Source organism: Paroedura picta, chromosome 7 (genome assembly GCF_049243985.1).
Source record: "Paroedura picta isolate Pp20150507F chromosome 7, Ppicta_v3.0, whole genome shotgun sequence".
In the NCBI taxonomy this organism is placed as follows: Eukaryota; Metazoa; Chordata; class Lepidosauria; order Squamata; family Gekkonidae; genus Paroedura; species Paroedura picta.
The window spans coordinates 26,969,499-27,113,677 of NC_135375.1; the positions used below are offsets into that span (position 1 = coordinate 26,969,499).

The 144,179-nt window shown below is 43.1% G+C and overlaps 3 protein-coding genes across 11 annotated transcripts; 2 read left to right on the forward strand and 1 right to left on the reverse strand.

Moving 5' to 3' along the window:
• The first annotated feature begins 37,089 nt into the window (after positions 1-37,089).
• Positions 37,090-95,429, forward strand: MAP3K1 (mitogen-activated protein kinase kinase kinase 1). Of its 3 annotated transcripts, none has more exons than XM_077347155.1 (20): positions 37,090-37,833; positions 69,332-69,482; positions 70,424-70,630; positions 70,878-71,072; positions 72,211-72,327; positions 73,066-73,214; positions 76,278-76,399; positions 77,531-77,612; positions 77,719-77,896; positions 78,884-79,174; positions 79,762-79,883; positions 82,167-82,258; positions 83,591-83,780; positions 83,974-85,225; positions 85,639-85,791; positions 86,924-87,086; positions 88,561-88,692; positions 89,588-89,730; positions 91,830-91,961; positions 92,226-95,429. In XM_077347155.1, exons 1-20 carry the CDS (start codon positions 37,238-37,240, stop codon positions 92,373-92,375), a joined length of 4,617 nt encoding a protein of 1,538 aa, XP_077203270.1. In that variant the 5' UTR covers positions 37,090-37,237; the 3' UTR covers positions 92,376-95,429. The 3 variants fall into 3 exon arrangements, with proteins under 3 accessions (XP_077203270.1, XP_077203269.1, XP_077203271.1); XM_077347154.1 differs by having other exon boundaries at positions 37,091-37,833; positions 70,872-71,072; XM_077347156.1 differs by lacking the exon at positions 37,090-37,833 and adding an exon at positions 44,467-44,873 and having other exon boundaries at positions 70,872-71,072.
• A 3,976-nt stretch (positions 95,430-99,405) lies between these two features.
• On the forward strand, positions 99,406-115,184 carry SETD9 (SET domain containing 9). 6 transcript variants are annotated; one of them, XR_013233041.1, is made up of 8 exons: positions 100,374-100,709; positions 106,835-107,199; positions 109,263-109,386; positions 111,036-111,151; positions 111,833-111,938; positions 112,051-112,163; positions 114,249-114,353; positions 114,605-115,184. XR_013233041.1 is itself a non-coding variant. In XM_077347163.1 (7 exons), the coding sequence occupies exons 1-6, from the start codon at positions 99,493-99,495 to the stop codon at positions 112,136-112,138; spliced, it is 819 nt and encodes a 272-aa protein (XP_077203278.1). In that variant the 5' UTR covers positions 99,406-99,492; the 3' UTR covers positions 112,139-112,163; positions 114,605-115,184. The 6 variants fall into 6 exon arrangements, 4 of the variants coding, with proteins under 4 accessions (XP_077203278.1, XP_077203275.1, XP_077203274.1 ...); XM_077347163.1 differs by lacking the exons at positions 100,374-100,709; positions 114,249-114,353 and adding an exon at positions 99,406-99,512; XR_013233040.1 differs by lacking the exon at positions 114,249-114,353 and having other exon boundaries at positions 112,051-112,251.
• Positions 115,185-116,910: 1,726 nt separating this feature from the next.
• On the reverse strand, positions 116,911-135,151 carry MIER3 (MIER family member 3). 2 transcript variants are annotated; one of them, XM_077347157.1, is made up of 13 exons: positions 135,024-135,151; positions 134,138-134,162; positions 131,182-131,327; positions 129,242-129,376; positions 127,676-127,796; positions 126,905-126,990; positions 126,622-126,694; positions 125,200-125,351; positions 124,910-124,991; positions 123,426-123,517; positions 121,465-121,592; positions 121,136-121,281; positions 116,911-120,761 (listed from the first exon to the last, which is right to left on the reverse strand). In XM_077347157.1, the coding sequence occupies exons 1-13, from the start codon at positions 135,030-135,032 to the stop codon at positions 120,304-120,306; spliced, it is 1,653 nt and encodes a 550-aa protein (XP_077203272.1). In that variant the 5' UTR covers positions 135,033-135,151; the 3' UTR covers positions 116,911-120,303. The 2 variants fall into 2 exon arrangements, with proteins under 2 accessions (XP_077203272.1, XP_077203273.1); XM_077347158.1 differs by having other exon boundaries at positions 134,085-134,162; positions 135,024-135,125.
• Positions 135,152-144,179: the final 9,028 nt, after the last annotated feature.

Here is a 144,179-nt window from a genome sequence, read left to right on the forward strand (position 1 = left end):
CCCCAAACTCCTGGAGAACCCACAAGCAAATGGGCTAAGGAATAATTATTGCTAAGGATCAAAAAACCTTCAGTAAGAGACTCCAGGGACCAAAGATTTAGATCAAAGACTGTTAAGGGGGTGAGAACTCTGCTAAACTCCATCCCATTGTGACACATTGTTTGTGCAACACAGCACTGTAAATGGAAATGTCTCAGGCAGGGCAGAAGCCAGTTAGAACAGAAAGACAGGGCTCATACACAATGACTGTTCTTGACTGGTTTTCTTTGTTTCTTTGGTATAATAAGTAAGGGGGAATATTGGGGTCCCTGGTCACCCTGGGGTGATTGTGGAACTAGGCAAGTCAAGTAATTTGCTTTCACATTAAGTTTGGTCTGGCGTGAGCAATGAGAGGAGAAGCAGAAGGAACCTTTGTTTAGAATCCATGATGGTTCTTGACAGCCTTGCTCTAAGGGGCTTATAAAACTGATTTGTCCATAGCCTGATTGTACCTTGATTAGCAGTTATAAGATCCCGAGAAACTGAAGAACTGCAAAAGATACTGGCCCATCCTGTATTGCCCATGCCTCTCTGTGAAAGCTGCTTAACTTCTGGAGGGGAAGAGTTCTATGATAGGGGCATGAGGGTTGTTGAACTGCCTCAAGTCCTTGGAAGGGGTCCCCTCTATGCAGCAGCTTTTGGTTCCCTGCCTGGAAAGATTAGGGAATCCTGTCCATACGTGGAATTTATTGGGTTAAATGTAAGAAAAAAATCATTTGCCTTGGAAGCACAGAAACTTTTTTCACAGTGTCCCCAGTTCTCCCTATATTTCCTGGTCAAAGGGGAAAAGCTGTTCAAACAAAATATAAAGAGGATCTGATTCCAATAATGGTGAGAAATTTCACTTACAAAAGTAGAATATCTTACATGACATATTCCTGTAGGCATATTTAACTCATTGTGAACAGATTAATTTCAAAAAGGCTAACTTAGAATCATACAGTGAGAAGGGGTCATACAGGCCATCTAGACCAACCCTCTAGTTAGTGCAGGATCATCCTAGAGCATCCATGAAATGTATCTGTCCAGCTGTTGTTTGAAGACCACCAGTGATGTGGTGCTCACAACCTCCTTAGGCAGCCAATTCCACTGCTGAAGTACTCTGTGAAATTTCCCCCCTAGCCAATACTCTTGTAAACATAGTTTAACCCCATTACTCTGGTGCCAACAGGAACGCTCCCTGCCCTCCTCAAAGTGCCAACCTTTCAAATAATTAAAGAGAGCAATCGTGTCCCCTCTCAAGTCTTCTCCACATCTCTCAGACTTCCTTCATTAGCTCATTCTAAAGTTCTCTGTTCATCCATGCCACGTTTCCATTTTCCTGGATTAGCATGCAATAGCTCTTGTTTAAGGAGAGCCCTTCCGTCACTTGCTCCTTTCTCTTCTTGTCCGCGGGATGAAATCAGCACTGTCTTACTTATCCTACCTGCCTCCTAGTTCTGTTGCCTTTATTCTTTCATCTTTAGCTCACTTATGCAGCTGAGCAGGCAACATGTTTTGCATGGCAGATCTCCATTCCTTTCCCAATGGCCTGGGCATCACAAACCTTTAAACTGTTTGGCATGCTGTTTTCCATGTGGCAAGAAGTGTGTCTGATTGGAACAATTCATCCTGCAGCCACTGTTCCCTCTAAATCCCACACACACACACACACTGAGCAGAGGAGTTGCATTCTGAGTAGGATATATCTGCTGTAATCTTAAAGTGGGTAATGGGCAGTGCAAGTCCCTGCAGAGTTCCAGAGTACTGCTGAGCTGGGCTTCCTGTGTTAATGAGTGGCCACTCACATGCACAGCTTAGAGGGAACACTGCCTGCAGCCAAGCAAACATTTGTGGTGTCATGAGAACATTAGACTTCTCTAGATCAGTGGTCCCCAACCTTTTTGAGGCTGGGGACCGGCAGGCAATTGCCCGCCCACGCATGCCGAAATCATGCATGCGCGAAAGTGCCGCGCATGCGCGAAAGTGCCACACATGCGCGATTCGGCCGCGCTTGCGCAATGCGCAGGCGCGGCCCTGATTACCTCTCCCCCCTCCCGCTGTAAGAAACTTCCCGGGCCGCAAGCTTGTGGCCTGGGAAGTTTTTAACTGCGGGGGGGGGGGGCGGGGAGAGGGAGCCGCCGCGGGCCGCGGGTTGGGGACCACTGCTCTAGATGACAGCACTCCAAACAGATATCACGATCACTAAACATTATTAAGTTGAAGTTGCATGCAGCCAACTCACTCCCTACCTGATTGGTCCTGGGGGTATGCTACCAATACGGAGATACCACTCTACCAGTGAGGGCCAATCAGTTCAAATTGCATACAGACAACTCAATCCCTACCTGATGGTCAAGACTTGTCTTGGGATTGTATGTGTGAAAAGGATCCGGGGGTCTTAGTAGACCAGACACTGAACATGAGTCAGCAGTGTGTCTCAGTAGCTAAAAAGGCAAATGGGATTTTAGGCTGTATTACAAGTTGTATAGTGTCCAGATCATGTGAAGTGATGTTACCACCTTACTACACTCTGGTAAGACCTCACTTGGAGTACTGTGTTCAGTTTGGGGCACCACAGATTTTAAAAAGATGTAGATAAACTGGAATGTGTCTAGAGGAGAGCAACAAAGATGGTGAGGGGTTCGGAGACCCAAGTCATATGCGGAAAGGTTAAGGGAACTTGGTCTGTTGAGCCGGAGAGAAGATGGGTAAGATGCAATATGATAATCATCTTCAAATACTTGAAAGTTTGTCATGTAGAAAATGGGGCATAGTTGTTTTCTATTGCTCCAGAGGGTTGGACCAGAACCAATGGGTTGAAAATAATTCAAAATAATTTTCAGCTAAACATCTAGAAGAAGTTCCTGACAGAGTGGTTCTTCAGTGGAACAGTCTTCCTTAGGAGGTGGTGGGTTCTCTTTCTTTGGAATTTTTTAAGCAGAGGCTAGATAGTCATCTGATAAAAATGCTGATCTTATGAACTTACGCAGAAGATTGTGAGTGGGTGGACATATTTCAGGGTTTATCTCTTATGGCCCTTCCTTGCATACCCAGGGAATTGTAGATCACCACTGTGGGATGGTAGGTGAATTCCCTCCAGGCCAGGATGGATTCTGGAGCTTTTTGGTAGTGGTGGTGGGGATTCACTTGGGCATGAAATTGGGAGTCACTGTGAGTAGTCGGGTTGCATGGTGTTGGACTAGATGACCCTGGAGGTACCTTCCAACTCTATGATTCTACAGTTTGGGCTATTGCTGATTTAAAAAAGAAAAATCCCAAAGGAGAGTGCAGGGAGGCTTGGAAAGAGCTTCAAGCCTTTCACAAGAACATGTGTGACTTTGAGCATGGGATGGTCAGATGATCTAGTTGGGAGGTTGGGTTCCAGGTTGCCAGATGGAGGAGGGAGTCAGAGAGTGGTTGTGGCTTCTCATGTCCATTCCACCCACCTTTTCTGTATCCCCCCCCATTCCCTTTTCGATGTTTGATATACCTGGATTCCAAAGTGTCATCTATCGTGCAAAACTATGACCTCCGCTCAGATCTGGGTCTTAAAATCAAGTCTGGACCGCATGGAATGTGGACATGTGAAATTTGTATGTTCCTTTCCCCTCATTTCCCGTTGCCACTTTGCATTTTGTCTGCTGTGAAGTGTTACAACACTCCCCCCCCCCATGTTAATTATTCATGTTCAGCTATCCTAATTTTATGCTGCCTATTCTAGTAACTCAGGGATGCCAGAGTCACTTAAGATTAACGTCAGTCTTGCTTGCTTCTCTCCCAAGTGGGTTGCTTTGCACGATTTCATCAAGAACTGCTGCCTTCATAATTTAAACTTCCAGAAGCAGAGAGAGAGAGAGAATCAGTAATAATTTATAAAAGGGGATATTCCAAGTTATTGCAAGAAGCTAGAAAGCACTATTGATGGATGGTAGCAGAAAATTTCTAGGAAAATGTTACCGAAACCTGGGTAACATGTAATTGACAGATTTTCTTAGGACTATTGAAGGGAAGAAAGTACAAGTCACAGGAGCTCCAAGTCACTTGGATGAATCAGTGAATGAGAAACCCGGTTTCTTGAAATTTGGCAGAAGCAGCACCAAAGACAAGAGGAATCAAGGTAATAATCTGCCCAACTTCGTTGCTCTGCAACTCCCATTCATTTCAGTGGGGCTTCTGCAGAAATAGCAGTTGGAAGGCCATGCCTAAGGAGGGGAGGGGAGAAATAATACTTCAAATCAGCACCTGAGAAAATTGACATTCTCTTAATCCATCAGGTTTAAAGGCCTGGCATTGTTAGGGGTGGCATTGTTAGGGGTGCATGAGTAAGAATGAAAAGTGCATGAATTAGTTTCCTTTCACTGTAAGGGAAAGTGAAAACCTTCGGATGCAACCTAAACTTGGTCATTTCCTAGCTTTGAACATCCTTCATTTAGGTTATATGAGCTGGCATGGTACGGAAGACACACTTTGGGCTTGAAGAAAAGTATCTTGGTAGGTTTGCTAACAAGCTTGTCCCTTGAACAAAGGCTTAGTGGGGGAGGGGGAGGCAGCTGCATTTTTTCATCACCTGGTAAATAACCTCCCATTAAGCCTCTGTTATGGGCGGGATGCCAGCATGATGTTGCTGGATCATGTCAGATCATGTCAGATCTTGGAAACCAAGCTAGGACTGGTACTTGGATGGGACAATGCTCCGCACTAGCGATATTGTTTGAATTTGCAATTTTAAAGAGTTGACTTTTTCAGTCCATTTCCGTACTAAAATTTGCTTCTTCAAGGGCAGTCCTGGATTGCGCCCTCACTTGCCCCGCAGCAAAGGAATCCCCAGAAAACTGGATTTCACCTTTTCAAGCATGATCTAATGGGGTCTTATTCGGGGCTGCCCAATGTGGTTTTCCCTCACACCTGCCATTTTGAGCCCTTTCCTCACAATGGTCCTCCTGCCCCCTCCCTCCCCCTCCTATATTTTGAAAATTCTGCCTTCTTCCTCCTTATCCCTGCTGTTTGCTAGGTACAAACACTATTCTGAAAGCTCCATCCATGAACTAAAATATAAAAAACTGAGTACATATGAGAAGGTTTCTTGCCATTAGCTTCTAACCTAGATATCAGGAAAAAAAATTTCACAGTCAGAGTAGTTCAGCAGTGAAATAGGCTGCCTAAGGAGGTGGTGAGCTCCCCCTCACTGGCAGTCTTCAAGCAAAGGTGGGATACACACTTTTCTTGGATGCTTTAGGATGCTTTGGGCTGATCCTGCATTGAGCAGGGGGTTAGACTAGATACTTAGGGTTGATCCTGCGTTGAGCAGGGGGTTGGACTAGATGGCCTGTATGGCCCCTTCCAACTCTATGATTCTGTGATTCTGAGCAATGCCCCTGTGGAAAGGACATCTCCCACTGCCACTTGAGCATATGGTGGCCCTGTTTTTTTTATAGTAAAGAATTCAGGGAGTCATCCATGGTTTTTGTCCCAATGACTGCCTGTTAAATAGCAGAAATGCTGTGTATATCTACTTTCTGTGGATAACATTGCCCAATTTCAAGTTGGGCTAGGAGATCTCCGAGGATTACAACTGAGCTTCAAACTGCAGAGATAGTTGCCTGGAGGGAAAGGCTAGTTTGGAGGAGGTGCCCTATGGCATTATACTCCACTGAGGCCTCTTCCCTTCCTAAATCCCATCATACCTATATGCCATCCTTAAATCTCCAGGAGTTTCCTAACCAGATCTGGAAACAGCATCTGTATTGTAAAGACTTTTGGCTATACACAAATACAATACTAGCACTACTATCCTGTCTGTGGAACATGGTAGGATTCAGGAAACCATACATAATATTCCTCTACTCAGCACTGTATGATCTCAACAACTCAAGTGTTCAGAGGGAGGGAGAAAGAAGGGAAATTCAGTTTGAAAGCAACCACCAAACTTTCAATTGCTGACCTTGTTTTCTGGCCTGTTGTTCAAAGTGAACCAGTAAACCCTATTGCAAACCTCTGCTGTTGGAGGAACTTTGTGTACTTTTTTCGTTCTGTTTATGGCTTAAAATAAAGTGAAAGTTGCTGTTAGCCCAAATACCTGGGTGGTGTGACATGATATGATGAGCTTTACCTCCTGGAGGCCAGCGTGGCTACCCCTTGGATTCACAAGTGTCTCTGCTATGTAAGGTTCAGACTCTTCTCTGAATGCTTTAAATAGTCAAGGCACTGCAAAATTCCCTGTAACGTCAAGGAATTCCTATGACAAAGCCCAGCAACTGAAGAGGACACATTGACATAACTAGTCAGCTAGATAGAACAAGTCAAGGTGAGGCTTGCATGCTCTATTAGTTTTTTTAAAAGACTTTTCTGAAGTTATATCTTTGGAGATTTAATCCAAGAACAGATGAATTAAAAAAAAAACCATCCCCAAACATATGCCAAAATGCCAACCTAAGACCCAAGCAGTACAGTCCTATGAGAGCCAGCTTGGTGTAATGGTTAAGAAGAAAAAGAAGAGTTGGTTTTTATGCCCAACTTTTGACTATCCCAAGGAGTCTCAAAGCAGCTTACAATTGCCTGCCCTTCCTCTCCCCACAACACACACTATGTGAGGTAGGTGGGGCTGGGAGACCTCTGAAAGAACTGTGACTGGCTCAGGGTCACCCAGCTGGCTGCATGTGGAGGAGTGGGGAATCAAACCCATAGCTCCAGATCAGAGGCTGCCACTGAGAGCCAGTTTGGTGTAGTGGTTAGGAGTGCGGACTTGTAATCTGGCATGCCAGGTTCGATTCTGCGCTCCCCCACATGCAACCAGCTGGGTGACCTTGGGCTCGCCACGGCACTGATAAAACTGTTCTGACCGGGCAGTGATATCAGTGCTCTCTCAGCCTCACCCACCCCACAGGGTGTCTGTTGTGGGGGGAGGAATGGGAAGGCGACTGTAAGCCGCTTTGAGCCTCCTTCGGGTAGGGAAAAGCGGCATATAAGAACCAACTCTTCTTCTTCTTCTTCTTCTTCACTCTTAATCACTATACCAGTAGTTCTCAGCCTGGAAGTCGGGACCCCTTTGGGGGTTAAATGACCCTTTCACAGGGGTTGCGGCAGGGCAAGCAGCTTGACTGGGGGGTGCCATCAACACAACAGTCTTGCGGGGTAGATCAAGATAGAGCATTCGTCTGTCCGGAGCAGCGGAAAAGCGCGATATCTGCATGGTGGGGCAAGAGGCAGAGCTGAACTAAGAAACCCCAGAAAAAAAACCCAATTTATATACAATCATGAATAATGGATCTTCATGCCATTGGTCAGTTTCAGTTTAATTTCTGTGAAAGAACCCTTGCATAATTTTATGGTTGGGGGTCACCACAACATGAGGAACTGGATTAAAGAGTCGCGGCATTAGGAAGGTTGAGAACCACTGCGCAATACCATGCTGGCTCTATCATCATCAGAATGGCAGCCTCTAATCTGGAGAACTGGGTTTGATTCTCCTCTCTTCCACATGCAGCCGGTTGGGTGATCTTGGCGCCATACATAGTTCTCTCAGCCCCACCTACTTCACAGGGTGTCTGTTGCAGAGAGAGGAAGGGAAGGTGATTGTAAACTGCTTTGAGACTCCTTTGGGTAGTAAAAAGTAGCTACAAAAACCCAGCTCTTCTTCTTTTGTGTGCTGACTTAGTTCAGTCTAAGCCTGTGTTTTGAATTCAGTGGACTTTGGGTGGAGTAACTGCATTAGTATTGCACAGTCAAGAACACTATTGCCCAATTGAACATCTCTAATGCTAGAGCTACAGACTCTAGATCTATGGAAGCGGAATTCATTTATGTACCAGTCAACTGCCTCCCTTTCAGAAGAGTAGCTATCAGTAATTCCGTGCTGTGGCCCCTCTGATAGAAAATCAGCCAACGGCGTCCGGAATGCCAGCATTCCCCACCGCTCTGTTTTCCCAGTTGTCAGCTCTGTTTATAAATTCTCCATTTATAGCAAATCCAACACCTGCCATCAACACCTCATCCTGCCAAATGCATGAGAATAAGTCAGAGTGAGCCAATGCAACATGTTCTAGTGAACTGTTATAATTCAGAAGCCGTGCTTGAACTGAAACGCTTGCTTGGGATTTCTGCAGATATATCCAGGGAACGCTTAGAATATAGTGGGCAGTAACATGTGCAGATGTACACCGCATTGATTGAAAATGCCTCTTCCTAAAACATTTTGGCTAGCGTGAGACAAGGGAGGATGTTATTGTAGTTTCCGTGAGGGAAAGCACTAGAAGAAGAAGAAGAAGAAGAAGAAGAAGAAGAAGAAGAAGAAGAAGGAGAAGGAGAAGGAGAAGGAGAAGGAGAAGAAGAAGAAGAGTTGGTTCTTATATGCCGCTGTTCCCTACCCGAAGGAGGCTCAAAGCGGCTTACAGTCGCCTTCCTTTTCCTCTCCCCACAACAGACACCCTGTGGGGTAGGTGAGGCTGAGAGAGCCCTGATATCACTGCCCGGTCAGAACAGTTTTATCAGTGCCGTGGCGAGCCCAAGGTCACCCAGCTGGTTGCATGTGGAGGAGTGCAGAATCGAACCTGGCATGCCAGATTAGAAGTCCGCACTCCTAACCACTACACCAAACTGGCTCCCTATTTATTTGTTTGTTTATTTATTAGATTTTTATACTGCCCTTCCATACGGCTCAGGGCGGTTTACATATAACATCGCAGGGGGGTACATGGAACGGCCTAACATAAAACATAGTCAAATACATGAACAATACTCCAACAGTGGTTCTGCACAACACAATATCAATGGTCTTAAACAATAGCAATACAACAGGAACATTAGTTGGCTCGGTAAAAAAGGATCTCTCCTGCTCTGCCTTTTCAAACCCATATGCAAATGTAAGAAAAACAGGGACAATGAAGGCAAAGGGCAGTGAAGCAAAATGGTTGCAACAACTCACCCGAAGCCTTTCGTAATAAGGTTCGAAACAAGTCCCTTTCCAGTGTGTTTATTATGCAATGCAAATTGGAAAATAAATAGATTCAGAAAGTAATGACAATATGTCATCTGTGCCGTCCTAATACGCCCTTTACTGAATTTCTTTCAAGCTAAAGCTGATGGCGTATGAATTAATCTCTCTGCTCCAGCCTCTGATCTGCCTTGTTCATGCTGCTATAGTAAGTAACGTAACAAACCGATTGTTAACTGGGTCTGTCATGTGTGTGCTATTTTCTCAAAAGATAATCACATTCATAAGCATAAAAAGGAAGTTTAGCCCTTTGAAAAGGGCATAATTTATTTCAGAGTCTGGCCCAACGGTGAGGAGAGATTATGCACATCCAAATACATATTCTTCTACCAAATATAGAAAAGAAGGAAACCTTTAATGTCAAAGTACAGCTAAGAATAACTGTCAGGGATTTTTTTAAATGGAGTCACATTAGAAACAACAATAAGCAAGCTTGTTTGCTTGCCTGCTTTAAAAAAAAAAACAATTTTCTCTCATAGAGTCAGCAAGTAGTTTTGCTTCTGTGAATCTGCTCAAAATATATCAGAACTGGAACCAATGAAAAAGGTATCCAAGAGCCACATTTCCCAGACTTTTGCCTGCCAAGACACACTTATTTTCAGAACCTAAGCTGAAGGCACTCCACCATCTTAGGTTCCTTTTTGTTGCTGGGTGAGTTGTTGTTCTAAGTGGGGCACCCAGTTGGAAAGAAGCACTCCTACAGCAGTGATTCGGGCAGAGAAGCAATGAGCAGCCTCCCCTTGTCAGCTGGCATCTCTGCAGCCATTGCCATGGAATGATCCAACGGCAACTAATGCAGAGGTAATACCACAAAAATTATCTGTTTCCAACCGAGGTTTATGGGGAGGAAGTATGCAGACAGCATGTGAAATCCTGGCCTATTTTAATGATGCCTGCTTCCACATGACAGCATGAAATGTACTTCCATTGCAAACTGCATGGGAGCAGGCAGGTACAGCATCTACACAACTCATGCCCATGTGCTTTGCTGCTGTAGCTCCCCCCTCATCCCACCCTGCCCCTTGCATCCCTGCCCTCTAGAAAATCCCTGTCTCCTAGACCAATTCTGCATGAGGAATCTACCTCTGGACAGGCTTTGGCAGGTTTTAGTGCATTTCCATATGACATCGTCAGCAACCTGAGGCTGTCCAGGGGCTGGCTCGAGTTTTGGCCAGATTTGCCTCGAGATGAGGGAAATCACCAAAACTGGATTTGCCCCCTAGTATCGTGCTTCACATCAGGGAGCAACCAGAGGTAAGCCTGTGTGGATGGATAAGTGCATGACGGTCCCTGCAGCGTCTTCCCCTCTCCATTTCCTGCTCAAGAATGTTTTCTTTTTAATAGTGTGGTCCATGTTGCTGTGGGACTACAAAGCTACTTTGCCTAAGTTAAAATAAAATGTTCCCTTAAGTGTCCGTGACCTTTTTGGGATCGGGCAAGCAAAACACAGTCCCGTTTGTGTTTTCTGGCTGTGGGGAATGAACGGGGAAAGAGGGGGGGCACGTGATGAAGCATCCCTCTCCCGATCAGCTAGGCCTCTTTGTTTTTAAGCCAACTGAACAGGGTATAAGAGTGTGAGCTCTGCTTATTCCCCATATTGGCTGCCAGCAGGTCATCCACATGGCTGCTCTGCAGGCAGACACCCTTCACTTTCTCCTTTAAAGTAGAGCTGGGACTCAGAGTATGGGGTGGCCTTCCTTCCTCCAAGCACGGACTCAATGAAGGAGGGAGGCAACAACACAAGAATCTTTGTGGGAGGGGAGGAGTTGATAAAACCTCACCTGGAGTCACCACTCTCAACAGCAGGGACAAAGGAGAAGCTTGTTTCAGGAGAACACATGGGAAACCTCACAAGGAAACAAAAGTCCCCATCTGTGGACTGCCACAGGCTCAGTCAGCCCCTCAAGGTGAGGGAGAACTAGTGAAAGCTGGTTCCAAACCAAAGGAGAGAACAACGAGGAGTCTGCTTAAAGGAGCAGTATCCATTAACTGCGAAGGGAGAAGCTGTGCAACTGAATACTTACCTGAGCTGATGATGTGGGTGGTGAAGGCACCGAAATGAGAGTGTTCTCCACCCCTGAGGCTCTGCATAGCACTTGCCTGACACCTGGCATGATGGATCCTAACTAACCATAGTTTGTTTTCTGGTCAGCCTTGGTACAGTCACTCTGAGGTTTGTTTAATTACACCATGAGACACAACATGAGCAAGCCTCTCTAGATCCTTCAGGCACAGGAAGACCACACTAGACTGCCTGTTGCCCAAACCCGGTTGATACTGTGCATGGCTGCTGCTAGATAAACACTAACTCTATGTCTAATAGTGAAGCTAGTCAGATAGACACCTTAGATAAGTACATTTCTGCAAGGAAATGCTCTTAGGATTGCACTGGAGGTTTAGCGTTTTGCATCCTATCACTCCAATCCTCAAAGTTTGAAAGCTTCTGCCAACCCAAAGAGACCTCCTTAAAGGTAAGCCGCTTTTCTGTTGGACCAAAAGCCCTTGAAATTCAGTAGACGAGTTATGTGGTTGATTTGCTTGCAGCACTGACTGAGCAGGCATAGCATCTGTTACCTATTACTGCCTTTCAGCTTGCCCAGACATGCACTTTTCGGGTTTCAGAGGAGATCATGCGCCTTCCAAGGCAAACCTATTACCTGGGGCTTTGGCTTTGAGCCAGCTTCTTGGGTCATAAAGGCCATAGGACACAGCTAAGTCCTTTTAAAAAGTTTAAAGGGTTTTCTCATTCATACATCAGTTACTTGTAACACAGTTCATGAATCACTCAGTGGCAGCCTGAACACCATTTTGGTCTAGGCTCCTTTATGAACACTATCTCAACACTGCGAGCAAAAGCTCCTGATCTCACTAGCTGATTTCAGTGAATGTGTGGGCAAAAAATTCTCAGCAAGTTTTAAATGTTTTCCCAGTTTTGCAATCAGTGGGTTAGAAGGATTTCCTGAGATTTGACTGATAAAGTCTCATAGGAGAGCCTTTTAGTTGTGGAAGCCCCCCTTCTAAGAGGAGTGAGCATCATCTTGGGTTGCCATCTCCATATGGGAAATCCCTGGGGATTTTGGGGACGGATCCTGGAAAGGTTGGGGTTTGGGAAGGATAGGGACCTCAGCCAGGTACAATGCTATAGAGTCCACCTTCAATCTGGAAATTGATCTCTGTGATCTGAAGATCAGTTGTAATTCTGGGGGATCTCCAGGTCCCACCTGGTGACTGGCAACCCTAGTGGCACCACCATGACAGACGTCTTGGGTAAGTCAAAGATGATTTATTTTGGGAGACCTTTGAATCAAGTTTGGTGGAGTTGTTGTTTTGACCAAGGTTTAGGTGCTACTGGTTTTGATGAAGTTTTGAGATTTTTATTTAGAAGTGTGGTTACCATAATGGACTGTTAGTTGCCTTGAATATCCATGCAGGAGCAGAGTACCCAAATAAATGTAACATTTAAACTACCAAATCCAGTGTATTTTAGAGCAAGGCAATGGTAGCAGGTGCAACCCAATTCTTAGCAACACATTTGCTTTCAGAGCACGGTTGATGAAATCTACCTTGGGCCCCAGGGTTGCCATCTTGGGCTGGGAAAGACCTGGAGATTTGGGGGTGGAGCCTGAGAAGGAGAAGGTTCAAGGAGGGGGAGACTTCGATGGGGTAGAATGCCATAGAGTCTGCATTCAAAGTAGGCATTTTTGCCGGATGAACTGATCTCTGTCACCTGGAGATCAGTGATAATAGTGGGAGATCTCCAGTCACTACCTGGAGGTTGGCAATCATAATGAGCTTCTCAGGTCCCCAACAGAAACTTATAATGATAAACATACAAGAAATAAAGATGTTTGTTTTAACATATGGCAATATGATAAATGCTCAGAAGAAACTCAAGTCCTGGCAAGATATTAGAGATGCAGAATTTTAGAGAACAAATACATATGCACCAATGGGAAGAGTTATGGGGAAAAGAAATTACGTTTACAGCCACTCATTCATAAGAGAAAATTGGTATAAAATGTTTTTCAGATGATATATTACTCCAAAGGATATCGAGGAAGTACATAAAAACTACAAAGGAAAATGTTGGAAATGTCAAGATACCAATGAAACCTTTCACCATATGTGTTAAGATTTCTAAAAAAGACCCATTATGCACGGGGGTTTTAGCGCACATTCGGGGTGGAATGGCGGCGACTAAAATCACGGATAACGCACGGAGCCGGCTGCAACCGGCTGCAGCTTCGGTGCATGCCGCCGAAAAAGCCGCGTCAGTGAAACGCGGAAGAAAGCGCAGCTTCCGGGTGAGCGGGGCGCAACCAGAAGCGGCGCCCGGATCGGCGCGTGCATAATCGGTTACTCTGGGTTTTGCCGCCGTCGCGCCCTGCCCCGTGTATAACCGGTATGCGTCGCGTCTTCCCCCTCCGCGTTTTCCATGTGACCCGAAATCGCCGTTTCGGCGGCCGTGCATAATGGGCCAAAGCGAAAACAATTGGAAGGAAATTCATGGGGAAATGCAGAATGTATTAAAATATATTGAAATTTAAATTCCCTATGGAAGCTAAGAATATGCTATTAGGACTATTGTCTAGCAAATTACGAAAACATTTGGAAGGAATATTTGAATATATGATGACAGCGGCTAGTCTAGAATCATCTGCACAGCAAAATGGAAATCAGATGTTAGTCCCATCTTAGAAGAATGGGAATATAAACTTGCCAGTTATGCAGTAATGGTGAAATTAACAATTTATTTGAGAAGAAATGGAATATTCATTACATAATCAGGAGACAAACATAGAATGAGAAACAATTTAAAAACCATATACAAATGTATTTCAGAAGCAGAATGAGAACAAGTTTTGACAATTTATTTGGGAAGAAATGGAGTGTTTATTACATAAGCAGGAGACAAAAATAGAATGAGAAACAATTTAAAAACCATATACAAATGTATTTCAGAAGCAGAATGAGAACAAGTTTTGACGATAAAAATATATAAAGGTGGATTTTGAACAAAAAATATTTTTTATTGTGAAATACATAACAGATTTTAGTTGAACCTGAGTATATTGGAAGCTGTGGCTTGTTATGCAGAAATGACAAAATATGTAACATGGAATATGTAGTAATGATGAAATTAATATAGTTATATTATGTGATCTGGAATTTAAAATGTTTCAAACAAGGACTACTGTATATGGTAGAGAACATCTTAAGGACAGTAATGAAGGGGACATTGGAGAAAAATATTTTCTGTTTTATAACTAGTAGTGTACAATTTTTGGTATATATGACTGATTACATAGTCTCTCCTTGTCATTTGTGTCCCCCTTATTAACTTGTTTTTTTTTTAATAGAAGCATATTTTTTTAAACACTCGATTGAAAAAAATTCTACTTTTCTGTTTATTTCTGCTTATTCTCAACAAAAAAGCAAGCTCAGAACGGCATAAAGATACTCTATTAATTTATATAAACATTTATCTCCCACTTTTTCTTGTGCTCCAAGGCATCTTGCAATAATAGAAGTATTTCTGTTAACACCAAAAATAAAACAGGAAATCTCAAATCTCCCCTCCCCCTTTTAGGGATTGTTGGCACCGGAGAAGAGGTAAGTTAGCCAAGTGCCCAGATGGTGGTGTTATTTTTTATGGTGGCGCATGACTGCTTTTTAATTTTGTCACAGCAGACTAATACAGCTCCACCCGTAGAATCTGTCTCTACTGCTGTTGACCTTCACTACTACCTATTTGATTGGCGCCAAGTTTTCACTAGAGCTTAACCAAAGGGTTTGTTTACAGCACAGGCTGAGTTGTGTGTGTGGGGGGGGGAACACTTCTGGGCATGCCTTCTTCTCGAAACTGGAAAACCGCAGTTTCTTTTCTTCGTGCACGCTTTGATAACTCAGCAGCATACTTAAAGAGGAAGCAACAGAATCACTGAACTAGTTTCTTATATCCCTCTGTTAAAGGTAGGCAATAGCTTCCATAAGAATAGGTCTGTCCAGTCCAATATGGATCACAATGACCAGCTTGATGCATCTGGGAACCAACCACCAGGGATTAAAGATATCAGCTATCCCCTCAGAGTTAACCACAACAATTGACATTTAAACATAGAGAGGCTTGCCCAGTCCACACTGGGGGACGGGTGAGTCTCATTTCTCGCCTTTGCCCCAGTGATTGGCAGGAGGTGGGGGGGGGATTATAATCATTACTATCCAGCTTTACCACAGAGTTTGTAGCAGTTCCTAGAGAGGTGTTCTATAACATCTGTTTCCCCCCAGAAATGACATCATGTCATTGCCTGACAAAACACACACACACACTCCTGGTCTTCCACAGGCAGGCCACTGTTATTTTTTATTTCATGATTTTCTCTACCTTGAGTCTTAAAGTAGATTACAATTTCCTTCCCTTCCTCACACCACAACAGGTACTTTGTGAGGTGGTTGAGGTTGAGAGAGTTCTAAGAGAACTGTGATTTGCCCAAGTAGAGTTGCCAACTGCCTCCCTGGCTACCGGCAAGGGAACAGAGGGTAGGATTGCCAGATCAAGGTTGGGAAACTCCTGGAGATTGGGGGATGGAGTCTGAAGAGGACAGGGTCATCGATGGGCTACAATGTTTTACAGTCCACCCTCCAAAACATCCATTTTCTCCAGGAGAACTGATCTCTGTAGTCTGGAGATGTACTGTAATTCCAGGGGACTTCCATGTCTCACCTGGAGGCTGGCATTTCTAGACACAAGGTCACCCACCAGGATTCACATGGAGGAGTGAGGAATCAAACCTGGTTCTCCAGATTAGAGCCTGCTGCTCTTAACCATTATCTCACACTGGCTCTCAGTCTTCATTTTTTCACGCTTCATTTGGGCTGATCCTGCTTTGGGCTGATCCTGCGTTGAGCAGGGGGTTGGACTAGATGTCCTGTATGGCCCCTTCCAACTCTATGATTCTCTGATTCTATGATTCATTTTCTTCACATTATTCATTAGTTGATAAGGGGATTGAGAGTACTTCTGCCTCTTACTACAGGCAGAAAGAGCCACTGGGGCCCAGCAATTCATATACCTAGACAGCAGTGTTAACACCCATGGTGGGAACCTACCGTACTTGGCCAGGACCAATGCACTACCTATGCCTCTCATGTTTAGCCTGGAGAGGAGACGACTGAGTGGAGATTTAATAACCATCGTCAAGTATTTAAAAGGCTGCCATACAGAGGATAGAGCAGGGTTGTTCTCTCTTGCCCCAGATGGACCAGAACCAGTGGGATGAAATTAATTCAAAAGAAATTCTCTCTTAACATCCGGAAGAAGTTCCTGACAGTCAGAGCGGTTTCTCAGTGGAACAGGCTTCCTCGGGAGGTGATGGGTTCTTCATCTTTGGATGGTGGGTTCTTAATCTTTGGATGGTGGATTCTTCATCTTTGGATGAAGAGCCTGGATAGCCATCTAAGACGGAGAGGCTGATTCTGTGAAGGTTCAAGGGGGTGGCAGGTTACAGTGGATGAGCGATTGGGATGTGAGTGTCCTGCATAGTGCAGGGGGTTGGACTAGATGACCCAGGATGTCCCTTTCAACTCTATTATGCTATGATTCTATGATTCTATGATTCTAAGGCTTCTATCTTTAGCCATCTGTCTGATTTTGTAATTTTATGTTTAAAGGTAAAGGTATCCCCTGTGCAAGCACCGGGTCATGTCTGACCCTTGGGGTGACGCCCTCACACACATATATGCCTACCAACACAGTATACACTTCTTGCATCTGCTGAGGTGGGTCCTACTTCACAAAATTCATGTCGTAAGAATCTTTGGTAAGTAAATCAGTAGAGAAATCTACCCCAGGCCACCATTCTACTTTAATCTAGCACAAAACCAGGGGCATAATAAGGTGCTGCTTATTTAGTGACACTGAATGAAAAGCGTCAGGATCATTGAAATGGTTTTTACTGACCTATAATAATTTAAAGCTTTAATGCTCACAGTAACAACGTTGCATCTACAAAAAGCCAAATATCAGATGCTCGACCAATAAAAATTGAATTGTAATTAAATCAGTTCTAATAATGGGGGGGGGGTAGTTCTAACTACTACCTGCAGACTTCAGGTGTCCTTTAACTAAATCTAAAGCCTGTTAAAAGCCATGAACACAAATTATAGTCATCTAGCAGCAAAGGTGGGAGAGAATCTCCAGAATCCAGCCTGGCCTGGAGGAAATTCACCTACCATCCCACAGTACAATCAGCAATTCCTGGCTACACAAGGAAAGGCCACGAGAGACAAACACTGCCCATCCCTTCCTGCCCACCCACTCACAATCTGCCTAGGTTCCTAAAATCAGCATTTCCATCAGATGATTATCTAGCCTGTGCTTAAAAACTTCCAAAGAAGGAGAACCCACCACCTCTCCCTGTTCCACTGAGGAACTGCTCAGTCAGGAACTTCTTCTGGATGTTTAGCTGAAAATTCTTTTGAATTAATTTTAACCCATTCATTCCAGTACACTCTTCCTCTTCTACGTTGCCTTCCTCCTTTTTTTGTTCGCTGTGCTCTCTTTAAGCATTTGAAAGGTTGCCACTTAGAGGAGCGTAGGGAGTGGTTTCTGTTGGCTGCAGAGGATAGAACCCGCAGTAATGGGTTTAAACTATGTGCAGAATGGTATTGGCTAGATATCGGGGGGGGGGAAATTAAGAGTAATGCAGCAGCCTAAGGAGGTGGTGAGCCCTCTACACACACACACACACACAGTGGTCTTTACGCAGCGGCTGGACAGATACTTATCCTGGATGCTTTAGGCTCAATCTGCATTGAGCAAGGGGTTGGACTAGCTGGCCTGTATGGACCCTTTCAGCTCTGAGCCCATGATTCTAATTGTTAATTTTAGTTTGGTCCTGAAAGAAAACAGATATTTGTACAAAGTCTAAGCAATAAAGAATGTAATTGAATTTTCGTTGCTCTCCACGCATCTAAAGAAATCTCCAGGGATCTAATTTTTTTGCCGTTGTTTCTGAGCACTAAGTTTTAAAGTGCAAACCTACATGTATGTGAAGACTACTTTTCAAGAACAAGAGGAAAATGGAAGATGACAGTTCTGCCCACTCAAACAGGCCTCTGTATTATTCATGTATATATACCAAAGGATGTAGCGTTGGTTTCTGAAGCCTTTTGAGAGGAATAGCAGATGGTGATACACTTAAGAAATGGATTGCCCCAAATTCTAGTCACGCGATGCTTTTATCATGAGTGGAATGGACAGAATGCACATGAAGAAGGGAAATGCAAAGACCTCACAAGCCATCCTATGAAATAAAGGCAGTTGATTCAAGTCCAATGAAATTAAGAATGCTGACCCCCCCCCAATGAATCTATTGCATATGTGGTCAAACAGTGGCCACTGGAATAGAAAAATTAAAGAACGACTATATTATATTAATGACTGAAGGATAACTCTACAAGTAGAAAACTAGTAATCATTGGCAGTCATTCCAACCAGCCTCTGACTATTGGACATTGACTTGGTTCAGTGTGACACCATAGTTTAATTTAATTATAGTTTATGAAACTAGAATTTGACTCACAGAGGATTACTCAAATCTTGGGCTGCATCTACACAGAGATTTGAAAATGCATCTCTGCTATAGCTGCAGAACAAATGAGCCAGGAATGAGTGGGAAATGCTTCTGCATGCACATATTCCTATTCCGCTGGCTCCCCTTCTTCTTTATTTTGCCTGAGTACAACTGACAGCAATTTTGGAAGGCCCTTCAGCCTGGGATCCACCTTTCCATCTTTCCCCTTGAAAGCAACTCTCATTTGCCTCAACAAATTTTCTGGCCTGACTTTTCTTTTGCTGGGGAGTGTGTGAGGCTATAGCAGGAGGCCTTCTGTCCCTTACCACCATTCTCTGCTGGTACTACGAAGGCTACGAAGGATTTCCAGCCATCAACAGGAGACTGGCAAACCTATTTGTAACAAGCCTATTTATGTTCCTTTTTGACCTGTTGATAAGCAAGATGTTCAATAAACAATTGAGGGTATGGAAGATTCCCCCCCCCCACCACCACCCATGATTACACTGTTAATTTTTTGACCAGCAATTGATGTTTAAACATGTCACTACAGGCACTGAGAAACACTAAACCTGAGATACAGCCAATGGTGTAAATCCCCAGTCATGTTGTTTGTTTTCTTATCGAAGTTCAGGATTGGGTCTGCCTGCAGTCTACATTCTTTCTGTTGCAAACCCTTTCTTTTCTTGGTATTTTATCTCCTTGGGTCTTTCTTTAAAAAAAAACCAAAATCTCTTTCCATTCTGCCTCCCTTTCTTTCCCAAAGTAATGGGGTTGTCATGTTTTCAAGCATCTCGGGTTTGCTGAAAGCCCCGAGGCAAGCTATTATCTGAAGACCTGATTGGATCTGATAGAGAGTTTTCTCTTGCAAAGATCATGTGACTCTTCTGCTTCACACAGGCCACAGCTTTAGAGAACCGCCCTTTTCTGTCTTTTGCTATCTCTCAGTGTACTGTGTTTATAGTGGGTGTAGCAACAACAGACCTTACTGATCATGAGAGAGGAGGGAATGATTTGACCGTAGCACATCAGCAACATACAAGCCCTTAAGGGCAGGATGCTGTTTCCATTGGCTGCAGAGGAAAGGACACACAGTAATGGGTTTAAACTACAAGTACAACAATATTGGCTAGATATCAGGAAAAAAATTTTCACAGTCAGAGTAGTTCAGCAGTGGAATAGGCTGCCTAAGGAGGTGGTGAGCTCCCCCTCACTGGCAGTCTTCAAGCAAAGGTTGGATACACACTTTTCTTGGATGCTTTGGGTTGATCCGTTGACTAGATGGCCTGTATGGCCCCTTCCAACTCTATGATTCTATGATTCTAAGCATACAAACAAGCAATCTAGTTATTAATCCTATGGCCTGAATTGAATTAGTGAAGCCTTCGCCTCATGTTTATTTGTACTTTATAAAATGAACTTCCTGTTTGTAACAACTATCATATTGGCAGTGTCTGTATCTAGAGACTGAATCTCTTGGGTGATCAGAGACCTTCCAGGGCAGAAAGGAATTGGTTGGGGGGACTCTTAAGGGACCAAAGCAAAAATGGATCCATGGTTAAACCAAGTAAACTACAGATTCAAGGGTGTAGCCATGTTGATCTGAAGCAACAGAACAAAGCTTGAGTCCACTTTTAAGGCCAACAAAGTTTGATTCAAGGTATATGCTTTTATTCAAGGTACGTATCTGTATCTGACAGCGCTTATACCTTGAATCAAACTGTGTTGGTTTTAAAAGTGCCACTGGATTCAAACTTTGTCCTAAGTAAACTGAGGGGCTCAGATTCTGAGGAAACCTCTAATTAAAAAAAAAACTAAATTTCTACTTTCTTGGTAATGATATAAGTTAGAGAGGGAAAGTAGCTTGTCAGATTTCAGAAGGTATGCAGGGTTGGACAAGGGTCACCAATCAGCAAGAGATGGGGAGGAGGTGGATGCTTACTGAGGGGATACAACCATTACCTGTATTGTATAAACTAAATGGGTTTAAACTACGTGGAGAACAATATTGGTTGGGTATCAGGAAAAAAAGAATTCACAACCAGAGTTGTTCAGCAGTGGAATCAGCTGCCTAGGTGAGCCCCCCCTCACTGACAGTCTTCAAGCAGCAGCTGGACATATACTTATTCTGGATGCTTTAAGCTGATCCTGCATTGAGCGGGGGGTTGGACTACATGGTCTGTATGGCCCCTTCCAACTCTATGATTCTATGTCACTTCCAGGATGACCTGCAAGCATCTTCATTGCTTTGGAATGACACTCTAGCACTCACTCCAACCTCCAGGGCTTCTGGGTAGTGCTGTCGTCTCACAGGGACAACCTCTAACCTGTTTCCACCCACTGATCAGCTGAGCATCAGCAGGCAGCAGCCAAAATTGCTGGGAGATTGCCAGCCATAAGCAGGCACCTGGCAAGCCTAGGCAGTACTTAGATGAGAGATCCCCAAAGAATGTTATGTTCTAGCAAACAAAATCTGCTTGGGATCCCTGCCCCCAGGGAAGTTAAATTGGCCTCAACAAGCCTGGTAGAATGAACTGCCAAATGAGATTAAAGCCCTTAAACAGTTCTGCCGGGTCTGCAAGGTGAAGTTGTTCTGCCAGGCCTATGGTCGGCGTCTAGAAACAACTGGATAGTTTGCTGAACTCCTTGTCTATGACCCACCCAGCTGGATTCCACCTTAGTGGATATTTTATTATTCCTCGCCCTCTTTTTTACTTGAGGAAGAAGGAGACTTTGAACTACCTGATCAAATTATTTAATATATGCTTATTCATTTAAAAAACATTTTAAACTTAATATGTATATTTTAATGTATTTCTAATCCTTTTGTAAGCTGCCCTGAGCCTCTATGGAAGGGCAGGATATAAATGCAGTAAATAAATAAATACACAAACATACAAATAAACAGAGGAGGGCAATGACAAACCACCTCTGCTTCTCACTTGTCTTGAAAGCTCCTTGCTAGGGTCACCATAACTTAGTTGAGTTCTGATGGTACTTATGTACTTAGGAGTCATCCTAACTCTTGGCATTGTTGCAGAGGTGGCCAAACTGTGGCTTTCCATATATCCATTGACTACAATTCCCATGAGCCCCTGCTGGTATGCTGGCAGTATGCTGGCAGGGACTCATGGGAATTGTAGTCAATGGACATCTGGAGAGCCACAGTTTGGCCAACCCTGGGGACTTCAGTATCTCTTGATCTGTCCCTGGATTAATTGAAAATGTAAAATGAGAGGCAGTGACTTTTATTTCAAGGGTTGCCAGCTTGGTGTAGTGGTTAGGAGTGCGGACTTCTAATCTGGAGAGCCGGGTTTGATTCTACACTCCCCCACGTGCAACCAGCGGGTGACCTTGGGCTTGCCACAGCACTGATAAAGCGGTTCTGATAGAGCAGTAATATCAGGGCTCTCTCAGTGTCACCCACCTCACAGGGTGTCTGTTGTGAGGAGAGGAAAGGGAAGGTGATTGTAAGCCGCTTTGAGAGTCCATCGGGTAGAGAAAAGCAGCATATAAGAACCAACTCTTCTTCTTCTTCTTCTTCTTCTTCTTCTTCTTCTTCTTCTTCTTCTTCTTCTTCTTCTTCTTCTTCTTCTTCTTCTTGCTGGAGCTGTCATGTGACGGAAAGAATTCAACTATTTTCAATGTTCCGTCTTCCTGGTTGTCGAAACACATTTCCTGAGAATCTTGACATGATTATGATAAATACAAAGTAGAACCTAGACAACAAGACAATAATTGTAAGTGTCCTTGGTAAGGAATATTTTCTTCTTTGCTCAGAGTTCTATAGAATTTAATAGGGATTGTATACTTCAGGGCATTCCCTCGAAGGAATGCTAATTGGTTTATCCATGAAGACCATTATGGAACCTCATGAGAATTCACGAACCAAAGTCACATGGCCTCTGGTATTGGCCCGTGGCATTTGCTGAATGTAAATGTTGAATTGCTTATCAATATGAGCACTCTACCTGTATAGGATAGCAATTTGTATACCTCTGGCATTGCTTTTTTGCAGGCACGATAGCACTGGAAGTTCCTATGTATGACTGTGAGCATCTTGGTCCCGAGCCAGGCCTGGCAGCTAATGAACATTTTAAAAAATGGCTTAAAAAAAAAAAGCCTTTGAGCTGCGCCCATTTCTTGCAAATCCTCTTGCCTATTTACGGAAAGAAATTTTTACTAATCCCATCAGACAGGTTCTTAGACATGTTACTTTGATACATATGTATCCTCTGCCAGTTACAGTTAGGTATTTAATGAGCAGCTTTAATATTATGAATTTTGAGAAGATAATCCAAAAATGGTTTGTTGTCTCCTCTGGGCACATCCACGAGGCTCTTACTTTGACAGATTGGAGTTGTGTTTCAGTACATCCAGTCCTCCCAATCTGACAGCAAATGCAAAGTCAGGTTGCCAGAGACTGGCTGTGTACACAAACTGTGGAAGCTTTGTAGACCTGGTTTTCCCCAAAGCCCTGCCTCTTGCTTTGGGGCCATAGCAAGCAGAACTTTCTATGTGCTCTACACCAGTTGGAGGAAGGGTGCATATAAAGGATTATCACAAAGGTGTACATCCCATGCTAAGCCCTGGCTACTGATGGTATAAGGCAGGGGTGACCAATTTGTGGCTCTCCAGATGTCCATGGACTACAGTTCCCATGAGCCCCTGCCAGCATACTGCCAGCATACTGGCAGAGGCTCATGAAAATTGTATTCCATGGACTTCTGGAGAACCACAGATTGACCACCCCTGGTATAAGGCATGGGAAGCCCAGAGTCTGTACAGCTGACAACCCATGATAGTAAAGTCCTGCTACCATGGCCACAGGAACCATTCGAAGATGGGGTCAGGAGGGCCATTTGGTCTGGGCTCCAAGCCGCCAGGGGACCTCAAATGTAGACACTTGTGTTTTTTCTCTTTCTTGTTTGCATTAGATAGGTTTTGCTGGTTGTTGTTCTATGTGTTACATCTCATTATGTTTAAATTCTAATTATGGCTAGGGGCTTCAAGAGCTGGAAGAGGCCTTGGTGCCTCTGAACCTCTAGGAGGGCCTAATAGCAACTGTTTTTTAAATTTTATTTTAATGGCTGTTGGTAATTTCACCAATGAGACAGTGCAAAAGGAATCACTTGGTGCAAGAAGGATTTCCCTAGAATCAATATTTGAAAGAGAATAAGCTTGTTTCGTTGCCCTGTGCCCACACTGCCCTACTAGGGCTGGGCTATGAACTCATATTTTCATATGAGGTCAGAGTTGCACTTCAAGGTTATAAGAAAAACAAAGCCCAGTCCCATGCCACCAGCCCAGTCCCATGCCCGTCTTCCGCCCATTTTTATAAATGGGCTTTACTTCTAGTTATACATAAATAAGCTAGCAAGCTCACTCATGGAGAGGTATTACCTCTATGTTTGCAAGGTGTGGCTATTTGGAAGCAACTTGCCTTCATTGCCAGAGGGCACATGGCTTAGAATCTCTTCCCAATTTTGTGATTGGCCCTACAGTAGTTCCCCCCTCCAAATAGTTAACATATCACCTACCTAACAATAGTTTGCAAATCAAGTTTATTCAGTCATTTGATACTTATGGAAGGAACTAGGGGTCCAGCCCGTTGCATTCAGGAATACAATGGGTGCTACATTGAGGGATGGGGGAGAAGAACTCTGCAGACAGCCTCTCCATCCCCCCAGGACCTGAAAAGGCAGCATGCTGAGGGGCTGCTCTCAAAGAGCAGGGATCTGTATCCTCCAAGCATAGAAAGGAAGTGGAAGGAGGAGGGCATGGTCAGGGGTGGGGGATGGGAAGTGATTGGCTGGCTGCTGGACAGACAGGCAAGCCATTTGGAGGAGAAGGCACTCAGGGGTGGGACAGCCGCCCTGAGTAGGTGACATCTGGAGGGATGCAGTTTGACTACCCCTGGTCTAGTTAGTGCCGTTTCCTCCTAAAGTTCTTTGTCAAGAAGCCGTTGTCATACAGTGGCATTTGTTGCTTTAAATCCAAGTTCAATTCATTGATCTGGATCGAACAATAGCTGGCAGGTGTTGAAGTATGGTCAAAAATTCACGTTCTAAAAAACATGGAACCACACGTGTTTATGCCCACATAAATGCTCGCATGAGACTCTCTTGTTCTATCAGGATCCACACAGCAGTCCCTCTGGATTTTCTGTATACTGCATTTTGCAAGACTTTCCAATGCATGGCATTAACCACAACCTATAGGTACCCAGCTTTCACATTAGCTATGCCCTATATAGCACGTATATCAGCTGAATGAGTTGTAACAAAGTTGACCTTCATACTGTAAGTATGTATTGATGTATTGTCAGTCCTAACAAGGTACTGATAATGTGTCAAGACTGCTTCTCTCTCTACCCCACCAATTACCTTGACATGTGAAGACTTGAACAATATATGGGGAAATTTAAGTGGCTGAAACCTGGGCCTTTTACTTTTAAACTTTGATTTCTGTTTCTTGGAAGCTGATGGTTGATCAACATACTCTGTTTTGTCTTGGGTGTGTGATAATCAATGGTGGGCCTGAATGCTTTTCCCCCTCCGTTATACATTCCTTAGAATCCAAGGACCGTTTTTGCTGTCACTTTCCGATACTCAATCCTTCCCGGATTGACACATTAGTATCCAAAATAGATGGTCCCTCCAAAGACCTTTGCCTCCAGTGAACATTACAAAATAGTTCCCCTAAAACATCCACTTCCACTGACCTTGTTTGCACATCATGGGGCTTAGAAGGGTGTAACTCTACTTGGGGTGACCGTGAATAGCCTGAGTTCAGATGTTCTCGCTAATGAAACTTGTGATTTTTGCATCATGTCTGAATTGAAGAATGAGGGAGCTAGTTGCTGTCTCTACCTTCCCCCCCCTCTGCTCTAGATCTCTATGGGCAGGTATTTTTAATATTAGAAATATGATTGTTGGCTTGCGGTCTGAAATAGTATTTCTACCTCTGGCTGATTTCATGTGCTGTATGTGAAAACACTGCAGGATATGAAGTAAGGCAACATTAAATAACCGAGATACATCCACATTGCAGAAACAAACACACAAAGCAACAATCCACCCCCTTGTTTTAAGGAAACGTGATGACACTGTGGTCTAGCTCTTAGTGATTCTGGCAGTTGCCTCTGGCCTGTATTTTAAAAGCTGGCTGATTCAGTCCCGTCATCTCTGCAGGTAGCTGTTTGAATTACAAGTGCAACAGAGCAAGAGACATGGTCTTGGCAGCATGATGGACAAAGGCATTAATATGGCTGCTGGTTTTGCTTATTGTCCTTGACAGTTATGTGGGCCTCGGTGGTACTGTCAATGCCTTTAAGAGTGTGACGATGCTGTTGTTCTGGCTAGCAGAGGAGGCAGTGGGTCTCAGGTCACAGGTCTTAGGTCTCAGGCCAAGATCTTAGTTGGGCCAGTCTTCCGAGTTTAATTTAAAAGTGATAAACAGTCATCAGGATTGTGTCGCAAAGAGACATCAGGAAGTGTTGATATTTGCAGAGATAGAGGCAGGGGGCGAGGCATACAGCTGTTGGAGCGAAAGCTAAAAGAGTACAGAATATGCATTGACCTGAAGCTTGTATGAGGGCTGTCAGGCCTATGAAAAAGCTTGGCTGAAGGCCACTCAGAGAGTGAGGATTTTCATCTTGCATAAAACTGAACACTAAAAGGCAATATTCGTGAATCATAGAGTCATAGTTGGAAGGGACCTGCAGGGTCATCTAGTCCAACTCCTTGAAGAATGCAGGAAATTCTCAACTACTTGCCCTTTCAATCATTCCCGGCAGCCAATCACCTTTCCCCCTGTTTTAAAGGGACCACGATGCAAGTTTTTTTTTAAGTGAAACTTCTCCATTGGTATGCCTATGCATCCAATCATAGATGCATAGTGCATTGCATTCTTAAGCCTTGAAGCTTAAGAAAAGTAATTTTTTTCACGATTTTTTTTGAGGGGGGGTCTGAGAGGCATGCTTTGTGGTGACGGATGGTAGGGGAATTTGTATTTTTGTTCTGCCTGGAGTAAGCAATAAGTATTCGTTGCTCCAGGCAGTTTGCTACAAAAAAAAAGCCCTGTTCCCAAGAGAAGGGAGATTGGAGTTGTGGAGAGGGAGGCGAGTGCGAGGGCAGGCACTGGAGACAGAGATCGAGCTACTTTGGCTACTTTGGTTACACACATTTATTTTGCTTGTGGTTGCTGATTGCTCTCCTCCTGCTTGCGCTAAATACTTGGGGGAATCCAGTCCTGTGGATTCCCCAACTAGCGCTTTAAAATGGAGGGTGTAGCTGCTGGTTTGCTGCTGGGACTACATCATTTGAAATGCACCCCCCCCCCCAAGGTAAGCCTTTCACTTTATTTCCCGGGTGTGGAATGGCCCTCTGTTTTTCACCTGGCTGAAAACAGTTTCGGAAGCTTTTTTTGCAATGGATACTGTGTGCACGGAATACATCCGCAATGCTGCAATGCTGCACAGTTGGGGTTTAGTTCACAGCCACAATGTGGCACACCACTGAGACTTGGCCTAATTTTTGTGTTTACTCCTGCTTGGGTGTCTGTGCTTTCCCTTCCTTGTTATCCTGTGATGGCTGCAGCTGCTCTTGGCGGTGGTTTGCTTGCCTAGGCTCCATTCTGGCTAGTGTCAGCAGCAAGATGGAGAGGGAACAGCTGAATGAACAGAGAAGAAGAGCAACCCTTTTATAAGGATCAGTTTAGCTTTACTAACAGTGATTGTGGGACTCTGGCCTATTATTCCTTAGACTGCAAATCACAAACATGAGTTGCTTTAGAGAGGTTTGGTGTAGAGCCTTGACATGTATCACTTGACATGCAGAACTGCAAGGGAAATATATGAACTGTATGCACTGAAAAATTGCATGCTTGTTGTAATGTTGGATGATGTTTGAGCCATGATGGGTGTTTAGCAAATGTTATCATCTCTTAATGTTAACATGTGTGTATTGAGCCCTCAAATTTCTCCTGACTTACGGTGACTTTACTAATTAATGTCCTCAAAAATGTCCTATTGTGAAGAGCCATTTTCCAGACTTGGAAACCGATGGCCGTATGTGGAGGCTTCCTGCTGTCTTAACCTTTCTGAGCATTGTTGTCTTTTCTAGTGAGTCTTCTTCCCATAATGTGACCAAAGTATGATGGCCTCACATTAGTCATTTTAGTTTCTAGGGAGAGTTTAGGCTTGATTTTATTTGTCTTTTTGGTGGGCCACTGTATATGTAAAACTCTCCTTCAACACCATAGAGCCTGGATGGACATTAAAGTACTAACAACAGGGTTTGATCTCTTTTTTTCCTCCTAAAAGGAGATGAGTTCCGTGATTGCCAGAGCAAGAATGTTTTCTCTAGTGGCCCCACCCTTATGGAACTTGTTGTCATTGAAGTCAGGGTTGTGCCTCTTCCTTCACCTACCTGATTTAGGCAATCGTATAAGACTACATTGATTTGGTAAGCTTTTTCCTGGCATGATTTTAATGCTGCTTGTATTTTAATATGTCAAGTTGCCAGTCAGCTGTAATTCAATTGTTTTATTATAATCTGTTTTGAGCAATGAAGGAAAGTAGCATACAAATTTAGTAAATAAATAATGTTGGGAGATCAGTGTCCAATTACCATATATATGTACTCTTACTGTAGCATACCATGGGGACATCCCCACATTCAGAATGTTTGCAGATATCTTACCTAAAAGAGCTACAGCAAAATTAAAAGCAACTTGGCGTTTCTAATTTAGATAGACCGGAAATGCTGGAATATAGCACACAGTCCACCTAATCAGAATCATCTTGGCTGGAAATAAACCATAGTTAACAACAGATTTGAAAGAGGTTTGTAAGAGATGCTTTGCTTCTCTTCGCACCCCCTCCCGCCGACTGCTTGTCTCCTTACGCCCCTTGCAGAGCTCTTTGCTCTGCAGGTTTGAATCTGTTGGTGGTCCCCGGTCCCCGGGAGGAATGCCAACCTTGACCAAAGCCATTTTGGTCCTGGCCCCAACATGGTAGAATGAGCTGCAAACCCTGACGGAACTATCTTAGTTCCACAGAGCCTATAGGATGGAGCTCTTCCGTCGGGCATTTGGTTGAAGCCAGGTTAAGAAGATCAGGTCCTCTCCCCATATAGGCCCATTTGCTGGTCATCAAGGCCTGAGTCATCCCCCCCCGAGTTACCCGAGATAGTGTTTGGGGGCTGTGGGTGGTTGTGGTTGGGTGTACAAAGAAGGGAGGGAGGAGTAGATTAATTTGGGGTTTGGGGTTGTATTTTTTATTTCTGTTTTTATGTCCGTTTATCATTTTACTGTAAACCCCCACGACCCCGTAAGGCCCGGGAGTGGTGGTCAACAAATACAACAAATAAATAAATGTCTTATTAGCCATTCCATTTTGGAACTTTTACTAGAATTTGGCTGACACCCCCCCCCCCCGAGTTAACAAGCAGCCATAAGGATAATGAAAGTGACCTGAGGTCTTCCTATTTAGAAAAATTGTCACTTAGTTGCCTTTCTCAAGAATGTACAGGGACTTAGCCGAGATCCATTTTCAATCCAATAGTCAATTTCAACAAAAATAGCTTAATTTTGCAGCCTCTTCCAAGGGTTAGCAGGCAAAAAGCCTCATGGATAGCCTCAGGTAAACTGTTCCATAGGGAATGAAGAGCAAACTGAAAAATAATAGATTTCTGAATGAAACAAGTGGGGGCTACCCATGATGAAAGCCTGATGGTTAAGTCTAAGTGTATATGGTTCAGATAACATTCAATGGGATCTGAGAAGCGCTTCAGTTCTTATTCTCTTATTCTGTCGCTTTAGATTTTTAAAATCCCTTTACAAAGCAAACATGGGATTTTTGACATTGTGCAAGATTTCATGAAAAGATGCTGTGAATCCAAGAAGGTGGTCAGATTTGTAGTGTGAGTTCTGACATACTGGGTGCCTGTCTCTAGCTAACTTTCATATGGAAGAAATTGAAGGCAACCATCTAAATAGGACTGAAGGCCTAAATAGGATTAAATAGGACTGCTGTTGGTTTTAATAGCAGTGGCTTGCACCCAATAGCCTTTAGACTCGATCAGCCGCCAGTAATTTCTTTGTAGAGTAGAAAGGAATAGTAGAAATGAAATCAAGTATCTTGATAGGCTTTATTTTTACTCAAGGCCCACTGGGAACCTAGGAAGGGTTGGGAGGAAAACAGAAAATATGAAAGCAATAGATTCATTGCAGGGGCCTTTCTGAATCAGAGTGCATGCATTGTGGCAAAAAAAAAAAAAGTCCTACAGGCCTTGTTTGCTTTCAGATCTGTTTCAGATGATGCAATGATTCATAATGGGAAAGTTGGTGGACAAAGCAGGTTGTTGCGCTTGTGGCTTTCTAAAGCAAGCCAATCAATGGTCTATGTAACATCTCTCATCTCTTTAGCTTACACAGCCCTTTCAGGAAATACCTGTTGCCATCAAACATACTAGATTCTTGTTTTCAGTTTACACATTGACACAGTCAGCTGGCGTTTTGTTGAAAGGCGTATCGGTACACATTAGATAGTACTCGATATACATTTTGAACAGTGGCATTATGGGCTGTGATCCTAAAAGTCTACTTCTCTGGAAAGCTGTCCTCGTGCAAACAAATGGAAGTCACTCTCAAATCCATGCCGGTTAGCGCGCTCCTGAAATAACTTTCTCTCTGCAACTGCTGCTGTGCTCCGAATGTTGCATGACACCAAGCTGAGGCTGCAGACCAGAGGCTTATGTTACCCAAACAGCCCTGGGTGTCGCCACTTGTAATTCAGAGGGAAGTTACATGTTGGATGAGGTTTAAAGTTTCATGTTACTCCAAGGTACTATATTTGAAGTTTAAATCAACCATCCGGAGATCAAGACACTGAGAGCCCTTGTGACGGCATTGTTTAGAGATACGATATTTAAGGGTCCGGGTACTAATCCTCACACGTTATAGGATAGGGCGCGTTCTGTGCAATCTTAAGAGCACTTCCCTGGGACAGATCAGATGTTCATCTGTCTGCAGCAGTAGAAAAGAGCAAGAGGCCAGTAGTGCTTTAAAGACTAACAAAATTTCTGTGTTTCATTAGTATCTGAAGCTGAATACAGTTAGCTGTGTCTGAAAAAGTGAGCAGTGACTCAAAAAATCTCATACCTCGCTGCAAATTTTGTTAGTCCTTAAAGTGCTACTTCTCAGGGTAGGATTCTGAGGGCCATTTCCCACGGCTTAAAAATAGCACAATGGTTGCTAATTGAAAACGCTACTAATTTGGCATTACCCACGGCGTCGTAGACAATCTGCAACACTCCTGAAACCGATCAGCAATAAGCGCTTCGTTTTAGCGCTTTCAGGGAAATCCAGAAAAGTGGATTCACCCTCCGGATAGCGATACACTCCTGCAACCAATCTGCAACACTAGCGCTAAAGACCTGTGCGTTACCATTGTTGCTGGTTCTTCAAAGCCCCTCCCCCTGGCTCTCTTCTCCAAACTTCCGGCGAAGCGATCGCCATTTTTTTTTCTCGGAGCGAGCGGGGATAAACGCACCGGCGAGCCTCTTTCTGTTTAGAGGCTTCCCTGGCTTCATTCCTTCACCTTTAGTCACTAAGCACAAACCACTTAAAAGCCCGTTTGCTGGAATAAAGTCCCTTTATTTTTTACACATAAATTCAGCCGAAAATCGAGCCCGTGAGAAGGGGGGGGGGGAATTTTTTTTTATCACTCGAGCCAGCGTGCAAACGATCATACAATCAAACGACAGCTCACATTAGGCAGCTGGATGGGTCTCTCCATAGCAAAGAATCTACACAGATTCGTTGCTATGGGTCTGTTTTTTTTTTTAAAAACCTTTCTTAAAGGGAAAGGGGCTGTTTGGGAGCATGCTAACGGCTGCCCATTGGCTGCTTGACGGCCAGGGGCGGGACGAGCTTGGCAATAGCGCTTCCTTTCTAGCGATTTCTGCCGAGACCGGAAGCCTGTGGGAAACGCTAAAAAACGCAACTGATTCCACTACAAAGCCAGGTGTGCAAAACGACGAATTCCACTATTTAAAATGGCGATTTTTCCTTCCGCAAACAATTTGCAACAAAGATCCCCGTGCGAAAAGGCCCTGAGTAATTTGTTTGGGATGGCACTATATGCTTGACATATAAGGTGAAGGCAATCCAGATCAGCTTGACTCAGAACTGTCTTTTTTCCCTTTTTCCTATCTCTGCTTGACATAATTAGATGCTAATGGTGAGAGAAAAAATGCAGTGTAAGTAAACTCTGGAATTTCAGACGTACAAATACATTTCAACCATTTTACATTTTAGAACATGTAAAAAGACATGTAATTGAATGTGTTCATTATAGTTAATATGCAGGAGTGGTTTAGGGATTTGTAGGGCCCTAGCAGAGTACAGTTGCCGGGGGAGCAGCCAGACTGGGGGTGCAGCCCCCCCCAGTGGAAAGGGGTATTGCTCTGAGAGTCCTTAAAGAGGGGAAAGGAGGGAGGAGAGAGGACATGGCCCTGATCTGGGGGGGCATATTGCAGGGCCCTGGAAATGCAGGGCTCGTAGAACATGCTACAGATGCTATATGGATAAACCAGCCTTGTTAATATGGTACCTTTTTGATGGAGTACCAAAATAACAAGCTTCCATATCAGTGGGGATTGTGAGCATTTTAGTAAAGCTAATGGGATGGTCCATAAACAGGCCCTTGTCAAGGATAGATACTTCCCATGCTGCTGGGTTGAATTAATCTCTATTCATCAGGGGAGCAAACTCTTTACTTTTTGGGTATGTGGGAAATTGTGCTGAGCAAACTGATTGGAAGACGCTGAAACCCCTCATTTCTCCAAACAGTAGGGGATGCAGCTAAGGACAAATGAAACACACCACATCACTGTTTCTCTGAGTAGATGGGAGGAAAGGGCAGAGGAGACAATTAAATGACATTCCCGAGAAACTAAGAATGGGATTGGCATGCACAACACTCTAATGTTGCGTTACATGATTGCTGCGTTGCAGTGTCAGGATGCCACTCCGCCTACTCATGGGGTTGCACAGGATTTGTCAAAGACAGTGGCTCAGCAAAGTTCAAGGATGCAAATAGACTCATTGAGAGACATGCAAAAGCTTTGAGGTGTGAGTACTGCTGGCGAATCACAAAACTGTTGACAACACACACACACACACACACACACACACATATGATTTTTATCCTTGGTGACACTGTGGTGTCTCCTTGCTGCAAGAATAATAATGATTCAGTTTTTGTGCTCAGTAGGTAAGTCAACTTGATTTTACTTGCTCTAAGGGTCTCATTACATGAGATGTGAAATGTGAGTCAGGTCGGGGGTTTCCCAAACCAGACTCACATTTCATGACTGACCTGGACTCACCTTCAAAACAGTGTGTGGGTGGAACTGGCTGTGGAGCACAGCACAGCAGCAGGAGGGCCTTTGACATTCCCTCTCTCCTATTCTACGCTGCCTTCAATGAGAATGTCCCACTGTTGGTTCCGTATATGCCCATGTTGTGAGGCTACCCAGTGCCAAATTTTGGGGCAGGCACCTGGAACTAGTATTGAGACAGGCAGCCCCACCCTCATGTACTGTTTTTTTTTTTTCTTGTTGAGAATGATGCAGGATGAAAGGCTCCCAAGCACACTGTTCTCCACAGCCAATTTGGGGCCTTCAACTATTTTGAAGGTCAGTCCAGGTCAGACATGAAATGCAACCCTTATTTTATTTTACAGGGCAGGGCAACCACTGTAGAAAGGGCTGAATAGCAACATTTTTGAAAAAGCTGTATTTCAAAATAATGATAATAGGTAAAAACAATATTAATTTTGCATTGACAAAAATTGTTTTTGTCAATGCAAAATTAGTCTGCAAGCCTATGCATGTTTACTTGGGGATAAATCCCACTGAAATCGGTGAGACTTATTTTCAAGGCAACATGTATAGAATTTGGCTGCATGCCTGTCAGAGTTTTAGTTAAACAATTAACACCTTATTTTAGAGATTTACATTCCAGTTTTCTCTGCAATCAGGACCCAAAGTACAACATATTCTCTGCACGTCCATTTTATTCTTACAACCTGTGAAATAGGCTGGGCTGAGGGAAAGTGACTGATCCAAGATTGCCACACATACTCCTATAGCAGAGTGGGGACTTAAACTTGGGTCTTATGCCATGCTGGATATAGTTACTAGAAGTCAGCCCCATTCCTTTTGAAGCAACTTATTTCTGATAGTGGTTTGGGATCAAGGTGTACAAACATGCAGCAAAAGTTGTGGATAGAGTTCTGAAGGTATAGAATGGATTGTACCACTTCAGGCTGCAGTTGGAGGCATCCTGTTTGTGAGCCTCCCCTACTTCAAATAAGACAAGCAGCATAGCTGGGGAAATGTGCTAACCCAGCCCCCTCCTTCCATACTAGTTTTATAGCCATAGGCATTTTTTTTTTGCATGATGAAGCATTCAAAAATGCATACATTCAATGTAGCCTATGGTAACTGATTGATTTTAACTCATCACATACCAATCTCCAGATGCACCAGCCTGTAGCTCAGCCTTTCTCAACTTTTTTTACTATTCGGAAACCTCTTTAAATTCTTCAGGCTTTGAGAAACCCCAGAAGTAGCATGATCGTGCAGAATATGGTTGGGAAGCATAGCTGTGTACACACCCTCCCAGGGCCACTCTCCTTCCCAGGCCCATCAGTGCCATTTTGGGAGGGGGGTGCAGGTCAACATGACCAATTGTACTGCTGATTGTCCATTTTAATGGGTTTTAATGGGGTTTAGCTGGACTTCTGTAACCCACAATGATCCTCTTGGGAGTGGCAGGTAACAAATTAAATAATGATAATGACAACAACAATGACAACGACAACAACAATATGGTCATATCACCCAATAAATGTTTTAACAAATTTAAAAAATATACAAGAAATTAATTAATTCCTACCCATTCAGGAAACCCTCCCAGGTCCATCAAGAATCCCCAGGGTGTCATGGAACCCTGGTTGAGAAAGCCTCCTGTAGCATGTTGCAACCATGCAATGAATATAGCAGCACCACCTTCTGCCATGCCAGTGGATTTACTGTTGCAATGGCACAGGGTAAGCTCAGTGCATGGTAATGTGCACAGCACCTACTTGTCATAAACTCAAGGCAGGAACTAAACACAGTCACATACTCATGAAATCAAGACAGCTGTGTGGTTCTGCCTACAAAATGGGAGTGTGAGTACAGGAGCAGAAGGTGTTGTATTTGGCATGTTGTTAGAATGTATTAATTGTTTAGATGTATATCTGGGACTAGGGAAAGGAGCTTCCAGGTCACAGGATACAATTCACACACAAACATGAGCCCTTTTTAGCTAAAAAAAAAGAGTAAGCCTTGCTTATAACTACTAATTTTCCATAAGATAAAAGGCTAGGAATAGGTGCTGGATTGAGTGTGCACAAAATAAGGGAAAATCCCAGGAAAAGGCACATTTTGTAGCTCCTTAAGAGATTCCTAAAATAAGAGAAATGTATATTCCCAGTCAACCTAATAAGAAGGATGCCTGATTTACAAAATAATTAATCCAGGCTGGTAAAAAATTCTGGGGCACCTGAGAGCTTGGTTATTATTTGTGATATTTTGTAAGTCCTAATCACAAGCAGCTCAAGGAACAAGATTACTCAAAGGAGTGTCTGAAACTGCAAATCTTAGGTTTCTAAGCTCCATGAAAATGTATTTTTTAATGGATCAACCTGTTCCAAATCCCCTATCCTAGACCCAGCTTATTCTGCCAGAGTAACTTCCTATTTCATACCTACACGTAGATTAGAAGTAACTAGAAATTCACAGAGCTGAGTCCAGTCTAATTCTGCATAAGATCCCTGTGCAAATATCTTTGTCTTTGATTACTGTATGAACTGATTGGCTTAGTGAACACGCAAATGGTAAAAATATTTTGTCTTGACTTGCCAGAACTACAGTATTTTATCAGTGATGTTTCAGGGCCCAAGCATTTGAGGGAACAGACACATTTTGCTGGGGCCTGGTTTAATTTAACAATTCTAAGGTAAAGGTATCCCCTGTGCAAGCACCGAGTCATGTCTGACACTTGGGGTGACGCCCTCTAGCGTTTTCATGGCAGACTCAATACGAGGTAGTTTGCCAGTACCTTCCCCAGTCATTACCGTTTACCCCCCAGCAAGCTGGGTACTCATTTTACCGACCTCGGAAGGATGAGTCAACCTTGAGGTGGCTGCTGGGATCGAACTCCCAGCCTCATGGGCAAAGCTTTCAGTTGGTTGCCTTACCACTCTGCACCACAAGAGGCTCTTTTAACAATTCTACAGAATACATAAATCAGTTCTCCTGGAGAAAACAGAAAAATCTATGGGCCAAATTACCCCCTCCTATCTATGGCCATTGGTGCCAATCCAGAAGCATTTGTAGTTCTTTAAAAATTGCCACAGAGCCCCAATTTTGTCCCCCTCCCTTTAAGCACTAACACTTTCTGCACCTGAAAACAAAGGGGGGGGGACACACACAAGAACTTCTAGTTCTGTATGGTAATGTGTTCCAGATTCTGACAAGGGCCTCATATCAAATCGTAAAAAACAACCAACACTTCTATTTTTTATTTGCTTCATTTATAGTCTGCCTTTCTACTTGGAGGTACCCAAAGTGGTTTGCATCATTCTCCACTCCTCCACTATCCCAAGCACCCTGTGAGGTAGGTTAAACTGAGTGTGTGACTGGCCCAAGGTCACCCAACAAGCTTCCATGGCATAGTAGGGATTCAAGGGTGTCACAGATCTTAAGTGAGGTCTGGAGGGTCTTCACATCCTGCATGTTCTCACACGACTCATCCACCCTTTGGCTCTTGTAAATGCATGGTGGCCACAGGATGGACCTCTTTGGCTACTGCTTGCCTTTATTCCCCATTTTATATAGGTCTTCTCTCTCGAAACATTGTCTTGGAGCGGCAACAAGTTAAAATTTTTGAATTGTTGAAAAGAAGTCAAATATGCCTACATAAATGCTTGTGCCATTTTTGTTTTTTTGCATATGAAATTTCCTCCTTGAGTTGCCGTCGGAGCCAGATCATCTTTGTAATGTGCCTGGACAGGATAGGGGATAGCCCTTCAAGCTTCTGCGCTTCCGAAGCAGTTGGTTTTTATTCTTATTTATTTTTTTTTTTCCCCATTTACGCAGAAGATTCTGCCTCGATGAGATTTCAAAGCAGGCAGTGCCCTCCTCCCAGCGCTTGCTTGGGTCTGGCTTGCTCCCGGCAGAGCCGGTGTCGGCGGTGGGGGGCCGGGCAAGGAGCGACGCTTCTTTCTGCCGCCATGGAAGCACCTGGCTGGCCAGGGGAGGCGCTGGCGGAGGCCCACGGTGGGCGGCGGCCTCTCAGCCCGCCGGGCTACCTATCCGCCCCTCGCCTTTCTTCGCGCTTCCCTCCCTCAACCTGGGCCCGCCCAGCGGCCCAGCCCCCTTCCCGCTACGCAGCTCGCGCAACCCGCGCCGTTTGCGTGGCGGCGACGGCGGCGGCGGCCGCCAGGGAATCCTCCTCCGCCTCTCCTCAGAGGCCGGTCTGCGGCTGACGGAGCGAGGGCGAGTGTGGGAGGTGATGTGACCCGCCAGAGAAAATGGCGGCGGCAGGAGGACCAGCGGCGGCTGCGGCTGCGACGCGCCCCTCCGCCTCGGCAGGATTATCTTCGGGGCGCGAAGCCGCCGCAGCCGCCGCCGCCGCCTCCTCCTCCTCGTCGTCGTCCTTCCCCCTGACGCCCGCCGCCCGGAGCCCGAAGCTCGTGAGGAGCGGCGGGAGCGGCGTCGTGGTGACCGGAGGGCTCCTGACGAGAGACGCGGGCGGCAGCCGGGAGCCGCGCTCGGACTGGAGGCGGAAGCAGCTGCGCAAAGTGCGGAGCGTGGAGCTGGACGGGCTGCCCGAGCCCGCCGAGTGCCCGGAGCTGCCCCTCTGCCTCTCGGCCCCTCCGCCCGACGCCCCCTCCTCCTCCGCCGCCGCCGCCGTCCAGCCCGCGCCTCCGGGGCTGCGCTCCACCCCCTGCAGTCCCGCGGCGGCGGCGGCAGTAGCAGCAGCAGCAGCAGCGTCGTCGTCCCCCAGCCGCGGCTTCCTCCCCGTCGCCGGCTCCCACGAGCGGCCGGACGCCGCGAACCCAGCCGCGGCGGCGGGAGGAGCCGAGCAGACCATGGAGCCGCCGCCGCCGCCCCACTCGGCTGCAGGGTGAGCCGGCCGGACGGGGGACCTGAAGCGCGCGTGGAGGCCCGCCGGGGGTGGGGGCGGGGAGCGGCGTGGGCAGGTAGGGAAGGGGGTCGGGGGCTGCCGCGGGCTGGACGCGCCGGGCTGTGGGAAGGCGCCGGGGACTTGTCAGCGGGAAGGCTGCCCGGGGTCGCTCTCGGGTGCAGGTCGCTGGGCTGCCGAGCATTGTTTTGGCACCAGCGCCGCTTGCTCTCCTGCGGCGTCGTTGTGTCCCCTCTTTTCCCTCCCCCGCCCTCCTACTTTTTTTTCTCTCTCGTTATTTTGTTTTGGGCTTTTAGCTTTTGGGTTGTTTAAAGCGCCTTCTGGGCGTCGGATCTGCTTAGCGAGTGCCGGGGATGGAAAAAAAAAGAGAAGTCTTTGAAGTTTAAATTTATCCTACGGGGTGGGTGGTGGAGGACCCAAGACCGGATGCATCGGCCTTTCAGTTGCAGCGGCTCTTTCTGCCCGTGGGAAGCACCCGGAATTGGGGTTTCTGCAGGGAGAGGCTTTGAAATTAACACTTAAGCAGCCCGATCGATAGTTTGCCTTAGGTATACTCGGCACTTAACAAATCAAGAGTGTGTGTGTGTCTGTGTGTCTTTTTCCTGTGCCTTATTCCGCCTCATTGCAGCTTGCAAATGCGGAACTGCTTTATGTGGGTCTCCTAAGAGGACAGTAATGGAGAGAGATGTCCTGATTAGAAAGATACTGCCGTTTATTTTGGCTACGTTCTCAGGTTACCGAAGTTTTAGTGCTTGGTATGCCATCCTTTGGGTAGATTTACTGACCAGTTTGCAGCCTAGGTATTTTTGGAAACCGCATGTTTTAAGCGTGTTTATTGAACTAAAAGGCACCTGTTTAATAATCAGGTGGAGTGCCTTTGCTACTTAACATGAAGCTGTTAATTTTTTTTCTCTTGCCGTTTTTAAACATACATCCTTGCTGCTTTGTATATACGCATTTGTTTGATTTGGTTTCATTCACCATGATGTGGAGCAGTGATGTTTGGGAAAAACTTCATGAGTCAAGTGCAGATCTCATAAAGACTTGCAGCCTGATCGTAAACACATTTCTTCAGAACATGCTTCTTCCCACTGATTTCAATTGGCTGTTTAGTTTGCATGCGTAGGTTTATGGCATTAGTGTCTGTACTGATGCTATTTTTAAAACTACTGTACAATTAAGTGTTGCCTTATGTTTCCAGTGATAAATTAAAAATTCCAGATTTCACTTGTGTCTAATATTTTATCAACACACACTGGCTCAAGAAACCATCATAACTAATTAATGGGGGCAAAGGTTTTCATGGTGATTTTCTGTTGTTTGTATAAAACAGGTGAATTCTGATAAGTATTCTATAGATTGTGTTAAAAATAAAATAGCCCAGGAGGTGGAGTGGCCATGGTGATGAGAGCTACTTCTGAAGCTGAATTAAATTTTTCTTTATAAGGTGAAGTAAAATGAACACAGTTCACATTATTATTTCATACTATGTTTCACAGTGTCCTTGGATGTATTATAAGTAGATCTCTGCAAAAGAAGGATACTGTAATTAAACATTTTCAGAAACGTGTATTTCAAATGGAATTCCCTGATTCTTTCTTCAGTGGGATTTATTTGTATTTTGATATGGGACCGGTTGCATCTGGCAATATAATTTATGCTGAAATAGTTACTCTTCTTAATTACATACCTCGAAGGCATTTCCTGAGTGTTCCCCTTCTTATCCCCTTTGGCAGATTTCTGTGGAGGCCATATGTATTAGTTGTAATATAAGGTCTTTGAGAGTATTTGATGCTTTTTATGATTCATCATAGGACCATTGTAAAGCAAATCATGCGAAGTGTCAGCCGCATTCTGATTCAGTGGTGCAGGTAGCAAGCCATTGATAATTGCATTATTATTATTACAGCATATTTAGCATAATTTACAGATCTAGAACCTGTTTCAGTTATGTATAGTTTAGATGTTTCCTTTGTGAGATAAGAAACAACATTCTTCAAGTTCAGATATGTCCTTAAAATGAATTCCAAATTGCTTCTGCTCTAAAAGCAACGCAAATATTTCACCTGTGCAAATACACTATAGCATGCCCCGCCTTGCTAACAAGAGAGTGTCTGTAGGTCCTGCAATTCTGTCAATGGATTATAATTCTCCTAAAATAAGTAATATACAAAGGGAGCGACAGAGTACAAAGTGCAGTTGCTATATGTTGTCATTAAGCACTTAACTTTTTGTGTATGTTTTCCTGATATTTTAAAATATTAATCAACCTCAGTCATCAGCTCTGCCAATTTACTTGAAATAATCAGAGATAATCTACCATAAAGTCTGTGTAATATACAATTTCACAATTATGTAACTTTCCCTAAAGCTGACTTCAGTGTTACACAACTGATTGTAACAATTCCTCTACTTGAATATTTTAGTACAGATGTAACATGGCTGATAATAACAATATATAAAACCATAAATTATTGCAATATACCTAGTTTTGTTTCATGTGACTAATGGGTTTGTAGGCTTGTGAATTATTTCTGACACGGCTAAATGTGGGAGAGGGTCCTCATCCTTTCAAGCAGAAGCTAAGCATTGAATGCTCCTATGAAGCTGAAATAGAATGAACTTGTTAACTTCTAGAAACAAACAATGACATTTGGCATGGTTTCTGTATAGCTACCCCAATGTTACTTTAAATGTGAAAATTGCAAAATATATGTTTGTAGATCTCATAAAACACCGGGATTAGTAATTTTTAAATGCATTCAGTTCTCATATACCAGACAATGTAGACAGTTTTTCAATCAAAAGGAGAAACATTCTTCTCTATCGTTTATAAATATATTTTGTTACCTGCAAGCATTTGAAAAGAAATCTTTAAAGATCTTCAATAAATAATTATTTGACTTTAGGGGAGGGGGAAAGTATATTCCAGTGTTCATGTCAGGTAAGAGAAGGTATGAGGTTAACTAGGTGAATGACTAGCTGATATTCTAAAAACTAAATGAGAAATCATGTCACTTTCTTTCAAGGAAAGCAATATAAAAAGTGCTGCCATTAAATCATTCATTTCCTTTTTACTGACAGTTCTGCTTTCATTGTGGGCTATACATTATGAACGGCTGGTTGTGGATCAAAAGATATATCCCTCCAGTTCAGTGAGCATTCCAGTGTATATTCATGCAGACGTACCTGTGAACTGGCTATGCATGGTCGTACAGATTCCCTTATTAGATTAGTGTGTGCAGAAGTAGCTCATTCGGTTGAATATTTCAGTATCTCAAAGGTGACATCTTGAGGATGGTTAAGGGAGATATTTTTCTTATGCAAAGCAGGGTCTGAATCAAATAATGCACATTTTGCTAATTTACAGTAGGGTCTTATATACAAATGACCTTTTGCAGTTGTTGTTCTGTATTGAATCTATAATTTTTAAACCATGAACAATCATGCTGAATAATTTAGGCCCGACTCTGCCTACTAATACATGTAGTCTGGAAATTCAGACTAAAGAGAATTCAAGGCGAATGTACCTTATAGTTCGCTTTTTGTCATTTTTAAGTTTTCATAATGTTTCTTCTGTTACACAGTGTGGTTTTAGTTGTTAGATTTTTGGAGTAGGCTTTGGAAACTTGCGAGGTGACCTTGGCCCATCATAGGCTGTCAGCCTAATCTACCATACAGAGTTTTTATGAGGATGCATTGAAGAAGAAAACAATGTAAGATAGTTTGGATCATTGGTGAGAGACATTGAAACAATGCAGGTGTGGCTCCAGTCTAGCTATCTGATATTCTCTGCAGTCATTTTAACTGTATTCCATATTGACACAGCTATACCACCCAATCCAATCATGCCAGTGACATCCTGTGGAAGCAGTCACTCAATCCATGGCAATTCTGGCATGCCACCCTGACATCCTGTTCTCACTCTCAGATCACAAGAAGGAAGGTACCATAGGAAACGCAGCACTTTCCACTGGTTGGAGGACTATTATATTCTTGGTAGGAGCATTGAAACTACCACATACTTGGGGACTCTGTGGCTTAGAGCAGCGATCCCCAACCCCTGGTCCATAGACCAGTCTTAGTTCGTAGATCAGTTGGTACTGGGCCACGGCTCCAGGCTATTTGCTAAAAGCAGCCATTAAGGTCTGAACAGCCGTCCTTTAACACTACCCCCACCCCGGGCCTCAGTAAAATTGTCAAGCATTGACCAGTCCCCGGTGATAAAAGGTTGGGGACCACTGGCTTAGAGTATGAATTCTCATCTATAAACATTCACTTTGATTGGTAGACCCAGAGGGAAGGAACCATGGCCACTCTAACTGTATTGTCTATACTGGACACTAGGGCAGCAACAAGAGGATGCATAACTACACATTTACAGAAGGCATTCCTCATGTGGAAAATTGAAGGGGGGGGGGTTCAAGCCTTTGGAGCCATAACAAGATGATCAGTGGTAAAAAGAGGAAGCAGGAACTGAAAAACTCACAGCAGAGCATTGCTATTCTTACACTCAGGCATTCATTGGAAAATCATATCAAACAGAATTTGAAATCTCTCTCTGCCCCCTCTGTTTCTTCAGATATATATATAGGTATTAATCAGGGCTGGAAAGATTACAGGGAAAGATATAGTGGGTGAGGAATAGCACAGTCTAAGATTCTGGTTTGAGATCTTCATGGCACTGGCTACCAGATATCCCTGGAAGGACTTCCAGGCACAGCTGCGATTCTGTACCATCCAGTCTAGTGACTGGGGATGGGCCGCTTGTGTTGACTGACTGTATCAGGTTCCATTCATTTTGTTTAGCCACCTTCTCATGTAGTTATTCCTCCTCTGCATTCCAGTGTTTAATTACTGTTGCCATTCATCCCAGCAACCCTTGTTTTGTTCTGTCTCCCATCCACATTGTGTAAGCTGTGCGACATCAAAAACTAGCAGTGATCAGGAGGATTGTGAACCTGGGGGAGTCTGTGTTCCCTCTTGCTTGACTGCAACTTTCCAGGCATTCAAGCATCCTCTCAGTCCCCTCTCATGTTTCTCGGGCGAAAAAAGCTACTACCATAAGAAGAGCTTTGCTGGAATAGACCAGTGGTCTGTTCAGTCCAGCATCCTGTTAAATAGGGACAAATCATGTCATTGCTGTCAATAGGTCATTGCTGCCAAATCCCTCCCCTGATGTTGCCTTCTAGTGTTGGGATTCAGGGGACTGCTGCCTCTGAATATGGAGCATTCCTTTATTCATCATGGCTAGAAGCCATCAATGGTTCTATCCTCCATGAGTCTATCTAATCCCTTTTTAAAGCCATCTGTGCTTGTGACCATCACTATGTCCACTGGCCATGTATTTTACAATGTAATTACTCTTTGAGTAAAAAACTATTTCCTTTTGTCTGTCATGAATTTGTTATTGCTCATCAACTTCATTGGATGCCCTTAAGTTAGCATTATGGCAAAAAACCTTGATGTTAAAAATGAACAGGCATGTGGGAACTGAACTCTGTCTCTCAAACTCAGAGATAACTGAGAAGGAACCCAAACATTTGTTAAATAGTACCAAAGAATAGAGTTCTGACAGCAAGTCGGATGAAGGGGGCTGCTAGCTCTCAAGATCCTGTGCCTTTAAAAGCTGCACTGGCAGGCCACAAAACTTTCCCCACCATCTCATGCCCATGACACGCACAACTGCACTGTTAAAAAAAAAATAAGCAGCTTGGAATGGTGCAAAAGAAGACAATTGGTAGTCTCTCAGTAGAGCATCTAGATGCACATTGGTCCTTGCTGCTGTTGTAGGCTTAGGCGGTAGTTGGTGCTGTATTGAGTATGGGAGCCATCCTGTCTTCTACCTTATTGGAGGACTAGCTGGAAAGAAACAAAAGAAACACTAGGACAATAAATGAGTAATGTTCTGCAGTAGCAATAGGCAGCAGCAACTAAGGTCAGACACTCTGCACATAGTTTGAACTATGGATTTGAGAGAGCGGCACTCTCACTCTTGAAGCTCCTAGAGCTCTGCTCTTCTCTTAGGGGTTCTCATGTGGTGGGATCGCCTGTTGGGAAAAGTGGCTGTTTAGGTCCCAATACCCATCCCTTGTAAGCAGTGACACTGATTTTGGTTGTTCCACATAAGACTGAAGCTGTAAGGCAAAAGAAGCTAACTACCCAGAAATGTGCTGTGCTCCTCATTTTCTGCAACACCATGAGATCATGCTGACGTTTTAAATTTTTAGAATGGTTTTATGCTGCCAACTACATATTTATACTTCACTTTTTCTTCAGAGAGGACCAAAGGTAGCTTACAACCTCCTTTCCTGCATGTTATCCCAACAAAACCCCTGTGAGCTAGGCTAGGCTGAGTATGTGTGTGTGGCCCAAGATTGCCCAACAAGCTTCCATCGCAAAGTGGGGATATGAACCTGGGTCTCAAGGATCCTAGTCTGACACTGTCCAATACAGTGCCCACATAGCCTCAAGATGATGAACAATTAAAAAGACACTCAAAACCAACTCTTTAAACATTGAGGAAGTAAGATTAGTAAAGGTACTCTAGATGAATTAGTGAAGGTACTCTAGATCCATTGAGAGATGATGTTCTGTGATGGAGTATCTACAAGGTTTCTGAAGAGAGTGGTGTTAGCAGTATGTTCAACTATTGCAAATGTTACCGAGTTTTCATGATGAGCAATAACAGGTAACCCCATCACAAATGCAAGAGAAACAACATTCGACATGGAAAGGAAAGGAACTGGAAAATCAAAGTGCTGTGATCTTTGATCCAAAACAGAGTAAATAATATCTGTCTTCAAGAGATCTTAGATGAAAAAAACCAGAGAAAATGTCAAACCACTGATGAGATTGAGAGAGACCTTCTTCAGTTACAGGAAAATGAAAAATTCTACATGGAAATATTTGGATCTAGAGGAGAAAGCAACATATATACCACAAGAATTGTCTTCAGATATGTGAACAAAGAATGGAATTCAGAAACCTTGGATTCCCCGTTGAAGAATTGGGATATTCAGGTCAGTGCTTGTGTCCTGTTCATGGAGTATCTGCAAGATTTCTGAAGAGAGAAGTTTTAGCAATATGCTATACAATGCTGTTCATTGCATATGTGTTACTTCTGATAGTTACCAAAATCCATCCAGGTTGTCAGGGACTGGTGCCCTATCACCTGAATTATGGGTGTATTGGCTTGAGTTATCATAATGCTTAGATATCCTCATACACCATGACTTGGAGGTGTGGCAGGAGACTAGGATAGTTGTTCAATTGTTGTGCTAAATTAACAGATAATGTTAACTGCCAAGAAAACCAATTTCTCTATCTGTTGCTTTAATGGTTCCCTTTTTTTGTGAGAGGCATGGGTAAAGATGTTTTAGGAGAATAATGCATATTTTGTAGTGAGTTCTCTGTGGTGACAAGATCCAGTAGATGCTGTCATGTACCATACCAAGATTATCACCCGAGTACATATGGGTAGTTTGTATGGTTATTTTATGCTTTCCAGCTACCTGAACTCTGTTAATATGCTGAGTTCTAGGCTTCTGTGATGACCCTGGAAGGGTGTCTCAAATGGGTGGGAATTAATTTTTTATATATATATTTTAATTTTGTTAAACATTTATTGGGTGATATTACCATATATGGTCATGTTGAGCTGCCCCCCCCAATGGCCAATGATGGGGGTGGTAAAGGAAGGGGCTATGCTTCTTAACCACATTCTGCATGATAACACCACTTCTGGAGTTTTTCCAAGCTTGAAGAATGTTTCAGGGGTTACGCAACAGTAAAATAGTTGAGAAAGTCTGCCTTATAACATGGCAAACCAAACAGGTTGAAGAAACACTGTTGGGCCATCACACTCCCAAGTCACCAAAGAAGGCTGTGTCTGGTAAGAGAACTGGTAAGAGAAATTCAATACAAAGCACTGTATTTTGGGGAATATATTATAGAATCTAAACACAGTGCTATAGATTGTGCAGTGTTCTTGAGTGTCCAGCATTTTTGTGAAAAGCATGAATAATCATGTAGTCCAGCCACATCCTTTTTTGCTGGACAATGAAGGAATTCTGTGTAAAGCTGCATCAAATGCACAAGTCAAATCTTTTATAGTATATCGCCAGTGGGAGAAGTTACATATGCTCAAAGAAGGTGCAAGATATGTCATTGCTTTTTGAAGGATATAAAGCAGCTGACTGCAATCATGTAGTTTTTTAGGCACTAATAGATGTTATGCTGTCTCTTACTATATATGCAATATCAAATGAAAAAGTTCAGCTTTTCTGCTTATTTATTGATCTTTATAAAGTTTTTGGTCAGTGGTGTTGTTTTGAGAACAAAATCTTGAAACTTACATTCTAAAAATGGGGAAATCTCTGCAAAATTACTATTACTGATATGATATACAAAAATGCATGATCTGTATTATGTAAGGAATTTAAATTGAGTCATGTATAATGTGAGTGCATATTACATATGCAGTTGACTTTGCACTGTATACATTCAGTAATTACCAGTGATATGGTATGTCTGAAGAGTGTGTGTGTGTGATGTGCTGTCTAGTCACTTCTGACCTATGGCAATCCTATGGATTAATTTCTTCCAGAATTTCCTATTTTTAATAGCATTGGTCATGTCTTGCAAACTGAGGGCTGGAGCTTCTTTTACTGAGGTAACCCATTTTATATTGGGTCTTCTTCTTTTCCTGCTGCTTCTATAGTCGTTTCCAGTGAGTCTTGTCTTAACAGATCTGAAGGCACTGTATCATTAAATTTAAATAATGGATTAAAATATTATTCATCTTCAGTGGCTTGGGGTGCCTCGGTTGGAAGGTGCATTTTGTGATTGCCATTCACCCCATTTTTGAGGTCTAGGAAAAGGAAAATACTAAGGGTAGCCTTGCCAAGGAGGTAGTGTTAGTGACTCCTCACTTTGAGGAAAAGTTTGCCTGCCAGAGTTCTCCTAGTTCACCTACACATTGCCTTCATATTGCTCTGCAATCACCTCATGAGGCTGTAATGTACAAACGAATGTAAGGTGCATCAAAACTAACCAAATTGCTCTTTCTGCTTCCAAGCAGAAATAAGACTATATGCCAATACATTGTCATGCTTCCAGGAACTACCTAGGCTCCTCTGATCAGATCACTGTGAGCTTTCAGGGGTTGTTAATGACTGATTCTCCCCATTCAAAATAGGGGAGAATATCTGCAGGACGGTGAGACTCCTAAAGGTGTTCCTAATCGCATTGCCCCTAAAGATGTCTTCTTTCCCTTTGACCTGACATAATTCAGGGAAATCACTAACAGCCTGCCAAACCTAGCCAGCATCCTGTCCAAAAATCTATCTAGAGGTTGTGAAGAAGATGTTTTTAGTCTCATCCAGGTAATGCAATCATGACTTTGTCTCCTTTCCTAGGAAATTCATTAAGGGTCCACCCTGAGCAATCACAGTTATTGTTCCCAGTTTGAGAAACCTCTAGAATTTTACCCAAGGTTTTGCCCCAAACTAGACAAGATTGTCACATGCCTTCCTGTTTCTTTGTCATACACACGTAATCACTTCAATTACATTGTTTTAGGGGCTACAGTGCCCAATCTTAGCCTCGTTAGAAATGTTGCTATTTAAGCAGATACTCAGAACTGACTCTTCTCTGTATGTGTTCTTTGGATGTCCTGCATATACCGCCTGCTTGCATATTGGCTACTTTACTTTCTTCCAGAGAAGCTGGGTGTTTCTCCCGCTAATTTCTCCATGTTGTGTCACTAGCTATTCATTATACTTCTCCCCTCGCCTTATATTCTCCTATCACACCCTCTCAATCCTGCTTTACTGATCTTGTATGCGTGTTTAGTTTTAATTTTGTGTACAAACTTGTTAGTTTACTTCAGATTATTCTCAATAACTTGCTTATTTTCAGTCTAGTTCATTGAGAGTTTCTAAGGGAACAAACCTACTATACACTGGTGGAGATCCTGTTACCCTTTTTGCTAGCTCCTTTTGCCCCCTCCTTCAGAGCATGGTTAAACATGTATGTTATGAATACAGAATGACTGAGTACATTGTGGCTTGCAACTTGGATCTCACTGGTAATCCGTCATTGTTCTCCCTTTGAGGGGAAACCATCCTTTATTAATATGGATACACATGAAGTTGAAATAATTTTAAAAAATTATTCTGTTTTGGTTTCGTAGTCTGTTTTAGTAATGTTAAAATGCTTCTTGAAAGCTAGCCTTCCTACTGATGGTAACTGCTATGGACACTGTTGAAGTGAAGACATTTTTTTAACAGAAAAAGAGCATCTCACTTCATAAAAGTTGGGGAATTGAGGATTAATAGTGGTGATAATGTTTCAGGAACCCTTAGAGATTGGAATGCTATTCTAAACTAAAGTTAAAAGGGGGAGAAAATGTTGGTTTAAATAGAAGATTCCTGTAGCATCTTTGCATATAAAAATATGTTTAAAATCTGATGTTTTGTGATGTGGTAATTCTTTACACTCATAGTGAATGGTTCAGTATTGCATATAAAGTGATAGGGATTCCTTGTACAATTTCATCTTTAATAGGCCAAACATGAGGAGAAAAGAAAGAGGGAGTGACAAAGTCAGAAAGCTAAGCATTCCTTTTATAGTGAACTATATCAAAAGACTAAACTCTTTCTCTTGCTATTTGCTTGTGGGCTTTTTTCCTCCTAGCCCTTTAACCTCAACACAGTTTTGGCTCACCCTGCTGTTGAAAGGCTGAGTAGTTCCTTAAAACACCTCATCCATCCTGCTCTTCTTACAGCATCTCTGTCCTTAAATGAAATATTAAGTGCAACTATAACAAGTATACAAATCATGAATTTTAATGGATGGGCTTTCTGGAGTGACAAGGAAATGCAGTTTGCATTTGGATAAGAGACACTGATAGGAACAGTTATAGTGGAATATATCCTGCTGATGTGTGGTGAGGTGTAGTGATTAGACAAGTGTCAAACCTGTGGTCCTCCAGATGTTCATGGACTACAATTCCCATGCCGCCAGGGACTCATGGGAATTGTAGTCCATGAGCATCTGGATGACCCCAGGTTGACTACCCCTGGTCTAGGAGACTGTGGTTTGAAGCTTTCTGAATGATCGAGGAACCTTGCAAAGTGATCTTGGGTTAGTCATACACTCAGCCTAATGTACCTCACAGAGTTGTTGTGAGGATAAAATGGGGAGGAAGACGGTGTGAGCTGCTTTTGGTCCCCATTGGGGAAAAGGCTGGGCATGTTTGAAGCAAATAACTTGATAGCAAATATTTTAAAGTTAAGGAAATCTGTAGTTAAAAACATGCACAAACTTCACCTTGAATCTTTGTACATTAATTTAAAGAAAAAAATAGCAATAGAATATTAGAATATGCTTTTAAAACCAATGGATTTGCCCCTGGATTCTCACAGTTTATAACAACCAGAAATGCCATATTGTGATGCATAGAGGTCATTCTGACTGGTGTACACACACAACATACACCTCATTTACATTTGAAATGATCTGGGTACATATTGCACAAATCCTTACAATAATTGTACTTTTGCATCAGAAACTCACTAGTGGAGGTATGTTTATTAATACATTGGTTTATATCCTGCTTTTCGTTCAAGGAGTTTGGAGTGATCTACATAATTCACCCTAGAGATGTCAAAGCCTGGGGGGAAAACCCCAACTTTCAAACATACACACTCCTTTCCCCCCAGGGCTATTGTTCAATTCTTCCAGTGGGAAAATTGGAAATTTGTTAAAGTACTGGGGGAAAATTCCTATGAATTTTTTTCTCTTTTTGAATGGGTGAAATGTTTTTAAAGACATGTTGGATATTCAGTAGACATTTATAAGCTTTTAATTCCCAAGTTGCATTCCTGCACCTAGAAGAGTACCTAATCTTCATGAGGGGAGTATGCAGGGCTTTCGTGGCTTCTCAAATGTTACATGCCTTTTGTTGTCCTTTTGACCTGATGTGGATGACCTTTTCACCTCTCCCTCAAACCACTGTGACACATTTACTCATCGACTGGGTAAAAAGTGGCTTTTTGCTCTAACTTGCAGAAGGAGGAAAACATATCAGAAGGATGTAGGGCAGAAACTGTACAAAGCTTCAGAGTTAACCTGGAAGTTTTATTCAGGATTTAGCTTTCTCTAACCAGACAGCAAAAATTAACCGACACATACTAAAATAGCATAGGATGCGTCAGCTTGCAATGAATTATATTTGCAGTTTTGCTTATACAAAAGTAATTCCATAAATATGTCAAATATTGCGATCTTTATGTGGTATGTAAGTTATAAATGATGTATTCTATGTTGTTAAAGTAGTAAAATTGGCTTAGGTTTAATGAAACAGTAAGAATTGCAAATATTTACATTTCCCCCATAAATTCTAGTTGGGGAGGGAGGGTGGGAAAACATTTTTCCCCGTGGCTTCAAAATTTCCAGAAATGTTACATATCATTTAACTCCTCTTCCAGTTTATCCTTATTGCAACTTTAAGAGGTAGAGTCTAGGTCAGGGGTACTCTACCCCTGGTCTACGTCACTCAGCTTAAGGGGTGACCTCACCCAAACAAGTTTCATGGCAGAGTGGGAATCCTTTTTTTTTTTTTTAGTTACCTGTGCAAGGAGTGAATAACTTGGTCTTGCCCTTAAAGCAAAACTTTGATTCTCAGTACCGGGAGGCAATGTATGGCTCAGTTGCAATGTATGGCTGTGAAAGTTGGACCATAAGGAAGGCCGAGCGTCAAAGAATTGAGGCTTTTGAACTCTGGTGCTGGAGAAGACTCTTGCGAGTCCCTTGGACTGCAAGGCAAACAAACTGGTCAGTCCTAGAGGAGATCAGCCCTGACTGCTCCTTAGAAGGCCAGATCCTGAAGATGAAACTCAAATACTTTGGCCACATCATGAGAAGGAAGGAGTCTCTGGAGAAGAGCCTAATGCTAGGAGCGATCGAGGGCAAAAGAAGAAGGGGACGACAGGGAATGAGGTGGCTGGATGGAGTCACTGAAGCAGTAGGTGCAAACTTAAATGGACTCTGGGAAATGGTAGAGGACAGGAAGGCTTGGAGGATCATTGTCCATGGGGTCACGATGGGTCGGACACGACTTTGCACCTAACAACAACAACAACAGGAGGCAACATAAGAAGGACTCGGCCTTTGTGCACCGTTGTTAGCTCTTCAAAGTAAGTTGTTGGCATTGTTGTGAGAGAAGATGCTGGACTGGATGGACCATTAGGTTGATCCAGCAGAGCTCATCCTACAGTCTTGAAATGACACCCTGTCATGGTTTCACTGCTTAAAAAGGCACCCATGGAGTGGAACAGGCGCACCACACTGTAGGTCTGATTTTCATATCTTTAATATTCCAGCAGCCATATAGGGCTCTTTCCTGTCTAGCTTGGGCCTTAGTTCTTGCTCTCAGTAATTAAATGGTTTCACAGGTCCTCCTGGCTCAGCAATTGCCACAGTTATTTAATATTTATGAAATGTGCCAGCTGTCTTGGCTTCTTATATGCCTACTGTATATGGATAATGGCTGAAGAGGTAGTGGAATGGATAAGGAAGCAGGGTTCTAGGGACAAGAGGTGAACAGCTATTCCTGAAGATACTTTTAATATTCTTAATGTACCTTCTGTGCCATTTAAAGAGTAAAGCATGTATATGTGAGGATACATTTAAACATGGCTTCATCATGTTGCAACATAAAAACCATTCCATAATGTCCATTTTCCCAAGCGTATATAATTGCATGCCTGGCTTGGGTTTTGTAGCATTGACATGGGTGCTGCATGAAATTTAACCGATTCATAAATGTCTCTTTTGGTGTCTTGGGGAAACTCTTTATGGGGAAGGGCTTGTTATCAGCCCCCCTTGGGGCATAATATTTTTATTGGCAGCCAGAACATATACATGGAAATTTTTATATGGCAGCTTGTCTAATTTATAAGTGTTGTGCATTGCAGAGGAGTAGACGGTTTTAGAAGTACATTTAATCTTTTTTAAAATGGTTGAAAAATTAGGAAAGTGGATTTCTTGACTGTTTTGTTTTATATACAGTTGAAAAGGCTTAACCTAATTGGAAGTGTTGGTGGTGGTTGCTTTTTCCACTTGTTTCTGCAGCTGTTGGTCTGACGTAACTAGTTAAACATCAGTTGCATTATGCTGTCCTATGCTTGTTAAAGCAACAGCCCTAGCTTGGACATTAGGTTGCACCACCCATTTGCTTAAAATCATTTAATATGAAAAAGTAAAAGTTGCTAATTTTGTTTTGTGAAGCTATAGAAGGCAGAAATGATGGTGATCACAGTACAAATTTTATTTTTTCTCTCATTACAGCAAATTTTCAGAAGTACCAGGCAAGTGTGGCATTCTAATCCAGTTATATTTTTCCTGTTTCCCCAGATTTGGTATTCTGGAAAACGACTGGGGCCTTTTTTGAAAGGGATGATGCTTTAAAAGAAAGAAAGAAATTGATTCTATTGTAGATGAATTTTCTGAAATGTGGATTTGGTTGCATTTTGTACAAAGTTGAAGCTTCCAAGTTGCCTTTAAAGGCAGCCCTGGATTAGGATTCTATTTATTATGAAAGGTAGTTTGCTAACTGTGAATTTGAAGGGGAGGGTAAATCCCAGTGACCCACTCAACCTTCTGACATGCTCTTTCTTCCTCCACACCACTGGCCGCTACCTTAACTCTCCACCCCCCCCCCCCCGAAAAAGAAAGAAATACTTGCCTCAACTACTGCAGTCATTTTAACAGTGTGTACAGAGTTTGCTAGGCAACCTTTTCAACTGGTGGCTGAAATCTCACAGCACAACATTTTTAATTTGAGTTGCGCTGTTTGTTGCTTGCAGAAACACAAGCATTATTCTCCTTTCTGTAGATTTTAACCTGTACAGGGGAGCCAATCAGAGTGTCTCCCTTCTTCCTGTTTTCCTGTTTTCCAGTTTCAAGTTCACCTCAGGTGATCATCTGCATCGGCTTTTGTACAAGTATCAGAGCCTTTGAACTTATGGATATATAAATTATCTCATCTGCTCTCTCCTGAGCTAGGGTTGCGTGCCTCGGCAATCACCGAAACCCAAAGCGGCATGTAGGAGACCAGCGCTGTGGAGAGGAGGGGTAGCACTGGCATGCCGCCAGCAGCTGCACGCAGCTCAGAGCTCTGCACCTGTATGTGGCGGCTGCCTGGCACGCCCCTCCTTTCTGCACTGCTACCTGGCTGCCTCGGGCTTCAGTGATGGCCAAGGTGGCTGAACCATGCCGAAGCGCACAACCCTATATTACATTTGTCAGTCAACTATATGTTCATTAATTACTTCTGTCAAGGCTTGTTCTAATGGTTAGACTGGCTTTCTTCAAAGGCCAGACACATTTTACCCAGGAAACATTATAGAGATCCTGAGAAGAGAAAGAGGCAGTTCAGTGGCTAAGAGTAACAAAACTGGTCTGGTAAGCCAGATAGTCAATAATGGTTGCCACGAACATGTATATTTATGTCTCTGAGATAGGTGCAATATATTTGAATATTTCTAACCAATCAAAGCAGACAATTCTTGCATTCTCTGTTGACCAGTATCTTCAGAGGCAATCCGATATTCTAGTATGGTGGAAAAGGAAATCTTTACAACTGTCTCATCCTGCTTAAAACTAGGAGCTGAAAATAGACTACAGTTCCTGTCCCTTAATAGTGGCACCTTACTGGTTAAGTAGGGTCTGGTTTTCTATCCTCAGTTCAGGATGTGTGCAGATCCTGAGTACTCCAACCAGGAACTTCACCAGAGAATACTGTGTCATATAGATACAGGGTAGTGGATGGAAGGTATTTCTGATGGTGTGAGGTGCATAATGCTGCCATCAATCAACAATCTACTTACAAATGATATGACATTCTTTAAGGGAATATGAGAAAAATTGGAGGTTAAGAAAGCCTCTTTGCCTCAAACCAAATATACTTCAAATGCATCCTTTTGTATAGTGTTTTCCAAGGCAACATAAGACCTGTCATTTCCTGGAGGTACTGCAGATACTTATTCAGCCTTCCTTAAAGATACCTCAGGAAGTTCCTGTTAATGTACTGATGGCCAAAGTTTTCTTCCTGTTGCATTAGCCATGAGTGTTTGAGAGTTAGGAAGGTCAAGGTCTTCCTCTGATGCTGCCTCCCAGCACTGGTATTCAAAGACTCGCTATCTCTGCACACGGATGTTCCCTTTAGTCACTCTGGTGGTTAGTAACTAGGGGTGAAGCAGGCTGGGAGCCAGCAGCCCCCCCCCCAGCCAGCTCTCGCTGCACAAGGCTGGAGGGAACAGTGAGAGTGGGGCAGACCATGTAGTGTCTCCTCCTGCCCCCGGCCAGTAGTGAGGAGGTGAACAGCAGTGGGGCGCTCATGGGGGGCAGGTACCTGCTTGTGCTGCTACTGCTGCTGGGGAGGCATGGACAGGCACGCTCACCTCTGCTGGGGGGTGAGAAGGGTGGCTGCCTCCTGTATGGAGAGCCTGCATTCCTTGGAGGAATGGGTGGTGTTCCCAGATGTTGTAGACAGTGAGGTGGTAGACACCAGTGTGGGTTCAATGGAGGAGGTAGCCAGTCCACACAGCCCCCTGCCAGTGATGATGAGGCATGCTGGCTGGTCATGGAGCTGTGCGGCTTATCTCCTACCGACTCCGTGTGGTTGAAGTAGGAAGGGATGGGTGGGGTGGGGAAGAGCCTCTGACTGGCCCTCAGAGGGGGAGGGCCCTCCCAGTGAGGGTCAGTCAGTGCCCCCCCCAGTACTTCTTGACAGCATGGCAGCTACCCGAGTGACCCTCAGTGGGGAGGGTTCTCTCTCCCAAGTTCCAATCAGGGCCAGGACGTCATCGGAAGCATGGTCACGATTTTATGTGATATGATGATTACCCACTGATGGACCTTTCATAATGAGCTTGCTTTTAAAGCTGTCAGTGGTTGTTTCTATCACTTTGTCCTCTAGCAATAAATTCCAAAGTTTAATTACTTATTGAGTAAAGAAGCATGCAGTTTTCATAAGTGGTGCTAAGGTCTGTTCCTGCTTGTCGCCCATAAGTGGCCTGTACTCTGTACTAGTTATTGCTTTTTCTTTCTTTTTTGCCATCCAGTTGCAGCTGACTTAATGGGGATCTTGTAGGGTTTACAAGGCATGAGAGGTCCCTTTGCCATTCCTTGCTTCTGTATAGGAGCCCTAGTATTCCTTAGTGGTACCCCATCCAAATACTGACCAGGGCCATCCCTGCGTAGCTTCCAAAATCTGATGACATCAGGCTCTCCTGAGTTCTCAGAGTTTATAATTACAATTTTCTTGTTTACTTTGTCAGGAATGGTGATTTTTATAAAGTATTTTGAATATGAATGACTAAAATCTTGCTTTAAAAAGAATTTCACTCATTCCAAAAGAGAAAATATTTTGTGTGGGTTGTTTTCAATGTTTGTAACATCAGAGGTCATCCTCTAGAAATACTGAGGAGGAGAGGAATACTGTGTTTGTAACATTTCTCCACCCAATCCCCCACCCTTTCATATCTTTATTCCCCTACCTCAGCAGACTTGCTAAAAGTAATCTTAGGGAAACCTCAGTGAATGACTGTTTTGTTCTGGTTTGTTTTTTTGTGACTGCTGTAAGCTTCCATTATTTGCTCACTATAGACCTAATAGGATCATGAAGGACGGAAGGAAAACTTTGTGAATATAAATAGTAGGTATCTATTTTTAGAGTACAGCATGCAGTATTTGTTAAATGATAATTTATTGTAAAAAGCTTATCTATTTATAGTGAAGTAGAAAAGTTTGCTTGCCAGATGCTGGAGAAATTAACAATATAAAATAATGAAACTAGAAAGAATGTGGGCCAATTTTATTTATACTCTTGTTATACAGCTTCCATCCCATTAGGGCTTTTTGCTTATATTTATGGGACAGGATATTTAAAGGCTCTTCTGTGTTAACACTATAGAACAGTCACTTCATAAATTAGAAATATTTTACTGTGGCATATAACTATCTAAAATTATTAAAGTATGCATGAAGCTTCCTGCTAAATACATACAGAGAGCCTGGGTAGTAAGATTTCCAGATGAGTGCCTAATTCATTCTTTGATAGTAACTTTGGTTGGCAGTTCTGCCATGCATTATGTAGGTTGCACACTGTGCCTTCATCTTAGTTGCTTTTAGATTTGTTTCAAATTCAGTCCAAGAATTAAGGTGTTTTTGTATACATTTTATAATTTATCCTGTCGCAGTGCCTACTTTGCTTCATATGCAAACAGTATATGCAAATTACTGTTGTGGAATTTCAAACTGAAGAGGTAACCTTTTCTGATCCAGATCCCACTTTTAATCCAAGGTGCAATATGAGGCCTCTTTTATAGGTTGTAGCATGCTAAGTCCACCTTCACTTTTCCCCACCAGCCTTTGTGACCTCTCAAAGCCAAGCCTGAGTGTTGGGGAAACCTTGTGGATAAAGTGTCTTGGCAGAGGTCAATGAGGGGAAGGGGACTGGGTAAAATCATCTCCACTGTTCTCTTTTGCTATTTTAGGGAGGGGAATAGCCATTGTCCAAGACATATGATACCTACCCAACAGCACCAGATAGTACCAGATACTTCTGTTCCTGAGGCTAGAACTTTCTTTAACCCAGTCAGGTGGTTCTTGGCTCTTCTTAGATACAGTGGTGAATAATGACAGTTCTTTCTTTGGAGTTGGTTTGTATCAGAGTTACAAGTTTTTGTGAATTCTTGAGATTCCATTGAGATTTTTTCCATTGAGATTCTTTTGTTTCACATATTTGGTACTTTCAGATTCTTGCATTTTCCATAGGTTCATATTCTAGGGCAGGGGTAGTCAAACTGCGGCCCTCCAGATGTCCATGGACTACAATTCCCAGGAGCCCTTGCCAGCATTCACCAGCGAATGCTGGCAAGGGCTCCTGGGAATTGTAGTCCATGGACATCTGGAGGGCCGCAGTTTGACTACCCCTGTTCTAGGTTTTCCATAGGTCCAGATTCTCTAGTTTTCCATTGAGATTCTTTTGTTTCATATATTTTACACTTTCAGATTCTTACATTTTACATAGGTTCAAATTCTCGGTTTTCCGTAGGTTCAGAATCTCAGGTATTACACTGGCTGGGTTTCCCAATGGGAGAATTTTCATGTTTTACATTTTTATGGTTCCCCCCCCCCTCCTAGGAAACCAGGAAGGATGGCTGGGGGCACCTTGCTTATAAAAGTGGACCTCTTGGTCAAGTTTAATTGACTTGAAATTTAGAGTTATTTAAAGGTCAGGCACCAGCAGTTCTCCTGCAGTTTTGGTGCCCTTTAAAAATACTCCCTAGACGTGCTGAAAAATTCCCCATAAGGAAAAATGGGGCCAAAAATATTGGAAACCTGGGGGGAAATCAGGGAAAAACCTCAGGAAATTATGATATTTTTCAGATATGACAAAAATCTGATTTTTTTTTTTTTGCTGTGCTCTCCCAGCAGTGTGTCAAATCTGCACAGCCAGTCAGGAGCCCCACTGCCCCCACTCATTTTCTGTAAACAGATTTTGGTGGGTGGCATGGAGCCCAAGGCCATGGTGTGTGAGGTGAATTCAGTCTTACATACACTGTAACCACTAAATTGTGTCATTTAATTCACTGTCTGCTGCCTAGAATCCACAGATTGTGTTGGTGCCTCAGTTGCAATAAAATTATTAGGTAAAAAGTATTTTGTATCCTGATAACAAAAACTATATATATTCAAGGTAATATTTTATTCTGGATATCAGATACAAGTTGTTCTTCTAGGCTACTGAGCTGCTACTTTGTCTGTTTTCAAACAATCTCTTGGTCAAAAGTGGTCATATATAATAGAAATTGATGGTTTGTCTGGTCTGTCTTTAACTGGTTCATAGATTATAACATGGAGGTGTGCTATCCAAATGAGAGACTTCTATCTGTCCTGTTAGTGTAGTGTACAAGTAATGGTGTTTTGTAACTATTCTAATGTGTTTGAGCAGTTAGAAATGTTGGGCTACATGTGAGGTAGAACTGAATTTTAACATATGTAATATGTAATGATGAAGGGATGCTGGTTTCCATGAACACAAATGCACCTATAGCTGCTTTAACCAGTTGTACTGCTTATACATATCTAAGAATGATATAGAGTGATAGAGTGAATGATATATGTAGAGATGTGAAGGCCTGAAATACTTGAAATATTTATCTTGGATCTTTTCCTATTTTTCCAGTGAGAAATTTGTAAATGGGGAACCTCTGAAAAAATCTGGAAGGGGGGGGGGGGTTAATGAAGTGTTTTTCAAGACAAGGGGTGGGATCCAGTCAGCATTTCTGCAAATGAAAACAAGAGGCTGAGTTCCCTTTAGTCATTTTTAAAGGCTTTTCTGGGGATTTCAGGGCCTGCACGTACAAAAGCCATGTGAGCTCTAGTAGGTAGGGGAACTCGGCCCGATTGAATGAAATAGCTGGCTGGATCCAACCAAAGGTTTTATTCACTCAAAATATGCTAAATGAAGATATCTATATAAGACAAACCACTGCATTAAATAACTATTTCTGTGCACTCTTTAGTTATATATATTTTCCATGATAAATTTGTTTAAGTTTATCTACTGTTAATTTGCTCTAATGTGTATGCTATAATACACTGCTGAAGAGTTCAGTGTTTTCATTATTGCATGGTTCAATTTGACATCCAAATAGGTTATTTCTGCTGTAAAAGACTGTTCTTCTAAAAATGTAGTGGTTAAAGAGTAACCAATTCTAATATGGAGAACTGGGTTTGATTCCCCACTCATCTACATGCAACCAGCTGGGTGACTTTGAGCTAGTCACAGTTAGAATCAGAGAATCATAGAAGTGACCATACAGGCCATCTAGTCCAGTCCCCTGCACAATGCAGGATCAGACTAAAGCATTCATAACTATCAGTCCAGTGAGGGTGAGCTCACAAGCTCCTTAGGCAGCCTGTTCCACTGCTGAACTACTCTGACTGTGAATTTCCCCCCCTGATACCTAGTTCTCTTAGAACTGTTCTCATTGAGCTCTTTCAGCCCCTGTCTGTTATAGGTAGAGGAAGGGAAAGGTGTTTGTAAGTTGCTTTGGGATTTGTTAAAGTAGTGAAAAGCAGGATGTAAGAAAACAACTCTTCCTTCCTTCCTCTCTTTGTATACCGCTCTCCCTGAAGGCTCAGGGCGGTTCACATGAAACAGAAATGATACAGATAACTCAGTTTTAAAATAATACAGTGATAACGGCAAGCAACTTAATGTAACAGTAGAATAATGTGGAGTGCATTAAATTAATGCATACTGATAGGCCAGTGGGTTGGGTTGGAACTGCAGTGAGTGCCATAGGAGGGAGGCTCAGGGGGAGGGCCCACAGGAAGTGGTAGTTCAGGTCGACCTCAACCAAATGCCTGGCGGAGGAGCTCCCTTTTGCAGGCCCTGCGGAACTGTTCAAGTTTATTCATTACAAAACATGGAGAGAGGGGAGATCTGCTAATTTTTAGTCCTCATTTTACTAGTGAATGTTGTGCTGAATCCTTCTTCCTAAAGTGGCTGAAGAGCAACACTTTTATGAACAATAGTTTTGAAAGCCACAGAAATATTTTAAAAAATCAATAGAGCACAGTGTAGTTTATCAATTTTCAGTCAAAGGCCAGTGTCATAAGCTGTGCCAAAAAAGCAAAAGCTACATTGGCAGAACTCCAGAAACCAATCGCTTCTGAGGTATCTGAAATTGCAGCAGCCATCTGTTCTGTGACCTTTCTCCAAAAGTAGAGACTCGAAACAAAAGAATAACTGGCATCAAAATATAGGATTTTGTGCTGGCCTGTACAACCTGCTGCCCTACTAAAGGAGAGGCATTGGCTTGGGTCCAGCAATCCATGAGCAGAAGGGAAATGCACTTAGTATAATTCTGCTTACACAGACAATAGTGCAAGAGTTGCAGCAGCACATAGTACGTCACCATAATTTTTAGTAAGGTAGCTATGTAGCACAGAATATGCTATGACTTTCTCATACAGGAAAAATGGGAGGAATATAGCCCGTTTGCACCAGCAAACAGTGGGTTGGATCCTGACTACATTTGCAGTTTCTCCTGATTTCCTCTTCCTGTCATAGACCCTCCTCATGGCCTTCCTGTCCTCTAAGAGCAATCAGTGAGAGGGGGGAGAAAAATTCCATCTTCTATTGGAAAATTTAGTCTGGATCCAAGCCAGCAAAGAGTAATTTTAGCCTTTCCCCTTGTGCATGTAGGAATCTGTTCCGGTCAGTACAGAAGCCAGCTTTTGTAAATTTATTTTAATCAGGGTAGATACAGGTTCAGTAAGAACCTGCTTATCTGCGATTTCCTCTTCTGCTTTTGTAGGCATTGTCAAAAGAAAATAAGATAAGACCAAGTCTGATTCCTTAAACACTGACTTTGCCTATTGCTAGTTCCCCGTAAATAAGTCATGACAACTATTTTAATGTGAAATGCCTTTCAGTAGACTGCGAGAGGGAAATTTGGTTTTATAAAATGGATTGCGCGCGAGTGTGTATTTAGAAACATGCTATCTTTGGATAGATGGATCTCCCCTTGAAAGCAGAATGAATTATCCTTTAAACAAGGTAGTTTTCCCTTTGAACGATGGTGGGGAAAGTCTTGCACATCCAACAAATGGCTCATGCCGCTTTTGACTTGTTGGCTTAAATTTTAGCTGTAGTTAGAGACCAAAGCATGTCAATAACAAGCTTTATAAAGACATTTCTGTTCCTGTTTAAGCATACCTCTTTTAATCCGGGTAAAATAAATCTGCCAAATATTCTAGAGGTGTGTTTAAATATTCTCTGACAAAATGCTAAATTTTTTTCAAAAGACTAACCTTAAAGAAGCCCTTTGGGTGACATGTTTTTATGGAGTTCCAATTTTTCTCTCCTCAGTTTTTAAAAGAAAATATAAATAAAAGAATTGTGTCTTGATTTGTCTTTCAAATTGAATTTATTTGGAACATTTTTGTTCTGCCCTTCCATCCCACTTAGGGATGGAACCTGCTAAACCATCAAAACCATTAAACCAAGTTTTAAAAATGCATAGTGATTTAAAAATTAAAACTCTTGATTACAACACAGAAACAGGAAGGTTAGTCAACTGAGTGCCCAGTGAAATAGATGTCTTCACTGGTGGAAAGCAATGACTGAGGGGGAGAAAGCTCTCCAGGAAAGGAATTCCATAGTTTTGGTGCATGACTAAGAAAGCTTTTTCTTGAATTGCCACTCTCCTAGGCTCAGTTGATAAGGACATCCAAAGATGGGCTTCTGAAAACAGCTGCATTGGTGGCAGTGATGGTGGGAGTTCATATGGGAGTTAGTGGTACTTTAAGGCAGGGGTAGTCAACCTGTGGTCCATTTGCTGGCAGGGGTCATGGGAATTGTAGTCCATGAACATCTGGAGGACCACAGGTTGACTACCCCTGCTTTAAGGTATATTGTCCCAGACTATATGGGTCTTTAAAGTTCAATATCAGCACCTTGAATTGGGTCTGGAAGTTGATTGGAAGACACTGTAAGTTGTTCTCAACCTTCCTAATGCTGCGGCCCTTTAATCCAGTTCCTCATGTTGTGGTGACCCCCAACCATAAAATTATGTACGTGTTCTTTCACAGAAATTAAACTGAAAATGACCAATGGCGTGAAGATCGATTGTTCATGAGTATATATAAATTGGGTTTTTTTTCCGGGGTTTCTCAGTTCTGTTCTGCCTCTTGTCCCACTGTGCAGATCTCGCTCTTTTCTGTTGCTACAGACAGACGAGCGCTCTATCTTGAACTACCCCACAAGGATGGTCCCTCCCCCCGGCCATGAACTGGGTGAAAGGGAACAGGAGCAGGAAGCATGTTTTACCTGCCTGGATGGGGTGCAACTGACATCTGTACCACAAGCCAGGGATTTGGGAGTGACTTTTGATGCCTCAGGTGGCATTAGGAAACCTATGTAATCTATTATGTATTACCCGTCAGTATTACCATTAGCACCAGCCCGATGGTCCAATATATGGGCAAAGATTTTATTAGTATATAGAGTATACCGCCTTTTTATCATGTTGAGGATTGCTTTTAAGATTATTGGGCATTGTTTTAGGCTATGTTTTAGATGTGATTTGTTGTACATTGTTTCTTTTTTTGTGAACCGCCACAAGCCAGCTTGCTGGGAGCAGCGGTGTACAAGTCCAATAAATAAATAATAATAAATAATGAAAACATAGGTACAGTTCGGACACTGTGAAAAATATGGTTTAGTTGAACTAACAGTGTTTGGTGTGATTATCTGCATGCTGGGCACCCAAGTATGTCTAGGTTGGGAGTGTCAAATCTGGATCTAAATCATGGCTTGTTGGTTAATTAAGCACAGTCATTCAGCGTGCCTCTTGACTATCAAGCCATCTGACAAAAGCAAGTTAATCAAATCCTGGTTCACCTCAACAAATGAGGGTTTTAAGGATTGTTTGTGAGTCAGATGCTGGTTTTATGAACTAACCGTGGTTTCTCATTATGTCGGACCTGATGTATAAGGGTGCTGGTGTAAGTGGTTATTTCCAGAAGAAATAAATTACAAACCTTTTTAGATAGCCGTTATTTGGTATTTAAATTCAACTTCAAATTGTACTGGTATTTGTTTTGTTGCATTGGTGTTCTTAAAATCCGTACAGGGGAAATAGCAGAAGCATGGGTCCCAACACCATTGTTCTGTATTTTGCTTTGATATTTTAAACTGTGAAAGCAAACTGCTGAAGAGACTACTAAATTAGAATGATGAAAGACTTGCTTGAACTTTTTCCTTTGTTTCTTGATGATTGTTATAAATCATAGATTCATTTATCAGTTTCAAACAGAATTAAATTTGTGCAAGCAATATCTTTTGGCAGGTATTAGGAGATTATAAATTGCAATAACACACCGTAAAATAATACATTTTAAAGCAGAAATGCCCTCTAATGTGTTTTATTTATATTTGAAAACACTTTGGACATAAAGAACAACGTTGGTGTGCAGAAGAGGTATTTATTTATTCATTTATTTATTAGATTTTTATACTGCCCTTCTATACGGTATGTTGATGTGTAGAGATATTTCTATTTTCTGTCCTCCGCAAGAATGAGCAAAGTTTTTCTATAGTGAGACCGTAACCTCCAGTTTCAACAGTACTTTTCCAAGTTGGACTGTAGTTTGAGAAAAAGAAGGTCTAAAGCACTTTTTGACTAACATAGTTCTGTATTTCTGTGGCTCGTGGTCATTAACTAAGATATTGGATTACCATACCAGTTCTTTTTAAACCCAAGATTTAAAATATTCTTAAATTCTTTATGCACCATTTGTAGTAGTAATTTCTACATGCATGCACTGACCAGGAAGTTCCCACAGCTGTAGTAATGGGGCCTCACTTGTATTGAGCAGTGTTATGTTAGCTTTAATGCCTCCATGGCACATGCATTATTATAAAATGCAGGTTGACTGAGCTATTGCTCTGGGAAGTATAACTTTGGAGTTTCAGGCATGTGTGAAAAATCTCTTAACATAACATCACTATTATGATTACTTACATTTAGATTAACCACTTTGTAAAGATGGCTTATGGGTTTTGATAGTCCTGGAGATTTTTCCATGCTTGTATGAGATGAATTTTAAAACTTAACTCATTTTTTTAAAAAGAGGCTTGATTTATAGTATAACATTTTAAAGTTGTTCATTGAATTGTCCTCTTATATTAGGCACTGCCGTTTATAATTTTGTATGAGAACATTGTTTTAGTATTCAAGAGACAGTCTTGAGGTCTGTGTGGATTCTGTAGGACTGAGACAGTGAATCATATACTTGATATAGTCATCCATTTTGGGGTGGAGGACATCCATTTCATGACATTCTTACATAAACTTTTCCCAGTGTTCCCAGATGCTCTTGTCTCTAGTGCAGCGGTTCTCAAACGCTCTTACCTTGCGACCCCAAATTCGACAGCAGCGTGGGCATGCACAGAATACTTGGCAGCACGGAGGCAGCCATTGGAGTGGTTCTGCCCTTGTTTGCTGCCTGCTCCTGCCAGGTACTGATTTATCTTTACCACAGCCCTGTGAAATAGATTAGACTGAGAAAGGGTAATTGGCTCAAGGTCAACCAGGCCCACTCTGCATGGCAGCAGACATGCTGGGCCGCCATCGATACATTGCTGCAGAGTTGCATGCTCCCCAGCATACTCACGCACCAAAATGTGTCCCTCTGGGGAACACAGCAGTGGTGGATTGGTTCTGCCACTCAGGAAGGGGCCCCACGGGGGGGGGGGGGTTAATGTTGCAATCCCACCTTCCTGTAACATGGGGGAGGAAAGCCTCTGTCCATCTTGCATCATGGCAAAGCTTTCATGAGAGAATGGAGCTTTGAACCTGGGGGTTCCCAGATCCTAGGGTGACACTCTGATTATACTACACTGCCTCTGTGTTCTCTTGCAGTGGTCCCCAACCTTTTTATCACCGGGGACCACTCAACGCTGGGGACCACTCACCGAGGACCACTCAACACCTTTTACTGAGGCCCAGTGGGGGGGTAGTTTACTCCTCTACTCTCAACCACTGCCCTAACGCTCTCTGATCGCTATGGTAATGTTTAAACATCCCTTCAAAATAAGATACAGACACGCCACAACAATGAAGTGTGTTGTAAAGGGCTGGGGGGGGGGGGATGAAGTAAAGGGCCGGGGGAGGGGAGAGAAGGCGTCCTTCAGGGCCCACCTCCAATTAGTCGAAGGACCACATGTGGTCCGGGGCCCACAGGTTGGGGATCGCTATTCTCTTGCTTCCCTCCTCTTGGCAGCCTCTCCCTGGGAGAAGTCTTGTTATGTTGGCAGTGTTGTATCTTAGCAAGTCACTCCAGGTGAGTTTTGTTATGGCCACTCTGCAGAGAGTTGCTTGGCTGTTTCTTCCCTTCAGCAGCATGGCCGGCCACAGCAGTATTTTAAGTGAGAAGGGGCTTTTCTGTGGCCTCCCTGTCAGCCAACTGTTTGGCAGAAGGGGAAAGTTCCCCCTCCCCTTAAAAAGGAATGCCCACACCCATGCCCTCAGGCTCCCCTGCGTTGCTCTCTGAAGGAAATACCTTCCTCCCCTCAGTCAGGGGCTGTCAGAGGCTCCTTCGCAGCAGGCCTGAAGCGGGGGGGGGGGGAAGGGGGAGCACTCTGCAGCCTCCTGCCATCTCTGTCAGGGTTCTCAGGCAAAGTTACATTTGGACATGACAGTTAGGACAGCCTTGGGGCGAAAAGGCCTGGTGCAGCCTGTCCAAGCCTCCGTTCTCATCCCCCTTGGCAACCCTACTGATCTCCTCTCCCTGCGGTGGTCAGGAGCAGACTGGCAGTGATGTCTCTAGATTGCCCCTGGGTAGGCGGGCCCTGTCAGAACTTTGGCTCAATGACTGAGCCTCCCGACTGGCTAGAACTCTTGTCTGTCCTGGTGAGGGCCCACTCAGCCCTTAACCAAATATGTATACCGCTCCTTGAGCAGTTTAAAGATTTGTATCCCGCCGCTCCTGGCCCAGCTGGCTTGCTCTCGCAGCCTTTAAAAGCCATACAATTCCAATAGAAAAGCAATAAAACACCATTCAACATTACGGTACATAAAAAGCATCAGGTGCTTATACTAATAAATACATCTAAAACTCTCCAGCCATGTTGTCCGATTTCTATTCTATTGTATAGGGGAGGAGTCATTAGATGGCAACCACCACCTAGTTTCAATGAATAACATTATGAGTGTATGTTGCAAAACTTTAAAGGTGTTCTATGCTGTCTCGAATCCTTTCCTACTTTGCCCCTTTCTTCTAAGGACATCTAATCTAAGAACATAAGAAAAGTCTTGTTGGATCAGGCCAATGGCTCATTCAGTCCAAAACTCTGTCATACAGTGGCCAAAAACCAGGTGCTATCAGGAGGTCCACCAGCAGAACTCCATAAGCCCTCCTACTGTGGCGCCCAAGCTCCAAGAGTACAGAGCATCTCTGCCCCAGAGTGTTCCATCCGTACTTTGTGGCTAATAGCTACTTATAGACCTCTGCCTCATGTTTATCCAATCCCTCTTGAAGCTTTCTGTGTTTGTAGTCACCACCACTTCTTGTAGTAGTGAATTCCACGTGTTAATTACTCCTTAGGTGAAGATGTAGTTCCTTTTATCTGTTCTAAGCTTATTACTCATTAATTTCAGTGAGTGCCCTAGGGCAGGGATAGTCAACCTGTGGTCCTCCAGATGTCCATGGACTACAATTCCCATGAGCCCCTGACAGCATTTACATGGGTTCATGGGAATTGTAGTCCATGGACATCTGGAGGACCACAGGTTGACTACCCCTGCCCTAGAGTTCTTGTATCGTGAAAAAGGGGGTTTCTTTCTCTACCTTCTCTATCTCTGTAAACCTCTATCATGTCATACCTCAATCGTTATTTCTCCAAGCTAAAGAGTCCTAACCTCTTTAATCTTTCTTTGTAGGGAAAGTATTCCGTCCTCTTAATTTTTCTGCATTTCCTCTTTAGGCTAAAGTTGAAATATTCTGACATTTTACTAAGGCAATAGAATTGAGAGTTTCCTCAGCAACTTCCTATACAGGTCAAACCTTACTCTATCTGATTTGATGCTTTTTCCCACACTGTAGGTAAATTGTATCTGATCTAGTTAACTGTTGCCGGACACCATGCTTGCATGCATTCCAGGAAGCCATTACACTTCAAAGTATTTGGACTGAAACAAGGAATAACGTTCAGCTTGTTCACATATAAATGATGAACATGCAGTTTGTGAGTGGCTATTGATAATTTTGAAGTTTACTCTTCATTCCGAATGCTGGAAACTATTTTACAGCTTGTTTATAACTATGAAAGCTCACACTTTTCAGTTTCAGAAGATAATTGTCTACCTGCATTTAAGTAACTTTTGCTCTTAGCAAGAGTAGGTTGGTTTTATTGTTGCATGAGAGGAAGTGAGTCTCTTCTGTCCTTTAGAAAGCAAGTAAAGATTGTTAGGCTTGCGCTGCTGGAGTACATTATTAATAAATGCTTGTGCAAAGCCCACAAGGAAACTTTTTAATATCAGTTGGTGATAGTTGAACATATGGAAGTCTGCTTGCTTTTTCTGCTGCGTAATGGTATTTTATTCAGTGGAATACCTCTGGACAAATCTGATCTTGTAAAAATGCAGCTATTTCAAGGTCCAGTTTCGATTAAGCTGAGCAAATCAGGTTGTTTGTGCTAGTTCCCTGGCTGCTGATCTTAAGTTTATGGTCATCCTTCCTTATAGTAATTATATGAGTATGTTGTGTGTATGTGCTGGATAATGGAATGGGGCAAGGGCAAGCCACCCCGAGACTTTTGTAAGAGGGGGCAGCCTATAAGTCTAATGAATAATTTTAAAACAAAAATTAAAAGGGTGGGTTACTGTGCACGTGGATGATTTTCTGAGGTGTGAAAGGGGCAAATATTACAGGCCTAAGCAGAGTTACAGCCCTCTTAAGTTCATTGAAGCCACACACACCCAATCAAATAAGGCTTCTATATACTTACAAGCATTCTGTCTTGAAATGGTAGCAGGGTATTCGGAGTTGATGCAGAGTCTTTGCTGCAGTTGTTTGGAGGTAGCCTGATGAAGCTGGGGCCGAGGATGATCTGGGGCCAAGGGACCAAGCCCTATGAAGATTGGTTGAGAGACTTGGGAATGTTCAGCCTGGAGAAAAGGAGGTTGAGAGGGGACATGATAGCCCTCTTTAAGTATTTGAAAGGTTGTCACTAGGAGGAGGGCAGGATGCTGTTTCCATTGGCTGTAGAGGAAAAGACATGCAGTAATGGGTTTAAACTACAAGTACAACGATATAGGCTAGATATCAAGAAAAATATTTTCACAGTCAGAGTAGTTCAGCAGTGGAATAGGCTGCCTAAGGAGGTGGTGAGCTCCCCCTCACTGGCAGTCTTCAAGCAAAGGTTGGATACACACTTTTCTTGGATGCTTTAGGATGCTTTGGGCTGATCCTGTGTTGAGCAGGGGTTTGGACTAGATGGCCTGTATAGCCGCTTCCAACTCTATGATTCTGTGAAGCTGGTTTTGTAAGAGGGAAGCCACAAGTGGAGGAGAATGTAACACTGGAAAGAAATGAATGCACAGTCGTGGACATTTTTGTGTAATTCTACCCATGATATTGTTGTTCTCATTCTGTAGGCTCAAAGGTGGGTTGCTGTATTATACATAAACTCTGTTAATGGCATGTATGTATGTGTGAGGCTTGTGAGCAGCCCCATGCGGAGCACTTTACTTCTTCATTAGTCTCAAGATTGCAGAAACATCAGTGATGATAATAGATGTTGACAACAGTGATTACAGTGGTGGTTTGTTGTTGGCAGTTTTAGTTTAATTCCGTTGGTGGTGCAGACGACACAAACAAAAGTGTTCATATCCTGATTATGGCAGCTGATTAAAGTATGTTTCTTTTTCTGTATGAACATAAATTAGTAAATAGATGGATAATATTTTAAGAGCTGAAGAAGCAACTGGTTCTTTGTAATCAAGATATTTTTCGTTCATCAGTTTTAAATATATTATTCAGATCAGTACTAGGTCTGCTGTGACTGAGTCACTAATTCTTGCTCTCAAATGTGTGTTTTTGGGCCTGCTTTGGGAAGGGGGGGGGAGAGAGGGTTATTTACTAATTTGTTGATTATCGCTAACCTTAATGAAGGACACTGTTTTAGTAGCTTTGGATCATAGCGTAATACAATTCTTGTTTCTAAAGTAAAACTACTTAAAGTTTGACATAACGGTCTAGAAAGAATCTACCCTCTTCTTTCAAAGCTTATCTTTGTTGGCTTATTTTGAAAGTTTTTCAAGTATTTCTTGTACAAATTTACTCTTGTGGAAATGCAGGGCATATACCATTGTAGTGCCTGCCCTACTTATCTGAGGAAATGAAATTATCAAGAATAGCCATTCAGATAAAAGATAGTCTCTCTATATAGTTCCATGTCTTAAGGCAGGGGTAGTCAAACTGCATTCGCTGGCAGGGGCTTCTGGGAATTGTAGTCCATGGACATCTGGAGGGCCACAGTTTGACTACCCCTGTCTTAAGGAATGTGTCTTATCACAAAGCATGCTGCGTTAACGGCATGAGAGGTCTGGAAAGTGCTTTTCTGTCTTCCTTAATGGTTCATATTCACAGTAATTTCATTTCCAGTGGGGTTGCACATTACTTACAGTCAGCTTTCAGTTTATTTGCATGTAGCCATAAGCCATCCCAACATATTACTTACAGAAAGACTTCAGCTGTTTGTCCCCACCACTGTAACCTGTTTTTAGCAGTTGGGGAGGGAAAGGAAAACAAGGGGGTTCAAGGGTTACGCACACTACTGTCTTAACTGACAGTCACATTTATGGTTTTTGCTTTTTCCTTACTGTAGTCGTGACATGGAGAATAAAGAAACCCTCAGGGGGCTGCAGAAAATGGATGACCGCCCAGAAGAGCGCATGATCAGGGAGAAACTCAAGGCAACATGTATGCCTGCCTGGAAGCATGAATGGCTAGAAAGGAAGAACAGGAGAGGTCCTGTGGTACGTTGCCATGAAAAATTGTTGTATTAGAACTGGAGTTGCTCAAAGAGCAGAACTAATTTTTTCTTTATGCATTGCATGACTTTAAAACAAAACAAAGAAGGAGAGCCGCATAGTAACTGTAATTTCTTTCAGTGTGTTAGCTGCTGATTTTAAAGCGTTGAACACCAAATAATGTCCAGGTCTGCAGTGCCTTGTTGAAGTCAAACTCAGATATGTGTTCCTTATTACGTTACAATGCTGCCCTCTGTTGTCAGACATTTTGTGATAAGTCATTGTGGCTTATTGTCAAAATAGATAGTCAGAATCCATTGGGTATGTGAAAGCTTTAGCCACTTGGATCTTGAATGTTACAAAGTTTAGAACAGTATTTCTTTATGGGAATTCAGACCCTGTATTTCTTAATTAGAACATTGGGAATACCTCTTTCCATATATTGTGAAAGCTCACTGTCTTTGTGTAAGACAGCCTTTCTCAACCTTTCTACCATTGAGAAACCCCTGAAACATTATTCTGGCTTTGAGAACCCCAGAAGTAGTATGATCATGCAGAATATGGTTGGGAAGCATATGTGTGCACACGCCCTCCCGGGGCCCTTCCCTTTCCCATCCCCTCCAGCTCCATTATTGGACATAAGGGAGGGGGGCAGGTCAACATGACCATATACGATTATATCACCCGATAAATGTTTAACACATCTTAAAAAATATATTAAAAATGAATTAACTCCGACTAATTTAAGAAACCCTTCCAGGACTGTCAAGCAACCCCAGGGTTTCATGAAAGCCTGGTGGAGGAAGTCAAACAGGATAACAAGGGATTTTAAACAGGATAGTATGCTGGAACCCTGCAACCATCCACCAAAAATGGGTTTACTATGAATATCTCTTTTCCTTAAATCTTTAGATGGCTGTAAATAATTCCATATCTTTTTTTACAAGGTGGTAAAGCCAATACCAATAAAAGGAGATGGCTGTGAAACAAATAAACCAGCAATGGAAGCACCTACTGAAGGGCAAACAACCGCTACGTCACCTACTCAGAAGGGAAGACGGAGCCCTTCCCCTAGCAGCTCTTCCGCTTCCTCTTCCAGGACTGTTAAATCTGAATCGCCTGGAGTGAGAAGAAAAAGGATATCTCCAGTACCCGTGAGTTTGAGAGCTGTTATATAATTGGGTGGGGGAAGAGTATCTGAGAAAAGCAGCATAGACATCATAAGTTTTGAAACTGCATAGTAGAGCAGCTGAATGCCTGTGATTTCAATATACAGGTCTCAAGGAGATCTGCCGCATTCTGTGACTGAATAGAAATCACATTAATAAGTTTGGAGGGAAGGGGGGGAATTCATGACAAAATGGCTGAAAATTAATGGAAATAAATTGGCTTAAGTTTCAGAGTGGAAGAATAACACCGCCTCGAAGAGCTCCATCTCCAGATGGCTTCTCTCCATATAGTCCTGAGGAAACCAGTCGCCGAGTCAATAAAGTCATGAGAGCCAGACTGTACCTCTTACAGCAGATAGGACCCAATTCTTTCTTGATAGGAGGAGACAGCCCTGATAATAAATACAGGGTTTTCATTGGGCCTCAGGTAAATATTGCATACATTGCACAGAGTTATTATTAATTACAAAGGTCAGTGATCTCTAGGAGGAATAAGTTTTATCACTCTTAAGAACATTGTTGTTTATTAATAATAATATATATTAGTAATAATTGTATTTGTTATCTGCTCTTTCTCTTTAGTCTAATTGGCTTTTCTAAAATGGTAAAGTAGCAAAATAACCTTGCTTTCTAGGTATTTCTGGCATATTGTATATCTAATGCTATTAAAACCCAGCCAGAGCATAAAACACTGAGTAGGCCGACATGGCACTCATAAAACAGTTCTGTGGCTGGAGGCAAACTGTAGAAATGATGTAAAAATTATTGTATTTTATTATTTTTTTATTTATTTGATTTCTATACCAACCTTCCATATGGCTCAGGGTGGTTTACATACAACATGGGGGATACATGGAATGAATTAGTACATAACATAAACAAACACAACAACAACAACCCAATAATGCAATTTCAGTGATCATAAACAATATAACAGGAATGGAACCCAACCAAGGCCCCCAAGGGGACAGACTGGTTCAAGCCATGGAGGGATGTCTGAAGGGGGAACTGTTGACAGTCTCAGCCGAATGCCTGGTGGAAGAGCTCCCTTTTGCAGGCCCTGCGGAATTTTGGGAGTTCGGACAGGGCCCTGATCTCTTCAGGGAGCTCGTTCCACCAGGTGGGGGCCAGGACAGAAAAAGTTCTGGCCCTCGTGTGGATAAAAAGATACATTTTAGACTGGGCCCTAAAAGATAGTAGGGTAGGTTCCAGAAGAGCCTAAAAGGGAAAGTATCCTACAGGAGAGATGCCACCCTTGGAAGATACTCTTGGTTTATCTAATTCTCATTTGTTTGGGTATGTGTGTAGGCATAGCAAAGCATCACTGAAGTTATAAGGAGCCCTCGTTAGTCTTATGTTGGTGATATATGAAAATGTGCATTCTTTGCTGTATGTAAAATCTTCATAGCTATGGAAACAATTTTTTGGGAGGAAGTCATTGATAGTAATCGTTTCTTTTTTTATTAAGGCATAATCAAAAGAACTCTTGATAGAGCAGTTTTTAGCTCCTAAGAGAAGTGCGTGAAAAATTCAAAGTAATACAATGAATACCTTTGTGCTTACAGACCTGCAGTTGTGGTCGTGGAACATTTTGTATTCATCTTCTGTTTGTTATGCTTCGAGTGTTTCAACTTGAACCTTCAGATCCAATGCTTTGGAGAAAGACCTTGAAGAACTTTGAGGTAGGGCCATTCTGTCATGGCTATTATGCTTTCAGTTTCCTGAAAGCTGATGAAATTGTTAGACTTCTAAATTAGTAAGAGTTCTGCCTTTTGCTTGCCATGTTCCTTTTAACATCCCTGTTAATAGTAACAGACTTCTACAATGGACAGGTATTAGATTATATTCTCATCATTCTTAAAATGAGCTTTCCCTTTTCTGTCATCCCTACTAGTAGTTTAGAGAGATGCATACAGCAGCATTGATGTAGGGCATGATGTTAGTCCAGTGTGGATCTCATTGAGATTCAAGGATCCATGTCCACATATTTAACTGATGTTCTTTGAACAGAGGCTCTCTCTCTCTCTCTCTCTCTCTCTCTCTCTCTCTCTCTCTTTCTCTCTCTCTCTCTCTCTCTCTCTCTCTCTCTTTCTCTCTCTTTTTTTAAAATTGATATCTCTCATTGGCTTGAGTATTGTGGATCATGAGTATACTGCCCTTCCTGGATACAATTTCTCTCCTTACTGTTGCCCTCCGTCTTGTGGGTTTTTTTGTCTGTGATACCCCTGAAACCAACCGTGTCAATATTATGGAGGTCTCTGAGGCTTTTGGGGGAAGGGAGAAAAAAACCACATTGTGTCTTTGTATTTCCTCTTGTAGGATCCCATCCACTAATTTTACATATATTATGTAGCAGTAGGCTAAACTGAAAGTAAATTTTCTACTTTAAATGAGACATTAATGTTTTTTTCCAATGTTAGGTTGAGAGTTTGTTCCAGAAATATCACTGTAGGCGTAGCTCAAGGATCAAAGCCCCCTCTCGTAACACCATCCAGAAGTTTGTATCACGCATGTCCAATTCTCATACATTGTCATCATCTAGTACGTCTACATCTAGTTCAGAAAACAGGTTAGTACTTTTACTAAAGAAAGTAGTGCAATTCTACTTAGAGCTATTGTGAAAAATCTGAGTTCCAGATTATAAGGTCAACTTTCATTTGTCATGCTGAATTTTTCTTCATGTACAAGACATCTTCCATTACAGAGGTTCTGGTAATATTTTTTGCCAGATACTTGAGAAAATAATGTTTTATTTAATTTTCTGAGTAGTTAAGCTTGCAAAATAACTGTGTTTCTCAAGTGTTTTTTTTTTTAATCAGAATGTGCTAGGAATTAACAGACACTTTAGGCGGAAGGTGTTCCTGGGGCAAGGAGGCCATGGAGAGGCCCTCCCCACACCGGGCGCTCTGACGGAGAGGGGCTCCTTGCCCCGGGAAGGCCTCTTGCTGTGTCTGCAACAAGGAGGAAGGACTTCCCAGGGCAAGGAGGCTGCGGAGAGGCCCCCTAACCACCAGGCGCTTCTCCAGAGAGGGGCTCCTTGCCCCGGAAAGTCCGTGGAGAGCCCCCAGGAGGGAGCGGCTTCCCCACAGCCCGCAGAGAACACCCTCTACGAGGTGCCAGGTGTACTCTGCGGGCTGCGATGAAGCCATCCACGGCCCCCTGCCGTCCCAGTGAGGCTTTGCCTTCCCAGCCGCATGGCCTCCTTGCCGGAGGGCCCGCGTAGTGTCAGGGTAGCACGGCTGGCCCCTGGAGGCAGGCGCTCCAGGGGCTGGCCCAATCCAAACATGCCCAGCTTTGCTAGGAACATCCGGATTGGCCCACTGACCCGGACAGGGGTGGTGTCCGGGCCTTTCTTTTATTTATAGGACCAATGGTTAGGATATTCCTGGTCGATTATCAGAGGGTTGCATTTATCAGGGATGGCCAACAAGCAGCCAGAGGACTGACTCTACCTCTCCCCTCCCTCCATTTTTTATTTGGCATCAGCTGCCTTGACAGATTTTAAACAAGGTATGGCCCATAGTTTCATTCGCAAGTAAAATGCATGTTGCTTCTAATTTGTAACAAACGGAGCAATTCATGTTCTCTTTAGGACTTTATAGGTATCATGTAAACATTAGAGTTTATATTAATGTTGTGCCTAAGCATCCAAGTTCATTGCTGTGGAGCACTCATAAAGGTGCTTATTCAAGAGGAGGCACACTTGTATGTCAGAAGACAGTTATGACTTCTGGGCAAATATTGGGGGGACAAAGTGGCATCAAGGATTCCAACAGACTTGGTTATTGTTGGCTTACGAAATGTCATAGTTTGTCTTGATATCGCAGGTGGTTTTGGAAAGTAACCATTTCTCACATTAGACTTTTTTGTACATAAAGATCTCATGCTTGTGTATAGAAGATATATATTGGCTTCCCAGCTTCTGCATTGGATTGAAATATAAGATAAAAATTCTGTGGCTTCTTCATTCATTCGTCTATCCCTGATGCATGGCATTTTCTAGTGTATTCGTTTTAGCTTTTAAAACAATTATATTGAAATCTGCAATAATATTTCTGTGTCTTCTGGGGGTTGACTTGTTACCTTGGGCTACGGACCCCTGGAGACCCAGGAACTTGCATCTGTGTCGTAATGATTTGTAGAACAGAATAAAGTAGCAGTAGCTCAAGTTCTATGTTTTCAGTGGGAGCTTGCCACTGTGCCAAGATCCACCTTGATGTAGTGGTTAAGAGTGGCAGCTTCTAATCTAGGGAACCAGGTTTGATTCTCTACTCCAGGTGTAGTCAACCTGTGGTCCTCCAGATGTCCATGGACTACATTTCCCATGAGCCCCTGCCAGCAAGCGCTGGCAGGGGCTCATGGGAAATGTAGTCCATGGACATCTGGAGGACCACAGGTTAACTACCCCTGCTCTACTCCATATGCCGCCAACTAGGTGACTGTGAGCTAGTCAAAGTTATCAGAATCCTCTTAGCTCCACTTACCTCACAGGGTATCTGTCTGTCGTGGGGAGAGGAAGGCAAGGTGATTGTCAGCTGCTTTGAGACTCCTCCAGGTAGCGAAAAGTGGGGTATAAAAACTGTTTTTTATAACAAACATATACATGTAGGCTCAGTTCATAGTAGGAAACTGTAGCTAAACTAAACTATGGTTTTTGGATTTAAAAAATCCCAACTTTAAGTACACACTTGCTTCAACTGAGAGGAAAATAGGTAGCTCAATGAAAATATCAGTTCAATGTGCAACAGCTGGGGATTATTCGGGAAGGGATTGAAAACGAAACAGCCGATATTATAATGCCAGTGTATAGAATTATGATTTGGCCTTATTTGGAATGCAGTGTGCTGTTCTGGTCATCATATCTCAGAAAGAGCGTTGCGGAGCTGGAAGGAGTACAGAAGAGGGCACCAAAAGATAATTCAGGTGTTGAAGTTTATTTCCTGTGAGGAAAGGCTGAGGAGTCGGGGACTTTTTATTCCAGAAAAGAGATGACTAAGACAGACATGAATAGAGGATTTATACACAGTATAGAGAGAGTGAAAGGAGAGAACTTCTCCTTTCTACAAAATGATAGAACTTGGAGGCCTCCAATGAAATTGATGGCCAGTAGTTTCAGAATGGACAAAAAGATCTACTCAATTAATGATTGAAATATGGAGTTCGCTGCCAGAGTTTGTAGTAATGACCACAGAAATCTATTCCTTTAAAGGGAGATTAGAAATATTCATGGAAGATGCGTTTATCAGGGGCAACTAGCCATAGTGACTAAAAGGAAACCTCTGCATTCATAGGCAGTAAGCCTCTATCAATGGCAAGGCAACATCAGGGGCTGGTTGACCATCGTGTGAGACAGGATGCCAGACTATGGCTTAACCTAGCAGGTCTCTTCTTATGAATCCAGGATTTGACTCAAAATAATCACTGAATTCTGATCTGTCAAAGCCAGCCAAGTGGTCTGCATTCAATTTACACTATGCGTAATGGGTTCAATGAAAAATGGTTTCATATTATTTCTCAACTTTATTTTGTATATACCTGGAGTACAAATGGATGCTCAAAAGGAAGAGAAGCAGGATGAAAATAGTTGAAAGGATTACAGCCCTTTGTACTCTCTCTCGCTCTCCTTTAATAGTATCAAAGATGAAGAAGAACAAATGTGCCCCATTTGCTTGCTAGGCATGCTGGATGAAGAGAGCTTGACTGTCTGTGAAGATGGTTGCAGAAACAAGCTTCACCACCATTGCATGTCGATATGTAAGTCAATGATGTTACTTGTTGCTTGCTTGCATTGAGCAGGAACCATTGAGCTTCACTGATATGTAAACTGGCATCTTTAAAAAATGAATATGTGTGAATAAAACCCCCCATTAAAACTACACAACCCAACAAAAGATGAGCGGCAAATTACCCCCCCACACACACACACACACACACCTGCCCAGACAACCGTCCACCTCAGGGGAATGGAATTTGTTGATGTTCTAGTGCTGCCTGAGGAGGGGCCCTTGGTCTTCCCGGCTCTGGTCTCAACCAAATACCTAGCGGAAGAGCTCCATTTTACAAGCTCTGTGGAACTTTGACAGCTCTGTCAGGGCCCTTAGCTCTTCCAGGAGTTCATTCCACCAGGTCGGAACCTATACCGAAAAGGTCTCAGCCCTGGTTGAGGCACTTCCCTTGGGCCAGGGATCACCAACAAATTAGAACCCTCAGAGTGAATAGCCCTGTAGGGGGCATAAGGAGATAAGCGGTCCCTCAGATAGGTGGAGCCCAAGCCACAGATGGCCTTAAAGGTTAAAACCAAGACCTTGAACCTGATCCAGGCTACAACTGGTAACCAGTACAGCTGCCTCAGCACCAGCTGGATATGGGCCTTCGAAGATGTACCTGTGAGGACTCTAGCAGCTGCATTCTGTACCAGCTGCAATTTCCAGGTCAAGGACAAGGGTAGGCCCACATAGAATGAGCTACAGAAGTCTAGTCTAGAGGTGACCATTGCATGAATCGCTGTGGCCAGACAGTCCGAGGGCAGGTAGGGCGCTAGTAGCCTTGCTTGCCAATGATGGTAAAACACCATGCGGATTACTCCTGTGATGTGGGTCTCCATCGATAGGGAGGGCAAGATGTTAAGCTTCTATCCAGCTAAGGTAGGTAGGAAGTATTAGCCTTTTTTTTGTGGGGGGGAGTACCTGCAGCCTTGATTTTAGTTGTGTTTATGTCAGTCCTTGATACATTAGTAGGAGATTCTCATTCTCGTCTTTCCATGCACCCAGAGAACACTGAATGTTTCTCCATTTGAAGAAAAGGGTGATAGTGTTACTATTGCAAGTTGATACATTTACCCAGACACAAACTTCCATAATTCTCTGTGTGTTGCATCTGTTTTAGGGGCAGAGGAATGCAGAAGAAACAGGGAGCCTCTTATATGTCCTCTTTGTAGGTCTAAATGGAGATCTCATGATTTCTATAGGTAAGGTTTTGTTTTACTCAGTGTTTGGGGTTTTCCATTTATAGGCATTGAACTAAGTGGATACAATATCTTACTTATAAATGTTGTATTTTGTGTTCACTTATAGTCATGAGTTGCCAAGTCCTATTGATTCTCCTTCGGTTCTTCGTGTGGTCCAGCCTCAGTCTCCACAGCCCACAGCTGGCTCACCGAGGAGGAGTCAAGATAGTAATTTCAACCTTACTCATTACGGGGTTCAGCAAATTCCTTCGGCCTATAAGGAGTTAGCAGAACCATGGATTCAGGTATATTAAATTTATAAAACACATATTACCTGTTATGGTTCTTTGAGATGTTCAGAATTCCTTTTGTGTTTCGATAGGTAGGAATGCCAGGCTGATGACTTTCCCTGGGACAGACTAATTTATATTTTGCTAGAGTGAGTGTAGCATTGCTGTTTGCACAGTAAATGAATGACCATACTTCTAAAGCTGTGGCAGCTCAGTGTTTTGTACACACTGTAGTTGAAAGAGCACTAAATAGTTTGTGCTGCTGCTATTTTCTTAGCATTATGCCCTTTCACTAATAAATATGAATATGGATTTGTATTTGCTGTTTAGTTCTGCAAGTGCCTGGGGTTTGGACTTTATGGCTGCCTTTTCACTGTGAACGCTGTCTTTGTTCCGTATTTGTGTCATGGCAGCATCTGTGTGGCCCCTGGCTAGCATCCCCATAACTTCAGGGTGGAACCATATGTCCAAATCTCCACATCTTCTCTCAGGTTAAATATCACTCCTAGGATATGGCCTGAATTTTTTTTCAGAGATGTTGAATTTGGGTCTCTATAAATTCAAGCAAATAGGAGTTATATGTCTATATTTCAGTTCCTTAAGGAGGTGTTTAAGAGTTCATGTTCTTTATACATCACTACATTCTGTCTGTATATACTGTGTCCACCAAAAGACATCTGTCAAAACCTTTATAAAAAGGGGAGGGGAAAGAACCCTAGACAAGTGGACCTCATTGGACTTAACGCTGTGTATTATGCCTAACAGTGAATGGGGGGAAAAACTTGACACTTGTAACATATCCACTGCATTCAAACTTCAAAGACATATTAAGTGTCATGATATTAAATTTAAAAAGAAAGAATGTTTATGTGGTTTCTGGCATGCAGGAGGAGTGTGATACTGCCCTTGCAGAACCTCAGTGGGACATTGTGGTTTTCATTTCATGTGCTTGAGCTCACAGTGTGCTTGCCATCAGCTTAAGCTATGTGATTTTTTTTAAAGGTATTTGGGACAGAACTAGTTGGCTGCTTGTTTTCTCGAAACTGGAATATACGTGAGATGGCCCTTAGACGCCTTTCCCATGATGTTAGTGGTGCTCTGTTATTGGCTAATGGGGAAAGCACTGGAAATTCTGGGAGCAACAGTGGGAACACCACAAGTGCTGGAACTGTAGGAGCAGCTAGCGGGTCGATGCAGACCAGTATCTCAGGAGACGTTGTCGTGGAGTCCTGCTGCAGTGTCCTTTCCATGGTCTGTGCTGATCCTGTCTACAAAGTGTATGTTGCTGCTTTAGTAAGTAGTTCACTCTTCTCTAATAACAAAATTCCAAAAGTATTTGTGTAGGTTGAGCAGGTGGTGGTTGAGTTGTGGGTTTAATTATAGCAAAATGACCCTCAAATGCTCTGAAAAACAAAGGGGGAAGATTTGTTGTTCTGCAACTCACTGTGCACTTTTTTTTGGGGGGGGGGGTTGAGCAGGGTTCTTTTTGCAACAGACTATATTTTATTTGTGGCCAGCTTTTTAGCCGCGACTCAAGGCAGATTACAAAATTCAAAAGCAACACAATAAAAACCAGTATGAAACATGACACACTATAAATAGTGCAGAATGGATAACAAAAATTGTACAGAAATGATTCATTTTCTAGCAAAAATAGAACACAATGCAAAAATATTAAACACTGATAACATGAACAATAACCAGTGCAATAAATGACAACCCTGTTTCATTTGTTTCCTCCTGACAATTCCATTTCGTGCATCTACAGAACAATGGAATTGTCCGAACTTGACCAATCCATTCTGTTATACTGGGATTTATACGGAGTTTCCTTTCATGGATTGTCATTTCAAAAACAGTTTTTTGTTCTTGTTTCTTAGAAAACATTAAGAGCCATGCTGGTATATACACCGTGTCATAGCCTAACAGAAAGGGCAAAGCTGCAGCTGCTTCTAAAGCCAGTTATAGAGACTATACTGGTGAAATGTGCGGATGCAAACAGGTATGGTTTTGGCCTAGTGATCTTATATGTGTTTATTGATTATTGAAATGTGCTTTCCCCCCTTTGAAACGTTAGCAACAAATACCCTTGAGAGTTGTTTAGTCCAGTGGTTGAAATGCATGCTGTTCCAGTACAAGTTCTAGAAATGTAAAAATTGGTAGAATATGGCAAAATAAGTATACACAGCACTTTGGTATAGCTAGATTTAGAAGGTGACCCATAAGTGAATACAAATAATGTGTTATCCAAAGGTTCCAAAGTGGGATATTCTTCTGAGAATTGCATACTTTTCCTCCTCATGGAGAGCCTGAGCAATTCCCTGGCCTGCTTTCCTGCCACAAGAACAAATTTTAGATTCGTAACTGTCTTCTAGAGCAGGGGTAGTCAACCTGTGGTCCTCCAGATGTCCATTTGCTGGCAGGGGCTCATGGGAATTGTAGTCCATGGACATCTGGAGGACCACAGATTGACTACCCCTGTTCTAGAGGGCACCAGACACTTAAGTTCAGAACCAAACAGCAGAGGGCTGTAAGTTGCCTGGAAATGCCTGTGCTGCCAATGCCAGAGCAACATATTAAAACAAAGTCACAGCTCCAGAGAACAATTGAAAGAAATATGAATTCTAATCTTCCAATATTATCACATGATGTTTCAAAAATCAGAAGTTTCAGAAGGGTGTTTTTCTGGCATTACATTTGTGGCATCGGTTCTGGAAGGTGAAATCTCAAGTAGCATTCAGCAACAGCGAGTCCAGTGACTTAAGTATACTCAAGACCTCACTCTGTAGTACCATATGGATCCTATAAAGTTATCCAGTCTACATAATTGGCTTATTAATCACCATCCTCCTTTAGGTACATCTGAAATTGCCACCAAAGCCAAGCCAGCCATCTACGGAAAAAGTGGGCAAACTGTATGGAGTTAATAGTAGATAACACCTTAGGCTAAGAACAAATTTCTGGGTTGAGGACTAGTCATTGTTAGGGGTGTTCACACAATTTGGGGGAGGGGGGAGATTTTTCAGATTCAGATATTTTGGACCCACCACAACTCAGGAATCCCTTAAAAAAAAAAAAACAAATTCCAGTACGGGTTTGGTATGCAAATTTGGGCTTTTTTTGGAAATCCCAAATTTGTTCAGGTCTATTATATCCTATGGGACTATTATAGTCAATGGGAGGCACCAAAATTTCAGCATTCCTTCTGGTACCTCTCCTCACCTCCCCCCTCCCCCACAGTTTCAAAAGATTGGACCAGTGGGGCCAATTCTATGGGCCCCCCAAAAGGTACCCCCATCCCCCATTGTTTCCAATGGTGGGGGGGAAAACAGCAAAAAACAAAACAAGGCTGACGTCAAACCAAAAGGTCTTTGCAAAAGAAATTGAAGGAGGGGTTTCTAAGCCCAGCAGAACCAATGCATGTACAGAGCTCCCAAAGCAGGTGCTCCCATGTTTTCAATCTTTTTAAAGGAGGAAAAAAAAGAAAGGCACTGGGGTTTTCTGGACACTTGATTTGCATTCTGTACATGCATTGGATGTGCTGAGCTTGGACGGACACACACACCCTTTTGAATTTGTTGAGCTGGCATTGCCACAGTGGTACTGGTTCAACAAAAATGCCCCCCCCCTTCAGATTCAGCTGCAGAGATTCTCTGGTTTAACATCAATCTCTGCTTTTTTGTAGATTTTTCTCTCCATTGGAAATAATGGAGAATAGGGGCACCTTCCTTCCATACGTTGAAACTTGGGAGGTCTTTTGAGTTGAGGCATCAGAACACTTATCCAGCCTTCACTATCCTCTGTTTGGAGGCATGAAATAAGGCCTGTTGAAGACCGTCAAGGGAAATATGACTTCTGCCTGTCTCAGTGGTTGTGACAGCAAAGAAAACAGGTGCAACAAGATGATGGCAGCTACCAGTTAAAAGAAACAAAGTGAATGCTATATGCTTTTATAGAGATTTTGGAGGTCTGTTGTTCTTCCTGTGTGTGCACAGTTCCATATGTATGGCTGCACTGTGCAAAGTTCTCTGCCAGGAATAAGAATTACTCTTAAGTTCTGTCCTAAGCCAGAGTTACATCCTACTGACTCGAATAGACATAGTAGAGTCTTACACTCCTTAAGACTGCTAAGTATATTTAGGGGCATATGAATAGATGTTATCTCTAATATACTGTTACTTATGAAAATATGCTCCTATTATTTTGAGAATGCCTTTCAAAACGCAGTAACATCTTTAATACAAATTTCAACTAATACAGAATTTACTTTTGATTTTTTTTTTAGTCGCACAAGCCAGCTTTCAGTTTCTACCCTCCTGGAGATGTGTAAGGGCCAGGCAGGAATGCTGGCAGTTGGTAGTGAAATGTTTAAATCTGGTAAGCCTTTTTGTTTTCATGATTATTTATATATTCATAAATTAAATAAGAATAAATATTCATATATTTATAAACCACTATTGAAACTCCTAGTGTTTAGGGGTGGGGAAGGTGCACATCTGTGGATTATCTGTAATTTGAATTTCAGGGCTGATGTGGAGATGGAGAAAGGTGATGATAAACACATGAGCATGAACATCAAATCACACTGTTAAAATAGACTCAAGGTGCTGAACAAAGCAACAATATCTTGCATAGGCATAAAACAATTAATTACAAATTTGGACTTTGTTTGAGTTGTATCTAATACAATGTATTAGATACAACCCAAACAAAGTATACAATGTATTAGATTATATCTAATACAGTGTATTAAAGGTAAAGGTATCCCCTGTGCAAGCACCGGGTCGTGTCTGACCCTTGGGGTGACCCCCTCTGGCGTTTTCATGGCAGACTCAATACGGGGTGGCCTTGCCAGTGCCTTCCCCAGTCATTACCATTTAATCCCCAGCAAGCTGGGTACTCATTTTACTGACCTCGGAAGGATGGAAGGCTGAGTTGACATCAAGCCGGCTGCTGGGATCGAACTCCTAGCCTCATGGGCAGAGCTTTCAGACTGCATGTCTGCTGCCTTACCTCTGCGCCACAAGAGGCTCTTAATACAGTGTATTAGATCATATCTAATACAAATGTTTGAAAGGGAGGAGATGTTCAAATTAATGGTCATGTATTTGATTGTTATTAAAATTTGTGACCTGTAATTTTAATTTATAAAGGAACTCTGTGCCAAATACCAGCATGTTCAAGATTTGATCATATTGGAAGCTTTTTTTGCATTTTATGAAGAAAAATCTCACAGGGTATCAGAGAATTCAATGACTGAATCCTTGATACAATAATAAATGAAGAAGGTGAATGTCTGCGATACAGCTGTCAGCACCATCCTGAGGGCATCTAAGACAGAATGCATTGGCTGCCAGCAAAACAGTGGCTTTACTGCGCTGTTTCCTAAAGAAAATTCACAGAGGTTGGGAAATGAACAAATGCCCCTGCTGTAGGGTCACATGGGCTGCAGCCATGGCATCACCCCTGGCAACTGCAGCATAATGCCCACTAAATATCACAAGGGGTTGATAGTATGGCTTTCAAAGGGTATGGAAATGTTTAGCGTGGCTGAAACAGCTAGCTGGGCATTCTGGAAAAATCTAAAAACTGTGTAACCATAAGAAATCATGGGTTCACCTGGTATAGGAAGCAGCCTGTTCAGAATTCATGCAAGGCAATCTGTTTGGGACTGCGAATAACTCTCACTGTTAATTTCATTTTTTGTAGGGCCCATTGGTATAGGTGGCATTGATTTCATTTTAAATTGCATCCTTGGAACACAACCTGAATCGAACAACTGGCAAGCACTTCTTGGGCGTCTTTGTCTTATTGACAGGCTGCTTTTGGAGTTTCCTGGCGAATTTTATCCCCACATTATCAGTGGGGATGTTTTACAGGCAGACACCGTAGTTGACAGGTACTGCTTCAGTAAAATCCTGGTTGTTGTTGTTGAAACCTTGTTTTACCTAGTGTCAAATCTTAGGTCATTTCATGTTAAAAAACCATTGATGGGCTTTGCTCATGCTGACTTGTTGCTGTAAATGTTAAGCAGTATGCTCCTTTTGGAGACGGAAGAGTGGTAATCAATTATGTTTTGTGTTTGCCGCTAGGTACAAAAAGCTGCTGTCGCTGTTGAACTTTGCTCTGCAGTCCATCGACAATTCCCACTCGATGGTTGGCAAACTGTCGCGAAGAGTATTTTTAAGTTCTGCCAGAATGGTTGCAAGAGTACCCCAGGTGTTTGTAAAACTGTTAGAAATGTTGAGCATGACAAGCTCAACACATCACACAAGAATGCGTCGGCGGCTGATGGCCATAGCTGATGAAATGGAAATAGCAGAAGCCATCCAGCTTGGAATGGAGAACATGCATTCTGGTGAATGCAGGCGTGACTTTGCACAGCCTCCAGTTCCCGATAACTCCCCAGAGTCTACAGAGAGCAATACTCCCAATAACACAATCCAGTTTTCAGGGAAAATTGGGAAAGGTTTAGGTGATAAACAACCTAGTGCCAGTTCAGAGGACATGTCTGATGCAGTGGCTGGCATTTCATTAGGTCTTCCCATTTCTTCAGGAACTCTGGAGCAACCAAAACCAACCATTCAGACAAAATGTAGACCCCATAGTCAATGCTTGAACTCTTCGCTTTCACCCTGTCATTCCCAGTCAGCATTCCCAACTCTGCCTTCCCAAACTGCTCCACCCGTATCAGCAGGAGCAGAACTTTCTAAACTCAGACCTCAGGGATTTGTTCCCTGCAAACTGCCCTCTAATTCTCCCCAAACACAACGGAAGCTGTCTCTCCAAATTCAGAGGAACTGTGTTGAAAATAAAGAATCGGAAAAACTTTCCCCAGTCTTCACACAGGCCAGGCCTCTGCCTTTCAGTCACATACACCGGCCGAAGCCATCTCGGCCTACGACGTGCGACCTGAACAAACCCGGAGAAGCCTCCAAAAACAACATGACTCTTAACTTAAACGAGATATCGCCTTGTGATAGTAGTGCGGTTATCCCGAGCGAAGAGACTGTTTTCACCCCCGTAGAAGAAAAACGTCAACTGGATCTTAATACTGAGCTCAACTCCAGTATGGAGGACTTACTTGAGGCATCCATGCCCACAAGCGACGGGACAGTCACGTTCAAGTCTGAAGTGGCGGTTCTGTCTCCGGAACGAGCAGAAAACGACGACACGTACAAAGACGACGTGAATCACAATCAGAAATGCAAGGAAAAGATGGAAGCGGAAGAGGAGGAAGCTTTAGCGATCGCTATGGCCATGTCGGCCTCTCAAGATGCACTCCCCGTCGTTCCTCAGCTGCAGGTTGAAAATGGTGAAGATATCATCATCATTCAGCAGGATGTGAGTAAACTGATCTTTGTTGTGGACTCCTTGAGTAAGTCCTGTTTGGACATGTAGGAAACTGCCTTTAGAAATGGTGCTCTTTACATAGAGCAGGTCAGCTCCCTGTCTGAATTTAAGGTACTTAAAAGGATCTTGGGGAAGCCACTGATAGGTAATGTGTAATTTATGTTGAGTGAATAGGAATACTCTTGATTTTTGTTATGCAAGGGTGCATCTGAAGTTCTGAAAGTGTTAAAGCAGGGCAGGTTTCCTGTCACACTCCGAGAATGCAGTCGCTGTGCTGTGAACCCTGGGAAGTGAAAGTCCTGTTTAAAAAAAAAAAATTGCTAACCATTTTCTGTCATTACTAATGAAGAAAAAGTCACACAGATATTCTGAGCTTATTGTCCAACTAATGGTTTCCTTTGTAGACCCCAGAGACCCTGCCTGGGCATACCAAAGCGAAGCACCATTACAGGGAAGACGTAGAGTGGCTTAAAGGTCAACAAATTGGTCTTGGTGCCTTTTCTTCATGCTATCAAGCTCAGGATGTCGGAACGGGGACACTAATGGCAGTGAAACAGGTAGATGTTATTGTCTGAATCCTTTTGAAGCATTGAATTCATGGAAAATGGGATGGGAGTATATAAGTGTAAAAGTTTTGAACTTGCGTTTTAAAAAAATGAGGCATATGTTGAGGACCTGTGAAAGTGCTCATTCTATTGACCGCTGTGCTTGTGCGGTTCAGCTTCTTGCCGCCTTCAAAGGAGCTTTAATGTGACTGGCACTGTCAGCCCTAAGGAGTGTGTTTGATCCTAGTTGCTGTAGTCTGCATGTGATCTCTAGAAAGATCACTCTTACTCAGCATGTGCTGCTCTGCGGAGCTCAGGATGTAAGAAGGGCAAAGGGTTTGCAACTTATCAGAACAACTTCAAAAACAAAGGGGTTGTTTTTCTTCACAGGCATTTAAGACAAAATATACGCCATGTTACTTGTGATGACTTCATTTCTTTGTACGTACATTTGATGGTGGGCACTTTTTCCGGCATAGATGAGGGTGGCGATGTAAAGAAGTGTAAAGAAAATGTTTTACCTATAACACACGTCAGAAAAACATGTGTTATATTATCTGTAATTATCTGTTTAAAACAGCCTTTCCCAACCTTCTTGCTGTTAAGAAACCCTTAAACATTTTTCAGGTTTCGAGAAACCCCAGAAGCGCATAATATGGTTAGGAAGCATAGCTGTGTACACGTCCACCTGGGGCTCCTCCCCTTCTTATGCCCTCCAGGTCTATCATTTGCCGGTTTGGGAGGGGTGGGTCAACATGACTATATTTGGTCATATCACCCGAAACCCTTCCAGGCCGTCCAGAAACCCCAGGGTTTCACGAAACCCTGGTCTAAAAGAAACAAGAAAGGAGTCCCTGTTCCTACAGAACCAAGAAAACTTGTTTTGGGAGAGATGTGAAGGAGCCAGTAGGAACAGTGAGCATCCAGTATATAGGCGGGCAGAAAGAATGACATAATGGACAGAGAAAGGTCCATGAGTCCAGCCTCTTCCATCTACTGCTCAGCAAGGCATCTGGCTTCAGCAGCCACTGTACCCATCATTATTTGGGCTGCTGGAATGAAATTTATTTCTAAGCATTAAGCTTCTTGACTGTAGTTAAGGAATCGTTGAAGGTGAAACCTGACCAAGTTTTGTGCAAAACAGGTGACCTATGTCAGGAATACATCATCAGAGCAGGAAGAGGTGGTAGAAGCCTTGAGGGAGGAGATAAGAATGATGAGTCATCTGAACCACCCTAATATCATCCGAATGTTGGGTGCTACATGTGAAAAGAGCAACTACAATCTCTTTATAGAATGGATGGCAGGTATGTATATCTCAGCTTCTCAGCTTCCTTGCATGTATTTTGTGTGTATTTTGCATGTCTTGTCATTCTCAGCCTTCCTCTGAACCACTTTGCTCATTCTAGTGGTACATGGATTAAAGAGACAAAATTGGGAGATTCGTGAGAAGATAATGGAAATGGAATGGTTTAGGGCAGGGGTAGTCAACCTGTGGTCCTCCAGATGTTCACGGACTACAATTCCCATGAGCCCCTGCCAGCAAACGCTGGCAGGGGCTCATGGGAATTGTAGTCCGTGAACATCTGGAGGACCACAGGTTGACTATCCCTGGTTTAGGGGAACCTGTGACACACAATAGTCAGATCCTCTCTCCTCCATCTCTTTATGTGATTAGAAAGACCTGCCTCTAACAGACAAGGATTGATGGGGGGGGGGGGGTTGGTACTAATAATTCAAGAGAACCCACAACTGACAGGTCTGTATCTGGGCATAAGCAGTCTTGCACTTTTAAGCCTTATAGTCAATTCCTCAGCTGACAAGAGACATTTCACCTGCAACCCTCTCATTTGTAGGGGGGATTATATCTAGTCAGGTACACTTGGTTTTACTAGGGGGGGCACGTGTCAAACTCATGGGAATGAGGAAGAGGAATAAGAATGCTGAGAGATATGGAAGATATTTATTTATTATATTTATATACCGCCCTCCCCTGATGCTTACATAGAACGTAGAAATGATACAAGGAACTTAGATTTTCCACAATATATAGATAACTACAACAGTAATAATTAACAATAATAACTGTAACAGAGGTAACTATAACAGTGCAAACAGGTCCAGGGACCAAACACATTAATGGGTTTCTAGGAGGGATGGAGCAGGGACCCTGTAAATGTTGCCAGTTCCACTCGGCCTCAACCAAATGCCTGATGGAAGAATTCCCTTTTGCAGGCCCTGTAGGAACTGTTTTAGCTCTGTCAGGGTCCTGATCTCCTCTGGGAGCTCATTCCACCAGGTGGGGGCCAGGAAAGAGAAGGCTCTGGCCCTGGTCGAAAACAGGTGGGCTTCTTTAGGGCCAGAAGAAGAAGAAGAGTTGGTTCTTATATGCCGCTTTTCCCTACCCGAAGGAGGCTCAAAGCGGCTTACAGTCGCCTTCCCTTTCCTCTCCCCACAACAGACACCCTGTGGGGTGGGTGAAGCTGAGAGAGCGCTGATATCACTGCTCGATCAGAACAGTTTTATCAGTGCCGTGGCGAGCCCAAGGTCACCCAGCTGGCTGCATGTGGGGGAGCACAGAATCGAACCTGGCATGCCAGATTAGAAGTCCGCACTCCTAACCACTACACCAAACTGGCTCTCATTAGCCAGGGATCATTAGCCAGTTGGTAGTGGCGGAGCGTAGAGCTCTTTGAGGGGCATAGGTTACTTTGTAGCCTCAGTCACAGCTAGATTGGATTCTCTTCATAAGGCTTACAAAAATACCTTGTTATCTTCCAGGGGGATCTGTTGCTCATTTGTTAAGTAAATATGGAGCCTTCAAAGAGTCTGTAGTTACAAACTACACAGAACAGCTGCTTCGTGGCCTTGCTTACCTTCATGAAAATCAAATCATTCACCGAGATGTGAAAGGTAGGAACAATATTTACTAACAACTGGAAGAGACTTAAAGACAGTTTCCCAGCAGTTGGGGAACCACTTGATCTGCAGCCCTCTCATTTTTAGTGAGAAACCTTGCCAGGTAGATATTTGTGAAATAAGTTCTGGCATTCTACCCAAAACAAGTATGGCCTACTCAGATGCTCGAACTGATTTGCTTCCTCTGTGTGAGAACAAATTTGTGTCCTCTCATAAAGCTTTAAATAGTCAGTCTCCAAACTAAAGCATAATCTACTGTACTCATTACATTTATTTATTTGTTTGTTTGTTTGTTTGATTTCTATACCGCCCTTCCATATGGCTCAGGGCAGTTTACATACAACATGCGGGATACATGGAACAAATTAATACATAACATAAACAAATACAATAACAATCCATTAATGCAATTTTAGTGATCATAAACAATACAACAGGAACAGAACCCAGCCAAGGCCCCCAGTGAGGACAGACTGGTTCAGGCCATGGAGGGGTGTCTGAGGGGGGACCTGTTGATGGTCTCAGGCAAATACCTGGTGGAGGAGCCAAATTATATACAATTATATACAATTATTATATACAAAATTATATACAAAAGTTGTATGTCACCTATATTTATATAAAGGAAAAATCCCTCACTTGACAGAATAGAGTGTGTGCTTAATATATTGGAGGTCTGTGCGTGTTGCCTGAACTCTTAGGGAAGAGCTATTGTGGAAACAAAAATATTTATTTTATTTATTTTATTTTATTATATTTATATATCACCCTCCCTGAAGGCTCTGATCTTTGGGGTTCTGTCTCTGTATCAGATGCATACGTAGTAAGTAATATGTGAGGGAAATGTGCAAAGAGTACTAAGTGGTTGCATTTTTCATGCAATTTACAGGTGCCAACTTGCTAATTGACAGTACAGGTCATAGGTTAAGAATTGCTGATTTTGGAGCTGCAGCTAGATTGGCGTCTAAAGGAACAGGTGCTGGAGAGTTCCAAGGACAGTTGTTGGGGACCATTGCATTTATGGCACCTGAGGTAAGAGTTCACTTCTTCAACTTGGGAAGGTGACTTATTTTTGTCCTATGCTTTAAAAGCTGCTGCAGCAGTGCAAACAGTTGTATAACTTGTGTAAATGCTTTATAGGTTTAAAAGATTCCACAATCCTTTGCTACGTTAACTACAGAAGCATGTTCCTACCATAGTGCTAGCACCATTTGTCTCTTCTGTTTTCTCTCATGCTGAAAAGGCATCTTGGCAATATAAGCCAGCACCAGTATCCTGTGCTTTGCTGATGTAGTCTATTCAGTTCTTTTTCAATAGTAGGCTCTTGGGGGCAGTAATCTATAGCTAAGGAAATTGCTCAACATTCAACCTTGTTCCCCCTCTATTCTCCTCTTTGGGTCATGCCTTAGTCTTATGTGGATGGTTAGCCAAACAGGTCACTTGATGGGAACCTTTTCAAGAGTTTGGGAATGGCTATTTCTCTACTTCATAGCACTCAGAAGTGACAGAGATGGCAGATAAATTGATAGGGATCCTGTGGATGGGTTAGAAAGGACCAGGAAAGGAAGTGCACTTACCTCGCCTAGATGATGTGCAGTTAACTGCAACATCGTCTGCTAGGAATTTAGGTGTGAATCTTGATTCCTCCCTGTCTATGGAGGCTCAGATCACTAGAGTAGCTCAACTAGCATTTTATACCAGGCTAGACTTCTGTAACTGGCCTTATCCCAGAAACTGTAACTGGTCCAGAATGCAGTGGCACGGATCCTCACAAGAACATCTTGGAAGGCCCACATTTGGCCTGTTCTTGGGCAACTGCACTGGCTCCCAGTTGAATTTTGGATCAAGTTCAAGGTCCTACCTTCAAGGCCATTTGCTATCTAGGTCCAGCATACCTGAGGGGCCACCTAGCTGACTGTACTCCCCCCCCCAAAAAAAAAGTGCCAATATGAATCTACTGGTGATCTCTAGAGACCTATGTCTGGCCTCAACCAGGGCCAGGGCCTTTTCAGTTCTGGCCCCTACCTGGTGGAATGAGTTCCCGGAAAAGCTGTAGGCCCTACAGGAACTTTCTCAGTTTTCAAGGGTCTGCTAAACACAGCACTTCTGCAAGGTTTTTGGTTGGGGCTAGTGAATGATGGAAAACGATACGATCCTATGGGCCCTCCCTAAAGTAATCCACCCCCTGAATGGGAGATGGGGAGGCAGAAACTAAAACCCATAACTGATGGGAATATAAAATAAATTTGTTTTCATTGTTTTTATTCTTGACTGTAGTTAGGTCATTTATAGTTTTATGTTGTAAACTGCCCTGAGTTGGTAACCCCAAAAGGGGTGCTATAGAAATCTTCTAGTCTTAACATAAATAAAAATAAAAGATTTACCACAAATAATGACTTGGCTAGCTAATTACCTGGACCATGGTGTCCAGGAACCCTTGAATAAAGGGCAATAGTTACAGGCGAGCAATCAAAACAGTTCATAATATTCAAAAGATAGAAGTATTCCTGGATTTGTTGATTTGGGGAGCTTTACTTCTGAGGTTGTTCGAATACGACCAGTGTCACCAAGCGGTTTCTCAAGGCAAAGAACTACCGAAATTGATATGAGTGATAAGTTGCCTCAGGACCACCGAATGCCCATTCTCCTTTTTAAGATATATTATTGTGGCCAGGAGATCCTTGTTGAAATTTTCGAGACAGCTAACTTTCATATTGAAAATAGCTTTTAATTTCAGTGGATGCAGACATAAACTTTAAATATGCAAAATGCGATTTATTAAACACATGCAATATATGCAGAATAAAAATATGTAATGATGGCAAATGAATGCAAAAATAAAGATAATTCAGCCTGTTTGGGGAGCCTAGGGAATTGTTTAACCCCAAGCAAAGGACGTGGCTTGAGGCATGTTAGGGAGTATTTCTTCCAAGTCATTTTGCTGTATCTGCAAACATAAACGTGCTCTGCATCTCATGGAACTTTTTCTGGGAGCACTTTTTCCAGACAACATTTTAAATAGTTCTCAGTAATATTTGTTAAATTGATAGCGTTGCACGGGGCTTCTGACAATATGTGCTGTGTTGTTGCAAAGAATTAAGAGAAATCAAAGCTTTCTCTCTTTCCTTTAGGTACTGAGAGGCCAGCAGTATGGTAGGAGCTGTGATGTGTGGAGCGTTGGTTGTGCTGTTATAGAAATGGCATGTGCTAAACCCCCCTGGAACGCTGAGAAACATTCCAACCATCTTGCTTTGATATTCAAGGTATGGTTGGTTATACCTTAATGGGAGAAATCCACTGGGAGCTTCCCTTTTGACCCCTCACAAATGGAAACAAGCAGGAAAAAAAATCGATGTAGACTTTGTCTTCACTTCTAAAAAAAAAAAAAACATAGAGCAGAAGTTTGTATGGTGGTTTTACATTGAGAAACTGTGCCAAGTTAAAGAGGTACGTTTCAACTTACAAGAAGACAGAAATATTTCCACTAGTCAGCTGTATTATTTATTTGTTTTATGTCCTGTGTGCAGATTGCCAGTGCAACTACAGCTCCATCAATCCCATCACATCTGTCTCCGGGTTTAAGAGATGTGGCGCTTCGGTGTTTGGAGCTTCAGCCTCAGGACAGACCCCCGGCAAGGGAGTTGCTGAAACACCCTGTCTTCCGCACTACGTGGTAGATCTGTAAAAGTGGCGATACACTGAACATGATGCTACTGAACCGAGAACAATGCTGGTCTTCCCGTGCCGCTTGCACAGCAGTATGTGGCGACTGCTCAGCTGGCCTTAATTATACCTTTTGAGGACTTGAGGTCAGCGGAGGACCTGTACTTAAGTATGTGACTGACAAATCGAGATCTCTACCTAAGCTCAGTATGCAGCGTTTCACAAATTGTGCAAAAATATGTAAACTGTGCCTTTCTCAAAGATCTGGCTCTTGGTGACAGGAAAGCAATTCCTCTTTTAAATCTGCATGATTATTTAGTGGAGAGGCAATTTTTAATTTAAAGAAAAAAATTTAGAGCACTTTTTCAGCAATATTAGCAGCTGAAGGGCTCAGGAGCCATTGGAAAAACCACAGTTGTTGTTCCATTTCACACCATGCATGCATCAGCAGTTTTGGTTCAGCAACCCAATTTTATTTGTTACATCACTGGTCACGAAAAATATCCAGTGTACATGTATATGGAGAAAGAAACTTTGGACTGTTTTGAAGCCACATTTTTGCCTTCCTAAGGGTCACTGACGATGGCAGTTGTGGTTCACTGTGCATTCATTTACTTGCTAGCCTTGTAACTTCTCCGTTGAAGTTGCGGTTCTGTGCTTTCATTTTTTCCTTTGTTTCACATTCAGGGAAAACCGACTTCTAAAAACATATCCAGAATAGCTAGAACAAGGTTCAAGCTGAAAACGTTGCTGGATAGCTTGTTGTTCTAAGAGACTGTGATACAGATTGATGTGAAAATCTGAAATAAAATGCTGTCATTGAGTCAGTGTTTTTAATCGCGATGTTGGAAGGTGTGAAAGGAGACCACTCAGTTACTTTGAATAACAGGACATGTAACCACGAGTCAATTAACTGTTAGGTATTTGAGCCTTTTTCATGTAAAAAAAAAAATTTCGGTAAAACTGTAAAGAAGTTTCATATGTCAAGCCTGCTGCCACCCAGCTGCCACTGTTGTCAGCCTTTGGGAGACAAAGCTTTAATCCAGTCTTACTCTGTTTAGCACTGCATAAATGTCCACTCTTGATACTGTTTTGCCTGCTGTTTTCCTTCTACCATACATCATTAGTTTACAGTCACAATTATATGGACGTTTCCAGAAATGTTGAAGCCATGAGGAAAAGAACACTGGGGTCTTCTCCCCCAGGTTTTGGGGAAAATTGAAATTGGGGGGGGGGGTGAATTGAAAGATATGCAATACTTTCTTATCACACTGAAACTTATCTTATTGCTGTAACATAAAATGTCTCATTTGTTAATTCAGTTAGCACATAAAATCATACTGATTGGAATATTTATTGAATTTGCAAGTATAAATGCCTTAGTTGTCTACAAGCAAAACTGCAAGTATACCAAACACTTGTAAAAAAGTGTTGCAAACTGCTGTGCCCTCTGCCATGTTAGAGCACCTGCCTAAAATTCTGTCATCTGAGAAGTAAGGTGTTGATTGTCTACAGCGTCAGTAGGAATTAACTGGTGCTGTAGATGATCTTATATAAAAATGTTCATTTACAAATTTTGATTAAAACCTTGTCTTGAGGAGGTTTTTCAGTGTTCCACCAAATTTCCCAATTTTACGTTAAAAAATTAATTCAAAGTCCTTGGGGAAAATAGAATCTTTCCAGGCCTTCTTACATAATTGGGTATGCTTTTTAAAAAAAATTCAAAACCTTAATTCTTTATAAAGAAGACATTTACAGGGGGGAAAAATGTGCTTGGACTTGAGGGAGGGAAAACCCTTTAACACAATGTGACAAAGTGCAAACTACTTCTCCCCCCCCCCCCCCCCGCAATTGAGTGTGTTATGATTTTAATTATGGGCTTTTAGATTCTGATGCATGGAATACTGAAGGAAAATGGCAGCTGTTCTTTTGCTTTTTAATGAGTCTTTTAAAAATAAAGTACTGATTTGTGTTTCAATCAACTTTGTTAAATGACTGTTCGTGTTTTAACTCTTCAGAAGCCAGTTGAATTATTGACCAGAAATTGGTTATGTTCAAAGACTCAGGACAAACTTAATAAGCTAAAGTACTGTGCATTATTGATAATGTGCAGCCTTGCGAATTGGAATCAAAACAAGAGGTTTACAGCAATGATCTTGCTAGCGTTCACTAAAAGCAATGCCATGAAATGTGGATGTGTGTTTCTTCTTGAAATGTTACATTCCTTATGCTTTTTGAAGATTGGCAGACTTTGAAGAGTTAAAAACAAAAATTGAAATGTGAAGTTTGGTAGTTCTGTTTTTGTTATTTGACTTGTTTCTTGACAGTTTAGAGTTTTTCATTATCCTCATCAGATTGTTTCCAAGTCTCTCGTGTGCAAGCTTTAAAGGATGCACTCTTGCCAATTCATGTACTGGAAGATCAGTTGTCAGATCAATGCTATTTCTGACAAAAAAAATGTCAATTGTATAAACTGATGAACCTCAGCTAATCAGTATTACCTTTTTAGACCCCCATGCTACCACGTATCAAACTCAGACTGCCTCTCAGTGTCTAAATCCATTGTTTTGAGTTTGTTTGCATTTCCCTCAGCTTGCTAGTAATTGTGGTGTGTTTTAAATGCAGATGTGATGTCATCTTTATTTTCTTTGGATCAAAGCTGGACTGAAAATTGTATTGTGTAATTATTTTTGTGTTCTTAATGTTATTTGGTACCTAAGTTGTAAATAACGCTACTGCTGTTTTATTCCAGTTTCTACTACCTCAGGTGTCCTATAGATTTTCTTCTACCAAAGTTCACTTTCACAATGAAATTATATTTGCTATGTGACTGATTCCTAAGACTTCCAGGGGCTTAAGGGCTAACTTCTATTAGCACCTTACTGTGCAAGTAAATTTTAAAAATCTCTGGGTTAAGAAAATTTGGCTTCATTATATCCTTTGTTATTTTAAATATATCAAGATATTTTAATTAAAAGTTTTTACCCTGTTGAACCAATTTTATAGTATAATTTGTACCTATTTTGGTGGTTTTGTCTTTATAGTAAATAAAAAGATTTTGGACAAAAGCTGTCATCATCATGTATAACCCGGAACACTTATTGGCATTCACGCACACATACATTTTGTGGTATCTGTCCTAGCAAGCTTGCACGTGTTTTCTGCAAGCATTCACCTTTTGTGTTTTTTGCAGCTTGAAAAATGCCTGTCGATAATCCCTCTACTATATTGTTACTTAGCAGTGTATAGTTCATACTTAGAATTAGGCTAAGCACAAGAAAGGATGCAGTTTAATCCATATCAGGCAGATATGCACCAGCCACAAAGCAAGAAGATGACAAAAAGTCCCCTCATTTAATGTTACAGCACAGAAGATTTAACTTATTGCTGTCCCAAAACACTAGAAAAGCCTGGCATGTAGAATAATTGTTGCTTATCTCACTTGTTGCTTATCTCACTGCAATGGCATCCCTTTAGGAGGCTACTGGGACACTATCAGTGTAATGACATCTGGTACTTGGAAGAATGTGGAACAGTCAGGAACCAATTGAATAACCTGTTGACATCTCATCTATATTGGTGGATACTATTATCATATTCTACTTATCACAAACACTGGGTCGTCGTCCCCCCTTAGTGGGCTTATTCCTTCCACTAGTTTTCATTCCACCTTCATCTAAATCTAATCCAGCTTTCCTTATGCATATCGATTGAAGAGATAAATACATTCTTGCCTGACCCCTTTACTAGTTGGAATCCATTCTATTTCTCCATATTCTGTCCTAACAGTAGCCTTTTGCCCAGAGCAGTGGTTGTTTTATTGGTGTGCCGCAGTGTCTGATTGTTCTGATGCACAACCATACCTTTTCATGACTCACACAATCAAAAGCTTTGCTGCAATCTGTGAAACACAAGCTAATTGCCTTCTGAAATTCTCTTATATACTCCAGTAACTAAAGTAAATTTGCAACACGGTCTCTAGTGCCTCTTCCTTTTCTGAAGCCCAGTGCATAGCTCAGTTCATATTAGTGCAGAGGCTTTTAAAGCTTTTAAATGCCACTGACCACCACTAGTGCTGGGCAAGGAGCATCAGGGGGTGGTGTTGGTCTCTATGCCCAGTTTAGCAGCTGTCCCTGGACAACTGGTTGGCTGCTGTGTGAAACAGGCTGCTGGACTAGATGGACCATTGGTCTGATCCACTAGGGCAGGGGTAGTCAAATTGCGGCCCTCCAGATGTCCATGGACTACAATTCCCAGAAGCCCCTGCCAGCATTCGCTGGCAGGGGCTTCTGGGAATTGTAGTCCATGGACATCTGGAGGGCCGCAGTTTGACTACCCCTGCACTGGGTCTACTTATGTTCTTATTTAAAGTCCATTCTCATAAATATTTGTAAACCAACAAAAACTTTGTATCCAGTGTTGGGACTGATACAGCTGGGAATAGTAATATGACTTTCCATGTCATTACATGGAAATACCAAAAGATGGCAGTAAAATAACATAAGCAGATGAAATGTGGCATCAAGTCATAACCAATTGATGGTGACCCTCCTCCCCCCCCCCAATTGCATTCCACAGCATAGCAACCCTGATATTGCTTTGTGGTCTTTTATCCACAAGATCAGGCTAGGCTGAGCTATTTAGGCTGCTATCTAAAAGCACACAGCGGTGGTTTGAAGTGTATTACTGCTTACTTTTTTCACATTCTTTGGCAGTTCTGTGCTCTCTTCTGACCTAGCTACCTCTGACCTCAAAATCCATTATAGAAATCACGCTATTGAAAAGGAAAGGGAACACAAGAAAAGCCCTGCTGGATCAGACCCATAGTCCATTTAGTCTAGCATCCTAAGACAGAAGCCAACCAGTCCCAACCAGCCAACCACTGAGAACAGAGGTCAAGGCCTTCCCCCTGATGTTGCTTCCTGGCTCTGGGATTCAGAGGCTTAGTGCCTCTGAATGTGGAGGTTCCCCTTATGACTAGTAGCCCATTAACAGACAGACTCACCCTCCATGAATCCATCTAAACCCTTTTTAAAGTTGTTTATTCCTGGCCATCATTGAATCCTCTGGCTGTGAATTGTACACTTTAATCACACTCTGTGTGAAGTATTTCCATTTGTGCCCTCAACTAGTTCTAGTATTTTGGGAGAGGGATAAACCCCACTCGACTTCTATCATGTCTCCCCTTAGTGGTCTCTTTTCTAAAATGAACAGTCCCAGATTCTTCACCCTTTCCTCAGAAGGAAGGTACTCCAACCCCTTAATTATCTTGTACTTTTTTCAGCTCTACAATGTCCTTTTTGAGATACAGCAACCAGAACTGTACTTAATATTCCAAAGGAGGCCACGCTATATACAGGGGCATTACAAATGCCACTCCAAGCAAAGCACACTGACTCTGTAGAAAGTCCTTAAAATCCTCATCTTCAGTCACGACATGCATCAATCCTTTATCCTGTATGCCTATACTCAGATATGATACACTTTTACACCATTTTGTTGGGGATCCAAGCACAGAGTAATTGCAAAATGTTCAATGAATGAAATCACATAACAATGAAGAGAAGAATGTAGATCTTCTCTGTAACAAATCAGTAAAGAATATGTTTAAAATGAAGAACCTGGTGGATGGTTTTCATCTTTCATTTTTCCTGAACGAGGTAATAGAGCTAAGAATGGTTCACCGTAAGTACTTGCCACAACATTCAAATGACAAGGGGGTGGAATGGAATGTTTAAAAGGCATTCCAGATGATGGCACTTTGGCTTCTCAGCTTAACACATGTGGTCATTGTTTCACTGTTATTTCAATCTATTTTTGACAACTGATGACATAACCTGTTTTCCAACAGCACTAGAACTTTGACCCATGAAGTCTCCCCCAACTCCTCTCATAGCTGGGAGTACAGAGTTTTCTATCAAGAACACAATCCCATCCATAATTTGTTTGGCAGGAGTGAAAACATTTCTGCAAACACTGCTAGGGATATGTTGGGCTATGGTACGTTTTAAGGAATACTCATTTATCACCCACATCCCTCTGCAAAGAAAATACTGTTGAAGCTCCAATTCTCCTCTTACACTGTTTGTACAATGTAAACTGAACTGTTTAGCTTTAGCTTCCTGATGTTGGATCTCAAATGCAAGTCTGCCATCAACTTTACCAGAGAAGTAATATATCTACCCATGAAACTCTGCAGATTAAAATTTTGGAGTGCAGTACTTAGAATTAGGAAGTTTTCAATCAAAAAACACCAGGAGTCCACTTGCCTCCTCCATTCCCCTCATAAAACCCCAAGTGCCACTAGTATATTCCCAGCTTTCATTTTTTTAAAAATCTAGCCTTTTAAATTTTAGCTGTAAGGGAAACTGCAGCCTGCACCTTTCCCCTTGTAACTCCACAGTTACAAAGGCTACATGTTTATTTTTTTAAATGAAAACTAATCAATCATGGCAATGGAACATTTATAACATTGCAATGCTATAGCAATCTAGCGATTCTTATTAAACCCCAGAAAAGCCCTCCAATATGTGTATGCATTTGTGCAAAGAATGGTGGCCACTAGGGATGAGGCAAGGAAAATTTTGCTACTAATGGAGAGACCTGGAGGGGGAAAAAGTACAAACTTGTCTGTCCACATGGTGTTCAAAGATGCTAAGACATTTTCCTATACCAGGTTTAAGACGATCACAGGAAATGGAGAGGGGAACCACAGAAGCATGACAAATAAAGTGTACTTTAGGAAATAGTGCTGCTGTAAGAAAGCCAACGCTGAGCAAGTGAGTCCAGTATTATTTATTAAATGTGTATACTGCTCTCCCGGGAACAGCTCAGAAAATTCTGGGGTGCGGGCAGTCCCTGACCTTTCCCATGTTTAGAGCAGCACCTCTGAAAGGCCTTGCTCAAGGCTGGCCCTCTAGTGGAGCATCCTGGGAGAAGCGGCCCTGTAGATGGGTGGTCCCAGGACATGCAAGACTTTATAAACAATAGTAAACAGCACCTTGATTTGACCCTGGAAACTACAGGTGGGATGACGGCAGAATACAAGGTTTCTGAGCTAACCACAAGAGGAAAAAGGATGCTGCACTGGATGGGTCTCTGGTCTGATCCAAAAAAGTGTTTCTAAAGAAAATGGGACCGAGCAGGTTGTGGTAAGTGAAATCCTGTGACTAGATAGCCACAGGAATTTCTAGCCAAATACCTGTTTTCTATGTTTCTCCTCTTTTTCCTACATTATGGGAGGAGGGAAGAGATTATTATAGGAAGGCTACAACTGTACCATTGTTCCGGACAATCTCTTTGAAAGCTAGCACCTCCAATAAGGGCACTTAATATATTCAACAGAACCATGCACCAAAACTCCTCAGTCATTCAAGGCTGTTATGGGATACAAAATTCCAGAGAAGGCTTTCGTTCCTTGCAGCGTTTCCTACAATGACGCTTGCTCTCCTGTTACAGCTGCTTCCGCCAGTCCAGCCAGGGATGCCACCCTCCAGGAGGCATTCCTTTGAATTACAGCTCATCTCGACTCCTGGAGAGAATGGGTGCGTTGGAGGGGGTAAACCTATGGCATTGTACTCCGCTGAGGCCCAGGCTCCCCTCAGGCCAGATCCTCAGGAGTTTCACAGCCTAGCAACCCTACCCCCCTTTAGCAGCCCTGGCCACAGCCTGTCCTGGCGTGGCACTTCGAAATGCTCCATCTGCGGCTAATAGCAGCCCTTGCGGCCGAAAAGGCTGGTTTCCCGCTGCCCTCTGGAAGGCGAGAGGACTGTAGGATTTGAGGGCACTGCGAGGGATGGGAACTGGGGATCCCATGGAATGAGCGCTCATCTCCTGGCGACAAGAGAGCAGCTCCCCTGGAGGAAATGGATGCTTTGGAGGATGCCATTACACCCACTGAGGTGCCTCCCGGCTTCACCCCCAAAGTCTCCAGGTCTCTTCCAACCCAGGGTTGTCAACCCTAACCCCCTGGGGCTCTCAGGGCTCGGGCTGGAAGAGGCCGGGACACCATTTCCGCCTCCGTCCTCCCTCGAAATGGTGCCCCCGCAAGCCCCGCCGGAGACATTTGGTTCCGCAGCCTGCCCGGGACCTCACGCCGAGAGCGTGGCAGCGGCCTTCCCGTCCGGTCTGTCCGCGTGCTTTCGGGAAGCAGCCCACGGGGGAGACGTCTCCCTTGCGGCCTGGGGAGGAGAGGGGCCCTGGCAGGCAGCAGCCCGCCGAGGAGCGGCACAGACAGCCCGGGCTGCCGGCGCGACCTTCGCCATGCTGACAGCCCTGCGGAGGCGCTGGGAGTCCTACAAGTACCGCTTCGTGCCCTGGATCGCGCTCAACCTCGGCCACAAGCGCAGGTGAAGACCGGGGGGTGAGACTGGCGGCCGACCAGAGGAGGGGGAGGTGAATTCTCCGCTGCAATTAAGTTTGCCAGCCTCCAGGTGGGGCCGGGGGATCTCCCGGAATGACAGCCCATCTCCAGTCTCGAGAGATCGGTTTTTCTGGCGGAAATGGCTACTTTGGGGGGGGGGGCTGCATTGCATTGCACGCCCTGCTATTTCCCCGCCCAGAGCTGGCAGCCCTGTCTGGGATACTTGCGAACCCCCGCTTTGCAAAAGGCGAGTCTGTCTCGGTTTCCGCCGTTCTGTGAGCGAAAACGAGACTGCCGTTCTTCACGAGTAGGGTAATGTATCCTGCAAACAAATAAACCAGAAGCAAGAGACTTGTGGGGAGCATGTCGTTTCCCTCTTCCCCGCTCTTCCCTCCTTCCTTCCCTGAAAGCCCCAATAGCCTCTCTTCCTTTCCTGCTTCCTTCTCTCCTTTCTACCCACCAGCCAACCCACCTTTAGCTGCCCTTTCCCTCCTTCCTGGTCCCTGGCAATCTCTCCCCAGAAGAATTCTAGCCAAGTTGCACAAGCCAGCTGAGCTTATTTGTATGGGGAGAGAACCACACTTCTCCCTGTCCCCCCCCCCCATGCTATTTCTTCTTCCCCCTTCTACTACAACTTGGGGACCCAAAGCAACTTACAACAGTCTCCTCTCCTCCATTTTATCCTGGCAACTGCCCTGTGAGGTATGGTAGGCTGATAACGCGTGACTGGCCTGAAGTCACCCAGTGACCTCCCACAACGACATGAGTTTTGAACCTGGGTCTCCCAGATGCTAGTCTAAAAATTTAACCACTACACCATATTGGTGCTTGTGGGGTAGTTGCTGTTGAGCAGTAGCAAGCAGCTGGACCTGGCTGACTCATGTAAGCAAATAGTGGCTGGCCCTGGCCCCAGTGAGTCTTCTCTCAAGGGCCTGGAAAGGGCCCTGATCCTTCCCCTTGCCTTGTCTTGACAAACCAAGTCTCAGAGGCTGGCAAAATTGTTCTGGTCTTCTAGCAATGCCCACCGAGGGCCTTTTTTTCTTAAAGCTGCAGATGCTCCTTTTGTCATATGGGTTTTTTTAACTGCTCTGTGGATTTTTATTTTGGGTTGTTTTTAGGTTTCAGATTTTTCTGCATTTCTCAGGTTTGTAGAATGATCTGTCTTGTCAGTCCACGACCCCAATCTGTTAGTATGCACAGACATATTGAATTAGAGAAATATACATTGGTATAGTTTGCATTCCTGTTCCCTGTATACAAGCACTTTCTTGAACCACTTTATTCTAATATATAATATAGTCCTATTATATGTATAAAATGCCATCCTAAACAATTTGGTTTTACCCAGTTTATGGAATGACAAGAGTGTGGAAGCCTTCTTGGTCTCCTCAGGCAGGCCATTCCACAAGGTAGAGGCTATAACAAGAGAAGTTATCTTGCTCCTTTGCAGGGTGGCACCATAGATGACCCTGTTCAGATGATCCAGGCTGTCATGGTGGGGGCATAGCAGGAGAGTCCTGTAGATACAAGGGTCCAAAGCTGTATGTGACAGCTAGTATCAAGAATGGAACCTGGTACTACAGAAGTCTGGCTAGAGAAAATGTTGAGTTCTACAGATTTAGCCAGACTAACGGCACTATTAAAGGATGCAAAATTGGAGAAATATTATGAACAATGGTCACCTTTCTGGAGCTACATGAAGAAAATCTTTCTGCAAAATTTTATAAAACATAAAGAAAGCAAATCAACAGACAATTCTAATTAGTTTTTGGCACAGGAAGTGGATTTATTTGTCCAGGAGGGTGAGTTAGGTGGGAAGTCAAATTTTGGGTTGTGAAGTGATGTTTGTGTTGTTTTTGGTTCAATTGTGGTGGTGTTATTTGTAGTTGAACAAGCAGAATAAAATGTTAACAAAAATAAGAAAAAGAATGGAACCTGGTAGCTGATGGGCAGCCACTGGAGTGACACTATGAAACTGGTATACTATGCAAGCTCAGATTCAAACAGAAAGGACAGCTAGAACTGACAATCCTGTGCATATTGGTGACAATATATTTCAGATCTCTGGGTGACCTTTCCCAATGGGTTTGTGTAGTTGTAATGTCTAGTAGACAACTTGGAGCCTTTTAGAACCCCATAAGCCAGTGGTCAAGAGGCAGAACAGAAGTTCCACAGCTCCACCTTCTGGAACCTCGTGTCCAAGAAGGGCTTTTTTCTAAGAACCACATCACCAAGGCCTGTTCCTGTGAGGCCGTCTAATGTTATCTGTCTGCCAGTTTTTGTGCTAAACAGGGCAAAAGCCAGATTCAACAAGATCTTGGTAGTCTCATCCAGAGATCCGTGGAATTGAGGAGTTATACATTTCTATTATATATTCTGGCTCTGTTGGATAAGAATATATACAGTGGCAGCAAACCCTAAATACCGGTGCTAGGAGACAACATCAGGGGAAATCTTGGCCTTTATGTCATGTTCATTGACCCTGTAGGACAACAGATTGACTCCTGTGTGAAAGAATATGTTGTACTAGGTGGACCACTGATTTGATCCAGCAGGGCTCTTCTTACATTCACCACTTTCTTCAAGAAAATCAGAGTCCGGTAGCACCTTTAAGGCCAACAAAGATTTATTCAGGGCATGAGCTTTCGAATGCAAGTACTCTTCCTCAGACTATGAACGCCTTACATGACTTTTTTCAAGGTCTTTCTCAAAACCAGCAGATTAGATCAATCCAACTGATCTGTTTTTCTTCTCCCCAAAGTATTCTAAGAGGTGCAGGGATCGTGTTGTGGCTCCTGGCACTTCAAACGCATATTAGTAATTTGGGGGTAAAAATTCCAATATGATGGAGAGTAATCTAATGGAGAGTGGCCAGTATTTTTACTGGCCCCAGGCATCTTGTACAGCAATCATGATGTCCAAACCACAAAATGATTCAGCACCTTATTTCTGTAGATCAGGCTACTGTCAAGGGACAGGAGTAGGCCTGGTCAGTTTATTCTAATGAGTTGATGAGGGTTCCTCACCTAGTTCTATTTTGTAATTCATTTAATTTAAAAAAATTGTATGGCATCTTTCCAGGCTAGCTTGTAGTGGCTCTCAAAAAAACAGACCATTCTAATAAAAACATATCAATAAAACCATATAAGTCAATAAAAACTGTAATAAACATAACGCAGAACATAAAAATAACAGAGCTCTCTAAAATGACAAAGCAGCCCTCAAGTTAAGACTGTGAAAGGGCTTTAAAAATTTCAAAGAATCAAATTGTTTCCACATAATCTGCAACAAATTGATTCCGGAAGGAGTGTGGGGCTGGGTGCGGAAGATGGGTTGCGGAAGCAGTGGAAGCTGAGTAGGGCCGGTGCTGAGCCCCGCTTGCTGTGCTGCCGCCTCTTCCGCTGCCCATCTTCTGCACCCAGCCCCGCTCTCCCGACTGCTAGGCTGGCCATGCAACAAGGGCGGCAGGCAACCGTGCCTGCACGCTGGGCCTGGCCTGGCCAGCCACTGCAACAGCTACTAGCAACTCTCTGGGGTGGAACAAATGGACATCACATCTATCATCATTTCCACTACAGGAAATGATGTGGTACAGGGGGTGTGCCTGTAGATGTCTTTCCACATCAAAAAGTTGACACATCTTAAGTGAAACACTGGGTAAAGGTAAGTGTTTTGGCCTGTCAAAGGAAAGGAAAGTTGGTGGCAGGCAAACCTCAAGAAAAGGGCATTCTGAAAACAGAAGCCCTGTTTATGGTCTCTGTCCACTTTTCTCCTGCAGTTGGGGGCTCAGAGAAGAGGGCTTGAGATGTGGAGTAGACCAGGGGTAGTCAACCTGTGGTCCTGCATATGTTCATGGACTACAATTCCCATGAGCCCCTGCCAGCAAACGCTGGCAGGGGCTCATGGGAATTGTAGTCCATGAACATCTGCAGGACCACAGGTTGACTATCCCTGGAGTAGACTATATGGAAAGAGTCAGTCTTTCATATTGCAAGAATTGGGGCAGTGCATGCTAACGTGTAACTCCCAGGAAGAGGCACTTAACCAAATCCCAATCAAGTTTTAGCAACAAAAAAAAAATCAGCACAAAGAAAGTTTCAGTCATGGCCATATAGTTCAAACAATGGTTCTGTCCTCCTAGCTTATTTTAGTGACGTGTCATAATATGAAGTGCTGGCATCAGTTTCTAGCAACTGGATTGCTTGTTACTTAGAATAATAGAATCATAAAGTTGGAAGGGTCATCTAGTCCAACCCCCTCCACAATGCAGGAACTTACAACTACCTGTCCACTCACGGTGGCCCCAGTTTCATGCCCAAATGATCCCTCCACCAAACCTTGACAAACCTTAATTTGGCAGGAAGCTGTTTTTCCCACTGAGGCAACATTTTCCAGTTTGAGCTATAATGTTATTTACCAACCATTCTTTCTGTATGGATTTGGGCTGTACCCCCCACCCCCCTGGTGCCCTCAAGCCCCCCATAAATATTATGGATGATGACACTCCCCTTTAAAAAGAGCATGAAATAATTTCTCAAGGGAAGTGAACCATTAGAACTAGAAATGAAGTATTTGCAAATGCATTGCATAGGGGGCAATTTCTTACACTGGCTGCCGTGTGGATTAGGAAGCCTAATTGGTCTTTTTCCGTCTCTAATTTCTGTAATAACAAACAGATGCCCTGGAGTGAATACCAGTTTAAATTGATTCCTGGCTCTCTGGTGGAACTAATAAATATCTCAAGCCGAATACTTGTGGTTTAACGATCTCAGCACAGTTCTCCTAATGAATCACAGCCTTATCTTTGCTCAGAGATCATTTATTCTCTGTTAGTATGTTTACGCTTGCTGTCTTAATGTAGGGAAGGAAAATCCTATTGATCCCTACGCATTACCATAATCAGTTCAGAAGCTGTATTTTTAGATAGTTTTTAATTCTTCCTTTGTACATCTTCTTAGAAGAGATGTGAGATATAACCTGTGAATTCTAATCTATCTTTTCGCCGGGTCTTCTGCTGTAAAGGAAACAAACTGTGCACCCCATAGAGCAGGGGTAGTCAACCTGTGGTCCTCCAGATGTCCATGGACTACAATTCCCATGAGCCCCTGCCAGCGTTTGCTGGCAGGGGCTCATGGGAATTGTAGTCCATGGACATCTGGAGGACCACCGGTTGACTACCCCTGCCATAGAGCAGTCTTTCTCAACTGTTTTTTTTACCATTGAGAAATCCCTGAGCCATTCTCCTGGCTTCAAGGAACTCTAGAAGTGGTGTGATCATGCAGAATATGGTTAGGAAGCTTAGCTGTATACATGCCCACCTGGGGCCCAACCTCTTCCCACCCCTCCAGGCCCACCATTGGCTGTTGGGGGGGAGCAGTTCATATCACCCAATAAATGCTTAACATAAAAAATTAATTTACTCTAACCCATTTGGGAAACCCTTTCAGAACCATCAAGAAACCCCAGAGTATTAGGAAACCCTGCTTGAGAAAGTCTGCCATAGAGGTTGAGCATTGGCTTTTCTGCTCTGCCAATCTTGGTCATTGAGGACCAGTGTGGCTACTGTATGAGGGGCAACTGGCATTAGGCACTAAGTGAAAATCTTTCTGTACATCCTCTTTATTGGGTGATCAGCTAATGCTTTTGGATCGTGTTGTTTTGAATTCCCTGTCTTTCTTTCACTATGTGTGTGTGTGTAAAGTGCTATCAAGTCACAGTGACCCCAGCAAGAGGCTTTCAAGGCAAATGAGAAGCAGAGGTGGTTGGCCATTGCCTCTCTCTGCTAAGTCTTCCTTGGTGGCTTCTCTTCCCAGTACTGACCCTGCTTAGCTTCTAAGATCTGATGAGGTTGGGCTATTCCATGCCGCCTTCCCTCCCATTTTTGTATCATAGAGCAGGTTTATCTGGAGTATTGTTTGTGTCTTTTAGAAAAATTACTGTGGCTGCTTCTGTTCCTTGATTTCTCTGGCTCTGTTATTGATAATTTGCTGGTTTTTATCTTCTTAATGAAACGAACACAAAAAAATCAAGCAAATTGTGTTTATCGTAGTCCCCTGTCAAATTATTTCACATCCTGTACTTATAGAACCCCTGTCCCCTTCTCCATTGCAGGACTCTGCGTTTTGTACCAGAAGAATCTAAGGACAAAACCATTTCCGATGAAGATGTCCTTCAGATGCTCTTGAAAACATTTAAATCTTTATTCGTAAGTGACTTGACCAGGCAAATGCCTCTTCTAAGTTTTCTCCCGGAAATTCAGTCTAAATATCTGGAAGTACCGATTTCCCAGCCTGAGACATCCACAGCAATTGGTGACAATCAGCGGAGCCGAATTCCCTTTCGTGCAGAAGATGTTCTTTTTAACACGTTAGGATTCAGCATTGCTCGAAGACGCAGTTCACTCGTTTCTGCTGGAACAGGAGTCTTTGTGACCAGAGGGGTTGTTCCCCACAGGACAGTTGTAGCAATGTACCCTGGTACTGACATAATTTATTTCCAAATGTGAACAACTTGGAGACTTGATTTCTATTCTGCCAGGTTGTCCTGAAATAAGTGATGTTCGCTCTGTTGTGAGGGGCTCTGGAAGCCGAGGAGAAACTCTTGAAGAGGGACAACTGGTACCCCTTAGCCTGAAAGCTTTGAAGCTGCTGGGCTTTGGGTCAAATTCTATGAGGCACGGTTCATGTATCGCCCACTGTCTTTCGAAGGTAAATTGCAGCCACGTGCTGCCCCTGTTGCCATTCAGGGCAGGTTTAATCCTTCAACCCTTGCACAGCTTTGCGTATCAAAACTACCCTTTCCAAGCTGCTCTTAAGCCTGGAAGGGGGGGGAAAGGTAGCTCTTCCATCTTTTGTGTGCCTTTCTTTTCCCTAGCAAAGAGAGGGAATTGGATGCAAGGGTGGGAATATTAAACATTTTCTCCCTTCTCCTTGTAGTCCTGAGCTGATTTGAGTTGGGGCTGTGATGAAATCTCCTTTAGTTTAAAAAAAGAAAAGAAAAAACAAAGAAAAGGAAAGGTCCTACCACTGACCTCTCATTGTCGTGTCTGGTTTGACCCTCTGTTTTCCATTGTCCTTTTGATCAGGGGTAGTCAGCCTGGGGTCCTCCAGATGTTCATGGACTACAATTCCCATGAGCCCCTGCCAGCGTTTGCTGGCAGGGGCTCGTGGGAATTGTAGTCCGTGAACCTCTGGAGGACCACAGGTTGGCCAGCCCTGCTTTTGATGAAAGCTCTATGCCCTTTATGATTGCAGGAAGAAGTTCAACAGGGAACACTTTCTTATAACTGGACTCCACCAGCCACCTCCCTCTCCCTCTGGATAAAGCTACACTCTCATAAAGCCCATTGCCAGCCGAGTCTTACAAGAAGAAAACATGATAATTCTAATATTAACATTTGTGTGCCAGAAGCAGCATGGCATAGTTAAGTAGGTCGATCGTCAAGACTTGCACTAAACGTGGTCCATCCAGCTTCAAATTGCTACTTAGTCACTAGGTGACTTCAGACCAGTGGCTGTCTCCCAGCATAACCTACCTCACATACTTATAAGGATAAATGAAATAAACCCCACATGCTCTGAAGAAGAAGAAGAGTTGGTTCTTCTATGCCACTTTTCTCTACCCGAAGGAGGCTCAAAGCAGCTTACAGTCGCCTTCCCTTTCCTCCCCCCACAACAGACGCCCTGTGAGGTGGGTGAGGCTGAGAGAGCCCTGATATTACTGCTCGGTCAGAGCAGTTTTATCAGCACCGTGGCGAGCCCAAGTTCACCCAACTGGTTGCACGTGGGGGACCAGGGAATCAAACCTGGCTCGGCAGATTAGAAGTCCGTACTCCAGACCACTACACCAAGCTGGCTCTGCAAACAACATGGTACTGGAAAGATTAGTTTAAGGTTCCCACATAGTGGCAAGAAAAGAAATGGGTTTGACCTTAGATGGTTTGTTGCTTTGTTAAGTTGACTCTGGCTCTAACTAACATACATGGCCATGCTTTGCCAAATATTTCCTGTAGAGTAATCCTGGCTTACCCCTCATGACAAACACATTTACTATTTGTTTAAAATATGGTGACTTCTGGGGCCCAAGCCTCAATCCTCTGGCCTGATACAGTTTCCCCAATCTCATCTATACAGTCTCTTAAATCAGGGGTAGTCAACCTGTGGTCCTCCAGATGTCCATGGACTACAATTCCCATGAGCCCCTGCCAGCAAATGCTGGCAGGGGCTCATGGGAATTGTAGTCCATGGACATCTGGAGGACCACAGGTTGACTACCCCTGTCCTAAATCATGAAAGGAGATGTTCTGTTTTATTTCTAAACCAACTATGGCAGTGGGATTGCAGCCCAGAATGCTTCCTCCTTTATGAACTGAGCATCCCTTCTAAGCTTTTGCATGTACAACTTTTTGGCTGTTAAAATATTTTTTTTTTAATTCAGCCTTATTAAAATAATTGGTGTTGTCCTTTCTGCTGATTTTAAGAAAAAATCATTCAGAAATGTCTTACTGCTTAAATCTAAGGGTTTTTTCTTTCTTGAACAGGGACGGTGTATGAAAACTACGAGCCCATCTTTTTCCAATCTATTGGCAATCCATTTATATTTAGGTGCATAGATGGGGTGCTAATTGATGGCAATGACAAAGGCATATCAAAAGCTGTATACCGGTAGGTAACTGACAGAAAATGCCAATGTAAAATATTTGTTAGAATCATAGAGATGGAAGGGACCTCTAGGGTCATCTAGTCCAACCCCCTGCAGGACACTCACAACTACCTGCCTACCCACAGTGAACCCAACTTCATGCCCTCCCCCCTCCTTCTCCAGAATCCAGCCTGGCCTGGAGGGAATTCACCTACCATCCCACAGTGGCAATCAGCAATTCCCTGAGTTTGCAAGGAAGGGCCACAAGAGACAAAACACTGGCACATCCCTTCCTGCCCACCCACTCACAATCTGCCTAAGTTAATAAAATCAGCATTTCTTTGTAGAACTCCACTGATTCTCTAATGGGTTTTGTTATCTGAAAACAAACTTGGGTTTTTAAATCATTATTATATGCACTCGATACATATACTCATACATATACATATATGAAGAAACAGAGTTGGTTTTCATGCCCCACTTTTCTCTACCAGAAAGAGTCTCAAAGCAGCTTACAATCACCTTTTCTCCCTCTCCCCACAGCAGACATCCTGTGAGGTAGTTAGGCTGAGAGAGCTCTGACAGGACAGGGCTAGTCACAGTTCTGTTAGGGCTGTTCTCACAGCAGTTCTGTCAGAGCCCTCCCAGCTTACCACACAGGATATCTGTTGTGGGGAGAGGAATGGAAGGTGGTTATAAGCTGCTTTGAGACTCCTTTGGGCTACGAAAAGTAGGAGATAAAAACCAAGTGGTAGACAGCCCAGCATGCAGATATGGCTCTATTCACAAATAATCTGAAAATATTTCTCTACTGTCATTCCCTGTGCTATGGATACGGCTTGGTCTGAGTGGGAGTGTCTGAGTGATGTCACTTATGGACACATGTGATTCCTGGGGGTGTGGCAGGAAGGTGTAGCCTGCTGGCAGTGCATCAGGGATTTCTCAAAGCCTGAAGAATGTTTCAGGGTTTTCTCAATGGTCAAAAGGTTGAGGAAGGCTGCTTTGGTGTAACAGAAGGCTATGATGTTTGAGTCCTCATTTCGTATGTCCAACACATTTTGTAGGTATGCAGTGTGACTGTATATTTCCCCCCAATTAAATCCATGTCAGCACTTAAGAGATGAAAGGGACTGTTCCTTCCTCTCCCCCTCCCCCTCCCCCTCCCCAACTTTGCTTTACATGGAACATTTGCTGAGGCTGGCACAACTAGTGATCGACCATGTTGCTCACAGCTCGTGAGCCATGTCTTGTGTGGTCTGCCAGATCTCACCCCCTCTTTCCACATTTCAGTATGGGGCTGGTGGCCCACCATAGACAACAGATTGTTTGGGGTATGACTTGATAGAATCATAGAGTTGGAAGGGACCTCCTGGGTCCTCTAGTCCAACCCCCTGCACTATGCAGGGCACTCAAATCCCTGTCGTTCATCCACTGTAACACTGTAACCCTTGAGCCTTCACAGAATCAGCTACTTGTGATGGTTCACAAGTAGTCCCAAGTGCCCAGATCCTGATTGCTGCTTGTGAATGTGGTGTAGAATTATTGAGTTGTTCATGAACACATTTAACTGCCTACCTGTGCGTGCTGCAGGGCCTCCCCAAAGGCTCATGTGATTCCACAGAGACTCCAACCAGGGATGCATTCTTTGGGTTAACACTGCACATCCTTTCAGGTCCTGCAGCAAGAGAGATCAGCTTGGCCCTTTGAAAACGAATGATGTCTCCTGGATTGAAGCCGCTGTGCAGAATCCACTGGCTGTAGGACAGTATGTCAACAACTGCTCAGCAGGTAGGCAGACCGAGCTGTTTCCCGCATCTCGTTCTGAGGCCCTGCAATTCTTCATGAGGAAGGTTCTGTGGATGTAGCCATGGGGGGGGGGGGGGGTGACTTCGGACCCAGCAGCATCTCTTCCTAGCTACAAATTATCTGAGTGTTTAGCTAATGGTATCCTCAATGCAATCATGCTGGGTCAAATGTTACTTTCTCCATGCGGCTGTGCCCATGGGGATGTTCCAAGCTCTAGGGCAGTGGTCCCCAACCTTTTTATCACCGGGGACCGCTCAACGCTTAACAATTTTACTGAGGCCCGGGGGGGGGTAGTCTTTTACCGAGGGATGTCGCCACCACCGCCTGAGCCCCTGCTCCACTTTCTTTCCTGCCGGCGCCCCTGTGTTCCCGCCACCCACTGGGGGGCGCCGCCAACAGCAGCTGCGCAGTGCCACACCGAGGGGGAGCCCCTGCCATGGTGGCCACAGGAGAGCACCAAAGGTGCCTCAGGGCAGCCCCTGAGGCAGCAGCCGGGGAGGAGGACGAGGAGGGTTGTGGACCGCTGCTCTAGGGTGTCTGAACAGATCTCTTGTCAGGATGGTCAGGAAATAACATCAGTGATTTCCTTCAACTGAGCTGAAGGACACATTCACACTTGGGCAACCCTCTGTCTTTTAAATCTCCCTCCCTTTTTCTTATCAGACAAAGCAGCCAACGTATGCTACCAGGAATTTGATATACCTGGATGTTTTCCTATAGAATTTAAACAATATCTTCCCAACGTAAGCTACAGCCATGAAGTACAGAGGTGAGGATCTTAATCATGGTCCCCTGGTTTTAACTGGCACATGATCTGCAAGCATGAATGCTTGTGCACAACAGCCTCACAAAAATGGCCTCTTGAAATGTGTTTCTTGCAGGCCGTTGAGAGTGGTCGTTTTGGTTGCTCTCCGAGACATTGCGCCAGGAGAAGAGCTTTTTTCCAACTACTACACCATTGTAAGCTGAGCCTGAAGAACCAACATCGAAACAGGTTTGGACTGCTAAGGTGCTTGCATTGAATGTATCATGGGTCTTCTGATGCCTCTCTAGCTATTTGGAGCCAGCAACATAGTCTAGAGGTTGGTAGCCCATTCCTCAACTTAGCACATCTTTGTGAATACAGTCTTCAGTGTTATGCATTTTGATGCCACATGGATGCAGTCAGCACTGCTCCTCATCCTACATCAGTCATTCTCAACCAGGGTTACCAGTAACCCCAGAGGAGCTAGTCCATTTCGGGGGGGGGGATTAATTATTTTCAAGTTAACTAACCCAGGGAGGAGTCAGGAGGACAGAGTGGCTTTCTGTTCACCTGTGGCCTTGTTGAGTTCACACACAATGAAAAAGGAATGGGAGGGGAGAATTGAATCTGCTCCACTCCCCCTATTGGCTCCTTCCATTTTCCCCCTCTCAGAATTTCTTCTCGGAGCCCCATTGGCAGACAATGGAAGGCTGTTGCAAGTGATGGGTTTCTGATACTCAGACAGGAGAGGATTGTGTCCAATGCCATAAAGTCTACCCTCCAAAGCATAATTTTCTCCTGGAAAACTAATCTCTGTAGCCTGGAGATGAGCGGTAATTCCAGGGGATCCCCAAGTCCCACCTGGAGGCTGGCATCCCTAGCCATGAGCTACTACACCTGGATCCAATGCTAGGACTGCGCATAGCCTGCACAAGGATTCATTTCTTCCCAGGTTTCCCCTTGCCCTGGCAGCCATTTCCAACCCTGTTAAAATATATTCTCAGGTCTTGCTAGGATTGCCAACCTCCTGGTGGTGCCTAGAGATCTCCCAAAGTTACAAATGATCTCCAAATCACACCGATCATTTCCCATGATGCTTTGTATGGCGGGCTTTATGACAGTGGAGATTAATGCTTTGTTTTGCTCAGGCAAAGTACTGCACATAGAGAAATTAAACTAACTTCTTATTTAACAAGCATTTTATTTTATGAGTTCCATGCATACTATAAAATGTGACCTGGCAGCATGATACGGAGGTGTGGCCAGCTGGCATCACTTCCGGGGTTTACTTGAAGCCTGAAGAATATTTCACGGGTTACTCCATGGCCAAAAGGCTGTCCCACATATTTGCTTGATGTTGCAGAGCATAGTCGGCTGTTCTTACAAATTGGATACTATCAAAAAAGCCATTCCATTAAACTTGGAGTGATTTTTTAAAAGGGGGATTGGTTAACACCTACCGCAACATAAAGGATGGAAATTCTGTTCATTATTTTGTATGTTTCCAGGCTCATTCATTGGTAGGACAGGAACGTCATCATAAGTAGCTCGTGCAGTAAGATAACTTGGCCAGCGCTTGTCATATGTTTCTACTTAAAGAAGACATAGCATTAGGCGTATTTTAACAGCACTCCACACCATATGACCTTCTTTAATCAAATCATATGATGCATCCAAATTAAGAATATAAGAAGAGTCCTGCTGAATCAGACCAGTGGTCCTTCTAATTCAGCATCCTCACACAGTGGCCACCAGTTGCCCTAGAGCAGGGGTAGTCAACCTGTGGTCCTCCAGATGTTCATGTAGCCCACAAACACCTGGACGACCACAGGTGACTACCCCTGCCCTAGAGAACCAGCAAACAGGGCATAGAGATGGAATGCAAAGAGAATGTGGACTGGTGAAGAATCTGTCCTTCATAAATGAATCTAATCTCCCTTTAAAGCCATCTACATCCTCTGGCAGTGAGTCCCTATTTTAATCACTTGTTGAGTAAACTGGTATTTCCTGTTGTCCATTGACTTAATTCTCTACTACTAAATTCCTGTATTTTTTGAGAAAGTTCTCATTATCCACTCTTTCCTATGCATAATTTTATGTTTCTATCATGCCCCCCCTTAGTTATTTTTTCCTAAACTGAAAAGTCCTAGTCTTTTTAGCCTTTCCTCATAGAAATCATCCCAAGCTCTTGCCATGCTTTCACACTGGCTAGATTTAATATTTTACTATGATAGGGGAATATTTTTTTTAAAAGCTAGTTAAGAGATTTTGTCTGTGATGTGATAATGTGATTGACTCATAGGCTCATGTATGGTTTCATTGTGAATTTTATAGTCAAGTGTACATGGATTCCTGGAACCCAGTAAGGTAGAGAAAACTTTTCTGAGCAGAAGACTCTTGATTTTGGGGGCTGGAGATGACCAAAGAATCCATGTACAGGTAGCTACATTTCTGCCTTCTGCTATGGAAATATAGGCAGAGATAATGTCTTGTGTACTGTTTCCTTTGATAACCCCTAAACTCTTTCTTTGTGTGATGTACTAGGACTGAACGATGTATGTTGAGATATGATTTTATGTTGTTTGTTCTGCTTCTGAATGGCGGCTTGTGGGCTGCAACGAAAACTGACTCTCTTCTAAAGAGTGGCCGAATCCAGTTCACTTACTTGATCATGGTTGTTTCTTCCACAGAGTAATGACCATCTTGAATAACTCAGAAGGCACTTGACGTTAGTGGATGATTGCCAAGATGTGGTCTACACTGAGCTCTTTTTTAAAAAGTTGAAAAACTACGTTTGTTGTGAAATGTGATGGCTAGAATTCTGGCAAACAAGCGAGCACCTCCCTCCTACTCCAAGTGCACTGCTTCAGATTTGCTTCTGGACTCATGCAAAGTACTGGTTTTGATCTTGACAACTCAGGTCTAAAATACCTGAAAGTCTTTCTGTGCTGCCTAGGTGCCAAAATGGTCCAATACTGGCTTGGGGGCTCTCAAGTAATTACCATCGGAAGTTGTTTGCAAATGTGGCCCTCCGGTTATGAAACTTCCTCTCTGTTCAAGGATGGCTTTGCAATAAACTCTCTTGCAGGCCCTTGATATTTAAATTATGGTTAACAAAGAACAGGGAGGGTCTTTCCGTTTATTTTTAAGGATTTTGTACTGCTAATATGAACAAAATGTTCATTCTATTTCAGACACTGCTTCTGCTTATGTTGCTTTTTTATTTTTAATCTGTTTGGAATACATGATAAAAGCATCTCTGATACTGCAGCTTTAATTGTATATGTTCTTTCTTTAAGCAGCCTTGAGCACTCTCCTGTAGAAAGGGAGAGAGAAATTCTCTGAACCAATACTTCTTGAAATACCTTCTCTCATCATAATATTCTGTCCCTTTCAGTCAGGGGTAGTCAACATGTGGTCTTCCAGATGTTCATGGACCACAATTCCCATGAGCCCCTGCCAACAAATGCTGGCAGAGGCTCATGGGAATTGTAGTCCATGAACGACTGGAGGACCACAGGTTGACTACCCCGGCTTTAATTGATTATTTCTCCAGTGACATCCAGTAGTGGCCATGACCTTCATCCCATGAAGTTTGATTGTCATTATATAATTATTTTTTCCAGGGTCCCTGAAAGGGAACAGTAGTGGGGACTCATTCACCAAGTCCATTACAAAACACAGGCAAAGAGAGCACATTGTGATGACAAGACCCCAACTGTCAGGCCCCTGCACACAATATACATACCAAAATAGCACTCTGCATATAACATTATAAAAGTTGTGATACTTGGCTTTGAAGGGTTTTTTTAATTGGGCAGGTTATGATTTTGTTTATGTAAAGGAAGGTGTTATAACTGCAAACTAAGCTATGTTTAACTCGACCATTATCATACCAAAAAACAGCCTGACCCTATAATTGAGAATAGATCAAGGGAGGATTTAAATTTTGTTTTACTTCTCCCCGTAGCTTAGTGATGACAATAAAGTCTTCTGTTGCTCTCCATATACCAGGAAAGAGGGACCCTCATAGGGTTAGGACAGCTGACCTTGGGGAATTACTGAAAATGGTTTAGGATGCACAGGCCATATTGAGTATGCTGCCTTGATCAGATTGTATTGATCAGACTATTGATCAGATTGCAACGGCTTCCTGCTACCCTCTGTTTATGCCAAGGAAAAGGTAAATATTACTGCTCAACAACGTGACACTACCACAAAGTTTGGCAATATGGTAGTTAAGTACATTATTATTATATGCCAAAAAGAGAGAGAGAGGGTCAAAAGGCAGAGCTGAAGGTACAGCTGGAGACCATTGGCTCAGCTTCAACGGTCACCAAAGGAACACAACCAATAGACTTCAAAACAAGATTGTACAATCATACAAACAGTTTAAAGGAAATGCTCCTTCAGAAAGCACACTTGGTTTCCTTAAAGCACTTGTTACTAGAGAATGCCATATATCTTTCATGATTTACTCTCATCCCTTCCTCCAGACCAGTCCTTATAGCAACTCAAATTCCATTATTTAAATGAGTAGACATGAAAAAAGACATACTCTTTAAACTTGGATGTGTCTAACCCAGGGATTCCCATCCTTGGGTCCGTGTACCCCTGGGGGCCGCAGCCTTTCCCCTTCTGCCTTAATGGACTCATCCACAAACTAGGAAACCAACTGCTTCCATTGCTCCCCCCTCCCGAGTGTGAGTGACTTCTCTCATGATTTCTGCGCCTGGGAGGGGGTGGAGCCTGCATGCCTACTCCCGCCTTAAACTGTCCCCTGTCTTCCTTGAGCCAGCCAAGTAACACAGGTGGTGATCTCACTGCCACATGACATATCAACTCCGGGGGTGTGGCAGGGAGGTGTGGCCAGTTGACATTGCTTCCAGGGCTCCTCAAAGCCTGACAAATTATTCCAGGGGCTCCTCCGTGGTCAAAAGGGTGGAAAAGGCTGGTTTAACCATACTAATGACAAATAATGTAGCAGAGGCATGAAAACTTTCACAGAAGGAAAAAAAGTTTTCCAGACATTTATTTCTGGAACTGTACACCAGGTATTAAAGTACAACAAATACAAAATAATGTTCAAAAAAATCAGTGTTTATGTACAAATATTAAAATGCAACAACAGCAACTTCCTCTTGGACACCTGATACTAAAACCAGTTGCGATTGTCACTACTTTATGCCGTTATGCACAGGGAATACTAGGCTGATCTTGGAATGACTGGTGGCTTCAGGACTGTAGTCCTCTCAACTCTTCTTAAACAAAAACTGGGAAGTTCTCATTCTGGTGGGAAAACAAATTCGTAACCATGATACTGTGTAAAATTTTGTTTCCCATTTATAAACAATGTGCTTGTAATACTGGGCAATACAGAGTCTTCTATTGGTCAGTTAATCCACTAGTTTACATTCAAAATTGAAGTATCAACTAAAGACTTTGGTTAAATTAAATAGGATCACTTATATGCTACTGGATCTGAAACTGACATATAGTATTGACTCTCAATTTTAAAAGGAAACTGCACAAATCAACCAAATTGTACGCCATTCGGTATACTTCAGACGGTATGGTACAGCTTTCAAGTAAAGTCAGCAGTCTGACCATGACAACGGGAAAACAAAAAGCCATCAATGGAGATACAATGCCTAAGAAAAATAAAAGTATTGCTCTTAACACAGCACCAGTTCTAAGTGAATCCGTTATTGTTTTTTTCAGACTCCCTGTAGTTAAGTGATACATCTACCAAACCGCAATTGCCCATGATGGATTTTTGGTTTGTTCTTTTCAAGGGATGGGGAGGAGTGGGGGGAGAACAGAAGTGAATATATTCAGCAAAGAACAAAAGAAATTATCACAGTTTGTTATAAGAATTGTGTCTCACCCACTGAGAACCAAAGCTATATAGATTTCTTCATTATCGGCTGCAATTCTTCCCTCTTGCTATTGACCCTCCAACGCAATTCTTTTAATAAACAGTAACACGTTCTCCATTAAAATGTTTAAAACTGAGAAAGACAGGTTAAGTCCAGCTTTTAAAAGAAAAAAAAATCAATAAATAGCTATTTTACATGAATAAAGTCATAGTGGTACAAATTTATGAATGTCACATCAAGCATGCACAAAATGTTACTATACACAGAAGTAGTCAGAAAATATTGAAATAGATATCTAAAAAGATATGCAGAATGTACATATTTACATAATCTTGCAAATTATTGCCTCATTTTAACAAGGAATTAAAAGTAAACATTACCAGCTAGCTAGCCAACAGGCTAAATTAGATCATCAATTTAAAAAATCTATTAAAACTAGCCGGAATTCATTGTTCTCTCATACCATTTTCAGAATTTTGGTCAAAAGTCTTTATTAAATAACTAAAGTGTCCATTCAACTTGCTGACAATCAAAACTTTAGACGAGAAACTAGACTGTCTCGGTCTTCATTAAGACCCCAGCAATGCATAGATAAACTGAACGTCGTTACTGCCTCAGCTAATGAGAATGGGTGAGTTCATTTAAGTGCAACTGGTATCAGCATTCAGACATTTTCGGATAAAGGTTTTTATACAGACCAGCCACTGTAAACCCATACGCTTGAATGTATGACGAAACAAAATACGGCCAGTATTTTACAAAGTTACATTATGATGCGCTGATTTCAAAAGAAACAACCAAGGAATGGAGTTCAGCACAAATCACAGCAACAAGAAGCTGACAATTTGTCTAAAAATGGGCCAAGGCTACCCGTTATTGACTGTGTACTTACTAGATTATGGTTTTCAAAACATACATTTTGGAACAAATCATTGCCACCAACGTTTGTCCCTTTGTGTTAAATTAAGATGGCTAGAATGGTTAAGTGCGCGACCGATTTAGAACTCTTCAAAGCCACTTTTGTTACGATGCCATGAAGACAAAGCCACTATGTTGCATTTCAAACTCAGGATCTCAATGCAGTTCATAGTTTGTAGAATAAATACCCACCCTTTGAAGTACTAACTAAGGCGTCTGCTTTCTATTTACGCAGTGCAACTGTGAAATCATTCCTACTAACACTAAACTTACTTAAAAAAAACAAAAAACAACTGCAATATGCAAAAGGAAATTAAATACGGATAATGGCCAGTGCAAAACTAGACACGTTTTACTGCATTTCAATTGTATTGTAAGAAAGCTCAGCATTTTTGCAACACAAATTTTGTCATTCAAGACACATAACCAATACCTATCAACTAATTGTGTAACTGACAGCCACTTAAAATCCAACGCTCTAGTGGCCATTCACAAGTCTTCATTTGTGACATTTAGCCAAAACAACATAAAGCAGTCCCAAGAAAGCGGAGTATAAAATGCACTTGAACTTCTTTCAGTTCAGGAACGAAAATAGATCCACATTTGAAAATGCAGTTATAGATACTTCAGGGCTGTACTGCATCATCCTCTGTTTGTCTAGAGTCCCTCGTAAGTTTAACACTTTGAACTGCAATGCTCTGAAACTTAAAGGGAGTCCTAAGATGTAAACCATTAGTGGTAAAATCCTAAACTGTGCAGACTGTACCATTCTCTCTCAGTGGGTCTTTAAGAAAAGTTACATCATAACATTTGATGTTGAATTTCACATTACACTCCTCAGAAGTGTGGACACTGCTGCTCCCCCGGCCCCACCCCCTGCATAACACCACATAATTTCAGCCAATGGGTTTAAGTACACAGAAACCTTTGGACAGTATAATTATCTCTGTGTAAGGTAGCCATGGCCTGTAATTTGGTAAGAGCATCCAAGTATAGGTCTTCAGACTTTGCTCCTACAGTTCCTTGTGCTAGTATCCATCAAGATGAACCTGTTGCTTTGTAAACTGCTCTGGTTTAGTGAGAGGAGGCTCCGTTTTGAATGATCCTTTGTGTGTTTGTGCAGTTTAAATTAAAGAAACCTTTCCCTGCTTTTCTTTCTTTATTTTTAAATGCTACATTAAGCAGGGATCAGGACTGGCACCTGTAAACAATCGCTATTCCACTGCATCCGGTAGGGCAGAAGTAACTTAGCCTAAAAAGCCACTCCAATCAGTTCAGAACTTCTGTGCTGGTTTTGAGACAGCCGTCTTGGTCTACAGGTTTTAAAAAAAAGAGGAAGCAGAGCTTAAAGCTGCACCACAGAGTTCTCTTAGTCCCCAAACTCTGCTAAACGTTGTATGAAGTTTCCACATTTATGGATTGGAAAAAGAAATTACTCTTGATAAAATCAAGATATAGTTCTGTACATAAAGACATCACTGATGTCATACAGTTCAAACTTCCAGTGAAAGACTAAGCAAACCTGACCGTTTCCGTCAAGTTCACCGCTAAGCGCCAAGAGCGTCCACCGTCTCTTCAGTTGTCTGCCAAATTCATTCCGAGTGGAGGGCAGTGTGCTGGTGTAACGCGTGGGCACTGATGAAGCCATTCGTCTCGCTGGCAGATAGACTGCTGAAGTCAGCCACGGAGACGGCCATTTTGGCACTGGTAATATGATGCGTGTGATTCTCAAAATCAACGCCCAAGTTATTTACAGAAACATCATTCATGTACGATTCCGGGACCGCAATCCCCATTTTTAGTCTCTTCGTAGGCCTTTCAGACTCCTCACTGCACATGTTCATTGGGTTTAGCTCAGAGTGATAAAATCCAGTCTCAAATAAATTAAAACAATCGCTTTCACCATTACTAGGCAAGTTAAGCAAATCTTCTGTTACGACAGGCACGTGATTAACTGCCGTTCGGGGCAAGCTGTCCAGAGGTGGGAAGGCATCGTCTAAGCAGTTCACATCCGTAGAGTGGCAAACTGTGGCTACGCTGTTGGTCAGGGCTGGAACAACAACAAAAGATGGAGACTTTGACTATACAGGTCTGGAAGGTAGGAAGGACAGACAGATAACAGGCAGATCACAAACAGGGTTGGGCGCTTGGGTGCCCGAAGCGGCCGGTCTTTCCTGGCACAACCAGCGCTGCCCCACGGGGGCGGGGGGAGGCGTGGGTGTCGGAGCGCCGGCAGGTGCACACACGCAGGCGTGGGCATCTGCGTCTGTGTGCCCGCCGGTGTGCTGACGCCTGCGCCTCCCCCCCCCGGGTGCGGCGCTGGCTGCGCCCGGAGAGACTGGCCACTTCGGGCACCCAAGCGCCCAACCCTAATTCACAAATGCACCCCCACACAGTCCCTGTTTCCTGCACCTCTAGATTTACCTGTCAAGTCATTGGCAGTGATAGAGTTCAAGATGCTTAGCTGTTGGTCAGGAATGGGCTCCGGTTTACTGTTTGCAGTTATGGCTGAAGAATGAACAGCTCCACCAAGAGCTTCTGCTTCATCGACTAATCGATCCATGTAGTCCCTGCAAGAGCATTGTCAACAAAGTTTTTAAAGTCAGCCTTGCTGGAGGAAAGATTTTATACCTTTAGAATATCATTGGTGCAATGTTACAATGCAGAGGATGCTGGGACATTTTAGAGGGTTAAGTTAATGAAGCAAAACCAAAATAATATAAATGGTGACTTTCCAAGGGCTCGGAACTTACGTGACTCCAGGATGGTGGTTGTATCTCTTTTTCCCAAATCTCGTTTGCTGAGCAAAGTAGTCATATCGTTCCGATTTCTTCCACATGTAATAAAACGCTACGCATTCAGCGACTGTTCTGCTTCTCACCTAGGAAGAAGGAAAGGAAAAACACTCTTGACACTGAATGCTGTCATAAATCCTTACTCAAAAACACTGTCATAAATCCTTACTCAAAACTACAAAATATTAGAAAACATCGAATCTAGTTCCTAGATAGACTCCAAGTTATAGAGGTGAAACCTCCATAAATGGTATTTCAGTGATGCCTTCTAAGGAGCAAGAGTTCAATAGTCAAGAAACAATATAATCAGCTGTTGTGTGATATTCAGAAAGTTCAGCAGAAGAAAATTTTATCTTCTCTACCCAAAAGGCACTGACAGCCATTGTTAGAATATATACAAGTATCACTGAGTTCAAGAGAACAGTTTACTACATACTGGGAATAAAGCGTTTTAAAGGGTCACTCATTCTATCCACTTCGTTCCATTCGCTGGCAGGGGCTCATGGGAATTGTTGTCCATGGACATCTGAAGGGCTGCAGTTTGACCACCCCTGCTTTAAGGTATGCCACTCCTTACAGAATACTCTGGCTTCACAGAAGCCTCATGTAAACATATGGCAGAGCCATGGTATTGACAGAGGACTCACTTCCACATTAAGCTGAATTAGATGCTACTATTGTCTCAGAAGTTCAAAGCACAGGATAAAAACCTTTTCAATAAAATAACTGTGACAATGAACGCTCCTATGGTAACAGTAGCTGCAGTAAATCCAACAGTCTCCAGGCTGTGCTCCAACTCCAATTCCCCTTTCCATCCTACTGCTGCTTTTTTAAATGTATCTTTCTCTGATTAATTCAAATGCATTATTCTACTATGCCTTTCACATCCTACTCAAGCACACAATTACAACTTCGTTTTTTAATGAAAGCTCATGGCATATTTTTTCTTTGTTCAGGCTTCTATATGTCAGAACACAAACTGCTCAAAGCAAGAATTAAAAGGCAGCGATATAAAAAAACAATTTAAAAAGTAGATCCTGGACATGATTAGAAGAGCGCGCTGTATCCATGCTCTACTCATTTCACTTTCTACACAGCATTCCTTCACAAAATGTAGCTTTTTATACTCCGCTTTCTTCTACCTTAAGGAGTCTCAAAGTGGCTTACAATTGTAAACCCTTCCTATCCCCGCAACAAGCATCTTGTGAGGGAGGCTGATAGTTCTGAGAAAACTCTGACTAACCAAGGTCACCCAGCAGGCTACCTGTGGAGAAGGAGTGGGGGATCAAACCCAGTTCTCTAGATTAGAGTCTATTACACCACACAGACTCTCCTGCAGCCAAGTCTGCAAGCAACATCTCCAAAGTCACAGTAGATGAAGGAGGCACTGGACCACAAAAGTTTATGCCACAACAAACCAGTTAGTCTTTAAGGTACCACACAGCTCTTTGTTGATATTTTTCTGCAAGAGACTAACTTGTTTAACCTTTCTGGAATCAACAAATAGCAAGTGTGATTTCAAAATTGGAAACAAACGGTACTGCAACTCAGGAAGGACTGGACTGAATCTAGCCATCCCCCCTCTTCTATTCTAAAATAATAGGCATGTACATCTTCTGTATGGTTATGCAAAGCTAAAATCTAAATGAGCAAAGCAATGACTTTAAAAATAAAATAAATAAATAACGTCTCCCAAAGCAATGATACCCCAGCTACAGACTACTTCAGAGATGAACAGGCTGACTCATCTACTAAATGGTTGCTTTACAATGTTTGTTGTAAAATTAGCATGCAAATAGCCAGACAGCAACAAATGCTGTTTATGTGACTCTCCACGTTATAACTGATTTAATTAGATCCTTCGGAGAATTTAAATGACTTCAGTACCGTTAGTTTCATTTATTGGTATAATAACTTACCTTGTTTTTTTGTATGAGATGAAAATCTTTCCCATAAATCAGAAGTGCATGTTCAAAGTTTCTACATTCTTCTTCTGTCCAGGCTGTCATCTCTTGAGATAGGCAGAAAGAGACGGGGGGAGGGGGGGGGCAAAAAAAAAGGAAATGAAGAAGATTGGCATTTTGGTCTTTCTGGCTTGAAACATCTGGACAAACTGAGAACTACTTCAACTAAATACTAGTAATTGGCTCATTAAAACAGGGTTCTAGGTGAGGATCAGTTGTCGTGGGGATGCAATAAGTCTTTGTGCACGGGGTTGGGGGGGCATTTACGTCCCGTGATGAAATAATGCAGGCTGAACCAGATGTATCATTCATTCATTCATTCATTCATTCATTCATTCATTCATTCATTCATATTTATATACCACCCTCCCCGATGGCTCAGGGCGGTTTACATATGACTGAAACTATACATGGAACCATACATTTAATAATTATAACATTCATATTATTAACTAATATATCAGTATAACATAACAGTATAACATAAACAATAGTACAATATTTGCTGGCGCATAAGACTATTTTTTCCCCCTGAAAAACATGCCTTCAAGGGGGGGGGGGGTCGTCCTATACGCCGGATGCACTTCAGTTGGGACAGACATAGCTGCCCATAGTGGCCCAGAATACTGTAATGTAATGTAACAAGCTCTATATTTTGAGTGGAAATGTTGGGGGGTCGTCTTATACGCCCAGTCATCTTATACGCCGGCAAATATGGTAATTCAAACAGGTCCAGGAGTCTTAGTGAGTTTCTGGGGGAAGCAGGGGCCCTGAAGATGTTGGCTGGTTATTTCACTGGGGCTTCTCTGTTGCAAGCCTGCTTTGGAAAGCACTCCCAGATCTATTTTCACTTCACTTGCGATAAAATGATCTGCACACTTGGATTATCACAATGGCACTCAACTCCTTAAGCCAGTCATGATGGCAGTATCTTGATAGCATCTGGATTTAAAGCCAAGCTCAAGGCAAAATACCATAATCTTAGTCTGTGTTTCCTGAAAACAATTTATTTATATTTTAAATCTACTCAAATTTTCTTTACGTTTTTAAGTAACTTATTTAAGTGCTAAAGTGTGTTTTTTGTTAAAGTCTGACTTCTTGTGGGTTCACATAAAACTGTTTTTGCCACATGAATATTTACTATCAGTCATCTTGTTGGTTCAAGTAATCTCTTACATGCTGTTCAAACATCTCTGAAAAGTGTGACTGGTGGTTATCGCTGAAGTAATACAGTACAAAAACGTTTTCAGGGATGGAATAACTACAAATATAGAACCTTAACACTATTATTCTTGTATTTTTCCAGCACAGTTAAGCTCTCTGGTCTGCCACCATAACGGATGAAGAACTGGAGGAATAATTTGCCATCCAGACTAATTTCTCCACCTTGCAAATTCAAAATGTTAAAACATGCTTAACTCTCAAGAAAGAGTTCTTACCTTGAGATGCCTTTCCATTTGAACAGTATCTCTCAAGCGCTTCTTTGATGTTGTGGTTACATTTGAGAAGTTCATAGAGTGCCTAAGAAAAGATTGCAATATTGGAAAGGGCATGGAAAGACACACAATGCAGTGACTAACAAGGCAATCATAAATGCTATTTCTCCACTCAATTATTAAAGCAGCACAAAATGAGGCTTTAAAAAGAAATCTGGACAAAGATAAAAAAGTGTTTGGTGTACTATTATAAAGAACAAGCCATTCTTAACTCATTTATATAAGAAAGATACCTGTTCATTGTCCCGCGTATGCATTCCCTCAGGAATTCTGCCCATCGTCTTTTCATTGCCAGTTCTTAAAGAGGTCTCAAAAAGGTACTCTTTAACTTTGCTCTCTGAAAGCACATCAGGTTGCCAGAGTAGCTGGTCTTCGTTTTCGTACACTGTTCAGAAAAGCCATTGAAGGGTTATGGGTCAGACTAACTGACTGCTTTAGAAAGCAGAATGACACAAATATCTATCATTCTACTGCAGTGTTCTGGCTGCAACATTAAGTGAAAAACAAGAACAGTTTACTGACTGATCAGAGACAATCAAAATTAAGCATCCTGGAAAGCCAGAAGTGCAGCAGCCATTCCTTCTACACAGGCGGATCAATGGAATGGGCCTTGTTTAATATCAAAGCATTTCATACTTTGTGAAAAGTGCCCATAATAAACTGGCAGGATTAAAAGTAGTCAGAATACAATACAGAGATGCTGTATAGAAGCATCTATAATAAATAGAAGAACATGCGTGGAAGATTCTCTAAAGTTCGTGGCACATTTGACACTGAAACATTAAGTCCTAGAGTTGATTCTGACACATTGCATACCGCCCAATCCACACATGTCTTTTACATTAAACATGATATGCAATTGACTGAGACTTTTTACAGCAAATAATGTGACATGAATCCAGTCACCAAATGTCCAAGCAGATAGGTACACATTCGCCCGTAAAGCAATTTTTAAACTTGACAGCTGTATACACGCAATGCAGCATTAGAGTTATCTAATTTAGGAGCAATAAAACATTCAACATTGAAGGAAAATGTTTCACAATTGGCCTATTTATCTCATGTGAGGACACAGCGAAAATCCTGCTCTAAACTCTAGGTAAAGGCCAAATAGGCTGAAGCCTAATAAACTACCCAGGATAATCTGGTGTGTCTTGAAGAGACACAATGGGTTGGATCTTATGAAACAGAAAATCTACTTAGCAGTATTCTGCTGGTGTGACCTGTGAAAGTACGGAGAAAGTTCCTGCGCTCATGAGCTCCCACTTTCTCCTTTGTCTTGTGTGTACAGCAGGGAAGACACAACGAAGTGGAGCTCAATTAAAAAGGAAGCTCTTAATCAAGTTCTAAGCACAATGGGGGAAGGGATCACCTCAGCATGGAAATCATTTTTGTTCATGCCCTAGAGTTCAGCTGAGGCTTGTCCCCATGTCTGGAACCCAGAGTGCCTGTGGAAACACTGAAGCCATTCTAGCACTAGGGTCCTCCCCAAGCTACTGACAACTCTGATGGTGCTACAGCCCTCGGGGCAATAAAGGGCATCTGGTCTATCCAAGCAAATGATAAACATTAAGGCATTTCTGAGAGACAGAGTGACCTCAGATGACTTCCAGAATACAAAAATACTAGTCCGCCTCATTTAAAAAAAACCTTACCCTTTTCATCATCACTGCATTTGCTTAAGTAAGGTGGAATTTCTGCTTGGAACTGCGAGCCAATCATTATTTCCTGAAAAACAAGACAAACAATATTTCAACTACGTTTTTATTGATAATAGCTCTTATCAATCTTGCACTTTTGAAAAAGCAGGTAGAATCCAGACCTGCCTGCCCCCATCTATGAGGATGGAAAGTGCTTCCATGATATGGACAACAAATACAATTGCATACACTTTAATTTCAGACCTTTTTTTTTTTTTTTTTTTGCAATAAGGGTTACCTTTCGCAGATCTTCGGATGAATTGCCAGTATCCACTTCTACATCTTCACCATCTGATTCTTTCTCCCCATCACACGTCGTATTTGCTTTTCACAACAGAAGAAGGGCCAGAGTTAATTCGGCAACACTTAATAACTCATAGTTTCATATTATCTAGCAGAAGCCGAACACAATTTATTTTTCATTTAGGGTTCTAGATAATAAAAATCAATTTGTATCAGCTTTCCATTGTCACATAACAGGCAACAGCAGCAAACGGTGAAGGTGCACAAGGCTCTAGCCAGACAGTCCACCCTAGCTCTATTGTAATGGCAGATTCCTGATGGTTCAAATTCATATGCTTCTCCCATAAAGCTATAATTTATTGGCACAAAATATATCCGGGAGGGGGAGGGGGGCAGGGCTGGAAGCCTGTTCTAGGAACATACTGCCATCCTAATTTGAAAGTGTTAAAAACATCACGCCAAGTCAGAATGTATTCTTCAAGTTAGGGAATATAGAGACAAAAGACCAACTGGTCTCAAACACTCTCAAGGCTCCTAACAATAATTCTGACAAAGTACATAGAATAGAATCCTAGAATAATAGAGTTGGAAGGGACCTCATGGGTCACCTAGTCCAACCCCCTGCACTATGCAGGACACTCACAACCCTATCACTCATCTACTGTAACCTGCCACCCCTTTGCCTTCACAGAATCAGACAGCAAAAAAGTTTATACACACACACACACACACACACACAGATACTGATGAATGTTCATTTCCCTACATCTTAAAGGCCGAGGAAAAAAGTCTGTAGCTTCATGAGAGGTAACTGACGGTGTCAAATCATCAGCAGAAGACTGTGTTTCTTCATCATCCCCTGACAAGAGGTCTTTGGCTATTTCCTCCTGTAACCAGAAGAGTCAGGGTTTAGTATCATTCAAATCTGGAAGGAATAACTGTATCTTGAAATCCATCCTAACAGCAGTGTCTCTTACACAGACGCATGGAGAAAGAGTTAAACCTTCACAATACAATCCCATGTACTAGGCATTTCATACCCAACTGGAGTCATATTTTAGAAAGCCCAGAAAAGGAAACTAACTACACCATCAAGTAGGTTTAGATTCCACTAAAACCAAAATGCACCTGGACTCTGTATACATGACGTCTCATCTTCTATGTCAGAAACGTCAAACATTTAAAGCCAGTAGTATTCTACCACTCTGTCTAGCCAATCATGGAGCTTTACTCCAATAGAAGATGCTCTTCCTCCCAAGGAAAACTCCATACTTAGCTGAAAGGAGCAGTAGGCTACAGATCCCTGTATTTAGCTTAGATATATTCATCTTCAGGAAAAGTTATCCAAACGCATTTGACACATAGTGTATTAGAATACAGTATACACTCATTCTTTTTTTTTGTACATGCTACTGAATACATTTTTTGTACATGCTACTGAATTCTCTTTTCATTCAGAGGGTTGTTATCCTACTTGTAGTGCAGCCCTAACCATGTCTGTTCATATGAACACACAAACTGTGTGGAGAGCCAGTTTGGTGTAGTGGTTAGGAGTGTGGACTTCTAATCTGGTGAGCCGGGTTAGATTCTGCACTCCCCCACATGCAGCCAGCTGGGTGACCTTGGGCTCACCACAGCACTGATAATGCTGTTCTGACCGAGCAGTAATATCAGGGCTCTCCCAGCCTCATCCGCCTCACAGGGTGCCTGTTGTGGGGAGAGGAAAGGGAAGACGACTGTAAGCCGCTTTGAGCCTCCTTCGGGTAGAGAAAAGTGGCACATAAGAACCAACTCTTCTTCTTCTTCAAAGCTGCCACCTACAGAGTCTCACCACTGGTCTACTCTGATTGACAGTAGCACTCCAAAGAAAGACTCCCCCCCCCCTCCAGCACCTCCTACCCCAGACCTTTTAACTAGAGATACCAGAGACTAGACCTATTTTTCTCCATACTATGGTAAGTCACTGGTTTCAGTGGAACAATTTCAAGTTAATATGTGTAGGTCTATAACCTAGTCCTTTCATACCAAGTAAAAATCAGTACCAGATGTCATAGTTTGTGGTATTTCTGCCATAATACTGAACAGTTGAGAGGTGATTATCTAAGGCAGGCATAGTCAACCTGTGGTCCTCCAGATATCCATGGACTACAATTCCCAGTGTTTGCTGGCAGGGGCTCATGGTAATTGTAGTCCATGAACATCTGGAGGACCACAGGTTGACTACCCCTGATCTAAGGCAATGAAGGCATTTAACCTCTACATGCTGAAAGTAAAATATTAATTGCGACCGCAGGGCCTCAGAGGGCACTGTAGGAAAGCGTTTGCAACTTACTTTATCCAAAGTCATGTCTGGCAGCTCATCTGCAAGTTCACTTGGGGAACTATCCGCACTGGAACTTGCTATAACTGGAATCGTAGGTTCATAACCATAGAATGCCAGTAAATCTTCTAAGGGCATGCTTCCTTCCTGTAGTTTTTTTTTAAACACAAGAAAACCAAACATATCACTTGCTGTAGAAAACGGTATGTTTTTACATATGCAGGCAGGGACAAAACAGTTTTCACCGCTAAGGGGAAATGTGATCCAAACAACACTGAGTTACATTGAGGAAGACTTCCGTTATAGAAACTAAACTGATACTATCCTCACGATTAGATCCAGTTGTTGTACTCAGGATGCTACTTTCTTGTTGCAGCTGAGCCGGCCTTTCTCAACCAGAGTTTTGTGAAACCCTGGGGTTTCTTGACCGCCCCAGAAGGGTCTTCTGAAGAGGTGGGAATTAATTCATTCTTTATATATTTTTAAAATGTATTCAATGTTTATTGGGTGATATGACCACATGTGGTCATGTCAACCTGCCCCACACTCAATGGCCAGTGATGGGCCTGGAGGTGGTGGGAAGAGGAGGTGCCCTGAGTTGGCATGGACACAACTCTACTTCCTAACCATATTCTGCATCATCACCCCACTTCTGAAGTTTCTCGAAACTGAAGAATGTTTCAGGGGCTTCACAATGGTAAAAAAAGTTGAGAAAGATTGAGCTAATCAGTACTTCATGTACTTCCTGAAAAGCTGCCGGCACAATAGCCCTGCCCATGGGCCTACAAAGACTAGTGATATAGCTATGCCAATAGATGCATAGCAAAGCAAAAAAAATTCTTGACCATCAATCTATCCGCAGGTGTGGCACTAAAAGAAACAGCAATAATACTTTATTTGGTTTTTATAATTTATGTTTTATTTATGTTTTGCTATTGAAGCCTACAATGTAAACATGCCAATTTATACAAAATGGCCCTGTTCTTACCAAGAGCACCTTTAGTTCCGCATTATGTATGTCATGCTAGTAAATAGATTCTGGAATTAACATTTGAGATGTCAGACATAAGGATAGTTGCTTTTGTATACTGTCCGGACATCTTGTGGCTGTTCTTTACATGTTATCATCTAATTACTGGACTCGCATCAACATTTATGAAGCCCCCGCCTCCCAACAGCTTCTACAATGATTATGTATGCTTATCCAAAAAGGCAGCTTCTTCTATCTGCTATGCAATTAGTACATGCTTCAGCTCTTGTAGAGACGATAACTAGGTTCACAATAAGAGCTGCAATCCTAAAAACAATTTATTGGAAGTAAACTCCATTTAATAATATGGAATCTACTTCTCAGACCTGCTCGGGGATGTTCCCTAGACTGCAAATAGAAAAAGGCTGCTTTGGCCCACCCACAACATACATCACTGTAACATTCTGTTATTGAAACCTGATTTCTGAGTCATAGCTATCATATCCTATTACTTTGGATTATTTCAGGAACAAATAATTTCAAACATCCATATCTATTAAAATAAAATGACAACAATGATTTACAATGGTTTTTATGTTAGTATTCACACAGAACCTAGTGCACAAAATACTATTTAATGCATGCTTTTAATATGGTGTCTGTAAACATAGTCATATTACAAATAACTATTTCATGAACTCCATCCTAAACTGCAAAGAGCACTAAATAAATTTATGTTCAACAGAAAACAAAACTTAAATTTACTTTGTATTTATATGCTCCCCTATCTCCTTAATTATTTATTTTATTCTACTACAAACCCACTGTCATCTGACATTCGCCAAATGAAACTGATGCAGAGATCAATTACTGTGTTAGTGGAATTACTTTAATTCAGATTTTTAAAACTGCGTAGCTCCTCTCTCATAGTGAAGAAAAGAGCATTCACTTGATATCCAGAATATCCAGAAAACACTCTTACCTTTTCTAAATCTTCAATTTCCGAATTAAAATTTTTGCCCTCATCCATCATTTCCTCCTCTTCAAGAGTTCTCTCATCATCGTAGTCATGTACCAACATTTCAGCTGTAGGGTCAAAGTCATGATCCTCAGAAGATAAAGAGCCAACTATAAAAAACAACGTGAACCTCTTTAGCAACCCACGCAATTGTACCAGCTTTCATTTTTGTTATCCTAAAGTCACAAATGAACTTGCACATGCAGTAATTTAAGTCACGAAATCTACTAGCTTCATTTCTTTTGTTCTAGAATTACCTTTCTGGACTAGTGAAATGACTATTTTGGAGCTGTCCTAGGAGTACACTACAAATTCTGTAACCACACTTGCATGAATGGAAAAATACATGTGCTGGTAAAAGCTATTAAAATTAACTGAGCCAATACAGCCAATACAGCCAGTTTGGTGTAGTGGTTAGGAGTGCGCACTTCTAATCTGGCAAGCCAGGTTTGATCCTGCACTCCCCCACATGCAGCCAGCTGGGTGACCTTGGGCTCGCCACGGCACTGATAAAAAACTGTTCTGACTGAGCAGTGATATCAGGGCTCTCTCAGCCTCACCCACCCCACAGGGTGTCTGTTGTGGGGAGAGGAATGGGAAGGCAACTGTAAGCCGCTTTGAGCCTCCTTCGGGTAGAGAAAAGCGGCATATAAGAACCAGCTCTTCTTCTTCTTCTTCTTCTACATTGTAGCTAACTTTGTTAGAAGGTATCTCATCGTCCTTATCACCAACAATGCAGCCCTAAATAGAGTTACTCTAATTCTGTATTGGATTATACTGTTAGATTTTGATCTCATGTACCATCTGAGCACAAAACGGTGTAAGCTTAGTCAATGTTTAATTGAAAAGTTTTGTACTGGTTAGGTTTAAAATGAACCCATTTTTGTGAAACGATAGGAGGGAAGCTATCCAAGGCTGTACTCCTAAAAACACTTTCTTGGGACTAAATCCCACTGAATAAAGCAGGACACATCCAAGTAATTGCTTAATGATTGTTCTCTAAAGGAGTTATAATTGAGGATTCACAACTTAACTAAAAAAAATAGATGTAATTTTAAAAATAAAAAACCTGCTCAACTAGCCTCATTTAGACCTACTAAGAGCACAAACTGCATTGTAGGTATAGTTGCTGAATTTAATAATTTCTAAGCCTAGAAATCAGCAAATCTGCTGGGTCTCATAAAACAACTAAAGCAACTTCAAACTGTTGTTTGTTTTGCTACCAACATTGTATGAAGTATCTGAATCAGGGAAATTTAGACTTATATCAGGTGTTTTCATTAAACCATATCTATCTAAAGTTGTTAAAACAGATGGAACATTGTTAATAAACTGCAATTCTGAAATAACACAAATAAAATACACACATACACAAAGAACGACTCATTTTCATTTTAAAGAGCATTTCCTCCCTTTGACCACTACCACATATAACACTGCACAGCACAGTAAAAATTGCTTAGATAGCAATCCACAAAAATATATTAAGTAGAATTATGCATGCTAGTAATAAAGCATGTTATTTATTTTAAATATACGGGGCACAATCCAGCCGAAATTAAGCAGTTAAACCTTTCCCATTGAAATCAATGGTGTGTAAAGTGCTTACCTTTAGATGGATTGGGTCCATTTTCTAAAAATGTAATGAACCTTAGACCCATGCATATAGATGTAATTTACACAGAAAATGTTAAATCCTTGCTTGGTCACAACCTGTTTGTGCTGGTGAATTAAGCTAAATTAACTTCTGAAAGACATAAACTACTTTACAATAACTTTAATCTAAGATGTAGTCACCAGACACTACTGAATAAAGGCTAAAGAATAAAGAATATTCTATTTACAGACTGAACATGAAAGTTGAGCAAAAGTGTTGCTCGGTTCAATCCATTATTAGACTTTAGCAATATTAGTGAAAGTTTTTACCTAGTTCACAAGAGATTCAGTTTACCTTCTAACAAAATTCTCAGTAATTCTCAAAATATTCCATTCAATTCAACTTCATTGGCATATCTCATTCCACTCTAAGGCTATTTATTACACACAGAAAATAAACTAGAGCAATGAGATCGACTCTGTTTAGGATTGCACTTCAATTCAATCCTATATGTACACTGAACTTAGTGGGACTTACTTCCACACAGGTTGCAAACATAAACATGTATCCGGCTCCTACTCATAACCCAATCCTAACCACAGAAGAAAACTCCACTACTTTTAACAAGAACTTATTTCAACTATACTTAGTTTTAAAAAAATAATGATTTAGTTATCTTCTATTGTTTCATAGTATGGGCTGGTTGTATTTTATCTTTTTTTCTGCTGCGACCTGTCACCAGAAGTTATTGAGGGACAGGAAAATGTTACTTTAAAACATCAGTCCCAAGAAATGAATGGGACTTACTTATATACATTTGGGACTGCAAGGCTGAAATATCTAACACACTACCAAGAAGTAAGGGGGCTTCTGAGAAACCAGAATCGGACTCAAATAACTGGCTGCCATGCAAAAAAGTTTGGCACAGCTGAACTAGTGACCTTTTAAATCAGTGGCCAGCTGACATCAGAGACCCTGGCAGCCTGTGTTCTCACAAATATCTCAGATTTTAGTTCAGAAAGTGATGTGTTAGCTTTTATAGCACTGACAGCTAAGCAAAACCAACCATTATCCCACTCCAGAAGCAAGAACACTTGTACAGAATGCTCCACATTTTGATTCAGAATCAAAGTGTTGACTTTAAAATGAAAACAGAGAAGGGGGGCAGGGAAGGGGGGGAGAGAGCGAGAGAAAGGTCACCGTAACAAATGGGAGAAAATGCACACAGCGTATTTGACAGATGTGCCTGGAACCTGGCCCTTAACCGTACCCAAAAGCTTCCCAATGCCGGAATCACAGAAGAAGGAACTGAACAGGACAAACCTGGGCTCGAACTCCCAAAGGAAGCCTGGAACAAGCAAGGGGAGAAAGGAGGCGTTAGGAACCGGGCTTGCCCCAGAGGGCTGGTGGGAAGGGAGCTCGGGCACCCGGCTTCCCCTGGCCCCTTCCCAGTTGCGCTCCCTCTCGCTGGCACACCCCACCCCACCCCACCTTCCCATCTCGCCGCCTCTCCGTCCAACTTCCCACCGCGGCTTTTTGTCCCTCGGCCGCGTCCTTTCCTCCCACCCCCGCCCCGAGTCCGTCTCCATCCCCATCCTCGCCCGCTCCTGCCCGTCCCTCCTCGACGCCGCCGTCCCCTTTCGCTCGCCAGCCGGCCGGCCGGCCGCGGAGCTCTCCGAGCGGCGCCCCTCGCCCCTGCCGCTCGCCCCCCACTGCCGCCGGCAGCCCCACTGCCGCTCGCCCCCCGCCCGGGCCCGCCCGCCCGCCCGGCCGGCCGAGAGGTGACAGGGGCTGCCTGCCTGCCTTGCCTGCCTTGCCTGCCTGAGGCAGTGACGGAGGGAGCCGGGCGGCTCCCCCGCGCCCCGAGCCGCCCGCGCTCCCTCCATCCCCCGCCTCGGAGCCCGGCCGACGGCCGCCGCCCCGAGCCCTGCCGCGGGGCTGCGGTTGGAGACCGGCCGGGCGCCCCGCTCCGCAGACGCCCACCGGGAAGCGAGCCGGAGCTGGCCGCGGCCTAGTCGCGCAGGCTCCGCTTCCCCGGAGCGAGAGGCTCGGGAGGCGGCCGGCCGGCCCCCGCGGCCTCCCCGGCGGGGCTCCGGCCCTCGGACGGCGCTTATGGGCCTGCCCAGGGGTCCGCGAGGGGCCGCCCCGAGGCACAGCCCCGCCAGGAGCCCGCCGGACCCCGGCGCCCCTGCCCGCTTTCCCCGCTCACCTCCGCCATATTGGGAGCGCTCGGGCAGAGCGGCAGCGATGCGCCAAGTGCCCGGATGGGGCCGCTAAGCCAATGGCAGCCCGGCCGGGACTGGGACTCCGGCCGGCCGGCCGACGGGAGGGAGGGAGGGAGAGGCGCGGGGCCGGGGTCTCCCGCAGGCGCAGCCCCTTCCTCGGAGCTGTCAGTGACGCTGCCCGCCGGGAGGCCCGCGACGCTGAGGCAGAGCTGCCCCCCCCCCCGCCCGCCAAGCCAGGGCTCTGACAGGCTCCCTCCAGCAGCCACTTGCTGAAGTTTGACAGGCGCCTCTTCCACCCCCCCCCCTCCTCCTCCACCCATGGGAGAGGCTGCCCGAAAAGCCACTTCACACACTTAGTGACAGGAGGGGGGTGGCAAAGAGCAGAGGGGGCTCTGATCTCTCTCCTCTCACCCCTTTCCGTACTTTGAGGGAGAAAAGTGAGGGGGCTGTGAGGCACTGGACGGAGGGATTTTCCCATCCTGAAAACACAGGTACACCAACACACACACCCACAAGAACAACACATCTAGCCCTAAGCCCTCCACTCAGTTACCCTCAGAAGCTACAATCAGAGGTAGCGATCACCAAATTCGTCACATTGCTCCTTTGGCATGAAGTAAGGGCTGGCCCATTTCATCAGATCTTGGTCCACTGCCGAAACACAGCCAGCCAGGTTCGAGTCCAGCAGTATCTTAGAGACCAAGAAGACTTGGGGGAGGTAGTATAATTTTTGGAGAGCCAAAGCTCCCTTTGTTGGACAGGTAAACAGAGAGGTGGTAGCAGGTCCTGGGGGTGCACAGGTAAGTGAACACATAAGAGCAAATGATTCCTTGTAAACGTTTAACACATACCATATGGATGAGCTGGTTGAATTCACCGGATGACAAAAAGGGCATCCTGGTTATATAGGCTTTGTTTCATTCCCACCAGTCTTGAAATCAGTCCCCCTCCTAACAGCTGACAGCAGACAATGGTCATTCAGATGTTGCTAGATGTTCTTGTTTTCTAAGTGGGAGAACTGCGTCATTTGTAAGTTTTACCTCTGCTTCCCAATATTTCTAAATAGGATGTCTGCTCCTGTATAGGTCTCAAGCTCTTCTCTCTTGGTACTCCTGCCCTCTCCTCCCAAATCCTCCTCTTGAAGACAGACCTTCACTGAACCCAGTGGGGCTCTCAAACAGTGTGACAGGACCCCAAAGCAGATCATGACTTTGGCTAGGCAGGAGGAGGAAGAAAAGGGGGGGGGGGTGGAAGTCATGATGACAAACACATGATGGCAAAAGTCATAATGTGCAAAACACCCATGAAGGATAGCCTGTTGCTCAGCAATGCTGGGTATTAAGAAATACTAAAATTGACAGTGCCTCTTGTGGTGCAGAGTGGTAAGCAGCAGAAATGCTGTTTGAAGCTGTCTGTCCATGAGGCTGGGAGTTCGATCCCAGCAGCCGGCTCGAGGTTGACTCAGCCTTCAATCCTTTCGAGGTCGGTAAAATGAGTACCCAGCTTGCTGGGGGGTAAACGGTAATGACTGGGGAAGGCACTGGCAAGGCCACCCTGTATTGAGTCTGCCATGAAAACGCTGGAGGGCGTCACCCCCAGGGTCAGACATTACCTGGTGCTTGCACAGGGGATACCTTTAGCCTTTTATCTTTAACAATGAAAAATAAAATATAAACAAGATCAATGTTAATTGATGCAAGAGCCTTGCATTTTCTGTAGTGTGTGTATGTGGGGTGGAGGGAGAAGCAAACAGTTACTGTGAAAGTCAGTCCAGAACTTACAGTCAATTTAGATTTGAGTAGGCTGAGAATCACTGATTTCGATCCTTTACTTCTCACGCTAAACTGACACAAAGCATATTTTCTACTCCATTCCAGCAGAGTACTCATAGCAGATTATCTTCTGACATTGATCCTCTTCCTCTCCCTTGTCCTGCCCTCTCCCTCCAGCCTACCACTTGGGATGCTGGAGCAGCTGTGTCCACTGTCACTATGCTCATCTACTTGCCTACTGCAGGGTGGGGCGGAATTGGACACAGAACAGGAAGCAGAGGGCTTAGCTCATGGACAGTTCTCCCATAGAGGGAAGCATGCATTCCCTAAGGATCTTGACTGAGACCTGGACTATTTAACTTATCCAGGTGAGCAACAAACTAACCAAGTTTGTAGATCACATCTAATTATTCATGTTGGCAAAAGGCTAACATGAAAAGGGAAGAGCTCCAAGAGTAGCTCTCCAACCTGGGGACACACCCAGCCAAATAACAAATGAGATTCAATAGTTGTAAATGTAAAATTATCCAGGATAATCTTCTTATATACTCAGGTGGGCTCTGGACTGACAGCAACTAATAAGGAAAGAGATCAGGACATCAAGATAGTCAGTTGCATGAATATCAAATTAGTCCTCAGCAGTGGTGACAAAGGCTAATTGTGTGTGTAAAATGCCTGTGGGTTGCAGCCAATTTATGGGAACCCCATAGGGTTTCAAGGCAAGAGATTAACAGAGGTGGTGGACCATTGCCTTCTTCTGCATAGTGACCCTGCAATTCCTTGGTGGTCTCCCATCCAAATACTAACCAGGATCAATCCTGCTTAGCTTCCAAGATCTGATAAGATCAGACTAGCCTCCATATCAGGAATTGATAGGAAAAGGACTAGGAATCTCCAGCTAGTATTATTACTGTAGTTGTAATAGAGATGTGACACTCCAGAAATTTTGTGTGCATTATCTCCCCACCTTACTCAAGGGGTTCATTATTACTACTCACCCATGTTTGTTCATCTCCCCCTCTCCCATGATTCAGGCAACATGACTTTCCAGTAATACCTGTGCACATGTTGAATCCACAACCCCATCCTGAGATGAGCTGGATGATGAAGAGCTGGATGCAGTTGGTACGACCTGCTCTGCCATCAGCATATCTGCAAGGTATTCTCTCTCCTTTTATTCTGTACACATAGTGCTAGCAGTGGAGATATGGGTAGGGAACAGAGGGACATGAACGACATTTTTAGGTTCAGTTTATGGCTCATGACTGAATCAGAAAGCAGACATTTAAGTGGTTCTGAGCCATTTAAACTCCAGCTTTCTACTCTTCATGAACTGCTACGAATAGTCTTAAAATTCAGGGAGGTCCTTGGCAGCTCTTCAATTCACTAACATTACTTCACAAACCAACATTTGTGACTAACTTTAGTTTGTGAGCTGATTTGTGCCCATCCCTAGCTGTAGCTGTCTGTGAGTAGGTAGCCCTGCTCACTTCCCTGTGTAGAATGCATTGTTCTTACCTCCCCAGTCGGAAGTGTGGAAACTCCTTTGGGGTGTTTGTATCCTGAAATAGAACTTTAAAGTGTTCTAAGCAGAGCACAGTTAGACATGAGCTACAGCAGTTTGTATTCTTGTCTTGTCTCAGAGCTCACTTGTTACATAATGTGCCCCTTTCTGTGTGGTTCCCATCATTCTAATCGGAGAACACCCATGGCAAAAGAGATATAGATACATGCCCTATCATCAGAGCTAGGGTTGTCCTACCTGGGGTTTATATGACACTTTGGAAAACTTTGATGGTCTGTAGACTTAGTTGGTATTCTCAATTTGAATCCCAACTGAGAGCCAGCTTGGTGAGGAGTACAGATTTCTAATCTGGTGAGCTGGGTTTGATTCTCTGCTTTTCCACATGCAGCCAGCTGGGTGACCTTGAGCTCGCTACAGCACTGATAAAGCTGTTCTGACGGAGCAGTAATATCTGGGCTCTCTTAGGCTCACCTACCTAGCAGGGTGTCTGTTGTGGGGAGAGGAAAGGGAAGGCGACTGTAAGCCGCTTTGAGACTCCTTTGGGTAGAGAAAAGTGGCATGTAAGAACCAACTCTTCTTCTTTTTCTTCTTCTTCCACTGTGGTATCCTTGGGTTTCAGCCTGTTCAGCCTTCTGCCAACCAGAAATGACCCCTGAGTGCTTTTTGGCCCATTGGGGAATTCCATGTGTTCCCCAGCTTCAGAATTAGGTATCACATGTACAGGAATGGAGGAGAACCCACAACTCTTTTTTTTATATATATAAAGGAAAGAAACCACAAATCCAACCTGTGAATGAAGCAGACCTCGCATTATAAAGGTAGAGATATCTCTGACTGGTAATGTTATCAGCACAGAAATATACAGTGAAGCAGCGAGTATTTTCTCCAATTTGTGGATAGCTAATACTCTTGTCTTTTGCGTGTTTTTCGCTGCAATGTTGACATCTTTTTTTTAAAAAGCAACCAACAGCTTGGTGGCAATATGAAATGCAAATGGTTTGTGTGAATGTTCTTACTTGTCACTGTTAAACATGCCACAGTGCAAGCAAGTCGTTTGCAATTATTCACCTTTGCCAAAACATTATTATAATCCAGATCACACAGAGATAATGTGAGATCTCAGAACATTTTAACAGTCCCCGACACACTTCTTGGAAGGATAACATTATTTAACAGCAGAGTTTCTAAAGATTATATGAACACATCAGGGACATATAAAAGCAGACATAAATTGCATTCCACTTGAACCAGAAATGGTTCCTTCAGATGTTAGCTGGGGGCAGCTGCTAAGAAGATCTCCAAAACTTCTGTGAGGCTTTTGTCGTGTTTACTTATGGGGCTGTCCCCTTTGATCTAGAGCTAAACAGTCCCTCTCCCCAACACCATCCTCCTTGTGTCATGTCAAAAAGGGTAACAGTGGGGGTGAGCTCTAGACACTTTGGGCACAGCCAGTCTGGGGATGGTAACAAAGCTAAACTCTGTTGTACTGGCTTCAGCTGTGAACTGCAGATCAGCTGTTAAGAGGAAAAGAAGAGGGAAGGGGAACTGCAGGGCTGTGGAGCAGACTTGGCAAGATTAGTGTCACACTGATCTTCTGCACTGATGTGAGAAAGAGGAAGGAGCTGCGATGAGGGACAGGGTGTGTGGATGCCACCTTCATGCACATCCTCCTCACATGCTCCTGTTTCCACAGCTGGGATGATTTTTCCTTGTGTAGAAGCAGCCTATGGTACAATGAGGCTTAGGATCATAGAATCATAGAACTGGAAGGCACATCCTGGATCATCTAGTCCAGCCCCCTGCACTATGCAGGACATTCACAACCCTATTGCTCATCCACTGTAACTTGCCACCCCCTTGAACCTTCATAGACTCAGCCTCTCCGTCAGATGGCTATCCAGCCTCTGTTTAAAAATCTCCAAAGATGGAGAACCCACCACCTCCCGAGGAAGCCTTTTCCACTGAGAAACCACTCTGTCAGGAACTTTTTCCAGATGTTTAGATGGAATTTATTTTGAACTAATTTCATCCCATTGGATCTGGTCTGTCCCTCTGCTCCATCCTCGATATGGCAGCCTTTCAAATACTTGAAGATGGTTATCAAATCCCCTCTCAGTCATCTCCTCTCCAGGCTAAACAGACCAAGCTCCCCCAACCTTTCCTAACAGGCCATTAGGGGGAATCAGAATGCTGGACAAGATGGACTTTGGTCTGAGCCAGCAAAGCAATTATTGTGCAAAACATTGTACTTGGATCATACTGACAGACGATCTTGGCATATCTATGCGCCCCAGTTGCTGCACTGATAGGCATCACTTGATTGGGATGATCGTAGTTGGCATCAAGATCTGGTGTATTTGGGCACCTGCCAGGGCCCTTGGGCCATTGCCTCCTGGAGATGCTGAATGGATCCTCCAATCCTCAACGAGAAAAGCACCTAGAGAAAACAAAAGAAGCAGAGCACTCTGGGAACTGCTCGGCCACCTCCTCTCAGTATGCAATGGAGCATCAATGCAATGGCTCCTGTGGCCAGTCACCTCTGCCCAGTCGCCCATTTCCCAGTATGAGGGGCACTGAATAGAGTGGAGCCCCAACTCTCTTACGTCCGCTGTAGATCCGTAGGCATAAGTGGCACTAAAGGAGGATCTGCATCTGCTGAAGTGTGTGTGCACACAAAAGCTTATACTGTGAATAAAACGTCATTGGTCTTAAAGATGCCGCTCGACTCAAACTTTGTTTTCATAGTTGCACTTACACTTGATACATACAGCACAGCCTCAAAGGCAGAAGCGGTATGAGGGATTCCAACATCCAGGGCAAAAATTCAGGATGGGTCCCAAGAATCACGGCCACATCTCCAACATGAGCTACCTCATGCTCAAGCAAGGGGCAGTCCTAACCCTGTGAAAGATTCTGTGCACAGTAGCCAAGACAGCTGGTGGCTGACCAAGCCCCAGAGGTGTGGCACACAAGGTCACTGCCCGGCAATTTATATATTTTTTTCTCTTTGACAAGGTGGAGGTGGGTCCATGGGCAGTTGGAGCCCTCCCCATCTAGGGATTCCAGCCTCCAGGTGGAACCTGAGGATTCCTCGAAATCACCGCTTTAATCCAGACTACGGATTGGAGGAAAAGGATGCTTAAAACGGTGGACTCTGTGACATTATACGCCACTGAGGTCCCTGTCCTCCCCAAGATCTATCTCCAAATCTCCAGGAGTTTCCTAACCTGGACCAGACTACCCCCCCCCCATCTCCCATTGGTGGCCAGGAAAGACCCCAGAGCAGAGCAGGTAGCCTGTATGCCCTGTAGCCAAGACTGATACTGTGCAAAGGTAGTAGATATGACTGGGAGCAGAAATGCACCCTTCGTGTAGGGGATGAAGCGAGTTGTGGTGAAGGATCCCAGAGACACTCTGAGCCCAAAGACCTGTAAAAATTTGTGCCCACCTTGCAGGATTATGACCTGTGCCGTTTGGAGTGCCCTACAGCTCCACCCTAAGAACCTTTTCATAGGAGCAAACCCCAGTGAACAAAACACAACTTATTTTCTAGTAAACATGCTTGGGATTGTGCCCTTGATTACTGTAGCTAATGAGCTTATTCTGGACTGAGACGAATAACCACGTGGATTAATATTGAGGAGATAATGTAGAAGGAACAATTCATGCTACAAGCCTTTTGAAGAAGACAAAACTTTCTGGCAGGGTGGCAATGTGTTCCTTACAAAGGGAGAAGTACACTTCAGAACTAAAAAAGAGAAAGGACAGTGTGCAGGGAAACACCCTTACAAGAAAAGGAGATCTTTTTCCTTACACGAAGAATTAGGTGCTGTTCCCACAGGTATTCTTTCTTGAGATACGGACTGTTAATAATACAAGTCATTTGCAGTAATATATGAATGGCAATTTCTGTATGGAGGAAGAGGAAGGGGAAGCCTTATGAAAAATCTATCCTAAAGATCTCAAGTTCAGTTTCTTGGATTGGAGCCTCATTACTCGCAATGCGGCTCTCCTGAGATGATACCACTTTAGCATTGCCAAGGGATTTTTATCTGTGGAAAAGAGCAAAAGAAAGGCCCCAGGATAATTAGGGTCTCGCGACTTGCCTTTAATTAATCTCTCTGGATAAATGGGATGATAAAAGAAGTGGTGCAAGATCAGAAGATGCAGAGGCAGCAGAGCCATAGGATTGCCATGAGTTGGGCATGACTGAAAGGCTAACATCATCAAAGAAAACCAGCAGGATCATTATCCTAGGTGTATGGAGGCGGGCAATGCTCAGCATGCACTTGCTGACGCTGTCTGCACTCAGATGTTGTGACAAATCTCGGCTTGTCTGTGAAAAGCACAAACCAGAGACTGGTTTTGTGATTGTGAACCTGCTTCCTCCCCTTGAACACAGAGTCCCATCGAAGATGTCCTGTCTCTGGTAGGCTTAAGCCCAACTCTAGTTTGCCATGATTCCTCAAAGCAGGTACTTGGACAAATGGCCAACTTCTGGGTTGAGGGTTAGAAGAAAACTCCTGCATTGGGATGCCATAGTCAGTCAAAGTCGGCCAACTAGGCTTTGCAGACCGAGACGTTTTCAATGATGTTCCCAGGAGGAAGGAAGAGAAAAAGCATGAGAACAAGGGGCGTTTGGGATAACCATGGGCTGATGTTTGTCGTGATCCCCAATAGAGGCTTATAGATTTTGTTTCCTTTCTTACATTTTTTATCTTGCTCATTGTTCTTTCCTGTCACCTCTAGGAAAACCCCATAAGGTAGGTTAGGCTAACAAAAAGTTCATCCAACTAGGAATCTGAAGTCAGCTGTTCCTAATCCTAAAAAGCGGAGTATAAAAATAACCTAGCTTCTTCTTAACAAACAATAATTCTAAGCAGTTGCATTCTTCTAACATGGTTTTAGAAGGGTGTAACTCTGTTTAGAATTGCCTTATAAATCTCCTTCCCTGCAGCAAATTAATTTTTCTTCTGATATGCCTTCCTTCACTTATGCTTATTTATTTTACGTATTTAGGTTTAGATTTTTATACCGCCACTCACAACAGGCTGCCTCATAGCAATTCATGCAATTGACTCAGCATTTCCCAAGCTTGTTTGAGCTTGGCTCCCATTTGTAAATTTATTCTACCTTCTCCCCCGGCCCCTACTATCAACCCAGCATCAACAATCTGCTTCACAGCCAGGCACACGGAGTTCCTTGTGTGCTGCTGTCTACATACAGCCTGCTGCAGCGTGCAAAAGCCTGTGGACAAGGGCACCAAGCCAACACTGCAATCACAGTGTTGTGAGAACTGCTACGGAAACAAGACATTTCTGTGCTTAATCAGGAATAAATTATTTACCCCCCCCCAAAAAAAAACTGTCTGGAAAACTTATATTGTGCAAACAAACTGCAAACACTTATCTATTTCCACCTTGTCCTTTTCCAAGCCCAACCTCTCTCCCTGCATTCTTCTAGATGAAATAGCATTTGACCGTTGATTGAAGGAACTGTGCTTCTCTTGCAGAATAATGGGGTTGAAAAGGTGGTCTAAGACTTGTTTCTGGCAAAGAAAGAAAGAAAGAAAGAAAGAAAGAAAGAAAGAAAGAAAGAAAGAAAGAAAGAATTAGCACTGTAAAAAAAACACATTTTAAAAGGAGTTTTGTATGATCTTCTCCTTGATGAGGTGTACAATAGTCAAGTTCATATCTGACTAGGGTTCTCATATCCATGGCTGCTATCACATGGCTATTTTGCTCTACTGTTGTCCCTTTATCATCTTCTGTTCTTTCTCTCAGCTCTCTCTGATATTTCCTAAATCTTCTTTGCTCTGATCTTTGCACAAAGATTGGAATAAA

Excerpts from the sequence above, each read along its gene's own strand:
- MAP3K1 (XM_077347154.1), top strand. The coding sequence starts at position 37,238 with ATGGCGGCGGCAGGAGGACCAGCGGCGGCTGCGGCTGCGACGCGCCCC. Across the intron at positions 73,215-76,277 it reads ACATCTAGTTCAGAAAACAG|TATCAAAGATGAAGAAGAAC; the intron begins GTTAGTACTTTT and ends CTCCTTTAATAG. Across the intron at positions 91,962-92,225 it reads ATCTTGCTTTGATATTCAAG|ATTGCCAGTGCAACTACAGC; the intron begins GTATGGTTGGTT and ends TCCTGTGTGCAG.
- SETD9 (XM_077347160.1), top strand. The coding sequence starts at position 100,396 with ATGGTGCCCCCGCAAGCCCCGCCGGAGACATTTGGTTCCGCAGCCTGC. Across the intron at positions 107,200-109,262 it reads AGTTGTAGCAATGTACCCTG|GGACGGTGTATGAAAACTAC; the intron begins GTACTGACATAA and ends TTTCTTGAACAG. Across the intron at positions 109,387-111,035 it reads ATATCAAAAGCTGTATACCG|GTCCTGCAGCAAGAGAGATC; the intron begins GTAGGTAACTGA and ends ACATCCTTTCAG.
- MIER3 (XM_077347157.1), bottom strand. Across the intron at positions 127,797-129,241 it reads CAGACATGACTTTGGATAAA|GAGGAAATAGCCAAAGACCT; the intron begins GTAAGTTGCAAA and ends TTCTGGTTACAG. Across the intron at positions 125,352-126,621 it reads ATGCAGTGATGATGAAAAGG|TGTACGAAAACGAAGACCAG; the intron begins GTAAGGTTTTTT and ends TTTTCTGAACAG.